Source organism: Acinonyx jubatus, chromosome X (genome assembly GCF_027475565.1).
Source record: "Acinonyx jubatus isolate Ajub_Pintada_27869175 chromosome X, VMU_Ajub_asm_v1.0, whole genome shotgun sequence".
NCBI classification, from domain to species: Eukaryota; Metazoa; Chordata; class Mammalia; order Carnivora; family Felidae; genus Acinonyx; species Acinonyx jubatus.
The window spans coordinates 66,045,598-66,189,776 of NC_069389.1; positions in this window are offsets into that span (position 1 = coordinate 66,045,598).

Below are 144,179 nucleotides of genomic sequence, written 5' to 3' on the forward strand. Positions count from 1 at the left end.
AAAGTACAGAAGCATGATCTTTTAATATATTAAAATGACAATTGGTCTCAATTATATTATCTTAAAATAGTAATAAATTTTCAGAACAGAATAATTAAAATGTTTGGCTCATAATTTTCATTTGTCACATAATAAGTAAAATTTTTCAGTGGATATTCTTTCCAGATTATCTTTTTTCCCACTTTAAATCCTGCTTGTAGAAGAATTTTGCGTTGTGTATTTCACAGTGTAAGGCCTCTGATTTTTTCATTCAGATATTTTTTTTCCTTTCTTACAATTGTCTAAGCAATCTATAACAGATCCCATACACTTCCTGTCTAGAATATCACTTCTTATTCCTTCATTTTCTAAGTACTCTAGCACCTAAAATTTCCTTTTAACAGATTTTTTTGGGCCAGAAACGTTATTAAACAAAACTCAAACATTTCAGTATCTTGCCATTTCAATACAGTGAACTAAACACATTTTTAACTATCATTCTTTTTCAAACCATTATAGAATGATAGGGAGTAAAAAAAAATAATAATGCATAAGAGAGGGGAACCTGGGTGAGTCAGTTGGTTAAGCATCTGACCCTTCATTTTGCCTCAGGCCATTATCTCATGGTTTGTGGGTAACACCCCACATTGGGCTCTGCAGTGGGAAGCCTGCTTGGGATTCTCTCTCTCCCTCTCTCTACCCCTCCCCTTTTCTTTCTCTCTCTCTCTCTCTCTCTCTCTCTCTCTCTCTCTGTGTATCTCTATCTATCTCAAAATAAATACCCTTTTTAAAAAAGTAAAACAAAATATACGAGAGGGAACAAAATCATAAGATAATGAGTGCATATTGACAAAGTAGAAAAACATATGTGTACAAATGTTGATATAAGAACCAATCTTCCCAGAGGAACACAAGAGAGGCTATTCAAAGAACTTGTGAATAATATGTGGCTGAAAACAGGGCAGCACCACTACTTAGCACCCTACCATACATGCACACAAACACACACCAGTTTCTGAATGATTGGAAACTTGATATTTACCTGTAGGCAAAATACACAAGATTATTTTCTAAGAAAATAAACTTCTTTCACATAACTAAGGCTCCCAGAATAGGACCATATACCTGATTAAAGATCTCATTTTGTCATTTGGGGAGTTCCCACAATGTATCCCACGTTTTATTGGCAGACTACACACCCTTGCACTCTAACCAGTATCTTGCAAATGGACACATCTTACCCATATACACAGATACAACATTCAGACTTCAATTTAAAGAAAGAAAGCAACCACAAACATAGATTTATACACAAAGAAGAAAATGAAATTCACACCTATGACCTATAAGCACAAATTCAGTCATAATAGTTTAAATATAAACTCAACTGAGTATTGCAGACATAAACAGTGTGCATTATATATGACCATAGGAATCCTAGAAAGTCTGTAAAATATATAGAGGCCAATAAATTATCATTGGATAGAGAAACATTAAAAGATAATGGAGTAGGCAATTCCAAATTCCCATTCCTTCACAGAAACATCAAAAAACACCCAGACACTGTCAAACTTAACTATGCGAGATGTATGAAAAATAGTCAAAATTATACAACAACAAAGGACATAATGAATCAGGAAAAAATCAACTTGAAAATGAAAAAAACACATATAAGACATATAAAGTAGGTAAACGGCAGAAGTAATCCTTTCCTTATCACTAATTTAAATGAAAATGCATGAAATTTTCCAATTAAAAGCAGATAATGGAAAAATGGGTAAAAAGTCACAATCCATTTATATACCATCTGCAACAGACTTTTTGTTTTATTTTACTTTTATTTTTATTTATTTATTTTGAAATAGACAGCATATGTGTGAGCAGGGGATGGGACAGAGAGAGAGAGAGATGAGAGAGAAAATCCCAAACAGGCTCCAAGCTGCCAGTACTGATCCTGACACAGGGCTCAGTCTCAGAAATTGTGAGATCATGACCTGAGCCAAAATCAAGAGTCAGACACTTAACCAACTGAGCCACTCAGGTGCCCTTGCAACAGACTAATTTTGGATGCAAACACAGTGGTGAAAAGTAAAGGATAGAAAAAGTTATTCCAAAAAGAGATTAACCAAACAAAAGCTGGAGTGGCTATATAATTATCATATAAATAGGTATTAATAATAAAAGATTACAGAAGCCAATCAGGACATTATATGTTGAATAAGGCTCAATCAATCAAGAAGACACAATAAACATAAACATACACATACCTAACAACAAAGCCCCAAAATAAAAGAAAGAAATATTGACAAAATTAAAATGAATATATATACATGTAGAATAAATAAATGGATAATTCAACACCACACTCTCAATATTGTAATAAACAACAAGACAAGGGAAAAATAATAAAATAATAGATTTGAACAACACTATAAGACAATTAGACCTGGGGCACCTGGGTGGCTCAGTCGGTTAAGTGTCCGACTTCAGCTCAGGTCATGATCTTTCAGTTTGTGAGTTCGAGCCCTGCATCAGGCCCTGTGCTGACAGCTCAGAGCCTGGAGCCTGCTTCAGATTCTGTGTCTCCCTCTTTCTCTGCCCCTCCCCTGCTCATGCTCTGTCTTTTTCACTCTCAAAAATGAATAAATACTAAAAAAAATAAAAAAAAAAACAAGTAGACCTAACAGATGTATGAGGAACACCCTATCCAACAACAGCAAAATACACATTCTTTTCAAGTGTACATAGACTATTCTCTAGAATAGAGCATATGTTGAAACACAAAACAAGTCTTAATAAATTTAAAAAGTTTGAAGTCATATAAAGTATCCTTCTAACTACAATGGATTATAACTAGGAACTAATGAACCAAAAAAAAAGATATTTAGGAATGAACTGACCAAAGAGGCAAAAGGACTGTACTCTGAAAAACTTAAAACACTGATGACAGTAATTGAAGATGACATTAAAAAATGGAAACACGTTCTATGCTCATGGATTGGAAGAACAAACATTGTTAAAATGTCTAATTACCCAAAAAATGTACACATTTAATGCAATCTCTATCTAAATACCAACAGCATTTTACACAGAACTAAGACAAACAGTCCTAAAATGTATATGGAACCACAAAAGGCCCCAAATATCTAAAGCAATCTTGAAAAAGAAAAACAAATCTGATAGCCTAACATTTCCGGACTTGAAGTTATATTACAAAGCTATAGTGATCTAGATAGAATGATACTGGGACAAGAAAAAGACATATAGATGAATAAAACAAAATAGAAAACACAGAAATTAACCCACAACTACATGATCAATTAATATTTGACAAAGCGGGAAATAATATCAAATGGGATAAAGACAATCTTCTCAAAAAATGGTGTTGGTAAAACTCATCAGCTACATGCAAAATAATGAAACTGGACCACTTTCTTACAACGTGCAGAAAAATTAATTCAAAATTGATTAAAGACCTAAATGTAAGGCAGGAAACCATCAAAATGCTAGACAAGAAGACAGATAGAAACCTCTTTGCCATCAGCTGTAGCAATTTCTTACTATATATGTCTCCTGTGGCAAGGGAAACAAAAGCAAAAATAAATTATTTGGACTTGATCAAGAAAAATAAAATTCCGCATACTGAAGGAAACAATCAACAAAACTAAAAAGAAACCTTTAGAATGGAAGAAGATACTTACCAATGATATATCTGATAAAGGGTTAGTATCCAAAAAAAAAAAAAAAGAGGTTAGAGAGGGAGGGAGCCAAAGCAAAAGAGACTCTTAAAAACTGAGAATAAACTGAGGGTTGATGGGGGGTGGGAGGGAGAGGAGGGTGGGTGATGGGTATTGAAGAGGGCACCTTTTGGGATGAGCACTGGGTGTTGTAAGGAAACCAATTTGACAATAAATTTCATATTTTTAAAAAAAGAAAGAAAAAAGAAATTAATTAATTAAATATATATATATGTAATATATATATATATATATATATATATATATATATATAAAGAACTTGTAAAACTCAACAAACTCAACTTATAAAACCCAAAAAAAATCAATTAAAAAATGAGCTGAATTCATAAAGAGACATTTTTCCAAAGAAATAATCCATATTCCCAACAGATACATGAAAAGATGTTAAACATCATTGATCATCAAGGAAATTCATATGAAAACTACAACGAAATACCACCTCACACCTGTCAGAATGGCTAAAAATAACAACATAGGAAACAAGTGTTGTTGAGGATGTGGAGAAAGGGGAACCCTCTTCCCCTGCTGATGGGAATGCAAACTGGTTCTGCCACTTTGTAAAACAGTATGGAGATTCCTCAGAAAGTTAAAAATAAAAGTACCCTACACCCTACAAATTACACCACTAGGTATTTATCCAAAAGATTAAAAAATACTAATTTGAAGGGATACATCCACCTCAATGTTTATAGGAGCATTATCAACAAGAGTCAAATCATGGAAAGAGCCCAAATGCCCGTCAACAGATGAATGAAGAATATGTTGTACACACACACACACACACACACACACACACACACATATGCATACAGTGGAATATTACTCAGCCATAAAAAAGAATGAAAGTTTCCTTTTACAAGGACATGGATAGAGCTAGAGTGTACTATGCTAAGGGAAAAAGTCAGAGAAAGACAAACACTATATGATTTCATTCATATGTGGAATTACAGAAATAACACAAATGATCATAGTGGAAAAAAAGAGACAGGCAAACCATAAAACAGACTCTTAACTATAGAGAACAAAGGGATTTTTTGATGAATGGGGAGATGGTTAAATAGTTGATGGCCACTTGTGACAAGCACTGGGTGTTTTATGTAAGTATTGAATCACTAAATTGTGAACCTGAAACTAATATTTTATTGTATGTCAACTAATTGGAATTACTTTTTAAAATATTTATTTATTTTTGAGAAAGAGAGGGAGACAGAGCACGAGTGGGGGGGTGGGGCAGAGAGAGAGGGAGACACAGAATCTGAAGCAGGCTTCAGGCTTTGAGCTGCCAGCACAGAGCCGGATGCAGTGCTCAAACTCACAAACCATGAGATCATGAAATGAGCCAAAGTCAGATGCTTGACTGACTGAGCCACCAAGGTGCCCCATCTAACTGGAATTTAAATACAAACTAAAAGAAAAACTAGAAATTAATGACAAAAAGAAAACTAGAAAATTTACAAATATGTCGAAAATAAACATCATCCAATTAAATAACCTACAGATCAAAAAACAAATCACAAAATGAATTAGAATATTTCTCAATACAAATGAAACTAAACACACAACATAGAAAAACTCATGGGATCCAGCAAAAGCAATGATAAGATAGAAATTTAACACCATAAATGAATGTATTAACAAAACCTTAAATAACCCAACAATACATCTTAAGGAATTAGACAATGAAAAATGAACTAAACTGAAAACAAGCACAGTGAAAGAAACACTAATGTTAAAAGTGGAGAAAAATAAAATAGAGAAAGAATAATAGAAAAAATCAACTCAACTAAAATTGTGGGGTTTTTTTAATCAACAAAATTGGCAACCATTTAGTTAGACTAGACTAAAAAAATAAAGAAGACTCAAATTATTAAACTCAGTCACAAAAGAGGGAAATAACTGCTAATTTTTCAGAAATAAAAAGGATTACGAGAATACCATGAACTTCTGTACGACACTAAATTGGATATACACATCAAGTGGACAAATTCTGAGTAAAAAACACATGCTACCAAATGGACTTAGGAAGAAATATAAAATCTCAATAGCCCTATAACAAGTAAGAAGATTGGATTCCTAATAAAAATCTCCCCAAAATAAAGTGGTTTCTTTAGTGAATTCTACCCAAAATTAAAAAATAACACTAATAGTTCTCAAACTTTTTTTCTAAAGAAAGTATAAGGAAAGAGTATTTTCTAACTCATTCTCTGAGGCCAGCATTGCCCCGGCATCAAAATCAGAACAAGATAATGCAAGAAAAGAAAACTGAAGAAGAATATCCTTTATGAACATAGATTTAGAAATCCTCAACAAAATACTATCAATCCTAACTCAGCAACATATTAAACCAATTATACATTATGGCCAAGTAGGATTTATCTCAGAAATGTAAGGGTGGTTTAACATATGAAAAATAATCAATGTAATGCACCACAGGAATAGGATGAAAGAAAAAAATGGCCATATCAATTGATGCAGAAAATAGATGTGACAAAATCAAGCACACTTTCATGATAAAAACATTAAATAAACTAGGAATACGAAGAAATTTCTCAATATGAGAAAAGTCATATAGGAAAAACTCACAGCTCATATCATGCTCAATGGGGAAAAACTGAATAATTTTCCCAAGATAAGACAAGATACCAGCTTTTACCATGTATATTTAGCATATTACTGGAAATTCTAATTAGGGCAATTAGACAAGGAAAAGGAAATAGAAGGCTTCCAGTTTGGAAAGGAAGTTGTGAAACTATATTCTCAGATGATATGATTTTATTTCTAGTAAACCCTAAAGAATACATGTATGCTCATACACACACACGTGTGCATACACACATCAATCCTGTTATAACTCACAAACAAATTCAGCAAAATTGCAGTATACAAAATCAACATGCAAAGAATCAGCCATATTGCCACATACTAACATAAACAACCTCAAAGGAAATTAAGGACAAAATTATATACAATAACATAAAAACTTATTAGAAATAAATTTAATTAAGAAGGCAAAAGACTCATATGCTGAAAATTACAAAACATTGCTTAAAGATGAAGGCATAAATAAACACAAAGCCACTCTGCATTTATGTATTGGAAGATTTAATATTGTTAAGATGTCAATACTATTCAATGTGATCTACAGGTTCCATGCAGTCCCCATCAAAATTCCAATGGTGTTTATTTTTAAAAAAAAAGAAAGGCTCCTGGATGGCTCAGTCAGTTGGGTGGCTGACTTCGGCTCAGGTCATGATGTCATGGTTCATGAGTTCAAGTCTGTCTCAGGCTCTATGCTGACAGCTCAGAGCCTGGAGCCTGCTTTGGATTCTGTGTCTCCCTCTCTTTGTGTCCCTCCTCCACTTGGTCTCTCTCTCTCTCTCTCTCTCTCTCTCTCTCTGTCAGAAATAAATAAGCATTGTTTTATTTTTTTTAATTTAAAAAAAATAAAAAAAATATTCTATAGCTTATATGGAACTTCAAGAGACCTCAAAGAGCCAAAAACAGTTTGGAAAAGGAACAAAATTTGGGAACTCAAACTTCCAGACTTCAAAAATTACCACAAGGGTATAGTAGTCAGAAGAATGTAGAACTGGCATAAGTACAGACATAAAGACCAATGTAATCAAACTAGGAACCTTGAAGTATACCCACACATCTAAGGCCCACTGATTTTCAACTAGAACTCCAAGATTATATAATGGGGAAAGAACAAAAATTATGCTGGAAAAATTGAGTATACCAAAATATAAATGAAAAGAGTAGACTGACTTTTTCTTATATCACATACAAAAAGTAATGAACATGGATCAGAAACCAAACTTTATTTTTTGAAGTTTATTTATTTTGGGAGAGAGAGATTCAGAAAGAGAGGCAGGTAGAGGCAGAGATAGAGGGAGAGAGAGAATCCCAAGTAAGCTCCGTACTGTCAATGCAGATCCTGATGCAGGGCGATGCAGGGCTAGATCTCACCAACTGTGATATCATGACCTGAGCTGAAATCATGGGTTGGATGCTTAACTGAATGAGCCACCCAGGCGCCCTCAAAAACCTAAATTTAAAAGCTACAAATGTCAAAAAAAAAATATGAGGGCACATTTTAATTATGTTAAATTTGGCAGTGGTTTCTTTAGTATGACATGAAAATAACAACAAAAGGAAAAGTAAATTGGGCGCCATTCAAATTAAAAACTTTTGTGGATAAAATACCACTATCAAGAGAGTGAAGGGCACCTGCGTTGCTCATTCAATTGAGCATCTAACTTTGGCTCAGGTCATGATCTTACACTCTGTGGGTTCAAGCACTGCATCAGGCCTATGCTGACAGGTGAACCTGGAGCCTGCTTCAGATTCTGTCTCCCTCTGTCTTTCTGGTACTCCCTTGCTTACACACACACTCTCTCTCTCTCTCTCAAAAATAAACATTTAAATTTTTTTTTAAAGAGAGTGAAAACACAGTGTACAAAATAAAAGAAAATGTTTGAAAATCATATATCTTCTGAGACATTAATATTCAGAACATATAGAGAATAAATCAACATTTACAACTTAATAATAAAAAAGAAGACACCCAATTAAAAAATGGACACAGGAAGTGAATATATATTTTTCCAAAGGAGGCATAAAGATGGCCACTAAGCACATGAAAGAATTCTAAACATCTTTAGTCATTAGGGAAATGAAATTCAAAACCACAATGAGATATCACTTAACACCTATTAGTATGGATATATCAGTCCATGAAAAGACATGGAAGAAACTTAAAATACATATTACTAATTGAAAGAAGTCAGTCTAAAGAGTTACATAGTCTACAATTCTAACTACATGAAATTTGGAAAAAGAAAAACTATAAATACAGTAAAAATATCAGTGGTTTCCAGAGGTTAAAGGGAAAGGAGGAATCAATAGGTGGACAGATTTTTTTACGGCAGTGACACTACTCTGTATGGTACTATAATAGTGGATACACACCATTATTCATTTGTCCAAACCCATATATTATAGAACATCAAGATTGAATTCTAATGTAAACTATGAACTCTGGATGATACTAATGTTTTAATGTAGGTTCATCAATATTAACAAATGTACTACCCAGTGGGGGAATGTTTATAATGGAAGAGGCTATGCACATATAGGACGGGACAGAATGGTCTATCTCTTTACCTTCTGCTCAATATTGCTGTGAACCTAAAGTTACTCTAAAAACAAAGTCTACTAAAACCAAGCACCTACTGTAGATTTTATATTGGTATTTACATACAGCTCCAATTTTGCTACATTTTTAATTCTTTTTGTAGCATAATAGACAGGATTCTGAACTATATGAAACTGGTTCTTACAGTTCTATTTTGTTTAATTAGAGTCTTCAATTATTTCTATCCATTTCAGGTGTGTTTCAGTAGCCAAAAATCTAATCCAAATGATTCACCAAGAAATTTTTGGTCCATATGGTAATACATGGTGTCTCAGGGAGTAGTAAACTGGGACAGAAAACATTAAAGTGGAGTCACAGATATTTTTTTAATTTGACCTTCTGTTCTAACTGATTACAGCTATCCAGCATCTACTCTGGAACATGAAAACACAGTTGTAAGTACAAAGGATAAAAGGTTTTTGACTCAGACATTGCAAGGGATCCACCACTTTCTAGCTATGTGATCTATGCAAGGGATTCCATTTCTCTTAGCCTCAGTTTTCTTATCTGAAATATGATAATAATAAGTATCTCTCAACAGTAATGTACCTATTAATTGATATATGATGTAAAGCAACTAGCACAATAAAGGATGGCTAATTATATCTAATATAGTAGTCAGACCATCCTGCTTTTTATAAAATGATTTCTTACTCTGTTTCTATATAGAAACACAAAGCGAGGTGATTTTGCTCTTACCAATAATGTAAAAGAAAGATCATTGCTGACCTAGTTTAACTGCTGAGATGAACTTAACTCTAAGGATAAATAATCTCAGACTTTTTGGTCTTGTCTGAGAGTGACTATAGTTCTGTTTGAGGTACAATTAGAGATGGTCAAGGGACACAACAGTTAATAATAGAATGCACTGTCTAGCTCAATACCTTAAATTCTGAGTTATTTTTGAAACCACTCTTAGAAATTGTGTTTGTACTTAATTTTTTCTTAATACCTTTGTATAAATATATACCTGTTATTTAAGATTCTGCTCATTTCTTACCTCCTCCATGATAACTTTGATGATCTTGCTTTCTTACTCATACTTGAAAATTTGTGTGTATGTGTGTGTGTGTGTGTGTGTTTGCTTCAATTCCAGCTATTAGCCAATCTTCCTGAGAAGAGACTTTCTTGTGTTTGTGTTTGTCTTCTCACTATTTAATGAGTGTTTTGAGAGGGAATGACCTCTGTTTTGAATATTTCATGCATTCTGGATAATACCTAACACAATAACTGAGACATATTAGACACTAGTAAATATTTTTGAACTGCCTCTGTTGTTTGGTTATCAGTATAGCTCATATGTACTATGGATTTATCTATTTTGTTTGTAAATTATTCATTCCTTTGAATTTACTGAATAACAGTGTCAGAATAATTCAGCCAGAAAACTTTTCATTAATGTCACAGGAAAAAATTATCTTGGTAACATTTGTTTCTGGAAGATAGATTTATTCATTCTCTGTACAATCTACTTTGTAAATGTACATCTCACCCAGATACATACTCAAAAACCTGGAAACTCAAATTCTTTCTTGCTGTACTTTAAGCATGGTTGCTTCTGGATAAAGATAAGAATATGAGGGCATTGTTACTGTACTGTTTTTATACCTAGGCATAACTTATGGATATGGTAGAGGTTCTTGATGTTTCTCATTTGCTTCAGTTTGCTGCCTTAAATGAATAAAAGCCATGTTTTCACACCATAGACATATTATTCAAATACTAGTGTGACCATATTTGAAAAGCCTCTCTGTACCATTTTATGTCACAGATGTATTTTACATCTGGCAAGAGCCATTTCTCTGCATGTCAGCAGTAATTCAGTTTAACAGCTGCCTCTTTTGAAAAGCTTAATGTCAGACTCTAAAATGACAAGGTGACAGTTTTCTTTTTCCTGAACAGAACACAGTGAAAATTAACTATTTGAATACAGGAGCATTAAATGCATTTAGAGCACATTTAATTTTCTTCTGAGCAAAATGAATAGGCTTTGGGATATTATTTATATGAATACATGGTCTATAGAGCCACTGAAGCTGATGATTCAAGGCGTTTTTCAGGGTGCTGTGATTTGTACCTGAAATATGCTAATCCATAACTAAAATAATTAAATGAAGGTAAAGCAATTATTGAAAAGAAACAGTGAAATTGAGAAATGAGGGGTATAAGTGCTAGAGTTATGGCCTAAATTCATTAGAGATCTCTGTAGATTCAGGCAACAGAGTTAAAGTGCTTGCAAATACCACAACTGATGGTATCATAAAGCTAACTTTTTCCACTGGAGACTGCATACTATCTTCTCTAAATAAAGCTAGCTATAAGAGGTGGTCTTTGGTGTAATCATCAATCTAATGACAAGACTGATCTATGGTACTTTCATGGCTGTCTCTTTTGTGTTTTTCTTCCTTTTTCTATGCCTGAATGCCTCCAAGTAAGAACTTAGGAACTTGGTTCTACCTACCAACCTCCTGTTGAATCCTTTTGAGATAACAGCATTTGATTGCCAGTCACTGAACTGCACATTGGAGATACTGGAAGAAAATAAAGTCAGATATAACCCCTGCCTTTATGGAGTTTTCAGGCTATTACAGTATTAATTTTCTATGACTGCCACAAAAATTATCATAAGAGGCAGTTTAAAACAGCACAGGTGTATTATCCCACAGTTCTGTAAGTCAGAGAAGCCCAAAATAGTTTGCTGAATTGATTCCTTTGCTTAGAGTTGCACAATGCTGAAATCAAGGTATCAGGAGTGCTGTATTCCCTTCTGGGGACTGTAAAGGAGAATATATTTCCTTGATCACACACGTAATTGGTAGAATTTAACTCCTTGTAGTTATAGCCCTGAGTTCTCCATTTTCTTGCTGGTTATCAATTGGGGGTTGTTTCTAGCTTTCAGAGGCCATTCACATTTCTAGGCTCGTAGCCTTTTTTCTATATCTTTATAGCCAAAAATGGTAAATCAAGTCCTTCTTATGCTTTGTTTCTTTTCTTTTCTTCTACCACATCTCTCTGAATTCATCAGATAAAAAGGTCCCTATTTTTAAGGAGTCATGTGATTAGCTTGGTCTACCTGGATCATCTCTCCATCTCAGTTTCATGAACTTAATAACATTTACAAAGTCCCTTTGTCATATATGGTAAACATATTGATAGGATTTTGGAATTAGGTCATGCATACATAGGGGAGAGCCATTATTCTCTCAATAGAAATAAAACAAGTCTAATAATTTATAAAAGTACAGAATGTTATTTTGAAAATGTTACAAGGGTCTAACTAGAAGTTCAGGAAATAGCTTCCTAATGAAGTAATTTATTAGCTGATATCTAAAGAGAGAATAGGAGTTAGCCAGAGAAATGAAAGTGTGTAGGAGGACAGGGCGTCTTGGTGGCTCAGTTGGTTAAGCATCTGACTTTGCCTCAGGTCATAATCTCACAGTTTGTAGGTTCTAGCCCCACATTGGGCTCTGTGCTGACAGCTCAAAGCCTGGAGCCTGCTCCGGATTCTGTCTCTCTCTCTCTCTCTCTCTCTCTCTCTCTCTCTCTCTCCCTCTAGTACTCTCTCTCTCTCTCTCTCTCAAAAAAAAATAATAGTAAGTACATATTTAAAAATAGAGTGTGTAGGAGGAAAGTTTCCAAAAGAGGGGAAAGTATGTATACAAGCCTAGAGATGATGAAAATGATACCTAAGATACAATGGATTTTAGGAGCCTGGGTGTCTCAGTTGGTTAAGCTGACTTCGGCTCAGGTCATGATCTCAGGGTTTGTGAGTTCAAGCCTCATGTCGGGCTCTGTGCTGACAACTCAGGGCCTGGATCTTGCTACGGATTCCGTGCCTCCCTCTCTCTGTAGCACTCCCCCACATGTGCTCTGTCTCTCTCTGTCTCTCAGAAATAAATAAATGTTAAAAATTAATTAAAAAGATACAATAGATTTTATTTAAGGTAATAAATAAAACAAACATTTCTTCATCAAGTTAGTGAAGGGGAGGGGTGTAATGTAACAGGCTAGAGAAGTGAATAAGAGTTATACTATTTTGGTCTCTTTGTGCTTTATTAAAAAATGTAGATCTTTGTCTTAAAAACATCAAAAATCCATTGAAGAATCCTACCTAGAAATACCCCATACTTAAAATATGTGATATAGAACTTAAATTTGAGGCCCAGCATTATACATGTCTTGACATTTGGAAAAACTGGAAAAAATTGAATGGTCTAATTGCAAATTCCTCTCCGTATTGTTATCCTGAAGAAAGATACCTATCCAAACAACCCTTATTATCACGGGGAACCAAAATGCCCACATATCCTTAAGTATAAGGCTTCAGTTCTGTGCTAGACCATGGATTTATTCAAACAAGCTAATTATGCCATTACTTGGGAACCAGGTAACATCTCACCTTCTTAATACTACAATGCCTGCTTCCCACATTCCTGGTTTCACTCTTCCTGAGGACAACCTCATGTGGTCATTCATGGCACCTGGTCTCCTCCTCCACTAAACTATTAGTGTATGTAACTAATATACTGCTGTATATTTCATTTTACTATTGTCAGGTATTATGTGTTTGTCCATCCACATAACCCTTGCTTAGGAATCCTTTATTTACAAAATAGTTAAACAGTAGGTGAATAAAACAAAATCTAGACCTGTTTTATCTCTCACAATTTTAATCTGACCTTAAACCACTTGTTGAGAGGACTGTTTGGGTAAAAATAATAAGTTACATTTAAAAATTTAGTAAAAGAAAACTGCTTAACATCCTCTCTTAACCCTGGTTATGTGGGCTGGTAGACAGAGGATTTGTATTTTTGTACAGGAAGATCAGAGAAGGTATGCCCCTTCCCAAACGGATGTCTTAGTAGTGTAAGCACATTTAAACACTTGGCAGTGGGAGATATATGTGGGTCATGAAATTTTGTCTGGTGCCCTTTATTTTACCACTTAAGCAACTGCATACCCATGCATACAGCAAGTTTTGCTGGCCAACTAAAAAATTATTCAAGGCCCAAAATGCAAAGAGTGCATAATCAAAGGCAGAACTTCTATTATTTTTTTTAATCCAGATCTGTTATTAACTTGCAATATTACCTTATATAGGTCATTTCCCTTCCCTGTGTTTCAATAATTGTACTTGGAAATAATACATGAAATGGTTAGAATCAGTGGTCTTTATAGTTTCCTTAATTTCTAATGTTATATAATTCTGAAAAAAATATGATCAATATTTGAAAAAGATTAAGTTACCCCTGAACTCATAATAATGTTGTGTGGCCTGTTAATAAGTGGTGAGTTATTAAAATTTGAAACTGTGGTACAAGAGGATGCTGTTTCTTTTTAGTTTTTAGAATTTGTAAAAAGCAGGAAAGGTATCAGATGTTATTTTTCAACTTTTACAATAGCATTTGTAAAAATCACCTTAAATGGATAACTTGTATGTTCCACAGTTAATGCTTATTGTGATTTTATTGCAATAAAATGGCACAATTGAGAATTGATTTATGAGGCTTTCTGGATGAATGAGAACTACTTTAATCAATTTGTACTTTTCTTAGTTTCATCTAAGAGAAAGAAGATAACAAAAGTGACAATTGATTAAATTGCAAAGGATCAGCCTTCATTTCACTATGGATTTCTGCCTTCTCTTAAGTGTCTCTACTTTAAATTCAGCTCAACGTTAGGTAACTTACCTCTTCTAAACTAGGAGTGAATATAGCTTACAGGAGCTGAAGCTCAGGAAGTTGAACAACTAATCACTAAGGGTATTCTACATTTTTATAAGAATAAACACAGATCATGATTAATCATATTCAGGACTCTCTGTATGAATGAATAAAGGTCATAGTTTTCCCTTATTTTTGGCAACCTTGATACTCAGAGATATGTAACAATCACCATAAACTTACCCCAATATCCTTTTATATCTCTGTTATTCATAGCTTTTCTTAAGTTCTTATACCTAGTTATATCTTTAGCCAATATTCTTCATTGTAGGAAATAAGTAGATGCCAAACAAAAGGGACAGAGTTATTTTCTAAGATTTATTTATTTATTTTTGAAAAAGAGAGACAGAAAGCACAAGTAGAGGAGGAGAAGAGAGAGAGGGAGAGAGAGAATCCTAAGCAGGCTCTGCACAATCAGTGTGGAGCCCAACATGGGACTTGAACACACAAACCATTGTATCATGACCTGAGTCAAAGTTGTATGCTTAACATACTGTGCCACCCACATGCCCCAAGGACAAAGTTATTTTTGACAGATGTTAGCAGAGAATGGTAAAAGTTGGTAATTAAAACATGTAAATTAAGCTTATCCCACCTGATATTTACTTTTTAAACTTAACCATGTTACTCATCTATTTATAATGACTTATTCCACTAAAGATACTATTCTCAAAATTCATCCATGTTACTGCATGTGTCACACTCTTATTCGTTTTTAAGGTTTAATAATATCCTGTTGTAGGTATATGTCACATTTTTTAAATCTATTCTTCCACTGATGGACACTTGAGTTGCTTCCACCTTTGGGTTGTTGTGAACAATGCTGCTATGAACATGGATACACAAATATCTATTTGAGTATTTCTTTGAATTCTTTGGAATATGTATGTATCTAGAATTGGAATTCTGGGTCATATGTTAATGCTATGTTGATTTTTGTAGGAAATTGACAAATTGTTTTCCATGGCAGCTGCACATTTTATATTCCCACCAGACAATGAACTAGGATTTCAAATTTCACAATATCCATCTTTTAAAAAAGTTTATTTATGTATTTTGAGAAAGAGAAAGGAAAAGAGAGAAAGAGAAAGAGAGAGCAAGCAGGAGAAGGGCAGAGATAGAGGGAGAGAGAATTCCAAGAAGGCTCTGAGCTGTCAGTCAGTGCAGATCCCAATGTGGGGCTTGATCCCACAAACTGTGAGAGTGTGACCTGAGGTGAAATAAAGAGTGGGGTGCTTAATCAACTGAGCCACCCAGGCACCGCATCAGTAACATTATTTTTATTATTTTTTTATTTTTTAAGTTTTTTTTTTTTTTTTTTACTTTGAGAGAGAGAGAGAGAGTGAGAGAGAGTGAGAGCACTAGAGGAAGAGGAACAGAAAGAGAGAAGGAGAAAGATTCCCAAGCAGGCTGTGTGCTGTCTGCATACAGCCCTATGTGGGGCTCAAACTCATGAACTATAAGATCTTGACATGAGCCAAGAGTCAGATGCTTAACTGACTGAGCCACCAAGGTACCCCAGTAGTACTATTTTTAATAGTCATCCTAATGAGTGAAGTAGTATCTTCTTGTCATTTTGATTTGCAATTCCCAGTGGCTACTAATATTGAGCATAGTTACATGTGCTTATTTGGACATCCACATGTCTTCTTTAGAGAAAAGTCTTACAATTCAACAACACACACAAAAACGACCCAAGTAAAATTTGTGTAACAGAGATGAATACCCAAGAAAATGCCACTTTATGCAAGACCTGCATGAATGTCTAGGATCTATGTGTGTCTTGAAGGAGAGCCTTATTTCCTATAGCCATAAGGCTAAAATTGCTGAAATTCAAATATAGAAAAACATCCTGCAATTGGTTAAATTGCAAAACATGTAAAATTCTCAGAATTACAGGGTATTTACTATTAAAGTGAGGACATTGATAAATACTAGAATAATGTACATTTGGATGAAGACTTTTGGGAAGACTGATGAAGTGGAAGGCATCGATCATTTAAATTCTGGTTATCCATCTTTGCAGTGGAAGAGGTTTTCCCACCCCCTTCCAATCTTCAGCAAAAGTGACTGCCCCAATCCAAATGAGGTGACCTCCCCACTCCCAGTGGCAGCATTACCCACAGTGGTATTGGCCATTCTACCTCCATCTGGGGGGATTAACCCAACATTGCCTGAGGAAATGGCAATTTCTTTCCTTGATGCAGTTGTCATGGGAGACAATGCTGCTGTCCTCTGGAACCATCCCCACCACCTTTCTTTGCCTTTAGACCTATATCTAGACTTAAATCCCAGCAGGTCCTTAAAGGTGAGATACAGTATACTCCAAAAGAACTACATGATTTTTCCAATTTAAACAAGCAGAAATCTGAGGAACATGTATGAGAATGGATAGTAAGGATGTGAGATGATGGTATAAGGAATAGAAGAAATATAAAGTTGGATCAGTATGGTTCTACTGAGAAAAAATTCTAAATTTAATGTTGCAGCATTGGAGTTAAAAGGGACTCCAACACTTTGGTTGATTGGCTGAAATGTTGATCAAAAAAATGTCCACTGTGAGTGAATTGGAAATGCCTGATGTTCCTTGGTTTAACGTATAAAAAGGATTCAGAGGTTTAGAGATATTAGAATGTTAGAGCAAAGTTATCATTTAATACCAATTCACCCACATTGGGAGGGTCTAAAAGACATACTTTCATCAATATTTTGAGGAATAAGCCCCAGTATCTTTAGAGTTCCATGGTAGCTCTTCTCTGCAGGCTAGATATTATAGTGAGAATTATAGCCATTCAACTGGAAAACCTAAATGCAGTGATAGTAATTGGATCTTGGAGCAGCAAGAGCCACGTGACAGCACTCAACTGACAAAGGCAAGGTGGATGTGATTACATATGCTAGTTGTCCCTAGTAACAGAGAAGTGAAAACTTCTGTACACTTATCGGTAAGATATTTACATGTCACTCATGACATAACTATATAAGAGAAACATAGAACAAGCTTTTATAACTTGGAGCAAAGCCCTTACATAATCTGAAGATAACTACTCTCCTTTTGATAAACAGGTCTTAGCCTGCTACTGGGCTTGGTAGTAGAGATTGAACACTTATCCAAAGGCCACAAATTTACCATGCAAACTGATCTTCTCATAATAAAATGGCTGTTATCTGACCCACCAAACCATAATGTTAGGGGGTGCATAGCATCACTACATCATCAAATGGAAGTGGTGTATATATGATTGGGCCAAAGTAAGCCCCAATGGCACAATTACATTACATGAAGAAGTGGCCTAAAGGCCCATGATCCCCACTTTTGCTACACGGAATGTTGTATCCCAGCCTGCACCTATGACTTCATGGGTATTCCCCTATGATCATTTGACAGAGGAAGAGAAGACTTTGCCTTGGTTTATGAATAATGCTGCATGATATGCTGTCACGGACTGAAATTGTGCAGCTATAACACCCAAGCCCCCTCTATAGAACATCCTTGAAGGACAATAGTGAAAGGAAGTCCTCCCAGTGGGCAAAACTTTGGGCAGGGCACACAGTTGTTCACTTTGCTTGGAAGGAGAAATGGTCAGAAGTATGATTATATACCAATTTATGGGCTATTTCCAATGGTTTAGCTAGATGGTCACAGACTTGGAAGAAACATGATTGGAAAATTGTTGACAATGAAGTCTTGAGAAGAATGGCCTAGCACAATGGAGGAATAATAGGAATTTTCTATTGTCCCTCCATAGAACATTTATTTTGACAACCACCCATGGACAAGAGTACTTTTGTAGAAGCCCGAGAGTCCAACAGAGAAATATAAGAACACCACTGGAACAAAAAAATCCAAGGATAGATGAATTGAGGAGTATAAGAATAGTTTCACCTTATACACATTACCCTCCCATAAGACAAAGCTCAGTTCCAAGATAGACCACCTTGAGCTGATATGTCTCCACAGGGGAATGTGAAGAGTGTAGTTAATGAGTGCCTGGATTCCCCAGCCAAGTAAGACGCTGCCCAAGAGCTCATTTCTTTCATGCCTCACCTATAATGCTGAAGTAATTGGAAAAGCTGAAAGGTCGGGAGAGTCTGGCAGCACAGTAACCAGGGCTCAGAACTCATGAAAGTTACACAGATATCACAGAAGTTTTCCATGGACCTCATCAGGAAGCCTGTCCATGAGCTGCACATGGATGCCCTGCCTACTGACACCTTCACCTGGTGCATGGGAGCCCCTAATGCCTCACATACCTCATCAACATCCCATTGTCAGGTTCTTGACAGTAAGTGAAAGTTTTTACAGAGGAAACACAAGCGCACAGAGGAAGCCAGCTTAACTCTGCAGAATTTGGGGAAAACATTCAAACATGAACATTTTCAGGTATCTCCCTCTAGAGAAAACAAATGGCAGACTTTCAGTGCCCAGCCCAACTTTGCAAGATGGAGAGAAAAAATATAATCTTAAGGATCCTCCTCAGGAGGAAACAAGATATGTGGAGTGGTTGCATCCATAGAAGAGGTCTGAAAGATCCTCAGAATGCCTTGTTGAGCAGAATGATCAAAGAAAGGCAAATACCATATGATAAAGGTATTTCTCTCCTAAAACCAGTCAGTAAAGACAGAAGTAGGTGACTGAATCTATAAATGTGAAGACAACAGTGCAAAACTACTAGAAACACAATCAATGAAACATGACACCACAAAAAGAAAACAATAATTTTTCAAAACCAATGCCAAAATGGACATCTATAAATTGCTTGACAAATAAATCAAAATAATTGAAGCCCATGAGCTAGATACAGATAGATAACTCAATGAGCAGGATAACAATACATGAACAAAATGAAAACTTTAACAAAGAAAAAGAAGAAAAATACAATAAATGAAATCACACACCTTGGTATTTATCCAAAGAAGTTGAAACCCTATGTTCACATAAAAAGTTGCACAAGAATCTTCATAATAATTTTATTGATAATGTCAAATTGTGGATACAACTATAATGTTTTTCAGAAGGTAACCGGATAAATAAATTTTGGTACCTTTAGGTATTGGAATATTCAACATTAAAATGAAATGTGCCATTAAAACATGAAAATACATGATGAAAACTTAAATTCATATTACTATATGAAAGAAGTCAATCTGAAAACTCTACATAATGTATATAATTCCAATTATAAGACATGTGGGGAAAAGCAAAACTATGAAGACAATAAGGATAGTAGTTGCAAAGGCTTGATGGCGGCAGGAAAAGAATGAATAGGTGGAACACTGAGGATTTTTAGGGAAGTGAAATTACACTGTTGAATAGCATAATAAAAATGGATATATAGCATTATACATTTGTCCAAACACTTAGAATGTAGAACACCTAGAGTGAAATGTAATGTAAAATATGGATTTCTAGGGTTTATAGTGTTGATCAATTGGAACAGGTGTACCATTCTGGTGGGGGTGCTGATAATTAAGAAAGCTATGTATGGGCAGGGAACATATGGGAAATCTGCCCTTCTCACTCAATTTTGCCTTGAACTTTAACTGTTATAAAAACTAAAGTCTCAGATTGGACAGAGGAAGATGGCGGCATAGGTGGACGCTGGGCTCACCTCATCCTGCTGACCAATTAGATTCCACCCACATCTGCCTAAATAACCCAGAAAACCACCAGAAGACTAGAAGAACAGACTCTCCGGAGCCAAGCATAGACGAGAGGCCCATGGAAGAAGGTAAAAAGGGCTGAGAGGCGGTGAGTGCTACACGGACTGGTGGGAGGGAGCCAGGCAGTGGAGGGGCAAACATCCCACCCTGCAAGGCAGAGCCACCAAGTCTGGCTTGCAAAAGAGTGGGGGCTGGATGGAGTGTGTTCTGACAGCCAGCTGGACTTAACATCTGAAATCTTATAAGTCAACAGCTCTGCTCTGAGAGCGGGACGGCTAGAGGACAATGGGATGGAGAGTTGTTGAGCCCCAGACGACAGAGCTCAGCTTGGCGGGAAACAAAGGTGATTGCCAGCGCCATATCCCTCACCCATGCCCCAGACAAAATCCCAAAGGGAACCAGTTCCCGTCACGGAACTTGTTTGCACAGCACAAACACCCGACCCTGTGCTTCTGTGGATCAATCCCTCAAACAGGTCGGCGTCCTTCCTAGTGCTGCAGGGCCCCATCCGCAGGGGACCACCTAGAGCAAAGTGAGCTGAGTCTGCTCCTCCCGCCCCTGTGCACCATGTGGATTCACTCCAGCTAATATGCCAGATCCCACTGAAGCAGCACCACAAGCCTGTCAGTGTGCAAGTAACCCAGACAGGGGCCACACCACTCCACAAATAGTCCTGCCCCAGGGAGACAGGAAGATAAGGTGCACACCAGTCTGACTGTGGCCCCAGCAGTGGGCTGGGGGCAGAGATCAGGTCTGACTGAAGCCCCGCCCACCAACGCAAGTTATTCTAGACAGCACAGGGGAAGAACCCTGCTTTTCCATGCCACTCCAGGGACTATCCAAAATGATGAAACAGAAGAATTACCCTCATAAGAAACTCCAGGAAGTAGCTACAGCTAACGAACTGATCAAAAACGATTTAAGCAATGTAACAGAAAATTAATTTAAAATAATAGTCATAAAATTAATTGCTGGGCTTGAAAAAAGTATAGACGACAGCAGAGAATCTATTCCTACAGAGATCAAGGGACTAAGAAACAGTCAGGAGGAGCTAACAAATGCTATAAATGAGGTGCAAAATAAAATGGAGGCGACCACAGCTCAGATTGAAGAGGCAAAGGAAAGAATAGGTGAATTAGAAGATAAAATTATGGAAAAAGAGGAAGCTGAGAAAAACAGAGATAAAAAAATCCAGGAGTGTAAAGGGAGAATTAGAGAACTAAGTGACACAATTAAATGTAATAATTATATGCATAATTGGGATTCCAGAAGAGGAAGAGAGAGGGAAAGGTGTTGAAGGTGTACTGGAAGTAATCATAGCTGAGAACTTCCCTGATCTGGGTAAGGAAAAAGGCATTGAAATCCGGGAGGCACAGAGAACTCCCTTCAGATGTAACTTGAATCGATCTTCAGCATGACATATCAAAATGAAACTGGCAAAATACAAGGATGAAGAGAGAATTCTGAAAGCAGCTAGGGATAAACAAGCTCTAACATATAAAGATAACCAATAAGACTAGTGACGGATCTATCTACTGAAACTTGGCAGGCCAGAAAGGACTGGCAGGAAATCTTCAATGTAATGAACAGAAAAAATATGCAGCTGAGAATCCTTTATCCAGCAAGTCTGTCATTTAGAACAAAAGGAGAGATAAAGGTCTTGCCAAACAAACAAAAACTGAAAGAATTCGTCACCACTAACCCAGCACTACAAGAGTTCATAAGGGGGAACCTGTGAGACAAGGTACCAGAGACATCGCTATAAGCATGAAACCTACAGACATCACAATGACTCTAAACCATATCTTTCAATAATAACACTAAATGTAAATGGACTAAATGTTCCCACCAAAAGACATAGGTATCATAATGGATAAAAAAAAAAAAAAAAGCAAGACCCATCTATTTGCTGTCTACAAGAGACTCATTTTAGACCTTAGGACACCTTCAGACCAAAAGTGAGGGGATGGAGAACTATTTATTATGCTACTGGAAATCACAAGAAAGCTGGAGTAGCCATACTTATATCAGACAAAAGACAGTAAATTAAAGACTGTAACAAGACATGAAGAAGGGCATTATATAATAATTACAGGATCTATCTATCAGAAAGAGCTAACAATTATAAATGTCTATGTGCCAAATACGGAAGCCCCAAATATATAAAACAATTCATCACAAACATAAGCAACCTTAATGATAATAATGTGGTAATTGCATGGGAATTTAATACTCCACTTACAACAACGGAAAGATAATCTATACACATGATCAATAAAGAAACAAGGGCCTTGGATGATGCATTGAATCAGATGGGCTTGACAGATATATTTAGAACTCTGCATCCCAAAGCAACAGAATATACTTTCTTCTCGAGTGCACACGGAACATTCTCCAAGATAGATCACATACTGGGTCACAAAACAGCCCTTCATAAGTTTACAATTGAGATCATACCATGCATACTTTCAGACCACAATGCGATGAAGCTTGAATTCAACCACAAGAAAAAGTCTGAAAAGCCTCCAAATGTGTGGAGGTTAAAGAACACCCTACTAAAGAATGAATGGTGCAACCAGGCAATTAGAGAAGAAATTAAGAAATATATGGAAACAAATGAAAATGAAAAGACAACAATCCAAATGCTTTGGGATGCAGCGAAGGCAGTCTTGAGAGGAAAATACATTGCATTCCAGGCCTATCTCAAGAAACAAGAAAAATCCCAAATACAAAATCCAGCAGCACAACTAAAGGAAATAGAAGCAGATCAGCAAAGACACCCCAAACCCAGAAGAAGAAGAGAAATAATAAAGATCAGAGCAGAAATAAACAACATAGAATCTAAAAAAAACTGTAGAGCAGATCAATGAAACCAAGAGTTGTTTTTTTTTGAAAAAATAAACAAAATTGATAAAGCTCTAGCCAGGCTTCTCAAAAAGAAAAGGGAGATTACTCAAATAGACAAAATCATGAATGAAAATGGAATTATGACAACCAATCCCTCAGAAATACAAGCACTTATAAGGGAATATTATGAAAAATTATATGCCAACAAACTGGACAACGTGGAAGAAATGGACAAATTCCTAAACACCCACACACTTCCAAAACGCAAACAGGAAGATATAGAAAGCTTGAACAGACCCATAACCAGCGAAGAAATTGAATCAGTTATCAAAAATCTCCCAACAAATAAGAGTTCAGGACCAGATGGCTTCCCAGGGGAATTCTACCAGACATTTAAAGTAGAAATAATACCTATCCTTCTCAAACTATTCCAAAAAAATAGAAAGGGAAGGAAAACTTCCAGATTCATTCTATGAAGCCAGTATTACTTTGATTCCTAAACCATACAGAGACCCAGTAAAAAAAGATAACTACAGGCTAATATCCCTGATATATATGGATGCAAAAATTCTCAATAAGATACTAACAAATCGAATCCAACAGCATATAAAAAGAATTATTCACCAGAATCAAGTGGGACTCATTCCTGGGCTGCAGGGTTCAACATTTGCAAATCAATCAATGTGATACACCACATTAATAAAAGAAAAGAAAAGAAGAGAAAAGAAAAGAAAAGAAAAGAACCATATTATCCTGTAAATTGATGCCAAAAAAGCATTTGACAAAATTCAGCATCCTTTCTTAGTAAAAACCCCTCGAGAATGTCGGGATAGAAGGAACATACTTAAACATCATCAAAGCCATTTATGAAAAGCCCACAGCTAATATCATCCTGAATGGGAAAAGACTGAGAGCTTTCTCCCTGAGATCAGGAACATGACAGGGATGTCCACTTTCACCTCTGTTGTTTAACATAAAGTGCTAGCATCAGCAATCAGACAACAAAAGGAAATCAAAGGCATCAAAATTGGCAAAGATGAAGTCAAGCTTTCACTTTTTGCAGATGACATGATATTATACATGGAAAATCCAACAGACTCCACCAAAAGTCTGCTAGAACTGATCCATGAATTCAGCAAAGTCGCAAGATACAAAATCAATGTACAGAAATCAGTTGCATTCTTATACACTAATAATGAAGCAACAGAAAGACAAATAAAGAAACTGATCCCATTCACAACAGCACCACGAAGCATTAAATACTTAGGAATAAACCTAACCAAATATGTAAAATGTCTGTATGCTGTAAACCGTAGAAAGTTTATGAAGGAAATTGAAGAAGATATAAAGAAATGGAAAAACATTACGTGCTCATGGGTTGGAAGAATAAATATTGTTAAAATGTCAATACTTCCCAAAGCTATCTACACATTCAATGCAATCCCAATAAAAATTGCACCAGCATTCTTCTCGAAGCTAGAACAAGCAATCCTAAAATTTTTGTGGAACCATGAAACACCCTGAATAGCCAAAGTAAATTTGAAGAAGAAGACCAAAGCAGGAGGCATCACAATCCCAGACTTTAGCCTCTACTACAAAGCTGTCATCATCAAGACAACATGGGAATGGCACAAAAACAGACACATAGACCAATGGAATAGAATAGAAACCCCAGAATTCAACCCACAAAAGTATGGCCAACTAATATTTGACAAAGCAGGAAAGAATATCCAATGGAAAAAAGACAGTCTCTTTAACAAATGGTGCTGGGAGAACTGGACAGCAACATGCAGTAGGATGAAACTAGACCACTTTCTTACACCATTCACAAAAACAAACTCAAAATGGATAAAGGACCTGAATGTGAGACAGGAAACCATCAAAACCCTAGAGGAGAAAGCAGGGAAAAACCTCTCTGACCTCAGCCACAGCAGTTTCTTACTTGACACATCCCCAAAGGCAAGGGAATTAAAAGCAAAAATGAACTATTAGGACCTCATGAAGGTAAAAAGCTTCTGCACAGCAAAGGAAACAATCCACTAAACTAAAAGACAACCAATGGAATGGGAAAAGATATTTGCAAATGACATATCGGACAAAGGGCTAGTATCCAAAATCTATAAATAGCTCACCAAACTCCACACCCAAACAACAAATAATCCAGTGAGAAAATGGGCAGAAAACTTGAATAGACACTTCTCTAAAGAAGACATACAGATGGCCAACAGGCACTGAAAAGATGCTCAACGTCGCTCCTTATCAGGGAAATACAAATCAAAACCCCACTGACATACCACCTAACGCCAGTCAGAGTGGCCAAAATGAACAAAACAGGAGACTATAGATGTTGGAGAGGATGTGGAGAAACGGGAACACTCTTGCACTGTTGGTGGTAATGCAAACTGGTGCATCTGCTCTGTAAAACAGTGTGGAGGTTCCTCAAAAAATTAAAAATAGATCTACCCTATGACCCAGCAATAGCACTGCTAGGAATTTACCCAAGGCATACAGGAGTGCTGATGCATAGAGTCACTTATACCCTAATGTTTATAGCAGCACTTACAACAATAGCCAAATTATGGAAAGAGCATAAATGTCCATCAACTGACGAATGGATAAATTGTGGTTTATATACACAATGGAATACTACGTGGCAATGAGAAAGAATGAAATATCACCTTTTGTAGCAATGTGGATGGAACTGGAGAGTGTTATGCTAAGTGAAATAAGTCATACAGAGAAAGACAGATACCATATGGTTTCACTCTTATGTGGATCCTAAGAAACTTAACAGAAGTCCATGGAGGAGGGGAAGGAAAATAAAAGAGGTTAGAGACAGAGAGAGCCAAAGCATAAGAGACTCTTAAAAACTGAGAACAAACTGAGGGTAGATTGGGGGTGGGAGGGAGGGGGAGGGTGGGTGATGGGTATTGAGGAGTGCACCTTTTGGGATGAGCACTGGGTGTTGTATGGAAACAAATTTGGCAATAAATTTGATATTAAAAATTAACAACAAAATAAAACAAAAGCTAAAGTCTAACTTAAAAGCACAAGCACAGTAGAGAATGTCAATATCAGACTTGATCAAGCAAATAAAAATCTATAAATTAGATGACAATTTATTTGAAAATAAGCAATCAGAGGGGAAAAGAAACAAAATTAAAAAGTAAAGAAAGACTATGGGTTTATGAAATGTGAGAAAAAAAGAATTAATATAAACTTTATGGAAATCCCAGAAGTATAAGTGTAAGGGACAGATGAAGAAATCTTACTGAAAGAAATAATGGCTGAAAAGTTTCCAAAAATTGGGAAAAATATGAACATCTAGGGACATGAAATCAAAAATCCCCAAGTATTTAAACATAAAGGCTTCACCAAAACATAGAAACTAAATCAAAATCAAAGAAAAAGGCAGAATTTTTAAATTTGCAAAATAGACCCTATCATACAAGCTACCATCTGCCACCATTCAATGCTATGACAATATTATTGACTATATTCCCCATGATATGACTTTTATTCCAATAATTATTTATACCATACTGGTGACTTGTATATCCCACTCCACTTCATCCATTATGTCCATCCTTAATCCCCTTCCCTCTAGGAAACATCAGTGTATTCTCTGTATTTATTATGCTGATTCTGCCTTTTGTTTGTTTACTCATTTGTTTTGTTTTCTAGACCATGTGGAAGTGAAATCACATGTTTTTGTCTTTTGCCATCTCACTCATTTCATTTAGTATGAATGAAATACTAGGTCCATCCATGTTTTTGCAAAAGGCAATATCTCTCATCCTTTTTATAACTGTGTAATATTCCACTGTGTGTGTGTCTCATATATTTCTTATCTATTAATATATCAATGGACAGTAAGGTTGCTTCCATATCTGGGTTGTTTTAGGTAATGCTGTGATATGCATAGGGATGCATGTATCTTTTTGAATTCGTGTTTTTGTTTTCTCTGTGTAAATAATAATGGAGCTATTGGATCATATCTTATTCCTATTTTTATTTTTTTGAGGAATTTTCATACTGATAGTCACAGTGGCTGTCTCAAATTTACATTCCCACTAACAGTATGCAAGGGTTCCTTTTCTTTCACATCCTTGCCAACACTTGTTATTTCTTGTCTCTTTCATTTTAGCCATTCTGATAGGTGTAAAGTAGTATCTCATTGTGGTTTTTATTTACATTTGCATGATAATTAGTGATGCTGACTATCTTTTCATGTGTCTTTTGGCCATCTGAATGTCTTCTTTGGAAAAATGTCATTCAGGTCCTCTGCCCATTTTTTAAATTTGATTGTTTACTTTTTATGTTAAGTTGTGTAAGTTACTTATATATTTTGGATTCTAACCCCTTATCAGATATATGATTTGAAAATACCTTCTCCAATTCACTAAGTTGTTGTTTTCTTTTTTTTTTCACAGTGCAAAAGCTTTTCATTTTAATGTAGTCCCAATAGTTTACTTTTGCTTTCATTTCCCTTGCTTAAAGATACATATCTAGAGGAATGTTGCTACAGCTGATGTCAAAAAAAAAAAAATCACTGCCCTTGTTATCTTCTAGTATTTTTTTATGGTTCAAGGTTTCACATTTAGTTCTTCAACTCATTTTGAAGTTACTGTTGTGCATTTTGTAAAAGTGGGTCCAGTTTCATTCCTTTGAATGTAGCTGTCCAGTTTTCCCAGCAAAATTGAAGTATTTGGGTGCAAGATGACAATGGGTGGACTTGTGCTGGGTAATTTTATGTGTCTATCTGATTGAGCTAAGGGATAACAGATAGCTGGTAAAATATTATTTCTAGGTGTCTCTGTGAGGATGTTTATGAATGAGATGAGTATTTGAAATGGTAGACTAAATAAATATTACCTTCACTAATGCCAGTAGGCATCATACAATTCACTGAGGGCTTGAATAGAACACAAAGGCAGAAAAAGGACAATTTTTTCTTTCTTTTTTGAGCTGGGACATCGATCTTCTGCCCTTGGATATCATCAGCACTACTAGTTCCTAATCTTTTGGGCATTGACTGGGACTTATCCTATCAGTCCCCTGATTCTCAGGCATTTGAACTTGGAGTGGCTTCCATTGTCTTCCCCAGTTTTCAAGCGTTCAGATTCATGCTAAAATAAACCACTGGCTTTCTTTGTTCTACAGCTTACAGATATCAGATCATTGGCCTTCATAATCATACATGCCAATTTCTAAATAAGTTATATATATAAAAATAAGATTTTGAATCTTATTTTAATTATATATATGTATATAATATCTATACATATATATCCTATTGGTTCTATTTTTCTGGAGGATCATGACTAATACAGTGTCTTTTAAATTTTATGAATATTAATTTCTTATCAGATAAATAATTTGTAAATATTTCATTTTATTCAGTAGGTTGCATTTTACTTTTTTGGTCAGGGACATATATGTTAGAGGTTTTTTTTTCTGTATTTTCTATTCTATTTCCTTGATCTATATATTGATTCTTATTACTGTGTCATAGTTTTGCTTACTGTAGCCTATAGTAAGACATGAAATCAGGAATTGGAAGTCTATATGCTTTGATTCCCTTTTTCAAAATTGGTTATTTATGGTCCCTTGAGATTCCATGTGAATCTTTGGATGAATTTTTTTTTACACAAAAACTACTTTTTGGATGTTGATAGGAGTTTCAGTAAATATCTAGATCACTTTGGGCAGTCTTATCATCTCAACAACATCAAGTCTTCCAACTCATGATCGAGGAATGTCTTTCTATTAATTTATGTCTTTTTTAAATTTCTTTCAGCAATATTTTGTACTTTCCAGTGTACAAATGTTTTCCCCCTTTGTTAAATTTATTCCTAAGGTATTTTATTCTTTTAAGTTTATTGCAGATGGAACTGTTTCTTAATTTCCATTTTGTATTGTTCATTGTAAGTTTAGAAATGCAGTTTGTTTATTTTTTCATTTTAAATTTTATTTAGTTAACATACAGTGCAATATTGGTTTCAGGAGTAGAATTTGGTGATTTGTCACTTTCATATAACACCCAGTGCTCATCACAAGTTCTGTCTTTACTACTCATCACCCATCTAGCCCATTTCCCACCCACCTCCCTCCATCCAACCTCAGTTTTTTCTCTATAGTTAAGAATCTCTTGTGGGTTGTTCTCTTCTCTCCTATTTTTTCCCCCACTCCCATATGCAGTTGGTTTTTACATTTTTATTTTGTATCTTGGTTTTTGCTGGATTTGTCTTTAACTTTTAGCAGGTTTATGGTGGAACCTTTAGGATTTTCTTCATATACTTTCATGTTATTTGTAAGTATATCTAATTTTACCTCCTTTTTTTCAAATTTGTATAATTTTTCTTTTTATTGACTAATTTATATGGCTAGAACTACCAATGATATGTTGAGTAGAAGTGGTGAAACTAGGTATCATTATCTTGTTCCTGTTTTTAAAGCAAAGCTTTTAATCTCTCAACACTGATTATGTTAGCATGGATTTATCATGTTAAGGAACTTTCTTTCACTTATGAACTGAAATATGTCTTCCAGGAACTCATATTTTTAAGTCATACTCCCAATATCAGAATGCAACTGTATTTGGAGATAGAATCCCTATAAAATTAATCAAATTAAAATGAGATTATTATTGTTGGGCTATATATATTATACATATACATATTATATACATAATCCAATATGTTTAGCAATGCTATAAAAATGAAAAACAGTTGGAGACATATAAGTAAACACAGGGAGAATGCTATGGGAAGATGAAAGCAGAGAATGGATTTATGTTTCTACAACTCAACGAATGACAAAAATGCCATCAAAAAACCAGAAGCAGGGCGCCTGGATGGCTCAGTCGGATAAGGATCCGACTTCAGCTCAGGTCATGATCTCACGGTTTGTGGGTTCGAGCCCCGCATCGGGCTCTGTGCTGACAGCTCAGAACCTGGATCCTGCTTCGGATTCTGTGTGTCCCTCTTTCTCTCTGCCCCTCCCCACCCATGCTCACTTGCTCGCACATGCTCACTCTCTCTCAAGGATAAATAAACACTAAAAAAAATTAAAAAAAAAAACCCAGAAGCCAAAACAAACAACAACAAAAACAAAACAAACAAAAACAGAAGCCAGCTATGAGAGAATTATAGAACATATTCATCTTCACAGCTCTCAGAAAGAATCAGCCCTGATGACACCTGGCTTATATATTTCTAGGCTTCATAAATGTGGGAAAATTAATTTATATTGTGAAGCAACCTAGTTTGTAGTACTTTGTAACCTTGGCCTTAGCAAACTGATACACCTCCAATTCCTAACATATCGAGTGTCTTTAACAATAAATGGTGTTAAATTTTGTCAAATGTTCTTTGTGCATCTAAGTAGGTGATCATGTGATTTTTTTCCTTTCATTCTGTTAATGTGGCATATTACAGTGTTTGATTTCTGTATATTGAAAAATCCTTGCATTTTCTAGATAAGCTCCACTTGGCCATGCTGTATAAGCCTTTTAATATGTTGGTGAATTCAGTTTCACAGTATTTTCTTCAGGAAAATTACCACTAATATTAATAAAGGATACTGACTGGTCTGTAGTTTGCTTTCCTAGCTGTGTCTTTGTCTGGCTTTTGTAACAAGGGAATGCTGAACTTATAGACAGAATTAGGAAGTATCGTTTCCCTTTAATATTTTTTGGAAAAACTTTAGAATTGGGGTTAATTCTTCTTAAATGTTTGGTAGAATTCACCAGTGAAGCAGTCAAATCTTTGATTCGTGTTTTTTTATTGCTGTTTTAATATACGTACTGTTTATATCTATTAAACTTTTCTATTTATTCATGATTCAGTCTTGGTAGTATGTTTCTAGAAACTTTTCCATTTAGTCTAGGTTATCTTATTTATAGGCATTTAATAGCTGATAAAATTTGCATAATTCTTTTTACAATTGTTTTATTTTATTTTATTTGCAGTATAGTTAAAATACAGTGTAATAAATAGGTATAAAATATAGCGATTCAACTATTTTATACATCACCCATTAGTCATTACAACAAGCACACTCCTTAATTCCTATCACCTATATTGCCCATCATGCCACCAAGCTCCCCTGTGGTAACTATCAGTTTGTTCTCTAAAATTAAGATTGTTTCTTGGTTCGTCTTTCTCTCTTTTTTTTTCCTTTTTCATATGAGTGAAATCATGTTTGTCTTTCTCTGACTGACTTATTTTGCTTACCATTATACTCTTTAGCCTCACCCATGTTGTAAATAGCAAGATTTCATACCTTTTTTATGCCCCAGTAATACTTATTCTTTATTCATTTTTTATGGCCCAGTAATGCTTATTCTTTATTCAATCATCTATCAATGGAAATGTTAGCTGCTTTCATAATTTGGCTGTTATCATAAATGATGAATCAATAAACATAGGGGTGCATGTATCCTTTCAAATTAGTGTTTTTGTATTTTTGGGGTAAATACTCAGTAGTGTGATTACTGGATTGTAGGGTTGTTCTACTTTAAACTTTTTGAGGAACCTCCATACTGTCTTCTACAGTGACTGCACCAGTTTGTATTCCCATCAACAGTACAAGGGGGTTCTTTTTCTCCATATTCTTAAAAACACTTGCTGTTTCTTGATTTTTTTTTTTTTATTTTAGCCATTCTGACAGATGGGAAGTGATATCTCATTGTGGTCTTGATTTACATTTCCCTGATGATGAGTGATATTGAGCATCCTTTCCTGTGTTTGTTGGCCATCTGAATGTCTTCATTGGGGAAATGCCTGTTCATGACTTCTGCCCATTTTTAACTGGCTTATATGTTTTTCAGGGTGTTGAGTTTTGAGTTTTATAAGTTCTTTATACATTTTGGATACTAACCCTTTATTGGATATATCATTTGCAGATACCTCTCTCATTCACTAGGATATCTTTTCGTTTTGTTGATTATTTCCTTCACTGTGTAGAAGCTGTGTATTTTGATGTTGCCCCAATAGTTTAATTTTTGCTTTTATTTCCTGGCTCCAGGAGACATCTAGAAAAATATTGCTGTGTCACATGTCAGAGAAATTACTGCTAGTGCTCTTTTCTAGGACTTTTATGATTTCAGGACTCATATTTAGGTATTTAATATATTTGAATATATTTTATGTATGGTGTAAGTAACTGACCCAGTTTCATTTATCGGCTTGTAACTGTCCAGTTTTCCCAACACACCTGTTGAACAGACATTCTTTTCCTCATTGCATGTTCTTGTCTCTTTTGTCAAGAATAAATTGAGTATATAATTGTAGGTATATTTCTGAGCTTTCTATGCTGTTCACTGATCTATGTGTATATTTTTGTGCCACTACCATATTATTTTGATTACTACAGCCTTGTAATATAACTTGAAGTCTGGAATTGTGATACTTCCAGTTATGCTTGCCTTTTTCAAAGTTGCTTAGGCTACTAGGATCTTTTGTGATTCCATACAAATTTTAGGAACATTTGTTCTAGTTCTATAAAAAAATTCTGTTGGTATTTTTATATGGATTGCATTAAACATGTATATTACTTTGGGTAGTATAGGCAATATAACAAAATGTGTTTTTCCAATCCATGCACATGCAACATCTTTTTTTTTTCCTTTTTTCCTGTCATCTTCCATTTTTTAGTCAATGTTTTATAGTTTACAGAGTACAAATCTTTCACCTCCTCAGTTAAGTTTATTCTTACATATTTGTATTACTTTTGGTGCAATTGTATATGGAAGGAATTGTTTCTTTCTTTTTAATGTTTATTTATTTTTGAGACAGAGGGAGACAGAGCGCGAGTGGGGGAGGGGAAGACAGAGAGGGAGACACAGAATCTGAAACAGGCTCCAGGCTCTGAGCCTGAGACTGATGCGGGACTTGAACCCACAAACCGTAAGATAATGACCTGAGCTGAAGTCAGACGCTTAACTGACTGAGTCACCCAGGCGCCCCTAGAATTTCTTTCTTAATTTCTCTTTCTGTTGCTTCATTATTAGAGTAAAGTAACTCAATGAATTTCTGTACATTGATTTTGTATACTGTAACCTTACTGAATTATTTTGTCACTTCTAGTAGTTTTTTGTATATATAAAATTTTTCTACATGTGTATTATATCATCTACAAATAGTGAAAATTTTAGGTTTTATTTACCAATGAATGTCTTTTATTTGTTGTTGATGTTGCTTTTGTTGTCTGATCGTTGTGACTAGGACTTCAGTATTGTGTTGAATGAAAGTGGATACAGTGGATATCCTTGTCTTGTTCCTGATCTTGTGGTGAAACTCTCAGTTTTTCATCATTGAGTATGACGTTAGTTGTAGGTTTCTCATATAGGGCCTTTATTATGTTGAAGTATGTTCTCTCTACACCTACTTTATTGAGAGTTTTTTTTTAATCATGGTGTTGTTCTTTGTGAAATGCTTTTTCTGCATCTATTGAAATGATCATTTAGTTTTTAGTCTTTATCTTATTGATGTGATGTATCACATTGATTTATGAATATTGACCCACCCTGCGTCTCGGGAATAAATCCCACCTGATTGTGGTTAATTATTTGTAACGTCTTGCTGGATTCGTTTTGCTAATATTTTGTTGAGGACTGTTCCATGTATATTCATCAGACATGAATATTTAATTCTATTTTTTTCATAGTGTCTTTATATACTTTTAACAACAGGGTAATGCTGGTCTCACAGAATGAAATTGGAAGCTTCCTTTTCTCTTCCATTTTTGGAGTAGTTTGAGAAGAATAGGTATTAAACTCTTTTTAAAATGTTTACTAGAAGTTACTTGTGAAGCCATCTAGTGCTAGACTTTTGTTTATTGGTATTTTTTAAATTACTTATTTAAATGAATTGCTGGTACTCAGTCTATTCAAACTTTTCATTTCTTCCTGATGCCATTTTGTGAGGTTATGATTTTAGGATTTAGTCCATTTCATCTAGGTTGTCCAATTTGTTGGTATATATTTTTCATAGTATTCTCTTATAATCCTTTGCATTTCTGTCATGTTGGTTGTTATTTCTCCTCTGATTTTGATTTTGATTATTTCAGTCCTCTCTCTCTCTCTGTCTTCTTCAGGTTTTTATTTAAATTCTAGTTAACACATATGATAAAATTGGTTTCAGGTATAAAATTTAGTGACACCCATTTCTCATCACAGGTGCCCTCCTTAATACCCTTCACCCATTTAGCCCATCCACCACCCACCTCCTTCCATCAATCCTCGGCTTATTTTTTATAGTTAAGAGTCTCTTAATGTTTGCTTCCCTCTCTCTTTTTTTCCATTCTCCTATGTTTATCTGTTTTGTTTCTTAAATTCCACATATGAATGAAATCATATGGTATTTGTCTTTCTCTGACTTGTTTTGTTTTTGTTTTTGTTATTGGGTCTCATTAAAGTTTTCCCAAGTTTGTTGATCTTTTCAAAGAACCAGCTCCTGGTTTCATAGATCTGTTATATTGTTTTTGTTTTTGTGTTTAGTTCCTATTTTCTTTATTTCTGCTTTAATTTTTAGGTTGTTTATTTAAGATTTTTCTTACTTTTTGAGTAAGCCTATATTGTTCTGAACTTTCCTCTCAGAATATATTTGCTGTATTCCTCAAATTTTGGATTGTTGTATTTTCATTTTTAATTGTCTCCATGTATTTTTTTAAATTTTGTCTTTAATTGTTGTTGCTGTTGTTGTTTACCCATTCAATGTTTATAGCATGTTATTTGATCTCCGTGTATATGAGCTCTTTCCAGATTTTTTCTTGTGGTTGAAATTTAGTTTCATAGCGTTGTAGTTAGAAAAGAGGCATGGAACAACTGCAATCTTTTTTTAATTTCTTGAGTCTTGTTTTGTCGCCTAATATATGATCTATTCTGAAGAATGTTACATATGCACTTTAAAATAGTGGTATCCTGCTATTTTAGGATGGGATATTTTAAATTTATCTGGCAAATCCACCTGTTCCAGTGTATTATTCAAAGCCAGTGTATCCTTGTTGATTTTCTGTTTGGATGATATATCCATCGATATAATTGGGGTGTTAAAGTTCCTTACTATTATTTTATTATGATTACTTCCTGAATGTTTGTTATTAACTGATATAAGTATTTGGGTGCTCCCATATTGGTTGCATAAATAATATATCTTCTTTTAATATTGCCCCTTTAATGATTATGTAGTGTCATTTGTCTCCTGTTACCATTTTTGTTACAAAGTCTATTTTGTCCCATATGAGTATTGCTATCCTGGCTTTCTTGTCACGTCCATTTGCATGATAAATGTTTCTCCATGTCTTCACTTTCAATCCGCAGGTGTCTATTGGTGTAAAATGAGCCTCTTGTAGGAAACATGTGGATGGGTCTTGTTTTTTTTTTTATCCATTCCATCACCCTATGTCATTTCATTACTTAGTCCATTAACATTCAAAGTGATTATTGATAGATATGTATTTATTGCCATTTTGTTACGTTATATGAATTAAAAAACTTTTTTTTTGTATTTTTTTCTCCATTCCTTTCTTGTCTTGCTCTCTTCTCTCATGATTAGTTAGCTTACTTAAGTGATATACTTGGATTCTTTTTTTTTTCTTTATTCTTTGTGTATCTATCACTGGTTTTTGATTTGTCATTAACATTCAGTTTTTATATAATATCTTTGGCATATAGTAATCTATATTAAGTTGATGGTTGCTTAAGTTTGAGCCCATTATTTACTTCTTTCTTTCCCACATTTTAGGTCTAAGGTGTCATGCTTATATCCCTTTATTTTGTGAGTCAATTAACTGATTTTTACAGACATACTTATTTTACTGCTTTTGTGATTCCCACTCTCCTTACTCTTGCTTATGGTCTTTCCTTTCCAGTCAAAGAGTACCATTTAACATTTCTTGTAGGGGAGTTTAGTGTTCATGATCTTTTATAACTTTTTTTATAATTCTTTTTATAACTTTTGTCTGGAAAACTTTTTATCTCTCCTTACTATGTGTCTTGATATGGACTTCTTTGGGTTGATTATGTTGGAGGCTGTCTGTACCTCCTGGATCTGGATTTCTGTTTCCTTGCCCAGATTTGGGAAGTTTGCAGGTATCATTTATTCAAATACATTTTCTTTCCCCTTTTCTTTCTGTTCTTCTGGGATTCTTATAATGGGGGTGTTTTTACACTTGATGGTGTTGCTGAGTTCCCTGAGTCTATTCTTATTTTGCATAGTTTTTCCTCAAACCTGCTCAGCTTGATCGCTTTCCACTACTCTCTCTTCCAGGTTGCTGATTCATTCTTTTGCTTTATCTAGCCTACTATTTTTTTTTATCTTGTATATTATTACTTTCATTTATTGTATTCTTCATCTCTTTTCTATTCTCATTAAGAGTCTTACTGATGTCCTCCACTCTTTTCTCAAGTCCACTGAATATTTTTATGTTCATTACTTTAATTCCCTATCAGTCATGTTATTTACCTTCATTTCACTTCAGTCTCTTTCTGTGATTTTGTCCTGTTTTTTCATTTGGGACATATTTCTCAGTCTCTTCATTTTGTCTCACTCTCTATGTGTTAGGAAAGACAGCTACATGTCCTGCACTTTAAAGTAATGGCCTTATGATAAATAAGTTCTCTAGTGTCCTGCCTTGTAGTGACCCTTGTTCACCATAACCTGACACTTCAGGGGTGTCTCTGATGTGTAATGTGTGTGCCTTATTTTTGTGGCTGAGCCACCTTTTCCTTCAACCCAGCCATCTGCAATGGCTCTCTTTGACTATTGTGGATAGTATTTGGTCCCTATGGTGTTGGTGGGCCAGTCTGGGTACCCCTAAGACTTGAGTCAAACCAGGCATTTGCCAGTGATGCAGTAGCACTAAGATGCAGGGTGTTTTCCCTGTGTTGCCTTCTGAGAAGCTTTCAGTGAGGGGTGGGGTTTCAGTCTGACTAGTTTTCTTCCTCCAGCCCATTGCTGGACCTTCCTCTGACTGCTTTGCATGGTTACCTTTCCCTCTTTCTGGGGAAAAAGTCACTTTGGAGTGGTTCTGGTCACCGTAGTGGCTGGTTTCACACTGCCAGGTTTTGACATCACCCTGAATGGGCTCTGGCCAAGAATGTATTGGAAAAGGCAGATTTGCCAAAGCATAGCATGGGAGGTGGGGGGCAGGTGACATTGCTAGCAAGCTTTATGTACCACCATTCCTCTGCAGGAGAGGGCCTGAAGTTCCTGGATTGAGGTAGGTTGTCAGGATGGGTGGATTGGCAAAAGGTGAGTGTGGAAGGGGAGGTGGCAGTACTAGCAAATTAGGTAGTGTGTTCTTTAGGTGGCTGAGTGTTTATGTTGAGGGAGGGAGGAGGAGGGAAATGGTTTGTGCCAGTTCTTTTGTTCTTAGAGAAAATCGTGTGATTTCTGTCCCTTCAAGACATGCTTTGAAATTAGAAACTTTCCCTCCTGTATTCTCCATGAGCTTTTCAAACTGCTGATTCTATTTTATATCTACATAGGCTGTATGTTGTGCTTTCTCTTTAAGAGTAAGCACTTAGTTTCCTCTTGTTCAACCCACCTGCTCTCCCAGAGCTGAGCTCACTGATTTGTTTTTTTCTTTTAAGTTCCAGGTTTTAAGTCCTGCTGATTCTAAGACCTCATGAAGTTTGGTCCCTCTGTTTTTCAGAGCCAAATATTATGAGGATTCATTTTCCCTGTGCAGGCTTCCCAGTGTGGAGGTCTGTTTATCTGCTTTCTCCATGCCCTCAAGGTTCCTCTCTCCCACAAACAGTCTCATGAGTCCCTTTAGTTCCTAATGGCATCTCTGCCATTCCTATCCCCCTCGATGTGGCCTCTTCGTGGGTCATTTTCTGGGTTATTTACATTGATGTGAGTGTTATCTAGTGGTTTCTTGGGGACCAGGTGAACCTAAGGTCCTTTTACTGCACCATCTTCCCCAGAAGTCTATGTTTTGTCCATTTTATTCATGTTTTCTATTATCCAGTATTTGTCTGCATTGATGTTCTTTGTTTTTATTTTTTTTATAATTTATTTATTTCCACTTTAAATTTAATGAATTTCTTTTGTCCTCTTGCTTGGGATTTTGCCCATATCTCTTATTTTCTAGTTCTTTTAAGGTGTAACAACAGGATACTGATAACTTTCTTCTTTTAATGTATCTGTTTTCTGCCTTAAATTTCCCACTTAGCTCTGCTTTAAATGCATCTCATAAGTTTTACAATGTTCATTTTTGTTTTAATTTGTTTCTAGATATTTTCGAATTTCTCTTATTTTTTTTCCATTGGCCCAGTGATTGTTTAATATTATAGTCTTTAATTTCCACATATTTGTAAATATTTCAGTTTCTATTAATTTTCAGTTTTAATCCAGTATGATAAAAATTATGATTCCAATATTTTTAAAAATGTTATTATGACTATTTTTGTGGCCTATGTGTGATCAGGCTTGAAGAATATTTCATGTGCACTTGAAGAAAATTTACATTTTGCTATTCCTACATGTCGTGTTCTATATATATATATATATATCTATATATTATCTATATATAGATAGATATATAGATATATAGATATATAGGTATATATCTATATATCTATATATATTAGGTCTAAACTGTTTATAGTGTTGCTTCATAGCTTCTATTTTATTGTTTATCATCTCTGTGGGTGTTCTATCAAAAATTTGATGTGAAATATTGAAATTTCCAAATATTGTTGAAGAACTTTCTATTTGTTTAATGAATTTTATCAATGCTTACATCATATATTATAGGATTCTTCTGATTGATGCATATGTGTTTTCAATTATTATATCTTCTTGATGAATTGACCCTGTTATCAATAACATCCTACTTTGTCTCTTGTTACAGTTTTTAAATTAACTCTGCTTTGTCTGATATTAATTTAGTTATTTCAGCTTCCATTTGATTCCTATTGGAATGTGGTCCCCTTTTCTGTACACTTTCAACCTATTTGTTCCTTTAGATATAAAGTAGGCCTCTTATAGACAGCAGTGTTGGATCATGTGTTTTCCTCCATTCCATCAATTTCTGTCTTTTAATTAGAGAGTTTAATCTATTTACATATAATGTTCCTGAAAACAAAGGACTATTTGTTTCCTGTATGTCTTACAGTTTTTTTCCCCTCTCATTTTCTTCATTACTGCCTTCTTTTGTATTTAGTTGATTTTTAAAGTGACATACTTTGTTTCCCTTTCATTTCTTTTGTGTATATTTTGTAGTTATTATGTTTTGATTGCCATTGGGACACATAAAATCTTAAAGTTGTAAAAATATAAGTTTAATTGATAACAACTTAAACTTTAAGTTCATACAAAACGTCTCCTGTAGAACTTCACTCCCTTTTATATTATTACTGTCACAACTTACATGTTATTATATTCTGTTCCTTTTAACAGATTTGTAATTATTTTTAAACATATGTCTTTTTAATTATGCAAAACATGAAAAGTAAAGTTGCAAACTAAAATTATAATAATTTTGGCTTTTATATTTACCCATGTATTAATATTTATGAAAATTATTTATTTTTTCATATGTCTTCAAAATTGCTGCCCTGCATCAATTTATGTTAATCCAAAAGACTCCATTTACTATTTCTTTTATGGAAAATCTAGTGTTAATAAACTCCTTCAGGTTTTCATTTTTCTTTTGGGGATGTTTTAATTTTTCCCTAATTTTTAAAAGTACGTTTTACCAGATGTAGAATTTTTAGTTGACAGATTGTGTTCAATACTTCAAATAGACTATCTCACTGCTTTTTGGTTCCCAAGACTTTGAATGAACACTGGGCTGATAATCCTGTAGAGAATCCATTAAATGTCATGATTCACTTTTGTATTCCTGCTCACAAGCTCCTCTCTGTCTTTGGCATTCAATAGTTTGATTAAAATTGTCTCAGTCTTATATCTTTGGGATTATTCACTTGGAGTTTTTGAAATTTGGACTTTGTATATTGATGCCTTTTATCAAGTTTAGGACATTTTTTTGCCATTATTTATTTAAATTAACTCTCTGAATTATTTTTTCTTCTCTCTTTCTCTTCTGGGACTCACATAATATATATCTCCACTTAAAGGTTTATAACAAGTACCTTAGGTTCCGTTTATTTTTCTCCTTTTTTAATTTTTTATTTAATATTATTATTTATTTTTATTTTTGAGAGAGAGAGCAAGCAGGAGAAAAGGGCAGAGGGAGAGAGAGAGAGAGAAAAAGAATCCCAGGCAAGCTCCACATTCAGTGTGGAACCCAATACAGGGCTCGATCCCATGACCTGGGCACCCCAAAGTTTTCTCCTTTTTTCCTTCCTGCTCTATATACTAAAAAATTTCAATTTCCTTATCTTTAAGTTCTCTACTTATTTTTTTAATTAAAAAATTAATGTTTATTTTTGAGAGATAGAGATAGAGTGCATGTGAGGGAAGAGCAAAAAGAGAGGGAGACATAGAATACAAAGCAGGCTCCAGTCTCTGAGCTGCCAGCAGAGAACCTGACACTGGGCTCAAACTCATGAAATGCAAGATAATGACATGAGCCAAAGTCAGAGCTCAGCCAGTCAAGCCACCTAGGTGCCCCTCTTATTCTTTATTTTTCTTACTCAAATTTGCTGTTGAAATCTAGTGAATTTTGTATTTTAGTTATCATACTTTTTATTTCCAAATTTCTGTTTCATTCCTTTATGTAATTTCTACATCTTTGTTGAAATTTTCATTTTGTTCTCATGTCATTTTCCTGGTTTTCTTTAGTTATTTCTCCACATTCTCCCTTAACTGAGTATATTTAATATAGTTGTTTTAAAGTCATTGTTTAGTATGTCTGATGTTTGCTCTTCAGAAACAGTAGTATATTTTCTCTGTTCTTTTGAATAGGTCATGGTTTCAATTTTTGCACATAAATTATGATTTTTATGGAAAAATTTGCATCTAAATAGTATGACATTGTAACTCTAGAAATCAGGTTTTTCTCCTTTCAACAGTGTTTGCTGATTTTTAGTTGTTGAATACTTTTCCTATATTTTTCCAAACTGTTTTTGCAAAGATTATTCCTTGTCATGTGTTACTGATGTCTCCCTTCTTTTACCCATGTCCAGAAATTTCCTAGAGTGCAAAGAACTGAAACAAACACAAGCACATAAAAATATAAAGAGAGAAAGTAGGAAAAAATTACCTATCTTAGTTTTTAATGATTTTTTCTGTGCTTAGATACTTCAACACTTATTTTCTTAGTATAAGTATTAGCTCAAGGTGAAATCCTAAAGTTTTTCTCAAGAATTTCTGAGCATGTATCTTGCCTGGACTTGTTCATGGTTTTCTAAATGCTTCAGTATACATGGCTGTTTTAGAATATTGTAGTTTAACAAAGATTTCCATCCCAGATTTTTCTTCCTTTCATAGATCATCTATTGTATGTTGGAAGGCATCCATAATTTCTTGTCCCATATGTCTATTGGTTTTAAGTCCCTCTGGAAGCTTTCACAGTAAATGTCAACTGCTTTTTCTCCATTAGATCTAACTTAGGCAAAACAAAGATGTACACCTTGCATCATTATTTCAGGTAATGCCCAGTCATATTAGAAAATAAATTACACAAAAATTTGAAAATTAGGTATGTTGTTTCCTCTGAATTTAAGCATGTAATTGGGAACCAAGCAGCTCCCAATTCAAGACTAAGATTGCTACCACACAAGGAAGGGTGTGAACCAAGGGTAAATAAAAACACTAAAAAATATTCTTAACACTTTCAAAACAGATTTTTTTAATTGGATGTTTACTTGGTTGCTTTAAGTCTTTGGGGCACCATGGTGGCTCAGTTGGTTAGGCTTCTGACTTCGGCTCAGGTCATGATCTCACAGTCCATGAGTTCGAGCCCTGCATCAGGCTCTGTGCTGACAGCTCGGAGCCTGGAGCCTGCTTCGGATTCTGTGTCTCCCTCTCTCTCTCTGCCCCTCCCCTGCTCATGATCTGTCTCTCTCTGTCTCAAAAATAAATAAAAACATTAAAAAAAAGTTTTTGAATGGATTCCAGAGCATTGATATAGTGGTTCAGATACTTTCTAAATGTTTCAGTGTTTCTGTGGTAGAATAAGAGGTTTGAGAACTTTAGTTTCCAGTTTTGCTGACGTTATTCCAGTGGCACATCAGGAAACAGAATATATGGTAGTTATCATCAGCATGAAAAAAAAGGAAGAAAGAAAAATATTTCTGCATTGAAAAGGGGAATATGTCAGGAGGAGCCAATATGGTGGAACAGCATGGAATCTTTTTGTGTGTCTCACATCCATGAACTACAGCCAGATCAACACTTAACCATCCTGCACACCTAGAAAACTGATCTGAGGATTAAGACAACAATCTGCACAACCTGAAGCACAGAACTCAGCAGGTATGTGGTGCAGAGAAGTGAACTGGGGAAGGGAGAATCTGCAGGGGGCGGGGAGCTGTTTTTGTGTATGGAGAGAGGATAGAGATGGGGGGAGAATATGGGAAAAGCAACCCCCCCAAATCAGCTGGAGAGAAAGTGGAAAAGTGGAAACAATCACAGGGACTGAACTAAAAAGGGAGAAAGTAGAAAGAAGAGGGTTTAAATTCCATTACGACTCTATAAATAGGGGAAGTGCAGAATATGAAACTCCACAGCTCAATACCTGGCAGTACCTGGCAGTGTTATGGTGGGAAGGGTGAATCCCCAGGAGCAGAGTGAAGTCCAGGGGTCTTCAGGCCACATGGGGAGAGGTGGTTCCCCATCTGGTAGAGGCTTTGTGGCTCCCCCAAAGGCAAAGACCCCAGCACCACATTCGCTGGTGCTGGAACAATGTCTTTAAGGGTGAAGTTGGGACCAGAAGTGTGTTGTGATTTGCCATAATCCCTGAAACGCTCCTGCTACAGGATCTGTGAAATTTTTCTGGGGTGGGCTGGCACCCCAGCTGCAGTCTCTGGGCATTGGCAGCAGCACAGTCCTGGGAAGGTACCTGGGTATGGCCAGCACCTGGCCATTAGTGAGATCCTCTTGCAGAGGGGCAGAATGGGTCAAAGCCTCAGTCCCCAGGAAGTAAGGGGTAGGGAAACACAGCTGCAACGGAGATAAAAGTCAGGAGGGAGGTGCTTCCTGGGACATAGTCATGGACAGTGTAAATGTGGGGAGTGGATGGAAGCCAAAGTCAAAGGACAGATGCGTGATTGATGATCGGGAAGATCGGAGTTCTGATACAACAGACTTGGTAATGGGGAGATGCCATTTTCACTGCTCCCGCACTAGATGCACCAGGACAATCCACCCCAGTAAGCTAAACAGCGTCATCTAGTGGAGAACGGAGCTATTACACTAATCCCCTCCCAACTGGGCAAACCTTGCTCTTCATGAACACAAGTCTCTTCACCTGCTAGCTTATGGACTATAAAGTGCTTATAGTTTTAATTCTAGATGAAGTAGAAGTAATTTCAATCATATTTCAGTCTGCTCACTGGTCCATCTATTCAATTTTCTTTTTTTTCCTGTTTTTAACATTTTCATTTCTTTTCTTTTTCTTGAATACAAAAAGAGAAAAACAAGTTTTTATTTTCAATTTTTATTAAAAATATTTTCCTTAATTTTATTTCTACTCTATATTTTACTTTTATGTAATTTTTTTTCAAATTTTATTGTACTTCGATATTTCATTTTATTCTATTTCAGTGTATTCATTTCTTCAAATCTTAAAATGATTTCCTGTTTTTTTTTCTTCCACCTTTTTTTCTCTAATGTATCAAGCCCTTTTCAACACCCAGAGCAAAACACACCTAGGATCTAGCATCAGTTATTTGATTTTTTTGTTTGTTGTTTTTAATATTTTAATTTTAATTATTTTAATTTAATGTTTTTTTATTTTTCTTTAACTTCGTTAATTCCTTTTCTTCTTTCAAAATGACAAAATGAAGGAATACACACCAAAAGAAGGAGCCGGAAGAAACTACATCCAGGGCTTAACTAACACAGATACAAGCAAGATGTCTGAACCAGAATTTATAATCACAAAAATAATAATAATAATAGATGGAATTGAATATAGATTAAATTTCCTTTTTGTGGAGATAAAAGAAGTAATAGCTAGTCGGAATGAAATAAAACACTATGAGCTGCAATCTCGAATGTATGCAGTGGCAGCAAGGATGGATGAGGCAGAACAGAGAATCAGTGATATAGAGGACAAACTTATGGACAAAAATGAAGCAGAAAAAAAGAGGGAGATTAAGGCAAAAGAGCACAATGTAAGATTTAGAGAAATCAGTGACTCTTTAGAAGGGAACATTAGAATCATAGGGGTCCCAGAAAATGAAGAGAGAGGGGTAGAAGGGTTATGTGAGCAAATCATAGCAGAAAACTTTCCTAACCTGTGGAAAGACATAGATATCAAAATCTTGAAGCACAGAGGACTCCCAGTAGATTCAACAAAAACTGACCATCAACAAGGCATATCAGAGTCAAATTCACAAAATACTCAGGCAAGGAGAGAATCATGAAAGCAGCAAGGGAAAAAAAGTCCCTAAACTACAAGGGAAGACAGATCAGGTTTGCAGCAGACCTATCCACAGAAACTTGCCAGGCCAGAAAGGAGTGGCAGGATAGATTCAATATGCTGAATCAGAAAGACATGCAGACACGAATTCTTAATCCAGCAAGGCTGTCATTCAGAATAGAATGAGAGATTAAAAGTTTCCCAGACAAACAAAAATTAAAGGAGTTCATGACCACTAACCAGGCCTACAAGAAATTTTAAGGGGGACTTTCTGGGAGGAGAAAAGATTAAATAAGTAGATTGATAGACACCAAAAGCAACAAAAACTAGAAAGGACAAGAGATCACCACTAGAAACTCCAACTCTACAGGCAACTTAATGGCAATAGATTCATATCTTTCAGTACTCACTCTAAACGTCATTGGATTAAATGCTCCAATCAAAAGACACAGGGTAACATAATGGATAAGAAAAAAAGATCCATGTATAGTCTGTTTACAAGAGACCCGCTTTAGACCAAAAGATACCTTCAGATTGATAGTTACGGGATGGAGAACCGTCTATCATTCTAATGGTCAACAAAAGAAAGCCAGAGTAGCCATACTTGTATCAGACAATATAGACTTTAAAATAGTGTAACAAGAGATGAAGAAGGGCACTATATCATAATTAAGGGGTCTATTCACCAAGAAAACTTAACAACTGTAAACATTTATGTTCCAAATATGAAAGCACCCAAATATATAAATTAATTAATCACAAACATAAAGAAACTCATTGATAATAATACCAAAATAGTAGGGGACTACAGCACCCAACTTATAGCAATGGACAGATCATCTAATCAGAAAATCAATAAGGAAACAATGGCTTTGAATGACACACTGGACCAGAAAGAGTTAACAGATATATTCAGAACATTTCATCCTAAAGCAGTGGAGTATACATTCTTCTCAAGTGCACGTGGAATTTTCTCCAAAATAGACCACATACTTGGACACAAATCAGCCCTAAGTAAATACAAAAAATCGAGATCATAACATGCATGTTTTCAGATGACAATGCTATGAAACTCGAAATCAACCACAAGAAAAAATCTGGAAAAGTAACAAATACTTGTACACTAAATAACATCCTACTAAAGAATGAATGGGCCAGCTGAGAAGCTAAAGAGGAAATTAAAAAGTACAAGGAAGCCAATTAAAATGGTAACACCACAACCCAAAACCTGTGGGACACAGCAAAGGCAGTCATAAGAAGAAAGTATATAGCAATCCAGGCCTTCTTAAAGAAGGAAGAAAGGTCACAGATATACAACCTAACTTTACACCATAAGGAGCTAGAAAAAGGAGACCAAATAAAACCCAAAACCAGCAGAAGACAGGAAATAATAAGATTGGAACATAAATTAATGCTATCAAACCAAAAAAAAAAAAAAAAAAAAAAAGAAGTAGAACAGATCAATGGAACCAGAAGCTGGTTCTTTCAAAGAATGAACAAAATTGATAAACCACTAGCCAGTTTAATCAAAAAGAAAAAGGAAAGGACCCAAATAAATAAAATCAAGAATGAAAGAGGAGAGATTGCAACAAACACAGCAGAGATAAAAGCAATAATAAGAGCATATTATGAGAAATTATACGACAATAAAATGGTCAATCTATAAGAAATGGACATGTTCCTAGAAACATAAACTACCACAACTGAAACAGGAAGAAATAGAAAATTTAAAATGACCCATAACTAGTAAAGAAATTGAATGAGTAATTAAAAATATTCCAAAACAAACAAGAGTCCAGGACCAGATGGCTTTCCAGGGGAATTCTGACAAACATTTAAGGAAGGGTTAACATCTACTCTCTTGAAGCTGTTAGAAAATATATATAAATTGAAGTAACACTTCCAAACCCATTCTATGAAGCAAGCATTACCTTGATTCCAAAACTGGACAAAGACCCCACTAAAAAGGAGGACTATAGACTAATCTCCCTGATGAACATGGATGCAAAAATCCTCAAAAAGATAATAGCCAAACATATCCAACAATACATTAAAAAAATTATTCACCACGACCAAGTGGGATTTATACCTGGGATGTAGGGCTGGTTCAAAATCTGGAAACCAATCAATGTAATTCATCACATCAATAAAAGAAAGGACAATAATCATATGATTCTCTCAAAAGATACAGAGAAAGCATTTGACAAAATACAACATCCTTTCTTGATAAAAACCCTCAAACAAGTAGGGATAGAAGGGTCATACCTGAAGATTATAAGAGCCATATATAAAAGACCGAACGCTAATATCATCCTCAATGGGGAAAAACTGAGAGCTTTCCCCCATAGGTCAGGAACAAGACAGGGATATCCACTCTCACCACTGTTACTCAACATAGTACTGGAATACTTAGCCTCAGGAATCAGATAACACAGAGAAATCAAAGACATCCACATCAACCAAGAGGAGGCCAAACTTTCAGTCTTTGCAGATGACATGATACTTTACATAGAAAACTCAAAAGATTCCACCAAAAAAATGTGAGGCTGATTCATGAATTCTCAAAAGTTGCAGGATACAAAATCACTGCACAGAAATCTGTTGCATTCCTATACACCAACAATTAAGCAACAGAAAGAGAAATCAAGGAATCGATCCTATTGACAATTGCACCAAAAAACATAAAATACCCAGGAATAAATCTAACCAAAGAGGTGAAAAATTTATACACTGAAAACTATAGAAAGCTTATGAAAGAAATTGAAGAAGATACAAAAAAAAAATGAAAGCAGATTCCATGTTCCTGGATAAGAACAAATATTGTTAAAATGTCAATACTACACAAAGCAATCTACATATTCAATGTAATCCCTATCATAATAACTCCAACATTCTTAACAGAGCTAAAACAAAGACTCCTAAAATTTGTATGGAATGAGAAAAGACCCTGAAAATCAAAGCAATCTTGAAAATGGAAACCAAAGCAGGAGGGACCACAATTCTGGGGTTCAAGCTGTATTACAAAGCTGTAATCATGAAGACAGTATGGTACTGGCACAAGAACAGGCACTCAGATTAATGGAACAGAAGAGAAAACCCATAAATGGACCTGAAAACCTATGGCCAACTAATCTTTGACAAAGCAGGAACGAATGTCCAATGGCATAAAAACAGTCTCTTCAGCAAGTGGTGCTGGGAAAAATGGACAGCGACATGCAGAAGAATGAACGTGGACCACTTTCTTACACCATACACAAAAATAAACTCAATCGAGATGAAAGACCTAAATGTGACACAGGAAGCCATCAAAATCCTTGAGGAGAAAGCAGGCAAAAACCTCTTTGATCTTGGCTGCAGCAACTTCTTACTCAACACATCTCCAGAGGCAAGGGAAACAAAAACAAAAACAAACTATTGGGACCTCATCAAAACAAGAAGCTTCTGCACAGCAAAGGAAACAATCAACAAAACTAAAAAGAATGTGATGGAAAGGGAAAAGATATTTGCAAATGACATATCAGATAAAGGATTAGTATCCAAAATCTATAAAGAACTTATCAAACTCAACACCCATAAAACAAACAATCCAGTGAAGAAATGGGTGAAAGACATGAATAGACATTTCTCCAAAGAAGACATCCAAATGTCCAACCAACACATGAAAAAATGCTGCACATCACTTATCATCAGGGAAATATAAATCAAAACACAATGAGATACCACTTCACACCTGTCAGAATGGCTAACATTAACAATTCAGGAAACAAAAGATGTTGGCAATGATGTGGAGAAAGAGGATCTCTTTTGCACTGCTGGTGCAAATGCAAACTGGTGCAGTCTCTCTGGAAAACAGTATGGAAGTTCCTTTAAATTTTAAAATAAAACTACCCTATGACCCAGCAATTGCACTACTAGGTATTTATTCAAGGGATACAGGTATGCTGTGTCAAAGGGGCACATGCACCCCAATGTTTATAGCAGCACTTTCAACAATAAGCAAAGTATGGAAAGAGCTCAAATGTCCATCGTTGGATGAATGCATAAAGAAGATGCAGTACATATATACAATGTGGTATTACACGGCAATCAAAAAGAATGAAATCTTGTCATTTGCAACTTCGTGGAACTAGAGGGTATTATGCAAGCGAAATTTGTCAGTCAGTGAAAAAGAAATATCATATGACTTCACTCATATGAGGGCTTTAAGACACAGAACAGATGAACACAAGGGAAGGGAAACAAAAATAATATAGAAACAGGGAATGGGACAAAACATAAGAGACTGTTAAATATGGAGAACAAACAGAGCATTACTGGAGGCATTGTGGGAGGTGGGATGGGCTAAATGGGTAAGGGGCATCAAGGTATCTACCCCTGATATCATTGTTGGAGTGTATGATAACTAACTTGAATGTAAATTAAAAAGAAAGGAAGAAAGAAAGAAAGGAAGAAAGAAAGAAAGAAAGCAAACAAACAAACAAAAAAAACCAGCAAAGGGGAATATGTCTACGGAATGCCTAAGGAAGATTTTCCTATAGCACACACAATAAAGGTTCAATGACTTTTCTTTGACACTGAGTTGAGTGAGAGTAAAAACAATATATGACAGCCAAAATTTAACGTGATATTATACAACATTAACAGAAGTACAATACTTGAAATAAGGGAAGAGATATTCCTGTTCTACTTTCTGAAGTCAAACAATACCTAAAATATTGGTTTTCTATCTGGAAATTATAGGTTTTTCATGCATTACATGATTTGAAAATAATGATAAAGATAGTAAGTAGAATGGACAGATTGTCATGTGATATATGTTTCAAATACATTTGTTTATCTTTCGTGAGAAAGAAAAGTTCACTGGAGCACATGAAAGCTCTGCAAATATGTGAAAAGGTATTGTGTATAAAATATAAAGAGCAAGTTTGGTCTGCATTCAAGGAGCAATCTCAATTTACCATGTTTGTAAAGGATTATTTAACTAGGATCAATGGTGATATCTAAAAAAGGGAAAACAAAAATACATACATACATACATACATACATACATATATACATACATAAGGACACATAAAACCCCTGTTAAGATAGGTATTTTTTAACACTCTTAATGGTCTAATTGACAGCTTCAAGCATTACATAAGAAGCTTACCATAAGATTGTATAATTCTACCCATGAGTTACTCACATGGGTAAAATTTTTATTTTAAAATTTTTAGATATTATAGATAAAAGGGGAAAAGCTAAATGCAGTTCCATGTGAAAATTAGAGTGAAAAACAAGGAGAGTAGCTATTAAATGACCTATAGAATTCTATCCATCTAGCAGAGCTAAATTGTAGCACTACTTACTGACTGGGGGAGATTTTCTACTATTTATACCTTTAGGCTTTATTATGTGTTACTTCAGCAACAAACACAGAGCATAATAACAATTCCTGTTTATTGAGTTCTTACTTTACACAGGCATTGTATTAAGAGCTTTAAATGGATTATCATATCATGTAATCCTCATAACAATCCAATAAAATAGGTATTAGTCTGAAACCTAGTTTGACAGATAAGGAAATATTTTCTTAGATTAAAAGCTTGTCAAAATGTTATAGAACTAGTAAGTAACGGAGCAGAAATTTAACCCTGTGCATATCTTACACCAAAGAAAACTATTACCCGTTTTACATTATTCCCATTTACCACAAAGCACACTACCGTTGATAAGAGTTTCTTTACATCCTTAATAGATTTCAGACTCTTTTAGCTCTATTTCATTGGAAATATGAAACAAGGATTCAGATATATCAGTCTTTTATTTTAATGATTTTTTTCTGTTTATTTTAACTTCCATTAGTTAAGCCTTTTGGATAGTGTCAAAACAAGCCAACAAATCCCCCAAAAAACTCTAATTTTCAAAAGCAATAAGTACTTTTTCAAAGTGAATACAAACACATATACTCATATGGGTTTTAGATAAGTGCATACATGTAATATTATGCTTCTAGATTTTGGTGGAAGGTATCTGCATCCACCACTCTTGCACTTATTAGGAAACCCAGTAACATCCACTTCTACATAATAGGTTTACTGTAGGTATTAGTGAATTAATAACCAATGAAATGAGACCAGTGTAATACAGAGGCTCAAATGTTTCAACATACTTTCTTCTAGTGCTCGATTTTCCTGCCAATAGCATCATAGTAGTATCATAATTTTCTTTGAAAACTACATTAGATGAGATATGCAGAAATCTGAGTTTTATACTCATCTACGCCATGAACTCATTATGTACTTTGCAAAACTCACCTAGTTCTAAACCTCAGTTTCTTCTAAATAGGTGGAGAGTTTGGAACAGACAATCCCAATATTGCTTTAAGTTCCAACATTCTGGTCATGTGAAATGGAAATATGTTATTTTGGAAAGACACAAATTAAACCCTATTAGTTTATATTACCTCATTATATAAATTTGCCAGTTGCTTAAAATTACGTAAACATATTTAGTACACTCATAATATTTGCATTATATAGCCTACACAATGTTTTAAGATATATCACCTCATTAACACTTGACAATAGCTCTGGGGGAAAATGTATATGGCTTCCTTTTAAAAATATCACTATCAGAAGGAGCTAAGATGGCTTCATAGTAAGAGGACTCTAGTCTTGCCTCATTCCTTGAACACAACTAGATAACTATCAAATCATTCTGAATACTCAAGAAATTGACCTGAAAAGTTATAGAACAAACTGCATAATAGAAAGTCAGCAGAGGCCACATTGAGGAAGGTAAGAAGTGCAGAGACGTGGTTTGGGGGAGAAATGGATCAGGTGTGCTGCATTCATAAAGAAAAGTAAGAGAGAAAAAGCAGCACACAGGCATAGGATTGCACACAAAAAAACACTTCTCCAAAAACATTGACAGGGAAAGTAAAAGGGGTTGAATTTTGGGAATTTTTTGAAAACAGTGGGGTCTAAGACTGGAATTTTAAAGGTCCTGTTATTGTCTGGTATAGAGACCTGAAGATGCTGCCCTTCACCTGAAAAGAAGGCAAGCAGATAACTCCAGGGCAGATTACATGATTTGAGGATCACCAAAATTGCACAGGGAGATACTGTTCTCTCTTCTTGGGGAACATCTCTGAGAGGTGGCATTGCCTTTCAGGGACAAAAGAAACTGTGGTTATCATTTTATTCCCCTATCCCTCAGCATAGTCACAGAGACACCTACTGAGGGTGGCCTAACTTGCTTACACCAAACCCTCCTCCCTGCAATCTGCTGTTACTGCATTTCATGGGCAGGTGTGCCTAAAGACCAGCAGTGGGCCTTCTCCAAGAAGACAAACACAAAACTTTGGACACAATATGTCTACTGACCATAGAATTCAACAAGCTTCAGATCTAGTGGAAATAGCATCACATCTCTTTTAGCAAGCCAACCAGAGCACAGCTAGTTAAAACTCACCACACTCTGGCCAAGGTCCAAACACCCCCCACTGCAAGCAAGGAGAAACTCTGCAGAATACTGATCTGAGGGGTAAAGAATACATAACACAGCAGCAAAATTCACACAGCACACATCAGAGACACTTCCTGAAAGCCCAGTGCCTGGACATGATATGATCTCTTCTTCATAAAGCCATTACTCTTAGGAGTAGGACACTTTACAAGCTTTCCTAACATAGAGAAGAAGAAACTAGTTTAGACAAACTGACAAAACAGAGGAATGAATCTCAAAAGAAAGAAACTGAAATTCAAAACCAAGTGAATGTAAAGACTACAAGAATGGAAGAAGTAAGGAACAAATAACTATATAAAAGACAGAATTATGAAAAATAATGAAGCTGCACAAAAAAGAAAAAGAAAATGTTAAATCACAAGAGCAGACTTTGCAACTCAGTGACTCCATTAAAGAAAATACCTTTCCTATTATGAGTCCCAGAAGAAGAAGGGAAAGAAAGAGGGGCAGAAGGTATATTTGAGGAAATTATAGCTGAAAATATCCCTAATCTGGGGAAAGAAACAGACATCCAAATCCAGGAGGCACAGAGAACTCATCAAAATAAAATGAAATAGGCCAACCCCAAGACATATTGTAGTTAAATTTGTAAAGTATGGTTATAAAGAAAAAAATCATAAAAGGAGCAAGACAAAACAAGTCCAAAATGTACAAGGGAAGACCAATAACATTATCAGAATATTCCTCCACAGAAATGTGGAAACCAGAAAAGAGTGCATGATATATTCAACATGCTGAATGGGAAAAATCTGGTGATTATCCAGTATTGAAGGTGAGATAAACAGTTTTCCATATAAACAAAAACTAAATAAGTTTATTACCACTAAAACAGGCATACAATAAATATTAAAGGGGATGCTGTAATTGTAAAGGAAAGAGTAAAAGTGACAAAGATAAGAAAGGAACAGAGAAAATCCCAAGAAACAACAAGAAAACAAATTATAAAATGGCACTAAATACATATCTATCAATAATAGCTGTGAATGTAAATGAACTAAATGCTTCAATCAAAAGATATAGGGTGTCAGAATGGATAAAAAATGTATATTCTGCCTACAAGACACTCATTTTAGACCTAAAGACACCTGCAGATTTAAAGTGAGGAGATGGAGAAATATTTATCCCACAAGTGGGCATCAAATGAAAGTTGGAGTAGCAATACTTATATCATAAAAACTACATTTTAAACCAAAATCTGTAACAAGAGATGAAAAAAGGCACTATATATAATCAGAGGGAAAATCAAAAAGAATATCTAACAATTGTAAATAGTTATGCCCCCAATATGAAGGAATCAAAATATGTAAAATACTTAAGAAAAAACATAAAAGAACTCATTGATAATAATACAATAATCAAAGGGGACTTTTAGCACTCCACCTACATCAATGGGCACATCATCTAAGCAGAAAATCAACATGGAAACAATGACTTAGAATGACATAATGGATCAGATAGACAACATTTATATTCATAATTTTCCATCCTAAAACAGCAGAATACACATGTCCCCCCCCCCCAAATGCACATGGGACATTCTCTAGAATACATCATATACTAGGTCAAAAATCAAGCCTCAACAGTACAAAATATTTGAGATCTTTCCATGCATGTGTTCTGAGCACAATGCTATGATACCTGAAGTCAACCACAAGATAAACTACAAAGACTACAAATACAGGTAGGCTAAACAACATGCTATGGAAGAATGAATGTGTCAACAAAGAAATCAATGTAGAAATTTAAAAGTACATTGGAACAAATGAAAATCAAATCACAATGGTTCAAAACCTTCTGGATACAGCAAAAGTGGTTCTATGGGAGAAAATAAATAGCAATTTAGGCCTACTTCAAGAAGAAAGAAAAATATCAAATAAACAACCTAACCATACATGTAAAAGGATAGAAAAAAGAACAACAAACAAAGGCTAAAGGCAGAAGAAGGAAGGGAAATAAAAAGATTAGAGTATAAGTTAATGATATAGAAACAACTTTTTTTTTTAAAGTCAAACAGATCAGGGGTGCTAGGTGGCTCAGTCGGTTGAACATCTGACTTTGGCTCAAGTCATGACTTCACAGTTTGTGGGTTCGAGCCCCGTGTCAGGCTCTGTGCTGCCAGCTCAAAGTCTGGAGCCTGCTTCAGATTCTGTGTCCCCCTTTCTCTGCCCCTCCTCTGCTCACACTCTGTCTCTGTTTTTCTCAAAAATAAACAAACATTAAAAAAATTAGAATAAAATAGAGCAGATCAATAAAACCAGGACCTGGTTAATTGAAAAAATTAATAAAATTTATAAACCCCTACCCAGACTTTTCAAAAAGAAAAAAGAGCTAAATAAATAAAACACAAATTATAGACAAGTAACAAATAACATTACATAAATACAAATAATTATAAGTGAATATTATGAAAAACTATATGCCAACAAATCTGACAATTTGGAAGAAATGGATAAATTTCTAGAAACATATAGACTACCAAAACTGAATCTGGAAGAAATTTAAAACTTGAAAAGACCTATAACCAGCAAAGAAATAGAATCAATAATCAAAAATCTCCCAATAATTAAAGTTAAGGCCCAGATGGCTTCCCAGGAAAATACTTTCAAACATTTAAAGAAGAGTTAATACCTATTTATCTCAAACTATTCCAAAAATGAAATGGAAGGAAAACTTCCAAACTCTTTCTATGAGGCTAGAATTACCTGGCAAAGGCTCCACTAGAAAGATATTTATAAACTAATATCCCTGATGAACATAAATGCAAAAATTATTCACAAACTACTAGCAAATTGAATCCAACAATATATTAAAATAATTATCCACTATGATCAAATGGGATGCATTTCTGGGTTGCAGGTATGCCTCAATAACAAGCAACGTGACACAGTGCATTAATAAAAGAAAGGATAAGTACAACATCCATTTATGATGAAAACCCTTAACAGAGATAGAACATATCTCAACATAATAAAGCCATATATACAAAACCCACAGGTCATATCATCTCCAATGGGAAAACACTGAGAACTTTTCTTCTATGGTCAGGAACAAGACAGGGATATCTACTCTCACCACTGTCATTTAACATACCACTGGAAGTCCTAGCCTTAGCAAAAAGAAAACAAAAAGAAACAAAGTGCATCCATATTGGCAAGAAAGAAGTCAAATGTTTCCTATTTGTAGAAGACATGGTACACTATATAAAAAACCCAAAAGACTCCACCAAAAAATTGCAAGAACTGATACATAAATTCTGTAAAGTCACAGGATACAAAATCAGTGTCCAGAAATCTGTTGCATTTCTACACACTAATAATGAAACAGCAGAAAGAGAAATCAAGGTATCAATCCCATGTACAATTGCACCCGAAACCATAAGTTTCCTAAGAATAAACCTATCCAAAGAGGAAAAACTTCTGTACTTGGAAAACTATAAAACTCTGATGAAAGAAATTGAAGATGACACAAATAAATGGCAAAACATTCCAAGATCATGGATAAGAAAAACAAATATTGTTAAAATATGTTTACTACCCAAAGCAATCTACACATTCTATGCAGTCCCTACCAAAATGCCACATAGTTGGAACAAGCAATCTTATAATGGGTATGGAACCTAAAAAGACCCTGAATACTCAAAGTAATCTTGAAAAAAAAAGCTAAAGACATCACAGTTCCAGACTTCAAGTTATATTACAAAGCTGTAGTGATCAAGACAGTATGCTACTGGTACAAAAATAGACACATACCAATAGAACAGAATAGAAAACCCAGAAATGAATCCACAACTATTTGGTCAATTAATCTTCAACAAAGTAGGAAAGAATGCCCAACAGAAAAAACGTCTCTTCAACAAAAGTTGTTTGGAAAAGTGCACAGCAACACACAAAAGAATGAGTCTGGACTACTTTCTTTCAACATACACAAAAATAAATTCAAAATTATTTAAAAATCTAAATTTGAGACAGAAATCCATCAAAATCCCAGAGGAGAACACAAACATTATCCTCTTTGACATTAACCATAGCAACTTCCTACTAGATATCTTTCCTGAGGCAAGGGAAACAAAAGGAAAAATAAACTGTTGTTATTTCATCAACATAAATATTTTATGCATAGTGAAAGAAACAATCAACAAAACCAGAAGACAACCTTCAGAATGGGAGAGGATATTTGCAAATGACATATTTGGTAAATAGCTCCAAAATATATAAAGAACTTACCAAACTCAACACACACACACACACACACACACACAAACACACAAAATAATAATAATCAAGTTTAAAAAATTGCAGAAGACATGAATAGACATTTTTTCCAAAGAAGACATCTAGATGGCTAACAGACACATGAAAACATGCTCAACATCCCTCATCATCATGGAAATACAAATGAAAACTACAATGAGATATCTCCTAACACCAATCAGAATGGCTAAAATAACAACACAGGAAACACCACATGTTGGCAAGGATGTGGAGAATGAGGAACACTTTTAAAATGTTCATGAGAATGCAAACTGGTGCAGATACTCTGGAAAGCAGTGTAGAGGTTCCTCAAAAAGTTAAAATAGAAATACCCTACAACTCAGCATTTGCACTACTAGGTATTTACCCAATCAATCCAAATATACTGATTTGAAGGGGTGCATGCACACTGATGTTTATAACAGGACTATCAACCATAGTCAAACTATGGAAACATCTCACATGTCTGTCAACTGAAATGGATAAATAAGGTGTGATGTGTGTGCATGTGTGTATGGGATTGAATAATATCCCTGTGATGTGTGTGTACACACACACACACACACACACACACACACACACACGTATATGTACAGGGATACACACCACAGGGATATTATTCAATCCCAAAAATAATGAAAAAGAAATAATGAATTATTTCCATTTATAGTGATGTGGATGGCGCTAGAGTGTATTATGCTATGCAAAATAAGTCAGAGAAAAACTAATAACATATGATTTCACTCATGTGTGGAATTTAAGAAATAAAACAGATGAACATAGGGGAAACCACAAGAGGCAAACCAGAGAACTGACCTTTAACTATAGGGAACAAACTTAGGGTTACTGGAGTGGAGATGGGTGGAGGGATCTGTCACATGGGTGATAATTATTAAAGAAGAGATTTGTAAGAGCCCTGGGTTATGTATGTAAGTGATGAATCACTAAATTCTACACATGAAACTAATATTACACTGTTAACTACCTGGAATTTAAATAAAAAGTTGGAGAAATATAACTATCATCCCCATTTTCCAGAACAGAAAATTAATTTGATCAAGGAAACTTACTTCAAAAAACATTTTAGACTTGAGTCTAAATCCCATGGTTATGTCATAGTAATAATAACAAGAGTAAAAATGAACATTAAATGGAGAAATTATTAAATTCTGAGCACTGTATTAAGTACTTACTAAATGGCCTCATGTAATCTTCATTATAACCTTATTATAACCTCATAAGGTAAATATTATCATTTATCATATTTGACAAATAAGAAACTAATATATTTTTAAAAAGGGGCACTCACTCATAGTAGACTACTACCCAACCATTAAAAGAAGACAGACCTGCATTTTGTAACAACTTGGATGGACCTAAAATGCATTAGAGTGAGAAAGATAAGCCAAAGAAAGACTGTGTTTTCACTTATAAGTGTAATCTTAAAAAAATGTCAACCTCAAAGAAACAGAAAAAAAAAATGCCAAGGACAGGTAAATGGGGGAAATGGAGACATATTAGTAAAAGGGATGAAACTTTCAGTAGTAAGTTCTTTAGTTCTTACATATAGCCTGGTGACTATAGTCAAAAATACTACAATGTATACTTGAATTTGATAATATAATAAAGTTAATTATTCTCACCACAAAATAAATGTAACAATATGAGTTAATTGATAACTAACTTGATATTGGTAAATATTTCACAAAGTAAACATATATATCATTTGTACACTTTAAATATATATAATTTTATTTGTCAATTATGCCTCTACAAAGCTGGAAAAAATAAAGAATATGGAAACAAAGTACATATATGTTTTTACTTATTTAACAAATTTTTTCAGTGTGCCTATGATGTACTAGCTATTGCTTTAGATATGAAAGACACATCTCTGAAAATAAAAATACAACATAGAGACTTTCTTATACATTTTTAAATTTACAATAGTGTTTTTATTCTGTTAGCCAGCTTAATAAATAAACAACAAAATTAAGATTTTTTATCTCAATTTTCCTCATAGTCTGAATGTCAAAGAACTTCAACTCTGAAAGCCCCAGGAAACAACAGTATTTGAAAGCATAACACACACAGCATTGGTGCCAAACTAAACATTGTCTTTCATTCTTCCATACATCTTAATAATTTTCCAGTTTTTAATTCACTTGTTCATTTATTCATAAATGTTTAATAATCATCTATTATTTTCCAATCATTGGGCTAGTTAGTGAGATATAGTAATAAACAAGAAAGATGTGGTTCCTGGCCTGACGGAGCTAATAGTCTAATGGTAGAGTCTAGGAATAGACAGAGATTAAATCACATAAAAGAAACCTAGCCAAAATGACAAAACAGAATAAATCACCTCAAAAGAAATTCCAGGAAGAAATTATAGTCAGAGAATTGCTCAAAACAGATAAAAACTAGATATCTGAGCAATAACTTAGTATAATATTAATGAGACTAATAGCCAGGCTTGAAAAAAGCATAGAAGACAACAGAGAATCTATTGCTGCATAGATCAAAGACCTAAGAGAGGGTCACAATGAATAAAGAAATGTTGTAAATGAGATGCAAAATAAACTAGATGCAGTGACAGCAAGGCTGGAAGAAGCAGAGGAGATAATAGGTGAAATAGAAGATAAAATTATAGAAAATGATGAACCTGAAAAAAGAGGGAAAGGAAATTACTAGACCATGAGGGTAAAATGAGAGATCTAATTTATTCAATGAAATGGAATAATAACTGTATCACAGGAGTTTCAGAAGAAGAAGAGAGATAAAGGGGCAAAAGATTTTTTTCTTTTTTTTTAACAAATTATAGCTGAGAACTTCCTTAATCCGGGGAAGGAAATAGACATCCAAGTCTAAGATGCACAGAGAACTCCCATCAAAATCAACAAAAACAGGTCAACACCACATCATATCATACTGAAACTGGCAAAATACAAAGATAAAGAAAGAATTCTAAAAGTAGCTAGGGACAGATGGGCCTTAACCTAAAACAGTATACACATAAGGGTAGTAGCAGATCTGTCCACTGAAAGTTGGCAGGCCAGAAGGGAGTGGCAGGAAATATTCAATGTGCTGAATAGGAAATATATGCAGCCAAGAATCCTTTATACAGCAAGGCTGTCATTCAGAACAGCAGGAGAGATAAAGGCTTTCCCAGACAAAACAAAAACTAAAGGAGTTCATGACCACTAAACCAGCCCTACAAGAGATACTAAGAGGGATTCTGTGAGTGGAAAGCAGCAAAGACTGCAAAGGACCAGAGACCTCAACTCAGGCACAAAACCTACAGGTAACACTATGATGCTAAATCCATATCTTTCAATAATCACTCTGAATGTAAATGGACTAAATGTCATAATCAAAAGATATAGAGTATCAAAATGGATGAAAAAATAAGATCCAGCTGTATGTTGCCCTCAAGAGACTCATTTTAGATATGAGGACACCTAGAGATAGAAAGTGAGGGCATGGAAAACCATCTATCATGCTACTGGATGTCAAAAGAAAGCCAAGTAGCCATACTTAGACAAAATAGATTTTAAAACAAGTACTTTAACAAGAGATTAAGACAGTATATCACAAGTAAGGGGTCTATCCATCAAGAAAAGCTAACAATTGTAAATAGCCAAAGTAATGTTGAAAAAGAAAACCAAAACTGGAGGCATCATGATCCTGGACTTTTGCAACATGGATCGAACTGGAGGGCATTAAGCTAAGTGAACTAAGTCAGCCAGAGAAAGACAGATATCATGTTTTCACTCATATATGGAACTTGAGAAGCTTAACAGAAGACAATGGGGAAAGGGAAGGGGAAAATAGTTTCAAACAGAGAGGGAGGCAAACCATAAGAGACTCTTAAATACAAAGAACAAACTGAGGGTTGATGGCGGTCAGGGTTGGGGAGGTAGGAAAGTGATGGGCATTTAGTAGGGCCCTTGTTGGGGTAAGCACTGGGTGTTGTATATAAATGATGAATCCCAGAATGTACTCCTGAAGTCAAGACTACACTGTATGTTACTAGCTTGGCAATAAATTGAAAAAAAAATACAATTAACAAAGAAATAATTTTCAAAACTTACAAGTAGGATTAAAAGGAGCACCTGAGTGTCTCAGTTGGTTGAGCTTCTGACTTCCGCTCAGGCCATGTTTCATGAGTTCAAGTACCAAATGGGGGTCCCTGCTTTGAGTGCCAACCCCACTACAGACCCTCTGTCCCCTTCTCTCTCTTCCCCTTCTCTACTTGCTCTCTCTCAAAAATAAATAAAACATTTAAAAAAACAAGTAGCAATAAGAAAGCAAGGTGTATGATGAAAAATTATAATAATGTTGTTTTGATTGTTATTTAATGAATATATAAAAATAAGAATTTAGTGTAAGAAACAAATTATTATGGGTAATTAAGAATAATTTAATTTAATGCAGGAAAGAAGATAAATTGTTGAAATTGTTGAAAGACCTAAAAGAGGAGGAGTCTTGTGCCACTACTGAGTTTTGAATTAAAATAACCTAATTAAAAGGCAGTTTTAAATTTGTCATATAAAAACATCTGATAATAATCTCTATATGAAAAACAAAGACATTGGAAAAATTGTCAAAATGCATTTTTTGGAACTCTGAAAGTTAACCAATAATTTAAAACTGTCTGAAAAAAAAAACTATCTGAGAAGCATTTATTCAAGAAAAAACAACTAAATATTAGGAAGAACAACACATTTTATGACATGCTAATTTGACATAACTTTATTCCTTTTTTTATGTTGCACTGTAGCATTAAAAATTAACAGCCTCTTTGGAGTGCCTACACGACTTGGTTAAGCAGCATCTGACTCTTGGTGTCAGCTCAGGTCATGAACTTGCAGTTCCTGAGATGGTGACCCACATCAGGCTCTGCACTGACAGCATAGAACCCGCTTGGGATTCTCTCTTTCCCTCCCTGTATCTTTGCTTCTCCCTTGCTCATACTTTCTATCTCTCACAAAATAAATAAATTTTAAAATAATTTTAAAATAATTAATGTAACTATATTAATTAATGTAACATTATTTAATTAATATAACATTATTACATAATGTAATTAATGTATTAAAATAATTTTAAAATAATTAATGTAACTATTAAAGTAGTGAAAAATAGTAGTAAATGAAGTGAAAACTGGAAGTAACTGGAAGAAGAAGAATGGGTCTAGAACTCCCTCAAAGCCATGATCCCCTTGGAACTGTCACTATTTGACCTTGGAAACTAACTAAAATCTCAATTATTACAGTTTGCCTTTATTTGACCTATGTCAGAGTTTATGCAAACACCTCATTCCCAGGGTATGTGTTGAAAAGAATCAATGGTAATTGTTCAAAATTGTAGCTTTCTGAAGAGGTAATTCTAACTGGTATTAACATTAGTCTGGTTAGAAAAGTAAAAACTAGGAAATTAGATGTGTACAAAAGGCATTGAAAAAAATTTGATATATTCTAGGAATATAAAATACATGTACATTCATAGGGTTGTGCACATATCTCAAAAAACCTAAGAATTTGATAACTTCTCATGTCTGGCTGACCATGATGTTGCTTACAGAAGGAAGTAAAGGCTAAGGTAAAGTGGTATTTATGTCTTTAGGAGCTTATAAAGCATGTCCCAATACTCTCAAAGGCTGGGAAACTAATTAGTTCAAGATATGTAAGGAAATATCTGTCCAAACATTGGCCATTCATTAACAAAGTAGGGACTTCAATAGAGAAATGTGGCAAAAAATACACTTCAGAATTATGCCAGGCTAATCATTTAAAAAGACCAACAACAAATGCAAACAAAAGAAACAAACTCTAGGGTGGGGATATCCAATTTCTAGATTTGCAACATTATTGTATTTTAATTATCCAGTTTTGAACAAAAAAATACACTTTAAAATATAAGAAATTATGACCCATACATAGAAAGAAAATGAACAAAATCTACATTTGAAGAAGCCTACATGTTACAGTTACTAGAAAAACACTTTAAATTAGCCATTAGAGATGTAGAGATCTTATAAATAAAATTTAAATTTATTTAACCATGTCTAAAGAACTACAAAAAAGTATAAGAATGATGTCTTAAAGTAAAAAATGTTAATAAAACATTAAAATTGTAACAGAAACAAATAAAAATATTAAAGTTGGAGTATACAATAATATAAATTTTAAAAATAGTTAAATAGGATGAACAGCATATTGGAAGAGACAAAGATAGCATCAGTAAACTCAAAAATAGTTCAGTTTAGATTATACATAACAGTTTCAGGAACAAAAACCAAAATAATAAGGAAATATAAATGGAGCTCAAAGTGACACCATAAAGTTTACAAAATTATGCATAATGGGAATCCCAGAACAATATAAAAAAAGAGGAAGAAGAATAAACGTTTAAATAATAATAATAATAATAATAATAATAATAATAATAATAATGGCTGTAGTGCCTGAATGGCTTTAGTTGGTTAAGCGTCTGACTCTTGATATCAGCTCAGGTCATGATCTCAAGTATAAATTTCCTCAATATGATTAACAGATGTCATGAGAAATCATGAGGGACAAAAGACAGTAAGATGACATATTCTGAGTGCTGAAAGGAACCAAACTGTCAATCAAAAATTTTTTATCTGGAAAACCTATTAAAGGAATAATCAAGACATTACCTCACAAACAAAAACGATAAACCTATTAGCAAACCTGCCCTACAAGAAAACATAGAGTTATTAAGACAGAAATAATAGGAAACTATATACTAACACAAATCATATTGGAAACTAGATACTAATACAAATCATATGAAAAATAAAGAATACTGGTAAAGGTAACTACATAGGTAACTACATAAAGATCATCTAAATGTATTTTTGTTTTTGACAATTTTCTTCTATTTGATTTAAATGATTATAGGAGTGCCAGGATGGCTCAGCCAGTTAAGTGTCCAACTTTGGCGCAGGCTATGATTTCATGGTTTATGGGTTCAAGACCCACATTGGGCTCTTCACTGACAGCTCAAAACCCGGACCCTGCTTTGGATTCTCTGTCTCCCTCTCACTGCCTTTCTCCTGCCTGCTCTAAATAAATAAATAAATAAAATTTTAAAAATAAATAAATGATAACTATATAAAGATGTAATTTAAAACAGTTTCAATGCTCTTACATATATAAAATTTAATTTGTGTGGCAATGATAATACAAAGGGAGAGGAGATAGTGTTATTGGAGAAAAAATTTATATGCTACTTAAATTTAGTTTATATTAGTCCAAACTACAAAATTTAAGATGTTAATCATTATCTTCAGGCAATTACTTAAAAATAAGTTTAAAAAAACACAAAAACAAAATACCAAGGACATTAAAATGATATATAAATAAAATGTGTTTAATCACCAAAGAAGATAGGAATGGAGTAGAGAAACAAAAGACATAAATCATGTATATGAAACAATAGCAAAAAGGCAGATTAAAATGCAACCTTATCACTTATTAGGTCAAATATAAATGGATGAAACATCCCAATCAAATGTCATAGATTGGTAGACTAGATTAAAAAGCACAAAACATGATTTACTTATATGCTGTGTGTAAGACTTACTTTGATTTAACAACACAAATTGGTTAAAAGTAAAAAGATGAAAAAAAGATACATCATGCAAACAGTAACTAAATTAGATGTAAAATATCTATACTGATATCAGGCTAAATACACATTAAGACAAAAATTGTCATGAAAGGTAAGGAAGGATATGTTATAACAACATTAAAAGTGTTAATTCATCAAGAAGTCATAACAATTATAAATATATACACACTTACCAACAAGACATGAATCAAAATCTGTCATAATTTGAGGGTACATATAGAAAATTTATTACTAAGTGTTGAAGAATTAAATTTTGAGGGAGGAGTCAACATGGTGGAGAAGTAGGGGGTCCCAAAGTTCACTTGGCCCTCAAACACAGCACTATTGAGGCCTGAAGACTTGGAATTCCAGGAATCCAGAGTACAGAGTGATAGAAAAATCTCTAGGGGCTCACAGGGACAACAAGGTGGGCCATAGATGCATGATTGCGAACTGGGAAAGATAAAATGGGTGGTGCAGGAATGGAGGGGAGGGATCCCCTTCTGTGGAGAGACAAAAGGAAGAGAAAGAGAGTCTGTGGAAGTGTAAGATTGTATTTGGACAAGAGAAAAAAACACGGATGGGAAATGGAAAAAATGAAAAAAAAAGAACCAATTTCTAACTGTGGGGCTTTCTTGGCTCCATTCAAGTGCTTTTGGAGGAGGGGAGCCAGCCCCAGACTCCATAGCTAGATTCCAGGAGCAGTGAGATAGAGCAATCTACACTGAGTGCTGTGGGAAGAAGACAAATAGCCATTCAAAGAATAAAAGACCCTGCAGGCCCCCCGCCAGCCAGAGTCCCTTTGTTGGCTGGCTGGTGGAGTGAAACTACCCCAGAACCTGGGTGTGTGGAGCAGAATCCTTTAAGACGTTGGGGTTTGAATCCCAGCCGAGTGCCAGGGAAGTGTGGGAGATAGTGGAGTGGAACATAGTGGTCCACTCATGCCCACTCAGCACTGTGAGGAGCCATAAGCCCTTAGTTGGCTGGCTGAGTGGAGGGGCACTTGAACAGAACTAGGGCACATAGAGCAGGATCCTTTAAGACATCGAGGTTTGAATCCCAGCCCAGCACCTAGGAGGCAAGGGAGACTGTGGAGAGGAAGAGAACCAGCCGGCTCATGCCCTCATAGCACTGGGAGGACAGCCTGAACAGAGTGATTTGAAACACCCAGGCCAGGGAGTAGAGACTGAGTTGTCGTCATTTTTCTCCCCATCACCAACAAGGTAAGGTTTCAAGGTATGGACCATGGGCACACAGATACCAAACCACGCCCCTCTGTGCCTGGTAACTGTATATATAACAAAGCAATATTGACACTGACTGAACCAGACAGTCCCTCTTACAGACCAGTGCAGGCACCAGTTCCAAGGCACCATCAGATATTGGTCCAGTGGTTTTGAATTCTCTGATTGGATTATTGGTCAATTCTTATTTTTGTATATAATTTATAATATATACAATATATATTATATATATTATGTATAATTCATTATTAAATATAATGAATATATAATAAATTATATATATTTCTTCCTCTTATTTCTTCCCTTCTCTAGTCTGGTCATTCTGGTTGTTGGTTTCTTTAAAAACACATTTTTAATCTATTCTTGTTACATCTCTTCTGTATCTCCTTTTTTATTTTCCATGCTTTCTCTCTGGACTAAGCTCTGTAATTTCTCTGATTCTCTGACTGGTCAATTTTTTTGTTTGTTTGTTTCATTTTCCCCACCCCTGTCATGTCTCTCTTTGTATGGGATAAGGCCTCTTCCACTACCCCGCCTTTAAAAAAAATTTTTTTCCAGGGAGACTTCAATGAACAAATCAAAGAACACCTGATGGAAGGTCCAAACCACCACTACAAGTAGGGTGATAAAGCAACCAGAGTGTCAACAACAGAGAATATGCAACACTCGAAAAACACCTCATGAAGGGTGAGGCCCTGGGCTGTATTATGACACCTTTTTAATATAGTAGTGCTCGCAGGTACAGGACTCATTAAAAGCTATTAAAACACACACGGGATATAAAACTAGCCAAAATGACAAGACAGAAGAATTCTCCTCAAAACAAATTTCAGGAAGAAATGACAAATAGGGAATTGCTCAAAACAGATATAAGCAATGTAACTGAGAAAGAATTTAGAATAATAGTCATAAGATTAATAGCTTGGCTTGAAAACAGCATGGAAGACAGCAGAGAATCTATTGCTACAGAGATCAAGAAACTAAGAAATAGTCACAATGAATTAAAAATGCTGTAAATGAGGTGTAAAATAAACTAGATGTAGTGACAGAGAGGATTGAAGAGGCAGAGGGGAATAAGTGAAATAGAAGATAAAATTATGGAAAATGATGAAGCCGAGAAAAAGAGAGTTAAGAAATACTAGATCACAAGGGGGAGACTAGAGAACTAAGTTATTCAATGAAATGTAATAATATCCATACCATAAGAGTTCCAGAAGAAGAAGAGAGAGTGAAAGGAGTAGAAGGTTTACTTGAATGAATTAGAGCTGAGAACTTCCCTAATCTGGGGAAGGAAAGGGATGTCCAAATCCAGGAGGCACAGAGAACTCCCTATGGATTTAACAAGAATAGATCTTCTCCAAGGCATATCATAGTGAAACTGACAAAATACAAAGATAGAGTTCTGAAAGAAGCTAGGGACAACTGGGCCTTAGTCTACAGGGTAGACAAATAAGGGTAGTAGCAGACCTATTTACTGAAACATGGCAGGCCAGAAGGGAGTGGCAAGAAATAATCAATGTGCTGAATAGGAAAAATATGCAGCCAAGAATCCTTTATCCAGCAGGGCTGTCATTCAGAACAACAAAGGAGATAAAGGTTTTCCCAGACAAACAAAAACTGAAGGAATTCATGACCAGTAAACCAGCCCTGCAAAAGATCCTAAGGGGGACTCTATGAGTGGAATGCTGTAAATACTACAAAGGACCAGAGTCATCACCACAAGTAAGAAGCCTACAGATAACCCAATGACATTAAATCCATATCTTTCAATAATCACTCTGAATGTAAATGGACTAAATGTTCCAGTCAAAAGACTTAGGGTATCAGAATGGATAAAAAATGAGATCCATCTAAATGCTGTCTAAAAGAGACACATTTTTGATCTGATGACACCTTCAGATTAATAATGAGGGTGTGGAGAACCATCTATCATGATACTGGAAGTCAAAAGAAAGCTCGAGTAGCCATACTTACATCAGACAAACTAGATTTTAAACTAGAGGCTGTAAAAAGAGATGAATAATGGCATTATATCATAATTATGCTATTCATCAAGAAGAGCTAACAATTGTAAATGTTTAGGCTCCCAACTTGGTGCACCCATAACTATAAATCAATTAATCAGAAACATAAGCAATCTTATTGGTAAGAATGTGGTAATTGCAGAGAACTTTAATACTCCACTTACAACAATGGACAGATCATCTAGGCAAAAAAAAAAATCAATAAAGAAACAATGGCTTTGAATGATACACTGGACCAGGTGGACTACACAGATATACTCAGAACTTTTCTACTCTACTACAAGGCTGTAATCATCAAGACAGTATGGTACTGGAACCAGAACAGACACATATACCAAGGGAATAGAATAGAGAACCCAGAGTTTGACTCACAAATGGATGGCCAACTAATCTTTGACAAGGCAGGAAAGAGTATCCAATAGAGAAAAGAGTCTCTTTAGCAAATGGTGCTGGAAGAACTGGACAGCAACATGCAGAAGAATTACAATGGACTACTTTCTTACACCACACACAAAAATAAACTCAAAATAGATGAAAGACCTAAATGTGAGATAGGAAACCATCAAAACCCTAAGAGGAGAAAATAGGCAACCTCGTTGACATCAGCTGCATAAATTTCTTGCATGACATTTCTCCGAAGGCAAGGGAAATAAAAGCAAAAATGAACTATTGAGACATCATCAAGATAAAAATATTCTGCACTGCAAAGGAAACAACAGCATTAAAAGGCAACTGACAGTATGGGAGAAGATATTTGCAAATGACATATTGAATAAAGGGTTAGTATCCAAACTCTATAAAGAACTTACCAAACTCAACACCTGAAAAACAAATTAATCCAGTGAAGAAATGGTCAGAAGACATGAATGGACACTTCTCCAAAGAAGACATCAAGATGATCAACAGACACATGAAAAGATGCTCACAATCACTCATCATCAGGGAAATACAAATCAAAACCACAATGAGCTACCACCTCACACCTGTCAGAATGGCTAAAATTAACAACTCAGGCAACAACAGCTGTTGGCAATGATGCAGAAAAAGATGAACACTTTTGCACTGTTGGTGGGAATGTTAACTGGTGCAGTCACTCTGAAAAACCATATGGAGGTTCCTTAAAAAATTAAGAATAAGAGTACCTTGCGACCCAGCAATTGCAGTACTAGGCAGTTTTCCAAAGGATACAGGAATGCTGATTCAAAGGGGCATATGCACCCTGATGTTTACAGGAGCACTATCAACAATAGAAAAAGTATGGAAAACCTGAAAGTATAAAATTCCTACACAAAAACAGAAGAGAAAATATTCAATATTTTGAATTCAAAATTCAACATTTTCAACATCTAATACAGTTGAAATTGAAGCATAAAGTAAAGTGGTGGATGTCACATTTTTCTTGACAACAATTTCTTGGGTGTAACACCAAGATCACAGAAAACAAAAGCACAAATAGACAAGTGTGGCTACATCAAACTACAAATCTTCTGCACAGCAAAGGAAATAATCTACAGAATGAATAGGAAATCTACAGAATGGGATAAAATAATTACAAATGGTTCATGTGGGTAGAGGTTAATTTCCAATATATAGAAGGAACTTCTACAGGTCATCAGGAGAGAAACAAATAAAATTATTTTAAAGATGGGCAAATGAATTGAGTATGCATTTCTCCAAAAACAATAACAACAAAATGACCACATGAAAACAAACAGCAGGTAAAAGGAAAAGATGTTCAATGTTAGTAATAAAGAAATACAGTTAAACCTAGAAATAAGTATCACATCACAACAGTTAAATCGTCATTGTATATTTAAAAAGGGAAAAAAAGAAAATAACAAGTATTGGACAGCATGCTAAGAAATTGGAACTTTTGTACACTCTTGGTGGACATGTGAGATGACTCATTCAGTCATTATGTAAAACAGTATGGAGGTTCCTTTAAAACTAAAAATAGACTACCATATGGTACAGCCATCATCTTACTTCTGGGTATTCGTTTAGAATAATTAAAATCAGGTTTTCAAAATAATATTTAAACTCTCATGTTTATTGCAACATTATGCACAATTGGTGCAAACAATCTGTTGATGAATAAATATATAAAGAAAATATATATACATACAAAAGAATATCATTCAGTCATAAAAAAGAAAGAAATCTTATCAGTTTGGACAACATCTATGTATCTATAGGACATTATTGTAAGTGACATACACCAGACAGAGAAAAATCATGTATGTCATCACTTACATGTGGAATCTAATACAGTTGAACTCATTGAAACAGAAAGTAAAGTGGTGGATGTCATGAACTGGAACAAATGGAATAAGAGTGACATGCTCTTCAATGGGTTTAGTGTCTGGACAGATTAAAAAAAAAAAACAAAAGACCTATAGCAGCACTTTCAACAATAGCCAAATTATGGAAAGAGCCTAAATTTCCATCAACTGATGAATGGATAAAGAAGCTGTGGTTTATAGATACAATGGAATACTACTTGGCATTGAGAAAGAATGAAATCTGGCCTTTTGTAGCTACGTGGATGGAACTGGAGTGTTATGCTAAGTGAAATAAGTCATACAGAGAAAGACTGATACCATATGTTGTCACTCTTATGTGGATCCTGAGAAACTTAATGGAAGACCATGGGGGAGGGGGAGGGGAAGGGGAAGAAAATGTTAGAGAGGGAGGGAGGCAAACCAGAAGAGACCCTTGAAAACTGAGAATAAACTGAGGGTTGATGGGAGGTGGGAGGGAGGGGAAAGTGGGTGATGGGCATACAGGAGGGCACCTGTTGGGATGAGCACTGGGCGTTGTATGAAAACCAATTTGACAATAAAATTTATAGTAAAAAAAACAAAAACAAAAACAAAAGACCTAAATATATGATACCTAAAAAAGACTCAAATAAGCTTAAAGTGAATGGATGAAAAAGATATTAGATACAAATAAGCAGCAAAAGAAAATGGGGGAAACTATACTTATTTCAGACAAAATAAACATGAAGCCCAAAACAGTAATACCAGACAAAGAAATCATTATATAATGATAAAAGTTTTAATTGATTAAGAAGATATAACAATTAAAATTATGTGTTCCCAAATTTGAATTACCTAAGTATATCAAGAAAATACTAATAGATCTGAAATGAGAAATTGACAACAGTACAACGGTAGTAGGGGAATTCAGTGCCCCTTTTTCAGTAATGGATAAATCATTCAGAGAGAAAATCAACAAGGAAACATTGGGCTTAAACAATACATTAAACCAAATTGACATAACATATATACAGAGCGTCCCATTCAACTGTATTAGAATACACATTCTCTTCAAGTGCACTTGAAACTTTCTCCAGGATAGATCATGTGATAGGCCACAAAACAATTCTTACCAAATTTGAAAAGATTGAAATCATACCAAATATATTTTTTACCACAATAGTATGAAACGAGAAATCAACAAGAGGAAAGCAGAAAGATCAAGAAATATGTCAAAACAAATGAAAATGGAGGTATAGCACATCAAAACATATTGGATGCTGCAAAAGCAGTAATGATAGGGAACTTTATTTATGACAATAGCTTACATTAATAAACAAGAAAGAACTCAAAGAAACAAACTCATTTTATACCTCAAGTGGAGAAAGTAGTTCTGAAAGAAAAGTTTATAGAGATAAATTTAATTATTAAGAAAATAGAAGGATTGATTGCCATGATCTTGGGAAAACAGTGCCTAAAATGAAAAGGAAAAGTCCCCAACAACCTCCTCCAATATTTTGCTTGTCAATACAGTACTATTTCCTGGAGACTGGGATAAGGAATATGATTTAAAAAAGATAAAAATAAATTAAAATAAAATGTGAATATAAAATCTTCCTCTGAGCATAAGGAGTCATTTAATCACATTTTAAGCCTGAACAAGGGAATTTTCCTTGAGCTCTTTCTGTCTCATGCTGGTGTCCCATCCAGGCTTCCAGCTGCCTTCAGTGCAGGCCATGAAAAATGAAAATAAAAATATGAAACTCACTATTGGTTTGATGATACTTCAAAGGCTAGTGTCTCTCCCAGTCTCATTTCTAGTGATTTACATTTCTAAGTGTTTGTAAAGCCCATTCTCTCCAAGCCCATAGTGGCATTAAATGGCAGAAATGGTGGTGTATTTTTATGATATCTTAAATGGGACCTGAGAATGAAAACATTATTTTTAACATAGAAAATTTAATCAACCTGAACACAGTGGGAAAAAAGTTGAAAATCAGTTTTAAATATTTTTGAGAGAAAAAAGGAAGGAATATTTTTACAATGTTTCTATTTCTTCAGTGTTCCAGGAAAAAGAGGTCATTGTTATTATGGTGTGTGCAGGTGATGAGGTAGAGGGAAACCAAAAAATAAAAGCAAAAACAAAACCCTACATGTCTATAATCAAAGAAATAAATCATATGTAAATAGAATAAGAACATGGATAATGCAAACTGTAAAATACCCTTCCTGGGTACAATTAAATGTTTTATTTTCAAATCATCCCTTTATTCTCTGATAAATCTTTCCATAGTCACTTTTAATGGGTAGTGTAATTAGCTCTTCATTTTCCCAACTGCCAAATAGACTCAGAGAAAGGGCATGTGTCTTGGAAAGTGTCTGGGAAGATGGGTGAGTAGGAGGATCCTGAGCTCACCTCCTTCCCTGGTTACAACAAAAAAACAGACACATTAGTGAAACTTAGTCTTAAAACGATCCCAAGACTGGAAGAATAGGCTTTCCAAAGTTAATTGTAGTGAGGAAGCAAAGCTGAAAGAAGTAAGGGGGATAGAGATGACTGATTGTAAATTGGAGGAACACCACAGAAACAGAATAGCCAAGGATCAGGTCCCATATCAGGTACCCCAGGCATGGGATACCTGCATGGGGAAGACAAGTCTCCATAACATTTGGCTTTGAAAACTAGTGGGACTTGAGTGGGACTTGACTTTGCAAATTTTTAGCATCAGCAGGGCTTAACTTGGGGTACTTTAAAAATCAGAGGGCTTATTGGGGTGCCTCGCAGTCTCAGTCAGTAGAGTACATGGCTTTTGATCTCAGGGTTGTGAATTTAGGCCCCAAGTTGGGTGCAGAGATTGCTTAAAGAAATAAACTTGCTGTGATAAGCACTGGATGCTGTATTTTAGTGATGAATCACTAAACCCTACACTTGAAACTAATATTACACTGTATGTTAACAAACTGGAATTGAAATTGAAACTTGGAAGATAAAAAAAAATAGGTGATTGGTATTAAGGAGGGCATTTGTTATTTTCAGCACTGGGTATTGTATGTGAGGGGTGAATCACTGAACCTTATACCTGAAACTAGTATTGTACTGTATGTTAACAAACTGGAATTTAAATGACTTAAAAAATAACAAACACAGAAAGTTAGATAAAATGAGGAGACAGAGAAATACATTTTATATGAAAGAACAGGACAAAACAACAGAAGAGCTAAATGAAACAGAGGCAAGCAACATGCCTGATAAAGAATTCAAAGTAATGGTCAGAAATATACTTGCCTAACTTCAGAAAATGTGGAGGATCTCAGTGAGACCTTCAAAAAAGATATAAAAAACACTATCAGAGATGAAGAACTTAAAATAACACTAAAGAAAAACAATAGCAGATTACAGGACACAAAACACATCAGCAATCTGGAAAAAAATGCAATGGAAAGCAACCAAGATGAACAACAAAAAGAAATATATATATATATATATATATATATATATATACACACACATATAAATCATAAACAAGAATGGATTACAGAGACTCAGTGACATGATCAAGAATAATAGCATTTGCATCACAGGGATCCCAAAACGAGAATAGAAAAGGCAGAACATTGATTGAAAGAAATAATAGCTGAGGGGTGCCTGGGTGCTCCGTCGGTTGAGTGTCCAACTTTGGCTCAGGTCATGATCTCGCAGTCCGTGAGTTTGAGCCCTGTGTCAGGCCCAGAGCCTGGAGCCTGCTTCTGATTCTGCCTCTCCCCCGCTCATGCTCTGTATCTCTCACTCTCAAAATGAATAAATGTTAAAAAAAAAAACCTTTAAGAAATAATAGCTGAAAACTTCCTAATCTGATAAAAGAAAAAGACTTCAGGATCCAGTGGCAGAGTTTCCAAAAACATCAAGTGAAGAATATCCATACCAAGACACATAAGAATAGAATGAAAAAAAAAGTAGTGATAAGGTGAGAAAATTAAAAATAGGAAGAAAAAGATAAGATGCAAAAGGGAAGCCCCATAAGGCTATCAGCTAATTTGTCAGCAGAAACATTGCAGGCTAGAAGGAAGTGGCATGATATAATCAAAGTGCTGAAAGGAAAAAACCTGCAAACAAGAATATCATATATCATATCATTCAGAATAGGAGAGCTAAAGAATTCTCCAAACAAAAGTTAAAGGGCTTTATTTCCACCAAAAAAAGCCATATAATAATTATTTTTAAAAATCTTTTGAATGGAAAGAACATGACATAAACAGGAATAAAAAATTAGGAAAGAAAACAAAATTTCACAGGTAAATGCAAACATATAACAAAAGCAGATTAATCACTTATAAAAACAGTATGGAGGATAAAGCACAAAAGCAGTAGAATTAATTAGATCTACAAATCAGTCAAGGGATTCACAAAATAAAAGGCTGCAAAGTATGACATCATATACATAAAACATGGTTCAGGAATAAAATATTAGTGCTTTTAGATTGGGTTCAAATTTAAGTGACCATAAACTTAATATAGACTGCTATATGTGTAAGATGTTACATATGAACCTAATGGTAACCCCAAATCAAAAACCTATAATAGATACAGAAAAAATAGAAAGGAATCCAAGCATATAACTGAAGAAAGCCATCAAAGCATAATAGAAGAGAGCAAGTAATAAAATGTGAAAAGGTACATACCTGTCAATAATTACTTTGAATATAAATGGATTAAATTATCCAATTCATTAACATACTGTGACAATGAATAAAAAACAAGACCCACTGATGTGCTGCCTACAAGAGACTCGCTTCATACCTAAAGACACATACAGATTGAAAGTGAAGGAATGGAGAAACACTTATCACACAAATGGAAATAAAAAGAAAGTTGGGGATGCAGTAGTATTGGACAAAATAGACTTTAAAACAAAGATTGTTAGAAGGAAAAAAGGACACTACATAGTCATAAAGGGAACAATACAAGAAGAAGTTATAATCACTGTAAATATATATGTACTAAACACGAAACACCTGGATGCATAAAGCAACTATTAACAGAGATTTTAAAAAGGAATTGACAGTGTACAATAATAGCAGGGAACTTTAACACCCCACTTACATCAATGGACTGATTATAAAGACTGAAAATGAACAAGGAAACAGTGGCTTTGAATGACACATTAGACCACATGGTTCAAACAGATATATTAAGAACTTTCCATTAAAAAAAAAAAAGTAGAAAAGCACCTGAGTGGAGCAGTCCATTAAGCATCTGACTTGATTTCAACTCAAGTCATGATCTCATGGTTCATGGGATTGAGTCCTGCATCAGGCTCTGTGCTGACAACATGGAGTCTGTTTGGGATTTTCTCTTTCCCTCTCTCTCTGTGCCTCTCTTTCTGTCTCTCTCTCTCTCTCTCTCTCTCTCTTTCTCTCTCTCTTTCTCTCTTGGAATAAATAAATACATTTTAAAAATAAAAACTAAAAAAAAAAAAAAACAAAACAAAACAACAGAGCTTTGAATCTGCTGCTTTAAATAGTGCAGCTTGCGCTTCCATACTTTACTTGAGCATATTCAACCTAGAAGACAAAAATAACCTCTCATTCTAGGAAGCTTCTCACACAGGATAACCCTGGGTTTAGAAAATTAAGTTTTTGAAATCGAGTCTAAAAAGAAATCAGCAGACTTCACAGTCTTTAAAAGTGCACATGGAACATTCTTCAGGATACATTATATGTTAGACCACAAAACAAGTCTTATTTTGGCCCAGAACCATTCATTGTATTAATGTGATGTATCACATTGATTTGCAGATATTAGACTATCCTTGCATCCTGGAAATATATCTCACTTAATCATGGTGAATAATATTTTTAAAAATATTAAGTTCATATATATATGTATATATACATATATATTCATATGTATACATATGTATACATATATGTATATGTATACATATATGTGTATATATATGTATATATATTTTTTTGAGAGAGAGAGAAGGGGGTAGGGGCAAGATAGAGGGAGAGAGAAAATTTCAAGCAGGCTCTGCACTGTTAGTTCCAAGCCCAAAGTGGGACTCCATCTCCCAGTGAGATCATAACTTGAGCCCAAATCAAGAGTCAGACACTTAATGGACTGAACCACCCACGCACGCCTGAAAGATCTTCTTAATGTATTACTTAATTCTTGTTTGCTAATAATTTTTGAGGACTTCTGCATCTATGATCATCAGGGATATTGGCCTGTAGCTTGTGTGTGTGTGTGTGTGTGTGTGTGTGTGTGTGTGTGTGTGTGTGTCTGGTTTTGGTATGAGACAATGATGGCCTTGTAGAATATACTTGGAAACTTTCCTTCCTCTTTTATGTTTTGGAAGACCTCGAGAAAAATACATATTAATTCTCGTATAAATTTTTGGAAGAAACACCTGTGAATCCATACGGTCCTGGACTTTAATTTTTTGGTGATTTCTGATTACCAAATCAATTTTGTTTGTAGTAAAAGGTCTGTTTCTATTTCTTCCTGATTAAATTTTGGCAGATGCATGTGTCTAGGGATTTATCCATTTCTTCTAGATTGTCCAATTTTTAACATATATTTTATATATACTCATATTCCTTTGTATTTCTGTGGTGTCCATTGTTATTTCTCCTTGTTTGTTTCTGATTTTACTTATATGAGTTTTGCTTAACTTGATGAATTTAGCTAAGGATTATTAAAATTTATTTATATTTATCATGGTTGGTTTCTTTTCAGAAATTGACAAGCTGATTCTAAAATTCACATGTAAATGCAAGAAGCCAAGAACAAAATAATATTGAGAAGAGAAATATAGCCAGGGCACTCTCAATTCCTGATTTCAAATTTTACCACAAAGCTACATGATCAAGACATTAAGGTAATAGTGTAAGTGTAAACATTTAGTTCAATTGAATATAACTGAGAGTTCAGAAATAAACACATACAGTTATTGACAAAAGATTTTTAAATTTTGTATCTATTTTTAATTCCAATATAATTAACCTACAATGTTATATTAGCTTCAGGTGTACAATATGATTCAACAATTATATACATTACTCAGTGTTCATCACAAAAAGTGTACTTTTAATCTCCTTACCTATTTTACCCATCTACATACCTACTCACCTACCCTCTGAAAACCAGAAGTTTGTCTTCTATATTTAAATCTCTTCTTTTTGGGTCTGTTTTTCATTTGTTAATATGTTTTGCTTCTTAAATTCCACAAATGAGTGAAATCATATGGTATTTGTCTTTCCCTGACTAACTTATTCCATTTAGGATTATGCACTCTAGATCCATCCATGTTGTTGCAAGTGGTAAGAACTCACTCATTTTTATGGCTAAGTAATACTCCATTGTACATATACACAATATCTTTTTTACACATTTATCTATAAATGTACACTTGGGTTGCTTCTATATCTTTGCTATTGTAAATAATGTTGCAATAAATATAAGGTGTATATATTTTTTGAGTTAATATTTTTATTGCCTTGGGTAAATACCTAGTAGTGGAATTACTGGGTTATATGTTAATTCTATTTTTAATCTATTTAGGAATCTTCATGTTTTCCACCAGCTTTCATTCCCACAAAAAGTGAACAAGGGTTTTTTGTTTTGTTTTGTTTTCCACATCCCTTCCAAAACTTTTTCGTGTGTGTGTGTGTGTGTGGGTGGGTGGGTGGGTGGGTGTGGGTGTGTTATTTTAGCTGTTCTGATAAATGTGAGGTGATAGATCATTGTAATTTGCATTTCCTTAATGATGATGTTAAGCATCTTTTCATGTGTCTTCTATGGGAAAATATCTACATGTCCTCTGCCCATTTTTAAAATTGGATCATTTTTTTCTGGTGTTGAGTTGCATAAGTTCTTTATATATTTTGGATATCAACCTGTTATTTGGTATATCATTTGCAATATATTCTCCAATGCAGTGTGTTATCTTTTTGTTTTGTTGATGATTTACTTCATTGTGCAATAGCATTTTTTTTTTATTTTAAATTTTTAGAGAGAGACAGAGTGAAAGAGGGGGAGGCGAAGAGGAAAAGGAGAGAGAGAATCTTAGGCTGGCTCCATACTTGGCATGAAGGCAGACCTGGGGCTTGGATTTCATGACTGTGAGATCATGACCTGAGCTGAAATCAAGAGTCAGATGCTTAACTGACTGAGGCACCCTGGAAAAAGCTTTTTAGTTTGGTGTAGTCCCAATAGGTTCATTTTGCTTTTGTTTGCCTTCCAAAAAGAGACATATCTAAAAAAATGTTTTCAGTGGCTAATTCAAAGAAATTACTGCTTATGTATTAGTCTATAAATTTATGGTTTCATGTTCCCATTTAGAACGTGTATCCATTTCAATTTACACATTTCAATTTAATTTTGTAATGATGTAAGAAAGTGAACCATTTTTTTATTCTTTTGATGTAGTTGAGCAGTTTTCCCAACATCATTTGTTAAAAGACTGTCTTTTTGCCACTGTTTATTCTTGCCTCCATTGTCATATATTAATTGACCATATAAAATGGGAAAAAGACAAACAGAAGCGAAATTAAAAACTCATCTATATGCTGCCTACAAGAGACACATTTCAGACCAAAATATTACTGTAGACTGAAAGGGAAGGGATGGAGAAATATTTATCATGAAAATGGATGTGAAAAGAAAGCTGGAGTAGCAATACTTATATCAGACAAAATAGAAGAGAACACAGGCAGTATTTTCTCTGACATCAGCCAAAGCAACATTTTACTATATATGTGTACTAAGGCAAGGGAAACAAAATCAAAAATAAAGTATTGGGACTGCACCAAAAAAAAAAACAAAACAAAACAGAAAACAGTAACAACTTTTACACAGTGAAGGAAATCAACAAAACAAAAAGACAGCCTATTGAATGAGAAAATATATTTGGAAAAATATATCTGATAAGAGGTTAATATCCAAAATATATAAAGAACTTACAACACTTACCACAAAAAAATAAATAATCCAATTATAAAATGGACAGTGGACTGAACAGACATCTTTCTAAAGAAGACACATACAGCCAACAGACAGATGAAAAAATGTTCAACATCACATATCATTAGTGAAATGCAAATGAAAACCATAACAAGATATCACCTCATGCCTGTTAGAATGGCTAAAATAAGGAAGACAAGCATCAACAAGTGATGGCGAGTATGTGGAGAAAAAGAACACTTGTGCACTGTTGGTGGGAAGGTAAGTTGATATAGGCACTGTGGAAAATATTATGGAACTTCCTCAAAAATTAAAAATAAAAATACCATATGATCCAACAATTCCACTATTGGCTAATTACTCAGGGAAAACAAACAAAACACTAACTCAAAACTATATAGTTTTTCCTTTGTTTATTGATGCATTATTTACAGTAACCAAAACATGGAAGTAAGCTAAGTGTCCACCAATAGACAAATGGATAAGGAAAATGTGATATATTTGTATATCTATATCTATTTATCAATCTATCTATACCTATCTATATCTATATCTATATCTATATCTATATCTATCTATACACACACAGACACACGGGAATATTATACCACCATAAAAATCATGAGATAGCGCCATTTGAGACAATGTGGGTGGACACAGAGGTTATTATGCTACATGAGATAAGTCAGACTGAGAAAGACAAATGCCATATGAATCCACTCATAAGTGGAATCTAAAATTAAAAAAAAAACTTGAATAAGCGAACTCAGAAAAGAATCAGAACTATAAATGCAGAAAATAAACTTATGGTTGCCAGGGACAGGAGTAGAGTGTTGAGAAAATGTGTGAAGGGGAGAGGGAGATACAGCCTCCAGTTATGGAATGAATACATCAAGGGAATAACAAAGCAGAGCATAAGGAATGCAGTCAATGATATTGTGATAGAAATGTCAAGTGGTAACTATACTTGTGGTGAAGATAGCATAACGTATACACTTGTCAAATCACTGAGGTGTACACTTGAAACTAATATAATATTGGGGTGCCTGGGTGGCTCAGCCAGTTAAGCGTCCTACTTCAGCTCAGGTCATGATCTCGCGGTCCATGAGTTTGAGCCCCGCGCCGGGCTCTGTGCTGACATCTCAGAGCCTGAAGTCTGTTTCAGATTCTGTGTCTCCCTCTCTCTCTGACCCTCTCCCGTTCATGCTCTGTCTCTCCCTGTCTCAAAAATAAATAAACGTTAAAAAAATTAAAAAAAGAAACTAATATAACATTGTTTGTCAACTGTAGTCAAATTTAAACAAAATTAAAAAGAAAATTTTGTTAAGACAACTGGATATCCATTTATAAAGAATGAATTTGGATTCTTATCTGATACTATACATGGAAAGCAACTAAAAATGTATCAACAACCTAAATGTAAGAGCTAAAACTATAAAAATCTTTTTAAAATTTTTTTAACTATTTATTTTGAGATAGAGAGAACACGAGCAGGGGAGGGGCAGAGAGAGGAGAGAGAGAATCTGAAGCAGGATCCATACTGAGCACAGAGACTGATGTGGAGCTCAAATTCACGAACCATGAGATCATGACCTGAGCCAAAACCAAGAGTTGGACACTTAACTAACTGAGCCACCAGGCATCCAAAACTACAAAACTCTTAAAAGAATACATAGGTATAAATATTTTTGACATTGGATAACATAATAATTTCTTAGATAACAAACCAAAGTAAGAAAAAAAAAAGATCAAGTGGATTTCATTAAATTTTAGTTATGTATCTCAAAAGACACCATAAAGAAATTTAAAATAAAACCAATCTAATAAGAGAAAATATTTTGAAATAGTATATTTAATAAGATACTTGTATACAGAATACATAAATGAAACCTACAATTCAGGGGCACCTGGGTGGTTGTTGGTTGAGCACCCAACTTTTGATTTCAGTTCAGGTCATGATCTCACAGTTCGTGGGATCGAGTCCAAAATCAGCTTTGTGCTGAAAGCATAGAGCCTATGTGGCATTTTCTCTCTTCCTCTCTCTCTGCCCCTCCCCTGCTTATGCTCTCTCTCACTCTTGCTCTCTAAAAAATAAATGAGAAAACATTATTTTTAAAAAACACTTTAAAAAAAAGAAAGCCTACAATTCAATAAAGACAAATAATCAATTAAACGCCCTAATTGAAATGGGAAAAAATAATTTGAAGAGATTTTTCATTAAATAAGATACACAAATGGCCAATAAGCACCATTAAAGATGCTCAAAACATTAATCACTGTGAAAAGAAAATTTAAACCACAATGGGAAATAATTGCACATGAATGGTTAACACATCAAAAAGATAAGCAATAAGAAGTGTGAGAAATTATACATTGCATATAAGAAGGTGAAATGTTGTCGTCACTTGGAAATGGCCGACAGCTCTTCCAAATGTAAACAGAGTTACCATATGATTGATTGATTGATTTTACTCCAAGATGTATACACAAATTCATTTAAAACATATGTCCACGGGGGGGGGAGGAACTTGCATCTAAACATTCATAGAGCCATTATTCTAATAGTCACAACTTGGAAATAATCCAATTTCCATCAGTTGATGAATGGATTTAAAAATGTAATATATCCATAAAATGGAACGTGACTAAGCCTTAAAAAGAGTGAAATATGATACATGCTACAACATGGATGAAACTAAAAAAGTAGATCAGTGGCTGCCAAGAACTAAAAATAGAAAATGATAAGTAATTGCTAATTGATACAAGTTTTCTTTGGGGGATGATGAAAGAAAGGATTCTTGAATAGATAGTGGTGATGGTGGCACAATTCAGAATCCACTAAAAACTACTAAAAATTGTATTCTGTGCAATTGTAAATTTTATGGCATGTGAATTACATCTGAAAATAGTTATTTAGATAATGTTAAAAATAGAAGAGAATATCATCATAGCTGTGATCCAGAGATCATAAAGCTATTCTTGCTACAACCACTGCTTCTGCCACAGTTGTCATTTGATACACATGAAATTGGTGATTAGCCACTGAAACTCTGAATCTAACCACTGCAATTGCTTCTCAATTTTTACGCATCCATGATTTTGTTTGTTAGCATATATGGCAATAATAAGAAGCCTCTGTCTCCTTTCTGCTGTTCTATTCTCACAGGAGTGTATACAACTGGTGGAACCTCATTGTTCTCAGGAGTAAGTAAAATAAATCTGAGGTATATATCATTTTTTTTGTTTTGCTTTACAGACTCTGATTGGAAGCTAATGGTAAATTGTTCATTGAGTAATCCAATAGTCAATAACCCATAATAGAAGTCCTTTCCAGGAATATGACCCTTAAGCTGCATACTGAAAATGAGAAGGGACCAGCTATTACCAAGGTAAAAATCTGTGGGCAAAGCTTTACACTAGTGGGAGTAAGATATCTGAAAATTCTGAAATGAGAGACTGTTTGTCTTGCTTGATTTCAGAAAGAAGACATTTGTATCTCTATGTTAATAGTTATTGCATTTATATTTTTCCTCTTTGTTTCTCCTTGCTACATTGTAGTACTGGCAGAAAAACAGACATATAGATCAATGGAACAGAACAGAAAACCCAGAAATGGACCCACAACTATACGGTCAACTAATCTTTGACAAAGCAATAAAGAATATCTAATGGGAAAAAAAAGACTGTGTTCTCAACAAATGGGGTTGGGAAAACTGGACAACTTGTAGAACAATGAAACTGGACCACTTGCCTACATCATACACAGAAATAAATTCAAAATGGATGAAAGACCTAAATGCGAGACAGAAAACATTCAAAATCTTCGAGAGAACACAGGCAGCAAACTCTTTGACACTGACCATGCAAATTCCTACTAGACATGTCTCTGGAGACAAGGGAAACATAGAAAAAATAAACTATTGGGATTTGACCAAGATAAAAAGCTTCTACATCGGAATGCAAGCTGGTGCAGCTAAGCTGGAAAACAGTATGGATGTTCCTCAAAAAACTAAAAATAGAACTACCCCACGACCCAGCAATTGCACTACTAGGCATTTATCCATGGGATACAGGTGTGCTGTTTCGAAGGGACACATGCACCCCCAAGTTTATGACAGCACTATCAACAATAGCCAAAGTAGGCAAAGAACCCAAATGTCCATGGATGAGTGGATAAAGAAGATGTGGTATAGCTCTCTCTCCCTGGTATCTCACCGCTGCGTCAGTGCAGTTAGGCATCAGCAAATTAATGAGAGGAGAGAGGAGGCCCCTGCTCTTGGGCACCCGCAGGAACTTACTCCACCTCCAGACACACCATAAACACTTTCATCTAACGGAAGATAAGCTGTGAAATCGGATTTCTGAACCTCAAGACACTTGTGTAAAAACTGCATTCCATGCCAGGCCTGAAATGTTCCAAAGCTCAGTTCGTATTTTCTTTTAGAAATTATTTTGGCTAGGAGAGAGGGAAGATGGCGACCTAGGAGGACGCTGGGCTCACCACGCGTCCTGCTGATCACTTAGATTCCACGTACACCTGCCTAAATAACCCAGAAAACCGCCAGAGGATTAGCAGAACAGAGTCTCCAGAGCCAAGTGCAGACGAGAGGCCCACGGAAGAGGGTAGGAAGGATGGCGAGGCGGTGCGCTCTCCACGGACTGGCAGGAGGGAGCCGGGGCGGAGGGGTGGCTCCCCAGCCAACCAGAGCCCCCGAGTCTGGCTGGCAAAAGCGGAGGGGCCTGACAGACTGTGTGACAGCAAGCGCGACCTAGCGTCTGGGAGGTCATAAGTTAACAGCTCTGCTCAGAAAGCCGGGAGGCTGGAGGACAAAGGGAGGGAGAGCTGCTGAGCCCCCTGATGACAGAGCTCAGTTTGGTGGGGAACAAAGGCGCTCGCCAGCGCCATCTCCCCCGCCCATCCCCCAGCCAAAATCCCAAAGGGAACCAGTTCCTGCCAGGGAACTTGCTCACTCTGCACAAACACCCAACTCTGTGATTCTGCGGAGCCAAAACTCCTGCAGCGGATCTGACTCCCTCCTGCTGCCACAGGGCCCCTCCTGAAGTGGATCACCTAAGGAGAACCCAGCTAAGTCTGCCACTCCTGCCCCTAGCACCTTGCCTACCCACCCCAGCTAATACGCCAGATCCCCAGCATCACAAGCCTGGCAGTGTGCAAGTAGCCCAGATGGGCCACGCCACCCCACAGTGAATCCCGCCCCTAGGAGAGGGGAAGAGAAGGCACACACCAGTCTGACTGTGGCCCCAGCGGTGGGCCGGGGACTGACATCAGGTTGGAATGAGGCCCCGCCCACCAACTCCAGTTATACACCACAGCACAGGGGAAGTGCCCTGCAGGTCCTCACCACTCCAGGGACTATCCAAAATGCCCAAACAGAAGAATTCCCCTCAAAAGAATCTCCAGGAAATAACAACAGCTAATGAACTGATCAAAAGGGATTTAAATAATATAACAGAAAGTGAATTTAGAATAATAGTCATAAAATTAATCGCTGGGCTTGAAAACAGTATAGAGGACAGCAGAGAATCTCTTGCTACAGAGATCAAGGGACTAAGGAACAGTGAGGAGGAGCTGAAAAACGCTTTAAACGAAATGCAAACCAAAATGGAAACAACGACAGCTCGGATTGAAGAGGCAGAGGAGAGAATAGGTGAACTAGAAGATAAAGTTATGGAAAAAGAGGAAGCTGAGAGAAAGAGAGATAAAAAAAATCCAGGAGTATGAGGGGAAAATTAGAGAACTAAGTGATACACTAAAAAGAAATAATATACGCATAATTGATATCCCAGAGGAGGAAGAGAGAGGGAAAGGTGCTGAAGGGGTACTTGAAGAAATTATAGCTGAGAACTTCCCTGAACTGGGGAAGGAAAAAGGCATTGAACCCAGAGGCACAGAGAACTCCCTTCAGACGTAACTTGACTGGATCTTCTGCATGACATATCATAGTGAAACTGGCAAAATACAAGAATGAAGAGAAAATTCTGAAAGCAGCAAGGGATGAACGTGCCCTCACATATAAAGGGAGACCTATGAGACTCGTGACTGATCTCTCTTTTGAAACTTGGCAGGCCAGAAAGAATTGGCACGAGATCTTCAGTATGCTAAACAGAAAAAAAAAATGCAGCCGAGAATCCTTTATCCAGCAAGTCTGTCATTTAGAATAGAAGGAGAGATAAAGGTCTTCCCAAAACAAACAAAAACTGAAGGAATTTGTCACCACTAAACCAGCCCTACAAGAGATCCTAATGGGGATCCTGTGAGACAAAGTACCAGAGACATCACTACAAACATAAAACATACAGACATCACAATGACCCTAAACCCGTAATAATAACTATATATATATATATATATATATATATATATATATATATAACTATAATAACTATAATAACCTATAATAACACTGAATGTAAATGGATTAAATGCTCCAACCAAAAGACATAGGGTATCAGAATGGATAAAAAAACAAGACCCATCTATTTGCTGACTACAAGAGACTCATTTTAGACCTGAGGACACCATTAGATTGAGAGTGAGGGATGGAGAACTATTTATCATGCTACTGGAAGCCAAAAGAAAGCTGGAGTAGCCATACTTATATGAGACAAACTAGACTTTAAATTAAAGGCTGTAACAAGAGATGAAGAAGGGCATTATATAATAATTACAGGGTCTATCCATCAGGAAGAGCTAACAATTATAAATGTCTATGCGCCGAATACCGGAGCCCCCAAATATATAAAACGATTACTCACAAACATAAGCAACCTCATTGATAAGAATGTGGTAATTGCAGGGGACTTTAACACCCCACTTACAGAAATGGATAGATCATCTAGACACATGGTCAGTAAAGAAACAAGGGCCCTGAATGATACATTGGATCAGATGGACTTGACAGGTATATTTAGAACTCTGCATCCCAAAGCAACAGAATATACTTTCTTCTCGAGTGCATATGGAACCTTCTCCAAGATAGATCATATACTGGATCACAAAACAGCCCTTCATAAGTTTACAAGAATTGAAATTATACCATGCACACTTTCAGACCACAATGCTATGAAGCTTGAAATCAACCACAGGAAAAAGTCTGGAAAACCTCCAAAAGCATGGAGGTTAAAGAACACCCTACGAAAGAATGAGTGGGTCAACCAGGCAATTAGAGAAGAAATTGAAAAATATATGGAAACAAACGAAAATGAAAATACAACAATCCAAATGCTTTGGGACGCAGTGAAGGCAGTCCTGAGAGGAAAATACATTGCAATCCAGGCCTATCTCAAGAAACAAGAAAAATCCCAAATACAAAATCTAACACCACACCTAAAGGAAATAGAAGCAGAACAGCAAAGGCAGCGTAAACCCAGCAGAAGAAGAGAAATAATAAAGATCAGAGCAGAAATAAACAATATAGAATCTAAAAAAACTGTAGAGCAGATCAACGAAACCAAGAGTTGGTTTTTTGAAAAAATAAACAAAATTGACAAACCTCTAGCCAGGCTTCTCAAAAAGAAAAGGGAGATGAACCAAATAGATAAAATCATGAATGAAAATGAAATTATTACAACCAATCCCTCAGAGATACAAACAATTATCAGGGAATACTATGAAAAATTATATGCCAACAAATTGGACAACCTGGAAGAAATGGACAAACTCCTAAAAACCCACATTCTTCCAAAACTCAATCAGGAGGAAATAGAAAGCTTGAGCAGACCCATAACCAGCGAAGAAATTGAATCGGTTATCAAAAATCTCCCAACAAATAAGAGTCCAGGACCACATGGCTTCCCAGGGGAGTTCTACCAGACGTTTAAAGCAGAGATAATACGTATCCTTCTCAAGCTATTCCAAGAAATAGAAGGGGAAGGAAAACTTCCAGACTCATTCTATGAAGCCAGTATTACTTTGATTCTTAAACCAGACAGAGACCCAGTAAAAAAAGAGAACTACAGGCCAATATCCCTAATGAATATGGATGCAAAAATTCTCAATAAGATACTAGCAAATCGAATTCAACGGCATATAAAAATAATTATTCACCATGTCCAAGTGGGATTCATTCCTGGGATGCAGGGCTGGTTCAACATTCGCAAATCAATCAACGTGATACATCACATTAACAACAAAAAAGAGAAGAACCATATGATCCTGTCAATCGATGCAGAAAAAGCCTTTGACAAAATCCAGCACCGTTTCTTAATAAAAACCCTTGAGAAAGTCGGGATAGAAGGAACATACTTAAACATCATAAAAGCCATTTATGAAAAGCCCACAGCTAACATCATCCTCAACGGGGAAAAACTGATAGCTTTTTCCCTGAGATCAGGAACACGACAGGGATGTCCACTCTCACCGCTGTTGTTTAACATAGTGTTGAAAGTTCTAGCATCAGCAATCAGACAACAAAAGGAAATCAAATGCATCAAAATTGGCAAAGATGAAGTCAAGCTTTCGCTTTTTGCAGATGACATGATATTATACATGGGAAATCCGATAGACTCCACCAAAAGTCTGCTAGAACTGATACATGAATTCAGCAAAGTTGCAGGATACAAAATAAATGTACAGAAATCAGTTGCATTCTTATACACTAACAATGAAGCAACAGAAAGACAAATAAAGAAACTGATCCCATTCACAATTGCACCAAGAAGCATAAAATACCTAGGGATAAATCTAACCAAAGATGTAAAGGATCTGTATGCTGAAAACTATAGAAAGCTTATGAAGGTAATTGAAGAAGATTTAAAGAAATGGAAAGACATTCCCTGCTCATGGATTGGAAGAATAAATATTGTCAAAATGTCAATACTACCCAAAGCTATCTACACATTCAATGCAATCCCAATCAAAATTGCACCAAGCATTCTTCTTGAAACTAGAACAAGCAATCCTAAAATTCATATGGAACCACAAAAGGCCCGAATAGCCAAAGCAATTTTGAAGAAGAAGACCAAAGCAGGAGGCATCACAATCCCAGACTTTAGCATCTACTCCAAAGCTGTCATCATCAAGACAGCATGGTATTGGCACAAAAACAGACACATAGACCACTGGAATAGAATAGAAACCCCAGAACTAGACCCACAAACGTATGGCCAACTCATCTTTGACAAAGCAGGAAAGAACAACCAATGGAAAAAAGACAGTCTCTTTAACAAATGGTGCTGGGAGAACTGGACAGCAACATGCAGAAGGTTGAAACTAGACCACTTCCTCACACCATTCACAAAAATAAACTCAAAATGGATAAAGGACCTGAATGTGAGACAGGAAACCATCAAAACCCTAGAGGAGGAAGCAGGAAAAGACCTCTCTGACCTCAGCCGTAGCAATCTCTTACTCGACACATCCCCAAAGGCAAGGGAATTAAAAGCAAAAGTGAATTACTGGGACCTTTTGAACATAAAAAACTTCTGTACAGCAAAGGAAACAACCAACAAAACTAAAAGGCAACCAACAGAATGGGAAAAGATATTTGCAAATGACATATCGGACAAAGGGCTCGTATCCAAAATCTATAAAGAGCTCACCAAACTCCACACCCAAACAACAAATAACCTAGTGAAGAAATGGGCAGAAAACATGAATAGACACTTCTCTAAAGAAGACATCCGGATGGCCAACAGGCACATGAAAAGATGTTCAACGTCGCTCCTTATCAGGGAAATGCAAATCAAAACCACACTCAGATATCACCTCACCCCAGTCAGAGGGGCCAAAATGAACAAATCAGGAGACTGTAGATGCTGGAGAGGATGTGGAGAATCAGGAACCCTCTTGCACTGTTGGTGGGAATGCAAATTGGTGCAGCTGCTCTGGAAAGCAGTGTGGAGGTTCCTCAGAAAATTAAAAATAGACCTACCCTATGACCCAGCAGTAGCACTGCTAGGAATTTGCCCAAGGGATACAGGAGTGCTGATGCATAGGGGCACTTGTACCCCAATGTTTATAGCAGCACTCTCAACAATAGACAAATTATGGAAAGAGCCTAAATGTCCATCAACTGAAGAATGGATAAAGAAATTGTGGTTTATATACACAATGGAGTACTACGTGGCAATGAGAAAGAACGAAATATGGCCTTTTGTAGCAACATGGATGGAACTGGAGAGTGTTATGCTAAGTGAAATAAGCCATACGGAGAAAGACAGATACCATATGGTTTCACTCTTATGTGGATCCTGAGAAACTTAACAGAAACCCATGGGGGAGGGGAAGAAAAAAAAAGAGGTTAGAGTGGGAGAGAGCCAAAGCATAAAAGACTGTTAAAAACTGAGAACAAACTGAGGGTTGAAGGGGGGTGGGAAGGGAGGGGAGGGTGGGTGATGGGTATTGAGGAGGGCACCTTTTGGGATGAGCACTGGGTGTTGTATGGAAACCAATTTGACAATAAATTTCATATATTAAAAAGAAAGAAGATGTGGTATAAATATACAATGGAGCATTACTCCAAATTCAAAAAGAATGAAATCTTGCCATTTGCAACTATGTGGATGGAACTGGAAGGTATTATGCTAAGTGAAGTGAGTCCATCAGAGAAAGACACACATCATATGACTTCACTCATATGAGGACTTTAAGAGACAAAACAGATGAACATATGGGAAGGGAAACAAAAATAATATAAAAACAGGGAGGGGGACAAAACAGAAGAGACTCATAAATATAGAGAACAAACTGAGGGTTACTGGAAGGGTTGTGGGAGGGGGGATGGGCTAAATGAGTAAGGGGCAGTAAGGAATCTACTCTTGAAATCATTGTTGCACTATATGCTCACTAATTTGGATGTAAATTTTGAAAACTAAAAAAATTAAAAAAAGCTTCTGCAGAGTGAAGAAAACAACAAAATACAGGGCAAGCTACAGAATGGGAGAAAATATTTGTAAATGACATATCAGATAAAGGGTTCATATCCAAAATCTCTAAAGAACTTACCAAAATCAATACCCAAAAATAAATAATCCAGTTAAGAAATGGGCAGAAACCATGAACAGACATTTTTCCAAAGAAGACATCCAGATGCCTAACAGATCCATGAAAAGATGCTCAGCATCACTCATAATCAGGAAAATACAAATAAAAAATATGATGAGATACCGTCTCACACCAATCCGAATGTCTAAAATTAACAACACAAGAAACAGGTGTTGGTGTGGATGTGAAGAAAAAGGAACCCTCTTGCACTCTGTGAGGATGCAAACTGGTGCAGTCACTCGGGAAAACCGCGTGGAGGTTCCTCAAAAACCTGAAAATAGAACTACCCTATGACCCAGCAACTGCACTACTAGGCATTTACCCAAAGGATACAAAAATACAGATTCAAAGGGGTACATGTAACCCAATGTTTATAGCAGCATTATCAGCAATAGCCAAATTATGGAAAGATCCCAAAATTTCCATCAACTGATGAATTGGAGGGGTTGTGAGTAACTTGTTCTGCAAGTGTTCCTCAAGATGAGCAAACATACCTAATAAATTTTAATCTCATAAACGAACAATGTCTTACAAGGCAAGTAGTACATGCTGCCATTATACATAGATGATGGATAGATGGATAGATAGATACATAGATACATATGATATAGATAGATGATATAGATAGAGAAGGAGATAGAGATAGACAGATACAGATATAGATATTACTCATCCATAAAAAAGAACGATTTTTTTCCATTTGCAAAGATGTATGGAGCTAGAGTGTATTATGGTAAGTGAAATCTGTTGGGCAGAGAAAGACAAATACCATATGATTTCAGTCATGTGAATCTAAGAACCAAAACAGATGAACATAGGGTAAAGAAAAATTAAAAAAGAGAGGGAGGCAAACCATGAAAAAGACTCCTAACTATAGAGAAAAACCTGAGGGTTGCTGGAGGGGAGGTGGACAGGGGTATGGGCTAAATGGGTGATAGGTATTAAGGAGGGCACCTGTTGTGATGAGCACTGGGTGTTATATGTAAATGATGAATACTAAATTCCAATACCGAAAACAATATTATACCATATGTTAACTAACTAGAATTGAAATAAAAACTTGAAACATTAAAAAAATGTAACATGAAAAATATCTTGCTCCTTGTGGCATTTTATTTTGTTAAACATGAATTATATTATTTGGTTTATAACCTGTTATTTTCTTTACCCACTTTGGTGATTTGAATTTGGGCTATAAATCCACAGGAGTTATACTTATAACTTCTCAGGGATGCCTTCTCCCAACCCCTGTCAACCTGATTATCTGGGTACCAAGTGGGGGGGGAGGTGCTTTTCTGAGAAATGGGTAATGGGTTTATTTTCAGGAACTTTTACCCTCAGGGTATAGATTTTTGGAATTCAGATTTTATTGGTAAAACATTATCTTGCCATATCCTCTAAAGTAGTAAGGTACTGGACTTTTACCTTTCTTAGAAGCTCAAGTTCACTAGGACAGGCAAATCCCTCAGAGGGAGGAAAAATAGCTTCAGTGTTCTTTTTTATTATCTGGGTTCTCTTTGTACTTTAGATTTTGTCTTTTTCATTGCTTTCTTGTCTGCTCTTTAATAATTTTAATATTTTTAAAACGTTCTTTATTGTAACACTTTTAGAAAGTCTTATTGGGATTTTTATTGTTCTGAGTAACCTAGACTATTATCCATTTCATCTATTAATTGTATCTAAATCTATATTAATTCAGATTATCTTACAATATGCTATTAAAATAAGTAATTAAAAGTAACTACATATAAAGTCAAATACTAACTTATAAACCAAATACTGACTTTAAGAAAAAAAAATAGAAAAAGATCTGTCTCTTAACTGAAACAAACCTTAACTGTATCCACTAGGAGTCTTCTCCTAGAGTTTGGTTAAAATGACCCATTCTCATTTTTAAATTCCTATGCATACTACTTCCAGCTGTTCAAGACCTCTTGTATCAATTCTTTTGAAAGCAATTGAACTGATCCTCCAAAACCTAATTTTTAATCATGTCACTATCCCGCCTCCCAGCTTTAATTTTTTAATATTTAATTTTCGAGAAAGAGAGAGAGAGAGAGAGAGAGAGAGAGAGAGAGAGAGCGAGCATGAGTGGGGGAGGGACAGAGAGAGAGGGAGACACAGAATCTGAAGCATGCTCCAGGCTCCAAGCTGTCAGCACAGAGCCTGATGCGGGACTTGAACTCATGAACCGTCAGATCATGACCTGAGATGAAGTCGGTCTCTCAACTGACTGAGCCACCCGGAAGGCCCATGCCTCCCACCTTTAATGCCTTCTCATTCCTGTTTGGATAAAGTTCAAAATAGTGACTGACTATGACCTTGCAAAGCATTCATGGTCTCAGCATCTTGGTGTTCTCATCTACCACTATTTTCTCTTAGTTGCCATATATCAGACATTCCCCTTTTCTCCATGGAAATACCTTCTTGTCTCAGGGTCCTCACAAATACTATTTCCTTTTACTTAATAATGTCTTTCTCCTTTCATCTGACTAATTTCAGATTATCCTTTCAGCCTCAGCTCAAATGTGACTTCTTTAGAGAGAAGTCTTCCTTTACTACTCCAAACTGAATTATACATACAATTATATATTTTCATGACTCTGTAATTTTCCTTCACCAAATGCAATTAAATAATTATTTACATATCACTTTAATGTATATCCCCCCTGCCTAGCCATAAGATCCTTCTTACTAGTGGCAGTTTGGTTCATGTGTAAATTCAGACTGGCTTGATTTCTCAATTTCTAGCACATCATCTTAACTATGATTACACCCTTTCATAGCATACTACTGAAATGATATGTTGTAAGTTTTAGAACCCATGTGTTAAAATTGCCTTAGCTCCTCTTCACTCAGCCAGAGAAGAAAGCTCATTGACACAATAATCTCAATGTACCTTTATGATTAGATTCTTTCCACTCATAAGGAAAATAATTTCTATTTTTACATTGTAGTTAAGAAGTTGTTTTCACAAAATTATAGTTCTTATCAAAACCTTAGCTTTGTTTTTAAACTTGCAACTTCCACAAATTGCTTTGTAGCAAAGAATTTTCCACAAACTTTTTGGTAAAGCTTGTTTCCCTTATGCCAAATAAAATACTTTGAATAAAATTTATGAACAATAATGCAACTAGTTTCATGACTATAAGAATATGTTTATGAACAACTGAGATTTTCATATGCCCTAAACATCTAAATGATCAAATGATCTAACAATGTGCTTCTCTAACTCTGGCAAAGGACCTATACAATCTGTGACAAAAATGTATCTTTGTTAAATAAAATAAATTACTAGAAATGTGAAATTTAAAAATCAAATAAAATTCAAGTCCACTGATCACATTTGGATGTTGTAGCAATGTCAAATTGCCATAAAAATTTCTAAATACTTTTCTTTAATTTCCACTTTTATCTTGCCATTGACCAGTTCCTAAACCACCTCAAGGCCTCAAACACTCAATGAGGAACACTGATAGAATGCATTTGATTAGTGTTTATCCAATTGTAATAATCATAAGAATATGAATGGGACTCTTCTTAACATGCAGGTTCTAAAAGTTCTGGAATTGGGTCTGAGATTTGACATTTCTAGTTAGTTATCTGGTGAAGTCTATAGTGCTGGTGATCTGTAAGCCACAAGTTCAGTAACAAATCTATAAGACTAAGTGGTAAAATATCGTGTATATTTATTTTTATATTCTCAGTGCCAGGAACAGAATAGGTGAATAAGAAAAGTTTTGTGTGTAAAGAAGTGATGCACTTGATGACATTTCCACTTCCATAGATCCACAGACTTTAAAAAAATATCCATAACTTTTTATATGAGCAGGCAGTGATGGATATTCCTTTAAAAATATATATCCAATCTATTGCAAAGATACTTTTGTAAAATACATTAAAAATAAATTACTAGAAAAATGAAATTAAAAGTATACAAAATTCAAGCCCATATTTGGATGTTGCAGCAATGTAAAATTTTATCCATTATGATTCTGTCACTTAATTTAAATTCATGGAGCTGTTTCAAGGAAAGGATTGCCTGAATCTACATGGTCCACTGCAACAATGATTCTGCTATGGTGATAGAGATGGTGTTTCTTAAACAGATAAAAGTTTCATTGTTTTCAATGAAGAATTAATGCAACTATGACTTTGAAAAATTGTTGGAATTTTGTATTTGTGTCTTTTTCACCTTTCACTGAGCCAACACATTGACTAGTTTAACTTGGTAGGCTGGTTATACATACAAAATAGGATGAATATGACAAGGCCTGAGGATTAGGCAACAAAGTTCCATGAAAGCTGTTCTGAATATTGTCTTAATGGTTTTAAGAATACATTATCTTTTAAGTATGACATTTTACCAAGTCTGTGACTCATGTTACTGTCATCAAGTTTTTTTTCTGTTTTGGTCCTAACTTCTCTGGGCAAATTGTAACATGTGATTTTAGCAAAAGAATTTTCAAAAAGCTTATTAAAAAACTTTCAATTCTTCTCCAGCTTCAAGTAATTCAAGTAATTCTGTCAAAATCTGATTTGAAGTGTGCCAAACAAAAGAACCAGTTCTTAGAATTATAAGAAATGGCTTTCAAAATGAGGTGGGAACAGGGCTGAACAAAAAACACTGTGTTCAACCAATCTTGTAAGACCCATCAGTGATTTCAAAGTTTGAAGCTTACATACTTGCTAGAGATGATCTTTTAAAAAGTCCCATGTAGCCTTGATGCCATGGGATTCCTCTACAGTTCTTTCCCCTTTGGAGCCTTTGTATGTTCACTTACCAAACTACAGAAACCAAAAAAACCTAGATGATCCTTACTGTCAACAGAAACAACTTTAAATTCCCTTAGGTGGATAATAAAGTATTTGTCAACTGGTGTCTGAACCAATCAATAGTACTTTTGATAGTTTTGACATGCATGTTATTATTTTTTATTTTTGTAAATTTATCACTCAGAAGTCCAATTCTTCCCTTTATCACTCAAATTTTGGTAAATGTGGACTACTTTAAGGACTACTTGATATAATAATAACAAAGTAGTACTAGAAACTATCACAATATATATATCTTACTCAGGTTGTTTCAAATCTGCCTCCCCCACCAGGTGGGGGAGATCTTGCCTGTTTTGCTTACTGCTACAATTTCAATATGTAGAACAATGTCTGGCTCATAGAAGATGTTTAACAAGTATTTGTTGAATACATGTTCAATTACTGTTCTAAACACTTCATTCAAAAATATATACATGATTAATTGATATCTATGTCTGTATCTACAGATAAATAGACACTCATGGAAACATAAAGTCAATTATCCTGGTTTTTAATATTGCTGAACTAATATGAAACATTAAAATATAAAAGAAAGGCTAGGCAATACATGCTTTTAAAGACATGTTAACTTATATACAATATGTTACTTTTCTTACTAATCTTTAATATGCCACTCACAACTTAATCTAAATCTGGTATTTGCCACATGTTACATAAAATATTTCTTTCCAACTCATTATAACTATTCTAACTTATCTTAGAGTCAAATCTTTCCTATCTCTGATGGTGCACATGTTCAAAACTTAGATCAGGTCTATTTGGGAATGGGAGCACTCCACTACAAATGATGGATTACTTACACAGAACAAATTATTTTTGAAACTCTCTGTTTCATAACATCAACTGAAGTAGACCTTCATATTAGAAGAGTAAAACTAGAGGCACAGAAAAGTATCTGTGACATCTCTTACTCCCTCTTCCACCACCACTCCTAATCAGAAAGCCAGTTTCTATTATTCTCTTAAAGAAGAACACTATCTTCTCCCTCCTCAAGGAAATTTTCAGTTATTTAATAGTGGTTAGCAATACCTTGGCAGCTTATAACTTCTACTGTTTCCCACTGTTGATGCAAACTGCTTTCTTAAAGAGTATGCATCTATTGCCATAGAAAAATCCACTTTAAAATATTTTTTTTTAATTAAAAACAAATTTAAGTCGGCTCCACACCCAAAGTGGGACTTGAACTTATGACCCTGAGATCAAGATTCATATGTTCTGCTGACTGACCCAGCCAGGCACCCTCGAACAATCGACTTTGAACAAAACTCTGAAATATCAAAGGCATTATGTCTTCCCTTATTCCTCAATTTGTTCCAACCACAATCACCTCCTTGCTGGCCCCTAGAATGTTACAGGAATATTTATGTCTTCCTTGCCTTATTTTTCTCCGTGGTCCTCAAACCATCTGTCATCCAATTGGTTTTATGTTCTCATTTTCTGTCTGTATCCTCTCACTTTTTTTTAACATACATATATATTGCTTATTGTGTGCTCTGTTTTATAAGTATTAACACTCTAATCCTCATAATCATTGTGAGGTTGTACTCTATTAACATGTCTATTGTGCAAATGAAGTAAAAGACCATAAATAAATACAGTAACATTAATAACACCATAAAAATATTAACTGGCAGAGTTGGGGTTAAGATGCAGATAATTTTGGAATGCCTAGCTGGCTCAGTTGGTTAAGCATCCAACTACTGATTTTGACTCAGGTCAGATGTCACAGTTTGTGAGATAGAGACTCACCTTGCACTCTGCCCTGACAGCATGGAGCCTGCTTGGCATTCTCTCTCTGTCTCTGTCTCTGTCTCTCTGTCTCTCTGTCTCTCTCTCTCTCTCAAAATAAATAAATAACTTATTTTTTAATGTAATCTTTAAAAATGAAGATAATTTGGACCCCGTCCATCCCCTTAAACAATATAGCATAAATTAGAATGTAAGGCTTGTGAGGACATAGATTTTTGACTGTTTTGTCCACTGATGTATTCTCAATGATTGGAAGAAATGTCTGGCTCAGAGTAACTTTTAAATAATTATTTGTAGAATAAATTAATATATTACTTTAAGTGTGAAAAAACAAGGAAGGATGTATTCATACTCTCTAGAGTTTTTATATACTTTATGGAGTTTATCTAGACATGACAGTGAGGTCCTTTACTAAGGGACGACACCTTGGTATTACTCACTGAGTTGTACAGCAGCATAATGTTGTGCACCGGTTGTCAAGGTTATTATGCAGGTTTTAGAAAGTCTTTTAAGATTGTGAAAGGGGTTAATGAGAAGTTAGGGATCTGAGCACACAAATTCATCTTTCAAATAAGTATCTTTGTTTGTATCTTGTTTTTTTTTTCTTTTTTTTTCAATATATGAAATTTATTGTCAAATTGGTTTCCATACAACACCCAGTGCTCATCCCAAAAGGTGCCCTCCTCAATACCCATCACCCACCCTCCCCTCCCTCCCACCCCCATCAACCCTCAGTTTGTTCTCAGATTTTAAGAGTCTCTTATGTTTTTGCTCTCTCCCACTCTAATCTCGTTTCTTTCTCCTTCCCCTCCCCGATGGGTTTCTGTTAAGTTTCTCAGGAGCCACATAAGAGTGAAAACATATGGTATCTGTCTTTCTCTGTATGGCTTATTTCACTTAGCATCACACTCTTCAGTTCCATCCACGTTGCTACAAGTGGCCATGGTTCATTCTTTCTCATTACCATGTAGTACCCCATTGTGTATATAAACCACAATTTCTTAACCCATTCATAAGTTGATGGACATTTAGGCTCTTTCCATAATTTGGCTATTGTTGAAAGTGCTGCCTAAACATTGGGGTACAAGTGCCCCTATGCATCAGTACTCCTGTATCCCTTGGGCAAATTCCTAGCAGTGCTACTGCTGGGTCATAGGGTAGGTCTATTTTTTAATTTTTTGAGGAACCTCCACACTGCTTTCCAGAGCGGCTACACCAATTTGCATTCTGATCAACAGTGCAAGAGGGTTCCCGTTTCTCCACATCCTCTCCAGCATCTATAGTCTCCTGATTTGTTCTTTTTGGCCCCTCTGACTGACGTGAGGTGATATCTGAGTGTGGTTTTGATTTGTATTTCCCTGATAAGAAGCGACGTTGAACATCTTTTCATGTGCCTGTTGGCCATCCGGATGTCTTCTTTAGAGAAGTGTCTATTCATGTTTTCTGCCCATTTCTTCACTAGGTTATTTGTTGTTTGGGTGTGGAGTTTGGTGAGCTCCTTATAGATTTTGGATACTAGCCCTTTGTCCGATATGTCATTTGCAAATATCTTTTCCCATTCTGTTGGTTGCCTTTTAGTTTTGTTGGTTGTTTCCTTTGCTGTACAGAAGCTTTTTATGTTCAAAAGGTCCCAGTAATTCATTTTTGCTTTTAATTCCTTTGCCTCGAGGGATGTGTAAAGTAAGAAATTGCTACGGCTGAGGTCAGAGGTCTTTTCCTGCTTCCTCCTCTAGGGTTTTGATGGTTTCCTGTCTCACATTCAGGTCCTTTATCCATTTTGAGTTTACTTTTGTGAATGGTGTGAGAAAGTGGTCTAGTTTCAACCTTCTGCATGTTGCTGTCCAGTTCTCCCAGCACCATTTGTTAAAGAGACTGTCTTTTTTCCATTGGATGTTCTTTCCTGCTTTGTCAAAGATGAGTTGGCCATACGTTTGTGGGTCTAGTTCTGGGGTTTCTATTCTATTCCAGTGGTCTATGTGTCTGTTTTTGTGCCAATACCCTGCTGTCTTGACGATGACAGCTTTGTAGTAGATGCTAAAGTCTGGGATTGTGATGCCTCCTGCTTTGGTCTTCTTCTTCAAAATTACTTTGGCTATTCGGGGCCTTTTGTGGTTCCATATGAATTTTAGGATGGCTTGTTCTTGTTTCGAGAAGAATGCTGGTGCAATTTTGATTGGGATTGCATTGAATGTGTAGATCGCTTTGGGTAGTATTGACATTTTGACAATATGTATTCTTCCAATCCGTGGGCATGGAATGTTCTTCCATTTCTTTATTTCTTCTTCAATTACCTTCATAAGCTTTCTATAGTTTTCAGCATACAGATATTTGACATCCTTGGTTAGATTTATTCCTAGGTATTTTATGCTTCTTGGTGCAATTGCTATGGGATCAGTTTGTTTATTTGTCTTTCTGTTGCTTCACTATTATTGTATAAGAATACAACTGATTTCTGTACATTGATTTTGTATCCTGCAACTTTGCTGAATTCATGTATCAGTTCTAGCAGACTTTTGGTGGAGTCTATCAGATTTTCCATGTATAATATCATGTCATCTGCAAAAAGCGAAAGCTTGACTTCATCTTTGCCAATTTTGATGCCTTTGATTTCCTTTTGTTGTCTGATTGCTGATGCTAGCACTTCCAACACTATGTGAAACAGCATTGAGAGTGAACATCCATGTCGTGTTCCTGATCTCAGGGAAAAAGCTCTCTGTTTTCCGCATTGAGGATGATGTGAGCTGTGGGGTTTTCATAAATGGCTTTTATGATCTTTAAGTATGTTCCTTCTATCCCGACTTTGTCGAGGGTTTTTATTAAGAACCGTTGCTGAATTTTGTCAAAAGCCTTTTCTGCATCGATTGACCGGATAATATGGTTCTTATCTTTTCTTTTATTAATGTGATGTATCACGTTGATAGATTTGCGAATGTTGAACCAGCCCTGCATCCCAGGAATGAATCCCACTTGATCATGGTGAATAATTCTTTTTATATATTGTTGAATTCGATTTGCTAGTATCTTACTGAAAATTTTTGCATCCATATTCATCAGGGATATTGGCTGTAGTTCTCTTTTTTTACTGGGTCTCTGTCTGGTTTAGGAATCAAAATAATACTGGCTTCATAGAATGAGTCTGGAAGTTTTCCTTTCCTTTCTATTTTTTGGAATAGCTTGAGAAGGATAGGTATTATTTCTGCTTTAACCATCTGGTAGAACTCCCCTGGGAAGCCATGTGGTCCTGGACTCTTATTTGTTGGGAGATTTTTGATAACTGATTCAATTTCTTCGCTGGTTATGGGTCTGTTCAAGCTTTCTATTTCCTCCTGATTGAGTTTTGGAAGGGTGTGGGTGTGTAGGAATTTGTCCATTTCTTCCACGTTGTCCAGTTTGTTGGCATATAATTTTTCATAGTATTCCCTGAAAATGCTTTTATTTCTGAGGGATTGTTGTCATAATTCCATTTTCATTCATGAAATTATCTATTTGGGTCATCTCCCTTTTCTTTTTGAGAAGCCTGGCTAGAGGTTTATCAATTTTGTTTATTTTTTCAAAAAACCAACTCTTGGTTTCGTTGATCTGCTCTACAGTTTTTTTAGATTCTATATTGTTTATTTCTGCTCTCATCTTTATTATTTCTCCTCTGGTGCTGGGTTTAGGCTGTCTTTGCTGTTCTGCTTCTCTTTCCTTTAGGTGTGCTGTTAGATTTTGTATTTGGGATTTTTCTTGTTTCTTGAGATAGGCCTGGAATGCAATGTATTTTCCTCTCAGGACTGCCTTCGCTGCATCCCAAAGTGTTTGGATTCTTGTATTTTCTCTTTAGTTTGTTTCCATATATTTTTTAATTTCTTCTCTAATTGCCTGGTTGACCCACTCATTCTTTCGTAGGGTGTTCTTTAACCTCCATGCTTTTGGAGGTTTTCCAGACTTTTTCTTGTGGTTGATATCAAGCTTCATAGCATTGTGGTCTGAAAGTATGAATGGTATGATTTCAATTCTTGTATACTTATGAAGGGCTGTTTTGTGACCCAGTATGTGATCTATCTTGGAGAATGTTCCATGTGCACTCGAGAAGAAAGTATATTCTGCTGCTTTGTGATGCAGAGTTCTAAATATATCTGTCAAGTCCATCTGATCCAATGTCTCATTCAGGGCCCTTGTTTCTTTATTGACCGTGTGTCCATTTCTGTAAGTGGAGTGTTAAAGTCCCCTGCAATTACCACATTCTTATCAATAAGGTTGCTTATGTTTTTGAGTAATTGTTTTCTATATTTGTGTCCTCTGGTATTCGGCGCATTGACATTTATAATTGTTAGCTCTTCCTGATGGATAGACCGTGTAATTATTATATAATGCCCTTCTTCATCTCTTGTTACAGCCTTTAATTTAAAGTCTAGTTTGTCTCATATAAGTATGGCTACTCCAGCTTTCTTTTGACTTCCAGTTGCATGATAAATAGTACTCCAACCCCTCACTCTCAATCTGAAGGTGTCCTCAGGTCTGCAATGAGTCTCTTGTAGACAGCAAATAGATGGGTCTTGGTTTTTTTTTATCCATTCTGATACCCTATGTCTTTTGGTTGGCGCATTTCGTCCATTTACATTCAGTGTTATCATAGAAAGATATGGGTTTAGAGTCATTGTGATGTCCGTAGGTTTCATGCTTGTAGCGATGTCTCTGGTACTTTGTCTCACAGGATCCCCCTTAGGATCTCTTGTAGGGCTGGTTTAGTGGTGATTAATTCCTTCAGTTTTTGTTTGTTTGGGAAGACCTTTATCTCTCCTTCTATTTTAAATGACAGACTTGCTGGATAACGGATTCTCGGCTGCATATTTTTTCTGTTCATCACATTGAAGATATCCTGCATTTCCTTTCTGGCCTGCCAAGTGTCAGTAAAGAGATTGGTCACAAGTCTTATAGGTCTCCCTTATATGTTAGAGCACGTTTATCCCTAGCTGCTTTCAGAATTTTCTCTTTATCTTTGTATTTTGCCAGTTTCACTATGATATGTCATGCAGAAGATCGATTCAAGTCATGTCTGAAGGGAGTTCTCTGTGCCTCTTGGATTTCAATGCCTTCTTCCTTCCCCAGATCAGTGAAGTACTCAGCTATGAGTTCTTCAAGTACACCTTCAGCACCTTTCCCTCTCTCTCCCTCCTCTGGAATACCAATTATGCATAGATTATTTTCTTTAGTGCATCACTTTTTTCTCTAATTTTCCCCTCATACTCCTGGATTTTTTTTATCTCTCTTTTTCTCAGCTTCTTCTTTTTCCATAATTTTATCTTCTAGTTTACCTATTCTCTCCTCTGCCTCTTCAATCCGAGCCATGGTCATCTCCATTTTATTTTGCAGTTCATTAATAGAATTTTTTATCTCCTCCTGGCTGTTCCTTAGTCCCTTGATCGCTCTAGCGACAGATTCTCTGCTGTCCTTTATACTGTTTTCAAGCCTAGCGAATAATTTTATGACTGTTATTCTAAATTCACTTTCTGTTATATTGTTTAAATAGTTTTTGATCAGTCCGTTAGCTGTCGTTTTTTCCTGAATGTTTTTTTTGAGGGGAATTCTTCCGTTTTGTCATTTCGAATAGTCCCTGGAGTGGTGCGGAACCGCGGGGCACTTCCCCTGTGCTGTCTTGAATAACTTGCATTGGTGGGCGGGCCGCAGTCAGACCTGATGTCTGCCCCCAGCCCACCGCTGGTGCCACAGTCAGACTGGTGTGTGCCTTCTCTTTCCCTCTCCTAGGGGCGGGATTCAGTGTGGGGTGGCATGGCCCCTCTGGGCTACTTGTACACTGCCAGGCTTGTGGTGCTGGGGATCTGGCGTATTAGCTGGGGTGGATTAGCAAGGTGCACAGGGGCAGGAGGGGCAGGCTCAGCTCGCTTTTCCTTTGGAGATCCCCTTCAGGAGTGGCCCCTCTTCCGTGGGCCTCTCTTCTGCACTTGGCTCTGGGGACTCCATTCTTTAGTCTTCTGGAAGTTTTCTGGGTTATTTAGGCAGGTGTAGGTGGAATCTAAGTGATCTGCAGGATGCGGTGAGTCCAGCGTCCTCCTATGCCGCCATTTTCCTTAGGTCCAAAATACCGTGCAGTGGCTTCTAGTGAGTCTTATTATACCCTGGTTACAAAGAGAAACGACACTTCTCTCACCACTCCTTTTCCACGTTTTACTGGAATCTCTAGTAAGAAAGTTGAAGCCCAGATGTTTTTCTCAGGAGTTCAAGATTGAGACTCCAACGATGCCACGGACAGCACCCAACCGACTCCTGTATCTTGTTTTTTATCTTCAGGTTTTGTTATAGATTTTATTTGAGCAAATAAAATGTTTCAAAACCACTGTCACAGTGGAAAGAACAATACCTGGATTCAGAAGACCTGGATTCCAGTTTTTTATTCTCCCACTTAGTAGCTATAATTCTGGTCTTTCCTCTTCCAGGGGTTACTATGATTATCAAATGAGATTATGATTGAAACAACATCTTTTGGTATGCCCCAAACTGGCTGTTTTGGGGGCACAATAGATGGTCCTCTACTTGATGAAATTAAGGAACCCTTAGTAGACCATCTTGCCACTAAATAAAATATTTTTCCCATTACACTGCACAAATGCCAATAATTCTCACGATTAGAGTTACAACATTTGACTAAGGAAGTGTTTCATGATGCTTCTGCTAAAATACTCCAAGAGAAATATTTATCCACCACCATCAATTAACACACTAGTATGGGACTATTTATCAGAATAGCAAGGTATACTCCAGCAAGACAAAGTTCCTAAAAAAATTGGAAACCTGAAATGGCACATATCAAGAAAGAGAAAGCAAGAAAAGAGTTTTGAGGGAGCATAAATAATTCCACATGTCATTTAATCCTTTACTTTCCAAGACATTTTCATATAATTTATGTATATGATCTTCACAAGTGTACAGTAGATATGCATTTACCACTTTTATAGATAAAGTAACTAAGACTCAGGAGAAGCAAACTGTCCTGTACAAAACTGCACCAAACGTTAAAGGTTCTCCCTCTAATGCCTATGTAACATGCTTAACTCATCTTTGCCAAACCAACTCAGTTTACAATTTTATTCTAAAGAACAGTTTTTTAATGTTAATTTTATTTTTTTAATTTACATCTAAATTAATTAGCATATAGTGCAATAATTATTTCATGAGTAAATTCCTAAATGCCCCTTATCCATTTAGCCCATACACCCTTCCACAACCCCTCCAGTAAACCTCATTCTCTATATTTAAGAGTCTCTTATGTTTTGTCCCCATCCCTGTTTTTATATTATTTTTGCTTCCCTTACCTTGTATTCATCTGTTCTCTGTCCTAACGTCCTCATATGAGTGAAGTTATATGATATCTGTCTTTTACTGACTAATTTCGCTTAGCTTAATGCCCTCTAGTTCCATCCACATAGCAGCAATTGCAAGATTTCATTCTTTTTGAGTAACATATATATATATATATATATATATATATATATATATAATATATCACTCAAAATATAATTTTTTCACACACACAAAAAATATATATACCATTTCTTTACCCACCCATCCATCGATGTATATTTTAGCTCTTTCCATAATTTGCCTATTGTTGAAACTGCTGCTATAAACATCGGGGTGCATGTGCCCCTTCAACACAGCATATCTGTATCCCTTGAATAAATACCTAGTAGTGCAATTTCTGGGTCATAGGGTAGTTCTATTTTTAATTTTTTGAGAAACCTCCATACTGTTTTCCAGGGTGGCTGCACCAGTTTGCATTCCTACCATCAGTGCCAAAGAGATGCTCTCTGTCCATATCCTGGCTATCATCTGATGTTGCCTGAGTTGTTAATCTTAGCTATTATGACAATTGTGAGGTAGTACCTCATTGTGGTTTTGATTTGCATTTCCCTGATGATGAGAGATGTTGAACATTTTTCATGTGTCGGTTGGTCATCTGGATGTTTTCTTTGGAGAAGGGTCTATTCATGTATTTTCCCCATTTCTTCAGTGGGTTGTTTATTTGTTTTTTTTTTTTTTTTTGAATGTTGAGTTTGATAAGTTCTGTATAGATTTTGGATAATAACCCTTTATCTGATATGTCATTTTCAAATATCTTCTACCATTCCATCAGTTGACTTTTAGTTTTGCTGATTGTTTCCTTTGCTGTGCAGAAGCTTTTTATTTTGATGAGGTCCCAGTAGTGCGTTTTTGCTATTGTTTCCCTTGCCTCTGGAGATGTGTTGAGTAAGAAGTTGCTGAGGCCAAGATCAAAGAGGTTTTTGCCTGATTTCTCCTTGAGGATTTTTATGGCTTCCTATCTCTCATTTAGGTCTTTCATCTCTATTGAGTGTATTTTTCTGTATGGTGAAAGAAAGTGGTCCAGGTTCATTCTTCTGCATGTTGCTGTCCAGTTTTCCCAGCACTGCTTGCTGAAAAGAAAATTTTTTTCTTTGGGTATTCTTTCCTGGTTTGTCAACATTAGTTGGCCATATGTTTGTGAGTCCATTTATGGGTTTTCTATTGTGTTCCATTTATCTGAGTGGCTGTTTTTGTTCCAGTACCATACTGTCTTGATGATTACAGCTTTGCAATACAGCTTGAAGTCCAGGATTGTGATGTCTCCTGCTTTGTTTTGTTTTGTTTTTATAAGATTGCTTGGTGATTCAGGGTTTTTTATGGTTCCATACAAATTTTAGGATTGTTTGTTCTATCTCTGTGAAGAATGCTGGTGTTATTTTGATAGGGATAGCATTGAATATGTAGACTGCTTCGGGTAGTATTGACATTTTAACAGTTGTTCTTCCTATCCAGGAGAATGGAATCTTTTTTTCCATTTTTTTTTCTGTCTTCTTCAATTTCTTTCATAAGCTTTCTATAGTTTTCAGTGTATAGATTTTTCACCTTTTTGGTTAGATTTATTCCTGGGTATTTTATTGTTTTTTGGTGCAATTGTAAATGGGATTGATTCCTTTACTTCTCTTTCTGTCACTTCATTTTTAGAGTATAGGAATGCAACAGATATCTGTGCATTGATTTTATATCTTGCAAATTTGCTGAATTCATGGATCCATTCTAGCAGTTCTTTGGTGGAATCTTTTGGGTTTTCCATATAAAGTACCACGTCATCTGCAGAGAGTGAAAGTTTGACCTCCTCCTAGCCAATTCGGATGCCTTTTATTCCTTTCTGTTGTCTCATTGTTGAGTCTAAGACTTCCAATACTATGTTGAATAACAGTGGGGAGAGTGGACATCCCTGTCTTGTTCCTGACCTTAGGGGGAAAGCTCTCAGTTTTCCCCCATTGAGTCATTCATATATGGCTTTCATGATCTCAAGGCATGCTCCTTCTATCCCTACTTCTTGAGAGTTTTTATCAAGAAAGGATGCTGTATTTTGTCAAATGCTTTCTCTGCAACTATTGAGAGGATCATATGGTTTTGTCTTTTATTGATGTGATGAATCACATTGATTATTTTGTGGATATTGAGCCAGCCCTGCATCCCAGGTATAAATCCCACTTAGACGTGGTGAACAATTTTTTTAATGTATTGTGGATCTGGTTGGCTAATATCTTGTTGAGGATTTTTGCATCCAGGTTCATCAGGGAAATTGGTCTATAGTTCTCCTTTTTAGTGGGGTCTCTGTCTGGTTTTGGTATCAAGGTAATGCTGGCTTCATAGAAAGAGTCTGGAAATTTTCCTTCCATTTATATTTGTAGAGCAACTTTAAGAGAATTGGTGTTAACCATTCCTTAAATGTTCGGTATAATTTTCCTAAAAAGCCATCTGGCCCTGGACTCTTGCTTTGTGGGAGAGTTTTGATTATTCATTCAATGTCTTTACTGGTTATGGATCTGTTCAAATTTTCCATTTCTTCCTGTTTCAGTTTTAGTACTGTATATGGTTCTAGGAATTTGTCCATTTCTTCAAGATTGCCCATTTAATTGGCATATAATTGTTCATAATATTATCTTATTATTGTTTTTCTTTCTTCTGTGTTGGTTGTGATCTTTCTTTCATTCTTGATTTTATTTACTTGGATCCTTTCCTTTTTCTTTTTGATCAAACTTACTAGTGGTTTATCAACTTTGTTAATACTTTCAAAGAACAAGCTTCTGCTTTCATTGATCTGTTCTACTGGTTTCAGTAGCATTAATTTCTGCTCTAATCTTTATTATTATATTGTCTTCTGTGGGTTTTGAGTTTTATTTGCTGTTCTCTTTCCAGGTCTTTAACGTGTAAGGTCAGGTTGTGTATCTGAGACCTTTATTCCTTCTTTAGGAAGGTCTGGATTGCTCTACACTTTCCTCTTATAATGGCCTTTGCTGCATCCCAGAGGTTTTGGGTTGTGGTGTTATAATTTTCATTGGTTTCCAGGTACTTTTTAATTTCCTGTTTAACTTCTTGGTTAGCCCATTCATTCATTAATAGGACGTTCTTTAGTCTCCAAGTACTTCTTAACTTTACAAATTTTTTTCTTGTCTTTGATTTCCAGTTTCATAGCGTTGTCATCTGAAAATATCCACTGTATGATCTTCATCTTTTTGTACTTGATGAGGGCTGATTTGTGTCCCAGTATGTGTTCTATTATGGAGAATATTCCATGTGCACTGGAAAATAATGCATATTCCACTGTTTTAGGATGAAATGTTCTGAATATATCTGTTAAGGCCATCTGGTCCAGTGTATCATTCAAAGCCATTGTTTCCCTGTTGATTTTCTGATTAGATAATCTGTCCATTGCTGTAAGTGGGGTGATGAAGTCCCCTACTATTATGGTATTATTATCAATGAGTTTCTTTATGTTTGTAATTAATTGACTTATATTTTTGGGTGCTTTCACATTTGGTGCATAAATGTTCACAATTGTTAGGTCTTCTTGGTCAATAGACCCCTTAATTATGGTATAATGCCCTTCTTCATCACTTGTTACAGTCTTTATTTTAAAGTCTGGATTGTCTGATGTAAGTATGGCTACTCTGGCTTTCTTTTGTTGACCATTAGCATGATAGATGCTTTTCCATCCCTTTACTTTCAATCTGAATATGTCTTTAGGTCTAAACTGGGTCTCTTGTAAACAGCATATGGATGGATCTTGTTTTCTTATCCATTCTGTTACCCTATGCCTTTTGATTGTAGCATTTAGTCCATTGACATTTAGAGTGAGTACTGAAAGATATGAATTTATTGCCATTATGTTGCCTGTACTGTTGGAGTATCTGGTGGTGTTTCGTGGTACTTTGTTGCTTTTGGTATTTATTTATTTATTTAATCTTTTCTACCCTCAGAGACTCCCTTAAAATTTCTTGCAGAGCTGGTTTAGTGGTCACAAACTCCTTCATTTTTTTTTCCTCTGGGAAACTTTTAATATCTCATTCTATTCTGAATGACAGCTTGCTGGATTAAGAATTCTTGTCTGCATATTTTTCTGATTCAGCACATTGAATATATCCTGCTACTCCTTTCTGGCCTGGCAAGTTTCTGTGGATAGGTCTGCTGCAAACCTGATCTATCTTCCCTTATACATTAAGGAATTTTTTTTTTCACATGCTTCTCATGAGTCTTTCCTTGCCTGAGTATTTTGTGAATTTGACTATGATATGCATTGTTGATGGTCGGTTTTTGTTGAATCTACTGGGATTCCTCTGTTTTTCCTGGATTTTGATGTCTGTCTTTCCTCAGGTAAGGAAAGTTTTCTGCTATGATTTGCTCACATAACACTTCTACCCGTTTTTCTCTCTCTTCATCTTCTGGGGCCCCTTTGATTCTGATGGTGCTCCTTTCTAATGAGTCACTGATTTCTCTATTTCTTAAATCGTGTTTTTGTTTTTGTTTTTGTTTTTTTTTTTGCCTTAGCCTCCCTCTTTTTTTCTGCTTCATTATTCTCAAGTTTGTCCTCTATATCACTGATTCTCTGCTCTAGCTCATCCATCCTTGCCGCCTTGGAATCCATTCAAGACTGTAGCTCAGTTACAACAATTTTTATTTCATCCTGACTAGATTTTACTTCTTTTATCTCCGCAGAATGGGTTTTTAATCTATTTTCAACTCCATCTAGTATTCTTATTATCATGATTCTAAATTCTGGTTCAGACATCTTGCTTGTATCTCTGTTGGTTAAGTCCCTGGCTATCATTTCTTCCTGCTCTTTCTTTTGGAGTGAATTCCTTTGTTTCGTTATTTGGAAGGGAGAAAAGGAATTAATGCCGTAAAACAAATTAAAATTAAAAAGTTTAAATTAAAATAAATTAAAATTTAAAAATTAAAAACAACACACACACAAATGTGAAATAAATGATGCTAGATCTTAGGTGTGTTTTTGTCTGGGTGTTGAAAGTGGCTTGCTGGATTAGAGATAAAAGGGGAAAATGGGGAAAAAAAAGAAATCATTTGAAAATTTGTAAATATGAATATACTGAAATAGAATAAAATGAAATCATGGAAATAAAATAGAATTTGGAAACATTTACACAAAAGTAAATAATATAGTAGAAAAAAATTAAAGAAAAATATTTTAATAAAAATTGAATATAAAAATGATTTTTTCTCTACTCAAGAAAAATAAAAGAAATGAAAAAGAAAAAAAGAATGAAAATTGAATAGATGGACCAGCTAATACACTGAAATGTGACTGAAATTACTTCATTTTCCCCTAGACATCAAACTATGAAGCACTTTATAGTCCATAAACTAAGCAGGAGGTGAGACTTGTGTTCATAAGAATGAGGTTGGCCCAGGTGGGCGGAGATTAGTGTAATGGCTCTGTTCTCCACTAGATGGCACTGCTTAGCTTACTGGGGTGGATTGTTGTGGCGATGGTAGGTGCATATGCGCATGCGTGGGAGCAGTGAAAATGCTCATCCAACTACCCAGTCTCTACTATTAGAACTCTGGTCTCCCCCATCAGCAATCAGGCACCTGTCCTTTGTCTTCGGCTTCTGTCCACTCCCTGCTTTTATACTGTCCATAACCAAGTCCCAGGCAGCACTTCCCTCCTGAGTTTTATCTCAGATGCGGCTGTGTTTCCCGACTCCTTACTTTTGAAGGAATACGGCTTTGACCCATTCTGACACTCTGTGGGAGGGTGTCTCTTAGCAATCGCCGGATGCCGGAGGCACCCAGGTACATTCGTGGGACTGTGCTGCTGCCGACACCCAGAGACTGTGGCTGGGTGCCAGCCCACCCCAGAAAAGGCTCACACGATCCTGTAGCAGCAGCGTTTCAGGGAGGATGGAAAACCACAACACACATCTGGTCCCAGGCTTCACCCTTAATGAACTTGTTCCAGCACCAGCGAATGTGGTTGTTCTCCAGGGTTCACTGGGGTCTTTGCCTTTGGAGAAGACACACAGCGTCTACCATGTGTTCTCCCAGCAAGGGAACCACTTCTCTTGCATAGCCTGATGACCCCTGGACTTTGCCCCTGGGGATTCACCCTTCTCACCAGAGCACTGCCAGGTATCAAGCTGTGGCATTTCAGACTCTGTGCTCTCCCTGTTTATAGTGTTAATGGAATTTAAACCCTCTCCTTTCTCCTTTCTCCCCTTTAGTTCAGTCTCTGCAGCTGTTTCCAATTTTCCACTTTCTCACCAGCTGCTTTTCAGGGGGTACTTTTCCTGTATTCTCCCCCAGTCTCAGTCTTTTCTCCACATGCAAAAAAATCTCCCTGCCATCCGTGGCTTCTCTCTCACCCAGTTTGCCTCTCTGCACTATATGCCTGCTGAGTTCTGTGGTGCAGGTTGTGCAGATTGTTGTGTTAATCCTCATGTAAATTTTCTAGGGATGCAGGATGGTTTAGTGTTGATATGGTTGTATTTAAAGGATCCAAGACACACACACACAAAACTTCCATGCTATTCCGCCATCTTGGATCCTCCCCTCTAAATAACAGTTTTTGATCCCTATAGACTTGATAAGACACTCTCCTCCAGAATGCTGTGCTTCTCACTACATAGCTAAATTAGATGTTATTGTGATTTCCTCCTCAATAGGCTGTTTTCACCACTAGATTTTAGGTATCCTCGATAGAAGATATCTTACCTTGCTCATTATTTTTTTTTTTGTGCCTACATTAAGGCCTGACACATAGAAAGAAATTTTTAAAAATTGAGGGAGAAAAACTGTAAGAATATATTACTTTTTAAGGAATAGTTCAAAGTAATCCATTGATCATGAAGACAAACCAAGAAAGGTTAAATAAACAAAAATGGTAGTACATGCAATCTTTCCCATATTAACTTCCCATAGCTAAAAAATACAATTTCTGGAGTATAGGACTTGGTTTTCTGATCTGGACATTAAATATTTACTTCTAATTATAGTCTAGGTGAGACAAAAACAAACAAAAATGAATTTGCGTTATTAATGTTGCAAGAAAGGTGATCTTTAAGCTCCTAAGGCTAGTAATAAAGAGAAAAGCATGTTCGAGATTGACTTTACTTTTTTTTCCTTTTTGAAAGAAAGTTAAATGATAAAACGTTATTAATTACAACAATTATATGTTTCTGCCAACTAGAATATACAGAGGGATACTACTGAAATGGACCTAGGACTAGAGTTTCCATTTTCAGTCTCAGAGTCTCCAAGTGGAGACCAAAGGGTTTCTTTCTTTCAATGACTTGGGTAAGATGATATTTTGAGATCTTGAGGACTGCCAAACTTTAAAAAAGTAAAGGAACTCCTCCAACAATTTTTGTTATCATCTACACAAATGTCTCTGCTTTTTTGTTCCTTTATTTTTTTACTAATTTAAAGAAGAAAGAAAGAAAGAAAGAAAGAAAGAAAGAAAGAAAGAAAGAAAACAATGGAGGAAGGGATGAGGATAATTGCTATTCTTCCCAGCCAGAAAGATGCAGTGAAAGTTTGTAGTAATCATTCACCACTCCATGCTTTCTCCGACCTCCTCTTTATATACAGTTTTAATCGCTTAACATGAACTAACCTGAAAATCTAACTTAGATGTCAAAGAATGGGAAATAACTGAAGAGCTCACTTAAACTGGTGGAATAAATGTTTAAGAATCAAATCTTATTATTGTGTTTAATACACTGAACTATCTAAAATATTTGCATCAATTTTTGGGTCTAGAATCTAGAAGATAACAAAATCACTTGACACAAAGTAGTAAAAAATATACAATTTCTTTAATGTTTATTTATTTTTTTTGAGACAGAGAGAGACAGAGAGAGAGACAGACAGACAGAATCTGAAGCATGCTCCAGGCTCCGAGCTGTCAGCACAGAGCCTGGTGCAGGGCTCGAACTCATAAACCGCAAGATCACGACCTGAGCCGAAGTTGGACGCTTAACTGACTGAGCCACCCAGGCACCCCCAATGTTTTAAAGATGAATAAGCAATAGGTGTTTCAAATATCCCATTCTTTCATATTATGAAAAATTAATAAAATTCGAGAAATCTTTGCAACTTTTTTTTATTATTGCCTTCATACTGTAAAATCAGATTGGTTAGTGTGGAGTAGTGCAAAATTAATGATTGTAGATACTTAGAAAAATTGTTTCATAAAGTCAAGACATTACTAGATACGAATCTTACATAAATTATTTAAAATTGCTCAATCTTGGACTCTTTATTAGCAAATAAAAATAGTAATATTTGCTCCATAATATTCTGATACTCAAACAGGGAAACATATGTAAAAAACATATCACAGTGAATGGAACATAGCACATGACCAGTACATGATAGCTACTATTATTATTGGCATGTCTGAGATTTAATTCTATAGACAGCAGTACCTCCTACATTCCAATTTATCATTTTTTTCTTAGGTTTTTTAAATTTTAATTTTAATTATAGTTTCTTAACATATGGTGTTATATTTGGTTCTGGTATACAATTTAGTAATTCAACACTTCCACACATCACCTTGTACTCATTATGACAAGTGCACTCCTTAAACCCATTCACCTATTTAAACCATCCCTGCACCGAACACCACTCCAATAACCATAAGTTTGTTCTCTATAATTAAGAGTCTGTTTCTTTTTCTAAATTTTTTATTTAGTTTTTAAATTTTTCTTTAAATTCTAATTAGTTAACATATAGTATAATATTAGTTTCAGGAGTTGAATTTAGTGATTCCTCACTGATATAAATCCCAGTGTTTATTATAAGAAGTGCCCTCCTTAATAGCAATCACCATTTAGTCCATCCCCCACCCATCTCCCTCCATCAACTCTCAGTTTCTACCTTATCATTATGAGTCTCTTAAGGTTTTGGGGTGCCTGGTGGCTCAGTCAGTTGAGTGTCTAACTCTTGATTTAAGCTCAAGTCATGATCCCAGAGTCATTGTAACAAGGCCTGTGTCAGGCTCTGCACTGAGCATAGAGCCTACTTAAGATTCTCTCTTCCTCTCCCTCTACCCCACTACCTCACTCTCTCTCTAAACAAACAAAAAGTCTCTCATGATTTGTTTCTCTTTCTCTCTCTTTTTGTTTTCCCCTTCTCATATGTTCATCTGTATTGTTTCTTAAAAGTCCACATATGAGTATAATCATATGGTATTTGTCTTCCTCTGCCTGACTTATTTCATTTAGCATATTACACTCTAGCTTCAACCATGTCAATGGAAATGGAAAGATTTCATTCTTTTTTATGGTTGAGTAGGATTCCTGTGTGTGTGTGTGTGTGTGTGTGTGTGTGTGTGTGAGCATATGTACTTATATGCTCATATTCATGTTCATGAGTTTATGGACACTTGGGCTCTTTCAATAGTTTGGCTATTGTTGATAACACAGCTATAAACATCAGGGTGCATGTACTCATTTGAATCTATGTTTTTGAATCCTTTGAGTAAATACCTAGTGGTGCAATTGCTGGGTGGTAGGCTAACTCTATTTTTAACTTTTTGAAGAACTTCCATACTGTTTTCCAGAGTGGCTGCACCAGTTTGCATTCCCAGCAGCAGTGCAAGAGGGCTCCTCTTTCTCTGCATCCTTACCAACATGTACTCTTTCCTGTGTTGTTAACTGTAGCCATTCTGAGAGGAGTGAGGTGGTATCTCCTGTGGTTTTATTTCTATTTCCCTGATGATGAGTGATGCTGAGCATCTTTTCATGTGTCTGTTAGCCATCTGGATGTCTTCTTTGGAAAAATGTTTGTTCATGGCTTCTTCCCATTTCTTCACAACATTATTTGTTTTCTGGGTGTTCAGGTTGTTAAGTTATTTATATAGTTTGGATACTAACCCTTTATCTGATGTCATTTGCAAACATTGTCTCCCATTACTTAGGCTGACTTTTAGTTTTGTTGTTTGTTTCCTATCCCTGTACAGAAGCTTTTTATCTTGATCAGGTCTCAATAGTTCATGTTTGTTTTTGTTTCCCTTGCATCCACCAACAATGTCTAATAAGAAGTTGCTATGGCCAAGGTCAAAGAGAGTACTGCCTGTGCTATCTAGGACTTTAGTGATTTTATGTTTCATATTTAGGTCTTTCATTCATTTTTAATTTATTTTTTGTATGCTGTAAACAAATTGTCCGTTTTCATTGTTCTGAATGAACAATGCTGAGCATTGTATCTCTCCAGTTTTCCCAGCACTATTTGTTAAAAACACTGTATTTCATGCATTGGTATTCTTTCTTGTTTTGTTGAAGATTAGTTGGCTGTATGATTGTGGATTCATTTCTGGGTGGTCTATTCTGTTTCATTGATCTATGTGTCTATTTTTGTGCCAATACTATACTGTCTTGATGACTACAGCTTTGTTTACATCTTGAAGTCCAGAATCATGATGCCTCCAACTTTTATTTTATTTTTCATGATTGCTTTGTCTTTTGTGGTTACATGCAAGTTTTAGGATTGTTTGTCCTAGCTCTTTGAAAAATGCTGATGGTATTTTTATAGATATTGCATTTAATGTGTAGATTTTTTTTGTGGTAGTATACATATTTTAACTATGTTTGTTCTTCTAATCCATGAGCATGGCATTTTTCCCATTTCTTTGAGTTCTCATCATTTCCTTTCATAAGTGTTCTATAGTTTTCAGAGTAAAAATCTTTTACCTCTTTGGTTAATTTCATTAGTAGGTATCTTATTATTTTTGGTGCAATTGTAAGTTGGAAAAATACCTTGATTTCCTTTTTTTCCTTCAGTTTTTAAATATTGATTTATTTTGAGGGAGAGAGAGAGAGAGAGAGAGAGAGAGCGAGCAGGGAGGGACATAGAGAGAGGGAGAGACACAATCCCAAGCAGACTCCACCTGAACAGAAATCAAGAATCAGATGCTTAACTGACTGAGGCACTCAGGCATCCCTTGCTTCATTATTGATGTACAGAAATGCGACTGGTATATGATTTACTTATATCCTGTTACTTTGCTGAATTCATGTATTAGGTGTAGCAATTTTTTGGTGGAATCATTTGGGTTTTCTACATAGAGTATCATGTCACCTGCAAATGTGAAAAATTGACTTTCCTTGCTCAATTGGATGCCCTTTATTTCTTTTTGTTGTCTGATTTCTGAGGCTAAGATTTCCAGTACCATATTTAATTGTAATTGTACCATTACTGTTACTGGTTACTGGTTACTGTTACTGGTTACTGGTACTGGTACTATTACTGAGAATGGACATCCCTCTCTTGCTCTTCACCAGAGAGGAAAAGCTACCAGTTTTCCCCATTGAGAATGGTATTAACTGTGCATTTTTGGTATATGGCTTTTATGACGTGTATGTATGTTACATCTATCCCTACTTTGTTGAGGGCTTTTTTTTTTTCAAGAATGGATGCTGTATTTTCTCAAATGTTTTTCTGCATCTCTTAAAAGAATAGAAGAAAAGAATGGTTCTTATCCTTTTTTTTCTTATTAATGTGGCAAATGAATCACGTGGATTGATCTGTGAATATTGAACCACACATGCAGCTCAGAAATAAATTCCACTTGTTTGTAATATATATATATATATATATATATATATATATATATATATGATACAATTGGATTCAAAATGCTAGTATCTTTTTGAGAATTCTTGCATTCATGTTCATCAGGGATTTTGGCTTGTAACTCTCTTTTTAATGGGACCATTATCTGGTTTTGGAATCGAGGTAATCCTGGCCTCATAAAATGAGTTTGGAAGTTTTCCTTCCATTTATATCTTTTGGAACACTTTGAGAAGAATAACTATTACCTATTCTGTAAAAGGCTGCTAGAATTCCCCTGGGATGCCATCTGGCCCAGGACTGTTGTTTGTTGGGAGACTTTTAGTGACTGATTCAATTTATTTATCTGTTGTGGGTCTGTTCAAATTTTCTATTTCTTCCTATTTCAGTTTTGGTAGTTTGTGAGTTTCTAGAAATTTTTCCATTTCTTCCAAATTGCCAAGTTCATTAGCATATAATATTTCATAGTATTCTCTTATAATTATTTGTATTTCTGTGGTGTTGGTTTTGATCTCTCCTCTTTCATATGTGATTTTCTCTATTTGGGTCTTTCTCTTTTCTTTTTGATAAGTCTGGCTAGAGGTTTATCAATTTTGTTAATTCCTTCAAAGAAACATCTCTTAGTTTTGTTTATCTCCTCTACTATGTTTTGTTTGTTTCTATATTGCTCGTTTCTGCTCTAATCTTTATTATTTTCCTTCTTTTTTTAATTTTTTTAACGTTTACTTTATTTTTGAGACAGAGAGAGACAGAGCATGAATGGGGGAGGGTCAGAGAGAGAGGGAGACACAGAATCTTAGACAGACTCCAGGCCCTGAGATGTCAGCACAGAACCCAACACGGGGCTTGAACTCACGAACTGTGAGATCATGACCTGAGCCGAAGTCGCTTAACCGACTGAGCCATCCAGGCGCCCCTATTATTTTCCTTCTTGTGCTAGCTTTAGACTTTATTTGTTATCCCTTTTCTAGCTCCTTTAGGTGTATAGTTAGGTTGTGTATTTGGGTCTTGTTTGCTTCTTGAGATAGAATTGCAATATAATTTACTCTTAGGACCACCTTTGCTGCATGCCAAAGGACTTGAACTGTCATGTTTTCATTTTCATTTGCTTCCATGTATTTTTTCATTTCTTTTCTTAGTTCCCTGGTTAACCCATTCATTGTTTAGTAGAATACTCTTTAAACTCCATGTATTTAAGGACTTTCCAATTTTTTTTTTCTTGTGGCTGACTTCAAGTTTCATAGCATTGTTTTGTGACAATATGCATGGTCTGATCTCATTACTTTTGTACTTGTTGAGGGCTGATTTGTGACCCAGTATGTGATCTGCTTTGGAGAATATTCCATGTGAACTTGAATTGTATGTGTATTCTGCTGCTTTAGGATGAAATGTTTTGAATTCTGTCAAGTCCATATCGTCCAGTGTGTCATTCAAAGCCATTGTTTCCTTGTTTATCTTCTTAGATGATCTTTCCATTGTTGTAAGTGGTGTGTTAAAGTGCCCTACTATTATTTATTATCAATGAGTTTCTTTATATTCGCTATTAATTTATGTATATATTTGGGTGTTACAAATTAGGGGCATAAATATTAATAATTGCTATATCTTCTTCCTGGATAGACCCCTTAATTATGTAGGAATGCCCTTTTTAATCTCTTATTAGAGTCTTTGATTTAAAATATAGTTTATCTCATATACATATGTTTACTCCAGCTTTCTTTTGATGTCCATTAACATGATAGTTGGTTCTCCATCCTTTCACTTTCAATTGGCAATTGCCTGTAGTCTAAAATAAGTCTCTTGTAGGCAGAATACAATTGAGTCTTGTTTTTTTATCCATTTTGATACCCTATGTCTTTTGATTGGAACATTTAGTCCATTTACATTCAAAGTGACTATTGGTAGATACGAATTTAGTGCCTTTTTGTTACCTGTAAAGTTGGTGTTTCTGGTGATGTTCTCTGGTCCTTGCTAGTCATTGTTGCTTTTGGTCTTTTTTGTTTTGTTTTGTCTTTTCTCCTGTCAGAGTCCCCCCTTAAAATTTCTTGCAGGTTTGGTTTAGTGGCTACAAACTCCTTTAGTTTCTGTTTGTCTTGGAAACTTTTTATCTCTCCTATTTTGAATGACAGCTTTGCTGGATAAAGTATTCTTTGCTGCATAATTTTCCCATTCAACACATTAGACAATAAATGCCACTTCTTTCTGGTTTGCCAAGTTTGTGTGGAAAGATCTGCTGTGAACCTGATCTGTCTTCCCTTGTAGGTTAAGGACTTTTTGCACTTGCTGCCTTCAGAATTCTTTCCTTGTCTGGGTATTTTGTGAATTTGACCTATGATATGACTTGGTGAAGGTCAATTTTTCTTAATTTAATGGGAGTTCTCTGTGCTTCCTGGATTTCAATGTCTGTTTTCTTCCCCCTGTTAGGAAAGTTTTTAGCTAAAATTTTCTCAAATAAAACTTTTGTGCCTTTTACTTTCTCTTCTTCTTCTTGGGCCCCTTTGATGCAAATGTTATTATACTTTAAGGAGTCGCTGAGTTCCTTAGTCCTTTGTGGTCTAATAACTATTTTCTCTCTTTTTATCAGTGTCATTTTTCCCATAATTTTATCGCCTTTACCACTGATCCATTCCTCTGCTTTATCAATCCTCATTGTCATTGCTTTTCATCTCAGTTATAGCATATTTTATTTCAGCCTGACTAGATTTTAGTTCTTTTATCCATGCAGTAGGGGATTCTCTAATGTCTTCTATGCTGTTCTCAAGCCCAGCTGGTATCCTTATGAATATTGTTTTAAATTCTTGTTCATAAATCTTACTTGTATCTGTATTGATTAAATCCCTGGCCATGACCTCCTTTTCTTTATTTTATGGTGAATAATTCCATCTTGTCATTTTGTCCAGGTCACTGTGTGTGTGTGTGTGTGTGTGTGTGATTGTTAGGAAAGCCTGTTGTATTCCTGCTCTGAGAATAATGGTTGTATTAAGAAAAAATAGCTAAATACTATGTAAGTTTTGGTTTCTTTCCTAAAAGAAGCTGGATCCAATAAAATATTTAAAATATATATAAAATAAATTAAAAATATTAAAAAAAGGAAAGCTAGGTCCTAATGGTATTTTGATTTGCTTGTTAAAAGAAGCTAGCTCCAAGAACTAATAATAAAAATAGTAGTAATAGAATCTAGATCCTAGATGAGTTTTGGTCTGCTTGTTAAAAGAAACTAAATCAAAAAAATTAAAAATATAATAAAAATATAAAAATTAAATTAAGAATAAAATTAATATTTTTAAGTTTGAAAAAATTGCTTTTTCTGTATCCCCTAAAAAATCTATATCCTATTTCCCATAGGGCTGAAGCTTTGCAGCACTCTATGTAATCAATAAACTTGGAGCCTGTGAGGGGTTTGTGCTGGTCTTCTGTGTGTCAGGCCTGCTGCATTGATTCTTAGGCTGACTTGCCCTAGTAGAGTTACGCCTGCAAGGTTCAGGGGGGCAGGGTGGTGTAAGTGGTTCTGGCCTCTACTTGGTGGTGCTGTTTTGCTCACTGAAGTTGGTCAGTGTTGATGGGTGGGAGGGTGAGGGGGAGAGGAATTTTGTGGTTCTGTTCTCTTTCCCTGAAGTGAGAAGCTGGCCCAGCCACTCATCAAGAAGCCCTTATGGAAGAAAAAACAAACATCTCTCCTGTGTCCCTGGCTTCAGTCAGATACCTGCCTTCATCCTGCCTGTGTCTAAGTGGTCCACCTACCAGGTGATATAACATTCTTGTGTTTTATCTCAGATGCATAGTTGGGTTTAAAACTCCAAATCCTAGAAATCCAGTTGATGCGGACATGTGCTAATCCTCTGGGATAAATCTTACTGTGATATGGCCTGGTGTTGGCTTGTCCCAGAAAACAGTACCACGACCATGCAGGGGCTCAGAGTTTATGGTAAAGTTCAGCAAAAATCCACCAACAAGGCTTGCAAACATAAGCCAGTGTCCCCATTCCTGTGTTAGTAAATAAGACAGCTCAATGGCACCTCTCAGATCTTTTGTCCCCAGAGAGGCTGTTCCTCCTCTCTCAAATGCACTCCAAGAAAGAGGAACTGTTTCTCCCCATAAAATACAGGGTGTCCTCATATCAAGCTGCCTGCTCCTGGGTGTCCACCTTCCTTCCCCGCCAGAGCACTACTAAGCCAACCAGGCATGACCCTGGCTTTAGCATCGACCTCTGAAACCTCAGACCTTGTGCACCATTGCTTATAAGACTTGGGGGTATTCAGTTCCTCTCTTTTTTCCAGTCAATGGTTTTGGGGAAAATTTTGTTCTGCAATCACCTGCACATGTTTTCAATTTCTCTCTATTTCTTTCTTGCTCCTCTATCCATGATCAGGGCTCCCTCCCCTCCTTAGCACCTGAAGTTATCTTCCTTAAATCAACTCTCCACAGATCATACTTTCCACAATGTGGCAGGTTTTTTTTTTTCTTTACTTGTTCAGTTTGTTCTCTAAGAACTTGGATTTTTTCCTTTGGTGCTCAAAATGATTTGATATTCATTTAGCTGTGTTCAAGTAACAAGATATGACTAGGGTGCCCCAACTCCTCTGCCATCTTAACCTCCTCTTTCAAGAGTCTCTTTCTTGATTTGTACCTCTTTCACATTTTTCCCTTGCTTGTCTTTTTGTTTCTTTAATTCCACATATGAATGAAATCATACTGTATTTCTTTCACTGACTGATGTATTTTTCTTTAAAATATATGCTCTACTTCCATTCATGTCATAGCAAAAAGGAAGATTTCATTTTTTTCTGGGTGAATAATAGTACATGGTATATGTATATATAAAATGATGGACACTTGGACTAATTCTTACTCTTGCCTATCATAAATAATGCTGCTAAAAAATAGGGGTGCATGCATAAATTTGAATCAGTGCTATTGTATTCCTTGGGCAAATACCCAGTAGTGTGATTGCTTCATCATGAGGTAGTTCTATTTTTGTTTTTTTAATTTTTTTTCATTCATTTATTTTGAGAGACAGATAGAGCACAAGTGGGGAGGGTCAGAGAGAGGAGGAGACAGAATCCAAAGCAGGCTACAGGCTCCGAGCTGTCAGCACAGAGCCTAATGTGGGGCTCAAACTCACAAACTGTGATATCATGACCAGACTTTTAACTGACTGAGCCACCCAGGTGCCCCAAGGTAGTTCTATTTTTAAACTTTCTGAGGAACCTCCATACAATTTTCCACAATGGTTGCAACAGTTTGCATTCCCAAGAACCGTGCATGAGTGTATCTTCTTTTTTACAGGTTTTTATTTAAATTCAAGTTAATATACAATGTAATATTATTTTCATGTATACTATTCAGTGATTAAACACTTGCATACAACATCCATTTCTCATCTCAATAATTGCCCTCTTTAATCTGCATCACCTATTTAACACATCCCTCCACCACTTACCTTCTGGTAACCATCATTTTTTCTCTATAGTTAAGTGTATGCTTTTTGTTTTTCCTCTCTTTTCCCTCATATATATATCTATATATATATATATGTATATATATACACCTTATATATATATATATATATATACCTATATATTTATACACTGTACATATATATATATATACACTATATATATATATATATATATATATATATATACACACCTTCATTGGTTATGTTGTTGCAAGTATTTTCCCACTTTCTGAAGGTTGCTTTATGTTTTGTTGATTCATTTCATCACTGCACAGGAGCTTTTAATCTGAATGAATTCTGAACAGTTAATTTTTGCTTTTGTTTCCCTTGCATCAGGAGACACATCTAGAAACAAGTTGCTATGACTAATTTCAAAGATGTTATTGAAATAACCTCTGTTCTCCTCTAGGATTTTGATGGATTCCTGTCTCATATTTAGGTCTTTAGTACATTTTGAATTGATTTTTGTTTATGCTGTAAGAATGTGGTCCAGATTCCTTCTGTTGCATGTTGCTCTCCAGTTTTCTCAACACAATTTGTTGAAGAGACTGTCTTTTCCATTGAATATTCTTTCCTGAATTGTCGAACATTAACTGAAAAATTATTATGTATTCATATCTGGGTTTTTTATTCTGTTATTTTACCTATGTGTCTGTTTCAGTGCCAGTACCATACTGTCTTGATCATTACAGCTTGGTAATGTAACTTGAAATCTGGATTTGTGATACCTGAAGCTTTTGTTTATTTTTCAAGATTGCTTTGGCTATTCACGTTTGCATGTGTGTGTGTATGTGTGTGTGTGTGGTTGCATGCAAATTTTAGGATTGTTTGTTCTAGCGTGGTGAAAAGTGATATTATTTTGAGAGGTATTGCATTAAATGTGTTAATTGCGGAAGATGGCAGTGTAGGAGGACGCTGGGCTCACTGCGTCCTGCTGATCACTTAGATTCCACCCACATCTGCCTAAATAACTCAGAAAACTGCTAGAAGACTAGCATAATGGACTCTTCAGAGCCAAGCATAGACAAGAGGCCCACAGAAGAGCATAGGAAGTGCAGAGAGGTGGTGTGCACTACATGGACTGGCGGGAGGGAGCCGGGATGGTGGAGGGGCACCTGGTGGGGAAAGCAGAACCCCCGAAATCTGGCTTGCAAAAGCAGAGGGGCCGGACTCCGTGAGTTCTGGTAGCCAGAGGGACTTAACATCAGGAATGTTAAAAGTCATCAACTCTGCTCTCAGAGCTGGGAGGGTGAGAGGACCACAGGAAGGAGAGTGATGAGCCCCAGAAGACAGAAGTCAGCTCAGCAGGGAACAAAGGTGCTGGCCAGCGCCATCTCCTTTTCCCATCCCCCAGCCCAAATCCCAAAGGGAACCAGTTCCCGTCACCAAACTTGCTTGCACTGAGCAAACACCCAACGATGTGCTTCTGTGTATCCATCCCTCCAAAGTGTTGGTCTCCCTCCTACTACTGCAGGGCCCCTCCTGCAAGGGACCACCAGCAGCAAAGCAAGCTAAGCCTTGCCTTCCCTCCCCTGTGCACCTTGTGGATCCACCCCAGTTAATACGCCAGATCCCAGAGAAGCAGCACCACAAGCCTGGCAGTGTGCAAGTAGCCCAGACAGGGCACACACCACTCCACAGTGAGTCCTGCCCCTGGGAGAGGTGAAGATAAGGTACACACCAGTCTGACTGTGGCCCTGCCCACCAATGCAAGTTACTCCAGATAGCACAGGGGATGTGCCCTGCAGTTGGGAGCCACTGCAGGAACTACCCAAAATGACAAAACGGAAGAACTCTCCTCAAAAGAAACTCCAGGAAGTAGTGACACCTTACGAATTGATCAAAAATGATTTAAGCAATATAACGGACATGAAATTAGAATAATAGTCATAAAATTAATCGCTGGGCTCGAAAAAAGTATAGAAGACAGCAGAGAATCTATTACTACAGATATCAAGCGACTAAGAAACAGTCAGGAGGAGCTAACAAATGCTATAAATGAGGTGCAAAATAAAATGGAGGTGGCCATAGCACAGATTGAAGAAGCAGAGGAGAGTATAGGTGAATTAGAAGATAAAATTATGGAAAAAGGGGAAGTTGAGAAAAAGAGAGATAAAAAAATCCAGGTGTATGAGGGGAGAATTAGAGAACTAAGTGATGCAATGAAAAACAACAATATCCGTATAATAGGGATTTCAGAAGAGGAAGAGAGAAGGGTTTGAAGGTGTACTTGAACAAATCATAGCTGAAAACTTCCCTGATATGGGGAAGGAAAAAGGCATTGAAATACAAGAGGCACAGAGAACTCCCTTCAGACATAACTTGAATCAATCTTGTGCACGACATCTCATAATGAAACTGGCAAAATACAAGGATAAAGGGAAAATTCTGAAAGCAGCTAGAGATAAACATGCTCTAACATATAAAGGGAGACTGATAAGACTAGTGGCAGACCTATCTACTGAAACTTGGCAGGCCAGAAATGAATGGCAGGAAATCTTCAACCTGATGAACAGAAAAAACTATGCGCCAAGAAACCTTTATCCAGCAAGTGTGTCATTCAGAATAGGAGAGATAAAGGTCTTCCCAAACAAACAAAAACTGAAGGAATTCATCACCACTCAACCAGCCCTACAAGAGATCCTAAGTAGGATTCTGTGAGTGAAATCTTGCAAGGACCACAAAGTACCAGAGACATCACTACAATCATGAAACCTACAGACATCACAATGACTCTAAAAGAATATCTTCCATAATAACACTGAATGTAAATGGACTAAATGCTCCAACAAAAAGACATAGGGTATCCAAATGGATTTAAAAAAAAACAAAACAAAACAAGGCCCATCTATTTGCTGTCTACAAGAGACACATTTTAGACCTGAGGACACCTTCATTTGAGAGTGAGGGGATGGAGAACTATTTATCATGCCACTGGAAGTCAAAAGAATGCTGGAGTAGCCATACTTATATCAGACAAACTAGACTTTAAATTAAAGGCTGTAACAAGAGATGAAGAAAGGCATTATGTAATAATTACAGGGTCTATCCATCAGGAAGAACTAACAATTATACATGTCTATGCATCGAATACAAGAGCCCCCAAATATATAAAACAATTCATCACAAATATAAGCAACCTTATTGATAACAACGTGGTAATTGCAGGGGACTTGAATACTCCTTTTACAATAATGGATAGATCATCTAGACACAGGGTCAATAAAGAAACATGGGCCCTGCATGATACATTGGATCAAATGGACTTGAAAGATATATTTAGAACTCTGCATCCCAAAGCAACAGAATATACTTTCTTCTCGAGTGCACATGGAACATTCTCCAAGATAGATCACATACTGGTTCACAAAACAGCCCTTCATAAGTATACAAGAATTGAGATCATACCATGCAGACTTTCAGACCACAATGCTATGAAGCTTGAAATCAACCACAGGAAAAATTCTGGAAAACCTCCAAAAGCATGCAGGTTAAAGTATACCCGACTAAAGAATGAATAGGTCAACCAGGCAATTAGAGACGAAATAAAAAATACATGGAAACAAATGAAAATGAAAATACAACCATCCAAATGCTTTGGGATGCAATGAAGGCAGTCGTAGGGGAAAATACTTGTAATCCAGGCCTATCTCAAGAAACAAGAAAAATCACAAATACAAAATCTAACAGCACACCTAAAGGAACTAGAAGCAGAACATCAAAGACACCAGAAACCCAGGAGAAGAGAAATAATAAAGATCAGAGCAGAAATAAACAATATAGAATCTAAAAAAATCTGTAGAGCAGATCAATGAAACCAAGAGTTGTTTTTTTGAAAAAATAAACAAAATTGATAAACCTCCAGCCAGGCTTCTCAAAAAGAAAAGGGAGATGACCCAAATAGATAAAATCATGAATGAAAATGGAATTATTACAACCAATCCCTCAGAAATACAAGCAGTTATCAGGGAATACTATGAAAAATTATATGCCAACAAACTGGACAACCTGGAAGAAATGGACAAATTCCTAAGCACCCACGCACTTCCAAAACTCAAACAGGAAGAAATAGAAAACTTGAACAGACCCATAACCAGCGAAGAAATTGAATCAGTTATCAAAAATCTCCCAGCAAATAAGAGTCCAGGACCACATGGCTTCCCAGGGGAATTCGAACGGATATTTAAAGCAGAGATAATACCTATCCTTCTCAAGCTATTCCAAGAAATAGAAAGGGAAGGAAAACTTCCAGACTCATTCTATGAAGCCAGTATTACTTTGACTCCTAAACCAGACAGAGACCAAGCAAAAAGAGAAATACAGTCCAATATCCCTGATGAATATGGATGCAAAAATTCTCAATAAGATACTAGCAAATCGAATTCAACAGCATATAAAAAGAATTATTCACTGTTATCAAGTGGGATTCATTCCTGGGATGCAGGGCTGTTTCAACATTCTCAAATAAATCAATGTGATACATTACATTACTAAAAGAAAAGATAAGAACCATATGATCCTGTCAATTGATGCAGAAAAAGTATTTGACAAAATTCAGCATCCTTTCTTCATAAAAACCCTTGAGAATGTCAGGATGGAAAAAAACATACTTAAACATCATAAAAGCCATTTATGAAAAGCCCACAGCTAATATCATCCTCCACAGAGAAAAACTGAGAGCTTTTTCCCTGACATCAGGAACATGCAAGGATGTCCACTTTCACTGCTGTTGTTAACATAGTGTTGTAAGTGCTAGCATCAGCAATCAGACAACCAAAGGAAATCAAAGGCATCACAATTGTCAATGATGATGTCAAGCTTTCAATTTTTGCTGATGACTTGATATTATACATGGAAAACTCGATAGACCCCAACAAGTCTGATAGAACTGATACATGAATTCAGCAAAGTCGCAGGATAGAAAATCAATGTATAGAAATCAGTTGCAATCTTATACACTAATAATGAAGCCACAGAACAACAAATAAAGAAACTGATCCCATTCACAATTGCACCAAGAAGCATAAAATACTTAGGAATAAACCTAACCAAAGATGTAAAAGATCTGTATGCTGAAAACTATATAAAGCTTATGAAGGAAATTGAAGAAGACATAAAGAAATGGCAAAACAAAGGAGTACTGATGCATAGGGGCACTTGTACCCCAATGTTTATAGCAGCATTCTCAACAATAGCCAAATTATGGAAAGAGCCTCAATGTCCATCAACTGACAAATGGATAAAGAAATTGTGGTTTATGTACACAATGGAATACCACGTGGCAATGAGAAAGAATGAAATATGGCCTTTTGTAGCAATGTGGATTGAACTGGAGAGTGTTATGCTAAGTGAAATAAGTAATGCAGAGAAAGCCAAATACCATATGTTTTGTCTCTTATGTGGATCCTGAGAAACTTAACAGAAGTCCATGGGGAAGGATAAGAAAAAAAAAAGAGGTTAGAGAGGGAGAGAGCCAAAGCATAGGAGGTTCTTAAAAACTAAGAACAAACTGAGGGCTGATGGGGGTGGGAGGGAGAGGAGGGTGGGTGATGGGTATTGAGGAGCGCATTTTGAGGGATGAGCACTGGGTGTTGTTTGGAAACCAATTTGACAATAAATTTCATATTAAAAAATAAAAAAAATAAAAATAAATAAAATTTAAAAATAAAAAAATAAAGAAAAAGAAAAGAAATGGAAATATTCAGTGCTCATGGATTGGAAGAATAAATATTATTAAAATGTCAATACTACCCAAAGCTCTCTACACATTCAATGCAATCCCAATCAAAATTGAATCAGCATTCTTCTCGAAGCTAGAACAAGCAATCCTAAAATTCATATGGAACCACAAAAGGCCCCGAATAGCCAAAGTAATTTTGAAGAAGAAGACCAAAGCAGGAGGCATCACAAGCCCAGACTTTAGCCTCTACTCCAAAGCTGTCATCATCAAGACAGCAGGGTATTGGCACAAAAACAGACACATAGACCAATGGAATAGAATAGAAACCCCAGAAATTGACCCACGAAAGTATGGCCAACTCATCTTTGACAAAGTAGGAAAGAATATCCAATAGAAAAAAGACAGTCTTTTTAACAAATGGTGCTGGGAGAACTGGACAACAACATGCAGAAGGATGAAACTAGACCACTTTCTTATACCATTCACAAAAAACAACTCAAAATGGATAAAGGACCTGAATATGAGACAGGAAACCATCAACATCCTAGAGTTAAAAGCAGGAAAAAACCTCCCTGACCTCAGCCCCAGCAATTTCTTACTTGACACATCCCCAAAGGCAAGGGAATTAAAGGCAAAAATGAACTATTGGGACCTCATGGAGATGAAAAGCTTCTGCACAGCAAAGGAAACAATCAACAAAAGTGAAAGGCAATGAACGGAATGGGAAAAGATATTTGCAAATGACATATCGGACAAAAGGCTAGTATCCAAAGTCTATAATGGGCTCACCAAGCTCCACACTCAAAAAACAAATAATCCAGTGAAAAAATGGGCAGAAAACATGAATGGACACTTCTCTAAAGAAGACATCCAGATGGCCAACAGGCGCATGAAAGGATGCTCAACATCGCTCCTCATCAGGGAAATACAAATCAAAACCACGCTGAGATATAGCCTCATGCCAGTCAGAGTGGCCAAAATGAACAAATCAGGAGACTATAGATACTCGCAAGTATGTGGAGAAACGGGCACCCTCTCGCACTGTCTGTGGAAATGCAAACTGGTACAGCTGCTCTGGAAAACAGTGTGGAGGTTCCTCAAAAAATTAAAAAGTGATGTACCCTATGACCCAGCAATAGCATGGCTAGGAATTTACACAAGAGATACAGGAGTGCTGATACCTAGGGGCACTTGTACCCCAATGTTTATAGCAGCACTCTCAACAATAGCCAAATTATGGAAAGAGCCTAAATGTCCATCAACTGACAAATGGATAAAGAAATTGTGGTTTATATACACAAGGGAATACCACGTGGCAATGAGAAAGAATGAAAAATGGCCTTTTGTAGCAATGTGGATGGAACTGGAGAGTGTTATACTAAGTGAATTAAGTCATACAGAGAAAGACAGATACCATATGTTTTCACTCTTATGTGGATCCTGAGAAACTTAACAGAAGTCCCTGGGGGAGGGGAAGGAAAAATAAAAAGGTTAGAGAGGGAGGGAGCCAAAACATAAGAGACCCTTGAAAACTGAGAACAAACTGAGTGTTGATGGGGGTGGGAGAGAGGGGAGGGTGGGTGATGGGTATTGAGGAGGGCACTCGTTGGAATGAGCACTGGCTATTGTATGGAAACCAATTTGACAATAAATTTCATATTTAAAAATAAATAATAAATAAATAAATAAATAAATAAGTTAATTGCTTTGGGCAATATAGACATTTTAACGAATTTTTGTTTTCCAATCCATGAGCATGGGATATTTTCCCATTTCTTTGCTCCATCTTCTATTTTTTTAGATCAGTGTTTTATAGTTTTGAGAATACAGATCTTTACCTTTTTCATTAAGTTTATTCCAAGAAATCTTTGGGTTTTGGTGCAATTGTAAAGGTGATTGACACTTGATTTCTATTTTTGCTTCTTCATTATTGTTGCATAGAAATGCAAAAGGTTTTTTTGTTGATTTTGTATCCTGCAAATTCTGACTTCGTGTATCAGTTCTAAAAAATTGTTGGTAGAGTCATTGTTTTTTTTTTATATAGAGTATCATATCATCTGCAGATAGCAAGAGTTTGACTTCTTCCTTGTAATTTGGGTAAATTTTATTTACTTTTGTTGTTTCATTGCTGAAGCTAGTACATAAAGTACTATACTAAATAACAGTGGTGAGAGTGGACATCCCTGTTTTGGTCTGACCATAGAGGAGAAACTCTCAGTTTTTCCCCATTGAGAATGATATGAGCTATGGGTTTTTCATATATGGCCTTTATTATGTTGAGGTATTTCCTTACTCAGCCTCATTTGTGGAGGGTTTCTATCATTAATGGATATTGTACTTTGTCAATTTTTTCTGCATCTATTGAGAGCATCATATGGTTCTTATTGTATATTTTATTAATGTGATGTATCACGTTGATTATTTTGCAAATATTGAACCAACATTGCAGCTGGGGAATGAATCCCACTTCATCATGGTGAATGATTATTTTAATGTACTTTTGGATTCAATTTATAGTCTTTTTTTGAGAATTTTTCCTTCCATGCTCTTCAGGGATGTTAGCATGTAGTTCACCTTTTTAATGGAGTTTTTCTTTTGTTTTGATATAAAAGTATGCTGGCCTTATAGAATGAATTTGGAAGTTTTCCTTCCATTTCTATTTTTTTTTAATATGTTGAGAAGAGTAGTTATTTACTCTTTTTTGAATGTTTGATAGACTTCTCCTGTGAGGCCATTTGGCCCTAAACTTTTATTTTTGGAAGTGTTTTGAGTAATGACTCAATTAGTTGTTTGGTTATTGGTCTGTCCAAGAATTTTATTTCTTCCTGTTTCATTGTATATGTTTCTAGGAATTTATACATTTCTTCCAGATTGTCCGATTTGTTGGCATATATTTCTCATAATTTTCTATTATAATTGCATTTCATAATGCTGGTTGTTATTTCCCATTTCTCATTTTTTATTTTTATTTATTTGTGTCTTTCCTCTTTTGTCTTTGATAAGTCTGGTGAGGGGTTTATCAATTTTATTAATTTTTTTCAAAGAACCAGCTCCTAGTTTCACTGATCGGTTGAATTGCTCTTCTAGTTTCTGTAACATTTATTTCTACTCTAATCTTTATTTTTTCCTTCCTTCTGCCAGCTTTAGGCTTCACTTTGGTTCTTTTTATAGCTCCTTTAGGTGTAAGGTTAAATTGTTCATTTGAGATTTTTCTTGCTTCTTGAGACAGGCCTATATTGCTATATACTTCCCCATTATGACTGAATTTGCTGCATCTCAAAGGTTTTGGACAGGCGTGTTTTCATTTTCATTTGTTTCAATGTATTTTGAAATTTCTTCATTGAGACTGGTTGACAGTAGCATAATGTTTAACCTCCATGTATTAGTGGTCCTTCCAAATTTTTTTTTATTTTGATTCAAGTTTCATACCATTGTGATCAGAAAATATGCATGGTATGATCTCAATCTTAACACAATTGTTGAGGTCTGATTTGCCACACAGTATGTGATATATTCTCGAGGATGTCCCATGTACACTTAAAAAAGTATGTGTATTCTGGGGTGCCCGGGTGGCTTAGTCGGCTGTGCGTCTGACTTCGGCTCAGGTCATGATCTCATAGCTCGTGAGTTTGAGCCCCGCATCAGGCTCTGTGCTGACAGCTAAGAGCCTGGAGCCTGCCTCAGATTCTGTGTCTCCCTCTCTCTCTGTGCCCCTGCCCCACTCGTGCCAAGTCTCTGTCTCTCAAAAATAAATAAACATTATTTTTTTTTAAAAAAAGTATGTGTATTCTGCTGTTATGAATATACCCATTAAGTCCATCTGATCCAGTGTGTCATTCTAAGCCATTGTTTCCTTGTTGATTTTCTGTTTTGATTATCAGTCCATTGATGAAATTGGGGCATTCAAGTCCCCTACTATTGTATTATTATCAATGAGTTCCTTTATGTTTGTTATTAATGGTTTTATATATGTGGTTGCTCCCATATTGGAGGTATAAATACTTAAAATTGTTGGGTCTTCTTGGTGGATTCTCCCCTTTATAGTGTCCTTCTTCATCTCTTGTTATAGTCTTTGGTTTAAAATCTAGTTTGTCTGATATAAGTATTGCTAATCCAGCTTTATTTTGACATTCATTTGCAGGATAAATGTTTCTCCAACTCCTCAATTTCAATATGCAGGTGTCTTTTGGTCTAAAATGAGTCTCTTTTAGGCAGCATATATATTTTTTAACTTTTTTAATCCACTTTGCCACTCTATATCTTTTGGTTGGAGCATTAGGTCACTTAATTTCAGAGTAATTATTGATATGTATTTAGTGTCATTTTATTACTTGTTTTGTCATCCTTTTGGAGATTTTCTCTGTTCCTTTCTTGTATTTGTCATTTTTGGTCCTTTCTTTCCTCTCAAAGAGCCACCTTTAATATTTTTTGCAGTGTTGGTTTAGTGGTCACAAACTACTTCATTTTTTGCTAGTCTGGGAAACTATCTGTCCTGTTCTGAATAACACCATTGTTGGACAGAGTATTTTTGGCTGCAGTTTTGTTTTGTTTTTCCTTTTTCAGCATGTTGAATATATCATGCCATTCCCCTCTGGCTTGCAAGTTACTGCAGAGAAATATGCAGCTAGCCTTATGGGTCTTCCCTTGTAATTTAGGGACTGTTTTTTGTCTTGCTGCTTTCAAGATATTTCCTTTATCACTATGTTTTGCAAATTGAATTACAATATGTGTTGGTGTTGGCCTGCTTTTGTTGATTTTTATGGGATTTCCCTGTGCTTCCTGGATATGGATGTCTCTTTCTTTCCATAGATTAAGGAATTTTTCATCTATGGTTTCTTCAAATACATTTTCTCCTCCTTTTTTTTTCTTTTCTTCTGAGAATCCTATCTTAGTGATGCTATAACATTTGGTGGAGTTACTGAGTTGGCTAAATCTATTTCCTTGATCCATAATTCTTTTTTCACTTTTTTGCTCAGCTTCATTGTTTTCTATTATTTTATTTTCTATATCACTTATTTATTCTTCTACTTCTTCCATCCATCTATTGATTACATGCAGTCTGTTTTGAAAATCAATTATTGCATTTTTTCATTTCTGATTGTTTTTACCTCTTTTATCTGTGTGGTAATGGCCTCCGCAAGGCCTTCCATTCTTTTCTCAAGTTTAGCCAGTATCCTTATGATAATGATAATATGAATATTACTTATATCTTTTTTGATTAGATCTCAGATGTGACTTTTTCTTGTTGTTTTGGTCAGGGTGAATTCCTCTGTCTTGCCATTTTGTCTAAGTCTCTCATTCTTCTCTGAGTTAGAAAAGCCTGTTATGCTTCCTGACCCTGTAAGTAATGCCTTTATGAAGAAGAGGTCATATATTATCCTATGCCTAGCACTTCAGAAAATGTCTCTGGTGTGTAGTGGCTGCACTCTGCTGCTCTGTTTTGGCTGCTGTATCCTTCAGGCCAGTTGTCTGCAGAGGCCCTCCCTGCCTTCAATGGGAAGTTTTTGGATCTTGTCCAAAGTGTGTTGTATTTTAACTAGGTGTGTTCTTGTCTGCTTGTTCACAGGAACTAATTTTACTTCCGCTATAACTAAAGATTTGCAGAACTCTGTTTGGGAGACACAGTGCAGGGTTTTCTAATGGCCTTGTGGGGAAAGGGCCTGTTGATTATACTTCCACTAGAACTAAAGATTTGCAGAACTCTCTGGTTGGAATATGCTGTTTGTGCAGGGGATTCTTATGGTCTTCTGGGCAAAGGGCCCTTTGTCCTGCAACTCAGGCACCCTTGCCTGAGAAGGACAGTACTGGCAGAGCATGGGGTGGGGGTGGGGATCAGACTTGGTGTAAAAAGATTAGGGAGCTAGTTTAGGCGCTATTCTGTTCTGTTAACTGCAGGTGGTTCTGTGCTTATGCTAAGGGTAGGGGGAGAGAAATGGCACCAGATATCTCCTATGTTCCCCAAGAATGATGTTCCTAATTGCTGCTCTCAGAGAAGCACTCTTAGAAGAGTGAATAAACTCCACTCTGTGCATCCCAGGTATTTTTCAGATCACCATTTTCATGCTGTCTCAGGGATATTTGCCTGCCTTCTTTTCAGAAGCAGCACAGTGCCCTCCAGTCTCTATCCCAGTAAGCCTGCTGACTATTAAAACTTTAAACTTTAGGAAAATGGTGTGGGAGGGGCCTGTGATAATCTTCTGGGGGAGGGTCTCACAAAGCTGGGATTGATTCAGATCTGACAAAGAGGGGCAGTGGCACCTGAGCACAGAATATACTACTTGGAGCAAGTTAGTGAGACAGAAATTATTGGGCTGATCTGATCTTGGTGGTTGGTTCTGCACCTATGCTGAGGGACAGGGGAGGGAAATGGCACCTACCAGCTCTTTGTTTCCAGGGGAGGTGTGACTCTGAATGCTACCTTTCAAAGATTCACTACATGAAGAGCAAACAATTTCCCCCTGTACACCTTAGGAGTTCCTCAGATCGTGCCTTCTGCCACTAAGTTGTCTGCCTGGTTCTTTCCAGGTGCAGGGCAGTGCCCTAATGGCTCTATCCCAGCCAAGTCTGCTGACCCCTAAAACTTCCGCTGGTTTAAGCCCTGCTGGTTGCAAAAACTCATGAAAATCATCTCTTCTTATTTTCTCAGTCTGTATTTTTGGGAAATGTTTGCATTGTGCATTCCCCTGTGTGGTCCTCTCTCTCACCTTTCTCCACAACCAATGCCCCCATCTCTCTGCAGCATCCAGCATTTATTTCTCCCCTAAACTACATCTACACACCTCCTACCTTCCTTCATGTGGCCTCTTCTCTCCAATTGTGGCATTTGTTCTGTCAGATGTCAGGTCGATTTCTTTGGTATTTAGAATGATTTGATAGTTTTTTATTTGTGTTCCAGTGATGATATGAGCCTAGGGTTTTTCTACCAAGCTGCCATCTCAACTCTTCACCTTAAATATTTTGATTCAAGTGTGTAGTTCATATATGTTCAAAGTAATTATAGATAGATATGTATATTGCCATTTGATTTCTTGTTTTATCATTTTTTCTGGAAACTTTTTTCTGTTCTTTTCTTGTCTTTTTCACTTTTTGTCTCTCCTTTCCACTCATAGCATCCCCTTTAATATTTCCTGCAAGGCTAGTTTAGTAGTCATGAACTACTTTAGTTTTTGTTTGCCTGAGAATCTTTTTTTATATATAGCTAACAATACTGTTTTTATTTATTTTCATATTATATTGTTTTATTTTATTATTTTATTTTATTTCTTTAAATTCAAGTTAATTAACATACAGTGTAGTATTGGTGCGAGGAATAGAACCCAATGATTCATCACTTATATTTAACACCCAGTGCTAATCCCAAATAGTGCCCTCATTAATGCCCATCACCCATTTAGCCCATTACCCCACACAATTTCCCTCCAGCAACCTCAGTTTATTCTCTGTATTTAAGAGCCTCTTATGGTTTGCCTCCTTCTCTGTTTTTTTTTAATCTTATTTTCCCTTGCCTTCCCCTATATTTATCTGTTTTGTTTCTGAAATTCCATATATGAGTGAAATCATATAATATTTGTCTTCTCTGACTGACTTATTTTGCTTAGTATAGTATTCTTCATCTCTCTTTCTATTGTGAATGATAGCCTTCCTGGATATTCGTAGCTGCACGTTTTTCTCATTCAGAACTTTGAATACATCATGCCATTCCCTTTTGTCTTGCCATGTTTCTGTTGAGAAATCTCTAGTTAGCCTTATAGGTCTTCCTTTGTAAGTTAAGGACTTCTGTCTTGATGCTTTTAATATTTTTTTATCACTGTATTTTCAAATGTAATCAAAATAGGTCTCAGTGTTGGCATGATGTTGCTGATTTTGATGAGAGCTGTCTGTGCCTCCTGGATCTGGATGTCTATTTCCTTTCCCAGATTAGGGAATTTTTCAGCTATTATTTTCTAAAGTAAATTTTATGCCCTTTTTCTGTCTCTTCATCTGGTACTACTATAACACAAATGTGATTAAATTTGATGGAGCCACTGAGTTTCATAAATCTCTTGTTCTACAATTCCCCTTTCTCTCTTTTGTTCATCTTCATCAATTTCCATTATTTTGTCTTCTTTGTCATTAATTCATTCTTCTGCTTTTCCAGCCTACTGTTTATTACACCAAGCCTTTTTCTTTTTTAATTAATAATTTATTAATTTTGAGACAGAGAGAGAAAGCAGAGAGAGAGGGAGAGAGAGAATCCAGAACAGTCCCCATGATGTCAGCACAGAGCACAATACAGGGTTTGATCTCATGAAACACAAGATCCTGACCTGAGCCAAAATCAAGAGTCAGGCTCTTAACTGACTGAGCCAACCAAGGTGCCTAGGCCTTTTTCCAATCGCATTGATTGCATTCTTAATCTCTGATTGATTTTTGTTAATAGTTATCATTATAGAAAGCATCTCGTTCATGTCTTTTATAGTTTTCTCAAACCAAGTGAGTATCATTATGATTGATGTTTTAAATGCTTCATCAGTCATGTTACTTCTATCTATTTCACTTAGATCTCTGGCTTTGGTCTTGTTCTTTCATTTGTGATAAATTCTCCCATTTTGCAATTTTTTTTCTGTCTCTCCCTTCTTGTTTGTGTTGCTAAACCCAGTTGTATCTCCTGATCCTAAACATGATGGCTTTATGTAGAAGAGGTCTTGTAGGGCCTAGGGCCTGGCACATCAGTGAGTGTCTCTGCTGCGTGCTGTGTGTGCTTTGCTGTTGTGTTTTGGTTGTTCTATACTTCAGGTAAGTCAACTACAGAGGCTTTAATTACCTGCAGTGGGCAGTATTTGGTGCCTGGCCTGAATGTGACAAGTACTAACTTGGTGTTTTCTGGTCTGCTTGGAAATAAGACCTGACACCACTTCCACTAGAAATGTGGTCCTGGAGAACTCTCTGGTCTGACGATGTTTTGTTGGCATGAATTTATTCTGGTCTTCTGGGGAGAGGCTGGCTGTACTGGTATTGAAGCAAGTTTGCATGAGAGGAACACTCCCACCAGAGTGCAGGGTTATGGGTCTTGGTGTAAGCATGTAAGCCAGTATCAGCAGTGCACTGATTCCTAAAGTTGGCTCTGTTCATGCTGAAGGTCAGTGGAGGGAAATGGCAGATGCTAGCTCCTATGTTGCTGGAGAGGCAACATGAAAATCTTTCTCTCAAGCACACACTCCAAGAAGAGCAAATACTCTCCCCTTCCTGTGTGCCCCAGGCATTTTCCAGATTGCTGTTTCCAAGTTATGTTTCCTAAGTTTTCTTTTCCCTGTCTTCTCTCCAGGACCAGAGCAGTGTCCTCTAGTCTTTATTCCAGCCATGTCTGCAGACCATTAAAACTTCAAACTTTAGAGACAAGGTGTGGGCTCGGGCTTGTGCTGGTCTTGTGGGGAAGGAGCCCATCATGCTGGGACTGAGGCAAGACTTACTGAGAAGAACAATCCTTCCAGAGTACAGGGGTTTGGGACTTGGTGTAAACAAGTTAGGCAGCCAGCATCTAAGCTGCACTGCTTTCAGCAAGTGACTCTGTCTTTATGCTAAGGGGTGGAGGAAGGGAAATAGTGCCAACCAGCTCTTTTTACCCAGAGAGGAAAATCTGTGAGTGTTGCCTCAGCGGGAAGGGCTCCAAGAAGAGCAAATACTCTCCCCATTTTGTGCCCCAGGAGTTCTTTAGATTGTTCTTTCCATGACATCTGCCCCTGGGTTGTTTGCCTTCTCTCTAGGAGGAGGACAGTGCCTTTGGAACTGTTTTCCAGCAAAGTTCTCTGGCCTTTATAACTCCAGGCTTTATGCCCTGCTGGTGTCAGGAACTCAAGCCCTCTCATTTTTCAAGCCAAAGGCTTTGGGGAAAAGTTCTCTTTATGCACTCCCCTGTGTGTTCCTCTTTCTCTTTCCCTTCTCTGCAACCATGGCTCCCTCCACTCCACAGTACCAGAGATCTTTTTCTCCACTAAATTTTGCATCTGTTTTTCCTACCTTCTTGGATATGTCCTCTTCTCTCCTTTTATTTGTAGTTTGATCCATCAAAACTCAGGTCAGTTTTGAGGATATTTAGGATGACTTGATAGTTCTCTAGTTCTTTTGAAAAAACGAGAGGAGCTTAGTGTTCTTTTAGTCTGATAACATCTTCCCCCTTGGAATCATACATTGAATTGTTTTCTTTATTTCTCTTTTTGCTGCTTCATTAATGGTGTATAGAAATGGAACATATTTCTATACATTTATGTTGTATCTTGTGACTATTTAGTTCATTTATCAGTTCTAGAAGATTTTTGGTGAAGTCTTTCAGGTTTTCTATATATAGTATGTCATTGACAAGGAGTGTAAGTTTTACTTCTTCCTTACCAATTTTGATGCCTTTTATTCCTTTTGGTTTTCTGATTGCTGTGGCTAGAAATTCCAATAGTATGTTGAATAAAAGTGGTAAGAGGGGACACCCTTGTCTTCTCCTGAGCTTAGGGGGAAATCTCTCAGTTTTGTTTTTGTTTTTGTTTTTCCCATTAAGGATGATGAGGTTTTTCATACATAGACTTTTTTTATGTTGAGGTATGTTCCCTTAAAACCTACTTTGTTGAGGGTTTTTTTTTTTTTACCATGAATGGATGTTGTACTTTGTCCAATGCTTTTTCTCCATCTATGGAAAAGATTACAAGGTTCTTTCCTTTCTTTTATTTATGTCATATATTGCATTCATTGATTTGCAAATATTGAACCACCCTTGCATCCCAGCAATAAAACTCACTTGATCATGGTGCATGATTTTTTTAACGTATTTTTGAATTCAGTTTGTTAGTATTTTGTTAAGAATTTTTGCATCCATATTCATCAGGGATATTGGTCTGTGGTTCTCTTTTATAGTGGTGTATTTATCTGGTTTTGCTTTCAGGGTAATGCTGACCTCATAGAATGAATGAATTTGTAAGTTTTCCTTCCTTTTCTATCTTTTTGAATAGTTCAAGATGAATAGATTTTAAGTCTCCTATAAATAAATAGTAGAATTCACCTGTGAAACCATCTGGTCCTAGACTCTTGTTTGTTGGAAATTTTTAAATTACTGACCCAATTTCTTTTTTTTCTTTTCTTCTCTTTTTTCTTTCTTTTCTCCCCTTCCCTTTTCTTTTTTCCCCTTCCCTTCCTTTCCCTTCCCTTCTCTTCTCTTCTCTTCTCTTCTCTTCTCTTCTCTTCTCTCTCTCTCTCTCTTTTTGAAAGAGCACAATCTGGGGGAGGAGCAGAGGGAGGGAGGGAGAGAGACAGAGAAAGAGAGAGAGACAGAGAGAGAGAGAATCATAAACAGGCTCCGTTCCCAGCATGGAGCCCGACATGGGGCTTGATCTCACAACTGTGAGAGCCAAAATCAAAAGTCAGATTATTAACTGACTGAGCCACCCAGGCACCTCGATTACTGACTCAATTTATTTGCAGGTTTTCAGTCTGCTCAAGTTTTCTTTCTTTCTGTTTCAGTTTTGATAGTTTCTACATTTCTAGGAATTTATCTATTTCTTTAAGGTTGCCAATTGGTTAGCCTATCGTTTTTCAAAATATTCTTTTAGGATTGTATGTATTTTTGTGGTGGTGTTGGTTATTTCTCTCTCCTTTGTAACTTTATTTATTTGACTCTTTTACCTTATTTTCTTGATAAATTTGACTATGGTCTACCAATTTTACTGTTTTTTTTCAAAAAACAGTCTCCTAGTTGCATTGATGTGTTCTATTGTTTTTGTTTGTTTGTTTCTATATCATTTATTTCTGCTCTAATCTTTATTATTTTATTACTTCTGCTAGTTTTAGGTTTTTGTTTGTTTGTTGTTGCTGTTGTTATTATTGTAGCTTCTTTAAGTGAAAGGTAGGTTAGGTGGTTTATTTGAGATTTTTTCTTACTTCTTTAGGTAGACCTGTATTGCTACAAACTTCCCTCTTACAAACTATTTTGCTTTAGGACAGTTGTGTTTTCATTTTTATTTGTTTCCATGTACTTTTAAAATTCATTCCTTTATTTCTTGTTTGACTCATTTGATGTTTAGTAGCATGTTGTCTAACCTTTATGTATTTGTGAGCTTCCCAAATTTTTCTTGTGGTTGATTTCTAGCATTGTTGTCAGAAAGATGCATGGTATTACTTCACTTTTGCTAAACTTTCTGGGGCTTGTTTTGTGGTCTATTATGTGAACTATTCTGTAGAATGTTATGTGTGTATTGAAAAAAAAATGTGTGTTCTGCTGTTGTAGGATGGAATGCTCTTAATATATCTGTTAAATCCATTTGTTCCAATGTGTCAATTAAATCCATTATTTCCTTGTTATTTTTCTCTTTACATGATCTGTCCAATATTTTTTAGTGGAGGTTAAAATCCCCTACTATTATTGTATCACTATTAATTATTTCCTTTTTGCTTGTTATTAACTGTTTTATATATTTGGGGGCTCCTATGTTGGGTGTGTAAAGATTTATAATTATTATATCTTCTTGTTAGATTTTCCTCCTTATTATTATAAAGTGTCTTACTTTGTCTGTTGTTATAAACTTTGTTTTAAAGTCTATTTTGTCTGAAATAAGTATGGTTATCCCAGCTTTCTTCTCACATCCATTTGCATCGTAGGTGTTTCTCCATCCCCTCACTTTCAATCTACAGGTATCTTTAAGTCTATAATGACTCTCTTGTAGACAGCATATAGATAGGTTTTGTTTTTTATCCACTCTGTCACTGTATGTCTTTTGATTGAAGAAATTAGTCCATTTACATTCAAAATAATTTTGATAGATTTGTATTTTATGCCATTTTATTACCTGTTTTGTGATTGTTTCTGAAGATTTTCTCTGATCCTTTCTTGTCTTTCTTTTGTTCATATTTTCCTTTTTCTAATTTTCTTAGTGATATATTTGGATTTATTTCTTTTTTTCTTTGCATGTTTATTACTGTTTTTTATACATGGGTATCATTAAGTTTGTAAATAAGCTCTTCTGCCTATAGCAGTCTATATTAATTTGATGGTCATTTAAGTTTGATCCCATTCGTTTCTTCTTCTTCCTGACATTTTCAATATATGCTATTCTATTTTATATCATTTTGGGGAATTGTTCGCTTCATTTTTTTTTACAGAAATATTAATTTTCACTACTTTTGTGTTTCCTTTATTAATACTGTCAATTTTGGTGTCTGGAAAACTCTTTATCTCTTCTTGAATAATATTCTTAAAGTATAGAATATTCTTGCCTGCAGATTTTTCCCACTCAGCACTTCGTGTATTCCATGCCATTCCCTTGTGGCTTACAAAGTTTCTGTTGAAAAATATCCTGCTAGCATTATGGGTTTTTCCATGTAAGTTCACGATTTGTTTTGCTGCTTTTAAGATTTTTTTCTTTTTCACTATATTTTGCAAGTTTAATTACAATATGTATGGGCGTGAGTCTGGTTTTGTTGATTTTGATGGGAGTTATCATTTCTTCCTGGAATTGGATATGTTTCCTTCCCATGGTAAGGAAGTTTTCATTTATTATTTCTCTAAATAAATTTTCTGCCCTATTTATCTTCTTCTTCTGGTACTCCTATAATACCAAGGTTATTAAATATGATGACGCCACTGAACTCCTTAAATCTATTCGCATTGTGTGCAATTCTTTTCACTTTTTTTGTTCACCTTGATTACTTTCCATTGCTTTGTCTGGTAGGTCACTAATTCATTACTTGCTTCTTCAATCTTGTTATTCATTCCATCAAGTGTGTTTCTTATTTCATTTAATGAGGTCTTTATCTCTGTTGTGTTATTCTTTACCTCTGTGTTAAGGGTCTCACTCATATCTTCCACTCTTTTCTTAAAGAATGTATGAGAGAGTTCCTTATGATCATTGCTTTAAATTCTCTACAAGACATCTTTCATTGTTTTGCTTAGATCTCTGGTCATGGCATTCTCCTGTTCTTTCATTTGGAATAAATTTCTCTGTCTCATTTTGTCTGTTCTCTCTGTTTCTCTGTGTTAAGAAAGTCTGCTGTGTCTTAAACTCTTGAAAATAGTGACTTTATGAAAAATAGGTCCTGGGATGCCTTGCAGTTCAGGGTCCCTTTTTCACCAGGACCTGGAATTTCAAGAAAGTATCTTATGTGTGTTGCTTATGCCTTGCTATTGTTTCTGAGCCACTTCTCTTTCAGTGCAATAATCTATACTGATTTTCTGCCTATTGTGGGCTGTACTTGCTCTCTTTGGTGTTAGTACCCATGTAGGCCAGCTCTCAAGGGGCATGCCTGCCAGTGAACTTGGGAACTGGGTGGTGGTATTAGCAAAGTTTGCACTGGGCCTCTCATCCTATGCAGGTCCCCCACAGTGCTGATGTAGCTGTGGACTGTATTGGTGCTGCTGGTGTTGTATGATTGGGCATGGTGTCTGTTGGCTGGAGGTGCATGTCAGCATAGTGGTGTGCTGCAGCAGCTGTGCACCTGGCAACTGATCAGGGTGCATGTGTGACTTTAACAAAATTTTCCCTGAGCCCAGGGCTGAGGCCAGCAGGCTTGGATTGGGTTACTTCCTCAGGAGACCTCATGGGCATAGCACACTGCCAGAGGGTCAGGCAGCAAGTGTCTATGCAACCAGATTTCTTGCAGGTGGCTATGTTAATGTTGGGTGACAGGGAAACTATCACCTGCCAGCTCCCTCATTTCTGGAGAACTTCCTCAATATCCTCTGAAATCAGTATAAACAGATCTGTCTCCTGTTTGCCCCTGGCATTGTGCAAACTGCCTTTTATTTTTATTTTTAATTTTTAAACTTTTTATTTAATCACTTAGTCCACTCTTTAATCCCCATCAACAATTTCACCCATATCCTACCCCACCTCCTCTCTGGTAACCATTAGATACTTCTCTATAGTTAAACATATCTTGGTTTGCTTCCCTCTTTTATTTTTCAATTGTTCATGTATTTTGTTTCCTAAATTTCACATGGGAAGAAAATCATATGGTATTTGTCTTTCTCTGACTTACTTATGTCACTTAAAATAATACTCTCTAGCTCCATCCATGTCATTTCAAATGGCAAACTGCCATTTTTTATTGCTTTTATGTGAAAGCTGCTATCTCTTTAAGGGCCGTGACCGAACTATTGCTCACCTTGCTTGGCACCCAGTGCTGAGTTGCATATCTGAGGTGAAAAGAGGCAATATGATTTGCATAGTGATGTCCCATATAAACCTTCTTTATGAGGGTGAGGTAAGTTTTGGTTTTGTTTCCTAAAATGTTAAGTGCAAATCAGTATTCTGTACAACCAATCTTGGTATCTTCTCGTGAAGAAAAATGCTATACATGGTTATAAGCCAGAGGTGAGTGCTTAGTTTGAGATTAGGCAAAATATGGAAAACAGAAGTAAAATAATAATAATGAAGTCATCAAGAAGGCTTGGGTTTTCAAGCCTTTGGAAAGTTTAGCCAGAAAATGAACAACTTCTATTCATTTATTGGCCCTGACTCTAAAAGAAGATTTGATGAAAGAGGCCCCCATTACTTTGTTTTGTTTTGTTTTTAACTTTTGAATTTGGAATAATTTCAGACTTACACAAAAGTTGTATAAGTGCTACAAAGTATTTCTGTATACAGTTGTCCCAGTTTCTCCCCCAATTAATATATTACATAACCACATTACAATGATCAAAGCAGTATATTAGCCTTGATACAATATTTTAAATTTACAGACTTCATTCACATTTTTCCAAGTGTCCCCCTAATTTCTTGTTTCTGCTTCAGGATCTGATTTTAGGTCTCACGATGGATTCTCTCTATCCTCTTTTAATCCAGAATAGGTTCTCAGAATTTATTTGACTTTCATGATCTTGATGCATTTGCAGAGTCAAATCTATGGAATCCCCTTCATTTTGATTTATCCTGATGTTTCTTAATGATACAATTCAGGTTATGCATGTTTGATAAAGATATCACAGAAATGTTTGTTCCCTTCTTAGTACATCAAATTAAGAGTTCCATGATGTTGGTAAGTCTCATTATTGGTGAAGTTAGCCTTGATCATTGTGTTAAGGTTATGTCTGCCAGGTTTCTGAAATGCAAAATTAGTATTTTGTAATATTAATTACAACATTAGTAAGTATCTTATAGGGAGAATCTTTGAGGCCATACAAAGAATCTATTACTCATAATACATTTACTCACTAATTTTATCATGCATTTTTAATTATCAACTGAAACAATTACTGATATGGTTACCAAAAATACTTTCGTTTTTCTTTCTTTCTTTCTTTCTTTCTTTCTTTCTTCTTCTTCTTCTTTCTTTGTTTCTTCTTCTTCTTCTTCTTCTTCTTCTTCTTCTTCTTCAATTTGAGAGAGAGAGAGAGAGAGAGAGCAAGCATGAGCCAGGGAGAGAGGCAGAGGGAGGGGGCAGAGGAAGAGAGAGAAAATCTTAAGCAGGATCCGTGCTCAGTGCAGAGCTTGACAGAGGGCTCAATCCCACAACAATGTGATCATGACCTCATCCAAAACTAAAAGTCAGACACTCAGCCATCTGAGCCAACCAGACACGCCTCTGAAGATATTTTTTTTATTTTCATAATTCTTTCTATACTTATTAGTTTGAAATACATTCTCCCCCACTGATGTGTGCTTTTAGATCATTTATTTGTATCAGTATTGATTAATTTATTCTGTATATTCTAATCCATTACCATCATTATTTTTGCTAAAGTTTTCCTTTTGGTAGTTGGAAGCCCCTTTAAATTGTATCCTGTAGATGAGTTTTCATTTTAGTAATTTTATTTTTAGAAAACAAAAACATATTTCATTTCACAATACTTACATGCTGGAATCTATTTTAATTTGAGCTATTTTCAGGAGATCTGGTATTCTTAGAGATGAGCTAAGCAGCCAGGGTTCTGCTCTCAGCTTACCCAAGAACCAGCTGTCAATTATTTATTATCGCTTCAATTTAGTAACAAGAAAGTACTGGATTTGTAACAATAGTAATATTTTGAATCTAAAAACCTTTGATTCTTATCTGATGGAAAGAAGTGCTGGTAGTTCATTGACAGATTGTTTTTTGATAACTTGATGGAGATAGAAGTTATTTAAAAATAATTAGGAAAGATTTCCTTGAAAATTAATAAAGGAAACAAAGTTGAAGTGGAATGCACAAGAAAAGCAACAAGACTTACCAAAAGATTTGCTATTTATCTCTAATTAGAGATAGGGTTCCTGGACTTCTTTGGCATGTGCATATCTGTAAATGTTACAGTTTCTCAAAAAGACAGTATTGATGATGATCTACTGTTCAGCTCATGAAATGGTTGTAATACTATAAATATAATTAGCTATAGCTTCACATGAAGACTCAATAGGAAAGTAAACCTTGTATTCAGAAAAAAAATATCATTGATGACTTGCAAAAGTGAGAAAAAAACTGAACAATTCTTGACAGCTGAATATGATTCAGGACTGGCAGGTATAAAGTGAATGAGATTTAAGGTTGACACATATAAAATATTTAATAATGCTTTCATATTTTTCTGCAGGAATAAATTTAACTTACAGACGTTAGTTATATGAACTTCAATATTTTTCACTCTCAGTGCATACATTCCTAAGTTATTTTTACACACAAAGTACCTTTTTAGCAAAAGTTCAAAATAAATATACAAAGAAAAATATACATGAAACATCTTTGGTACCTTTTGAAAAAAAAAGCAATATCATATTAGTTGAATTAAGTTTTTATTCCAACTAAGATAGTATAAAGTTCATGAGTTTTCAAGTTTACTTGTAACAAAGACAGTCTTTCCTTAAGTCACAGTATATATTTTTTTTCATTACTGGATTCAGAATAACAAATTTTTTAATTATGCTCAAACACAACAAATTTATTTATCATTATTATCAAAATCCTTTCTCACATTTGAGAAATGTGAGACAGGAAACTATCAAAACACTAGAGGATAAAACAGGCAGCAACCTCTTTGATGTTGGCTACAGC